A 144,179-nucleotide genomic window follows, 5' to 3' on the forward strand; every position below is an offset into this window, starting at 1 on the left:
CGACAAATCGAGAATGCGCAGAATGACCGGAACGAACTTGAAGCGTAATTAAGCGCTTAAAAGATGGAGGAATTATTTAATTTGGGAATAAACCAATCACTTAATTCGAATTTAAGTTTAATTCAGAATTACATTTGCATTCGGATTTAAGTGTTTACAAGATCAGTTTAAAGAGGATTTTAACTTTTATTCTGAATCAAAGAGGACTTAAAGCTCCCATGTAAACGTGGCCAATGACAAACCAAGCTCTGTGAGCCAAATGAAGTCCACGTGGAGGACCTCTGTAGTGAAGCCTTCACATGTTAACACATCACAGCACCGACCTCCATCATGACTGATGCTGCTCACCACGCTTTGATACTCCGCTCAGCTACACCTAAGCTGTGGTTACACGTGTTCCAATGGCTTCCTGAGCGCGGCCACAGTTGTGGTTTCTGTCCTCTCTGCTTGTGCTTGCTGTTCTGACTGACTGAGGAATGCTGCAGGATTTTATAGACCTCTAAAAATAACTCACCCCCTCCCACACGCCTCTGCTGTGACGGACAGCTGGCTGCACCCAATAAGCGCCTTACGCTTCACGCGAAGCCCCGCCCGCCAAGCCCTTTTTCAGCGCCTCTGTAAATGAACCCCTGTGACGTCGTCAGCCCTGTTTTCCTTATTAGGTTACGCAGGAATTTGATTGACACGTGGCTCCTCCTCCTCCTCCTCCTCTGGACCCGCCCCCTCCGTGCCGGTCGCTGGATTGCAGTGTGGTTCAGTCTGCTGCTGCTGGATGGAGCAAACCTGGCAACCTGGCAGCGCGCAGGCAGCGACAGCTCGTGGCAATCTGGCAATGCGGAAATAGATCTGGCATCCCTGGATCCCGGACCGAGGAGAGTGGAAGCGTGAGGATCAGGGACATCCGCGGCAAAGATTAAACCACTTCTGTCTGATCTGTTCCCACCTGTTTTTTTTTTTTTTCTTTTTTTTTTTTAAGAAGAGTTCAGGTGCGCACATCTGCACCGGCTGGATATTTATCACCACCGTTCCCTCCCCCCCACTCCCCACCACCACCACCACCACCACCAAGTCTGAGAAGAAGAGGACAGAAGTGCGTCTGGATCCCGGACTTCTTTACAGACTTCACTCCTTGTGCATCAACATGGATGTGTTGGCGAATTACAGTATTTTCCAGGAACTCCAACTCGTCCATGACACTGGGTATTTCTCCGCGATGCCTTCCCTAGAGGAGAACTGGCAGCAGGTCAGAGATGATGAGATTTTCTCCTTTTTTTTTACGTTTACCTGGGAAACTATAAAGGTTCCCCCCCTCCCAAAAAAAAACAAAAAAAAAAAAAACTGTTTGTGTGACTGCGTGAGGTGCGTGCGTGCGTGCGTGCTTTTTTTGGTGCGGTGTTTACGCTCGTGCGCTGCGCTCGTGTAGTTGCGTCTTTTTTTCTGCTCACATGGAGCATGGCGAGGTCGGCTGACAGCAGAAAACACGCGCAGAGCAAAGAGGGCAGGACTTGGAGAGCTTTTACGCACTAACGGCACAGAGAAATCAACAACACATCTCCAAAAAAAAAAAAAAAAACGCGTAAAAAACTCATCCAGATGAATTAGGATGATTCTGTGAGGTAGATTAAACACAAATGAATAGTTCCCGATGCAGAGGTTTGAAAGAAAGTGACGCGTTGCTCTGAAATTCACCACAATGTTGAAATTCAATAGAAAACCGTCCTGCTTTTTTTTTTTTTCTCTTTTCTTTCCCCACCAGTGCTGTTTATCACGTGAGGCGCAGGTGATGGCGCTGAAAATGTTTCCCTTCGTTAATGAGATGAAAATATGTTTTTTATTTTATTTATTTTTTCTTTGTGCAGCACTTTAGAGTTACTTATTCAATCTTTTCTGTCGTCCCATCAGGAAATAAACGGAACCCATGAAACTTTTTTATTCTTTGATTAGAGAATAATTCGATGTTCAGGCAAACTCTGCTTGTACTATGTGAGAGTTCAGATTGAGTCTAAAGGACGTGACTGTGACTGTGATGCTGTCCTCAGCAGTCTGTCAGCCGGATATATTATGTGGATGATCGCCCTTTCCCTCACTTTCACACACAGACCACATCAGATGGACATATGTCTAATAGCAAGTGACTTGATCTTGAATAATGTATCCCCTCCTGCCACTGTTGGCTTGAAGATAATCCTGCTGAATTATGTACATCACCCACTATATAACATATAGGACCCTCAGATTGTTGCGAAACCTTTATTTATTTAATTACATAGTGGAATTTTATCTGAATTTGGTCTTTTTTCCATTTTCACTCATATTTAAATGGATATTGTTTGTTGTTTTATATCTAAATAGTGTAAAACAGTTTAAACCTTATATTTGGTGCACATTTTATTTTTTTTTCGTGGCTTTTCATAGTGAATACCTACATTTTCCCTTAAACTTGACAAATAAATGTAAACTGGTTAATGTATTTCCATCCTCAGTCTTCTGTAGTCATGTGTTTATTTATTATAGTGGAATTTCTATCTAATTTTTGCCTCTTTTCAACTTTCACTAATATTTAAAGGATATTGTTTGCTGTTTTATATCTAAAGGGTGTAAAACAGTTTAAACCTTATATTTGGTGCACATTTTTTCTTATTTCCGTGGCTTGTTATAGTGAATATCTACATTTTTTTCCCTTAAACTTGACAAATAAATGTAAACTGGTTAATGTGTTTCCATCCTCAATCTTCTGTAGCCATGTGTTTATTTATTATAGTGGAATTTCTATCTAAATTTTGCCTCTTTTGCAATTTCACTAATATTTAGATGGCTATTGTTTGTTTGTGTTTTATATCTAAATGGTGTGGAACAGTTTAAACCTCACATTTGGTGCATGTTTTCTTATTTTCGTGGCTTTTTTAGTGAATACCTACGTTTTTCCCCTCAAACTGGACAAATAAATGTAAACAGGTGAAGGTGTTTGCATCCTCAGTCTTCTGCAGTCATGTGTTTATTTGCTGCTCAGCATTCACTGTACTCAAAGTCTCTCCATGGACTCCAACTCTGCAAATCAGATCATGTTGTATGGGTCCATTGTGTGTACGGTTCATTCATCATGTGCCTTTATTCCACTGAGTTGAGTTCACCTCTTCGATTGTCTCACTGACATCAATTCCCCACTGTCTCGTTCTATTTTTATCCCAGAGTTTTCATACCCATAACCCATTTCTCCTGTCTGTGGGTGATCTTATTGGTGACTGATTGAGAGTATTCAGAAGGAGAAAGACTAATTAGGGCCTGGTGGAGTGCTGCAGCGTTCACTGCTGTGCATCGGTCCAGTCTCACTTAAAGACCTGTATAAGTATTGATTTCTTTATAAATGTTTACTTATGGATGTTCAAGGCTCAGAATCCCCAGAGAATGATAAATCCTTTCATTTTATATATTCAAACGAACCAAGCAAGCCAGAGCTCATGATGACATGAAAATAAACTAGGTGATGACGTGAAAGTACGTCATGTATTTAAATCCTAGTTTATAGGTATATCTTTAAACAATTATTTTATCATCCATCCATCCATCCAACCACCCTGAACAGCAGTTTTGTATCGTTAAATTGTCCTTAACAGTTGCATCTCATCTTTAATCTGACTTTGTAACTGAGTAACTTGAGTAATTAGGCAGCTTTGGGAGGTTTGGGCATCTCTTTGTAACTAATGTAGAGCATGCCAGTAACACTGTTGAATATTTAGATGTACATGGCGGTTCACCGCTGGTTCTTGAATTAATGGGATCATCCAGCAGCTGCAGACAGATATGTTTTCCTGCAGTTGATGGAGTCTAACAGAGGCGTTTGAAATGTGCCAACATTCATCTTAGAGCAAAATTGCTTCTCTTTATGAATGTAAATGATTCCTCCTGTCTGCTGGGCACATGGAGGTAAACGACGTTTTTATCCAATAGCGTCATCTCAACACCAGAGTTAGAGGTTAGCTATCGTTAATATACCAAAGCTAAGGAATCTGTGAATGAATGGTTCTGTAGTTATTGTATTATACACAGGTCCTGACAGTATCCATAAAAAACATTTCAGTCAGATCAATTATGATATCTTAGTGTTCTTTTTAAGGCTTCAACAACAACAAAACCCTTTTCCTCACACAAACTTTAACTTTGAGTTTCTCTGGCTTTTGTTTTACTGTGAAAAATTGGTGGTTATTTTGGCAAAACTGAAGAAGATTACAAGATTTTGTCAAATATATACTCCACCGTGCACTGAGGGCAACACAGCACTAGGGGTGTCCCGATTCGATATTGATATCGGATATCGGTCCGATATCAGCCAGAAAACGAATCATATTTTATCGGACTGCATCTAAAATCTTAAATATATATCATATTTATTCAATTATAGAATACTGTAGATATTATATTGAAGGTTAAAATGTATGTAACCAATTGGTTAATAATGAATGGGTCAGTTTTTCTCATACCTACTGCTGCTGACTATTGTTCTCAGTTTGATTAACATCACTTGATCAAGTCTTTTCTAATATTCCACACTACAAAATAAGTAATAAAAGTATGTATGATTCGTGCTGATATCGGGTCGATATCGGTATCGGCCAACACGTAAGGCTGCATTATCGGTATCGTATCGGAAGTGAAAAAGTTGTATCGGGACATCCAAATACACTTAGACACACAAATAAAACCAAGTCACAATCTTTCCACTTCCATTCTTTTTCCCTCTGTCCTTTTACACACACACACACACACACACGCACACACACGCACACACACACACACACACTCATGAGCAGGCTGACATACAGTAATGGAAAGCCACGGCCTGGCAGGACTGAGGACTCATCTCGGTACTTTCGACAGTAATTGGCCGTTTGCTGTCAGATGGACAACACACACACACACACGCACACACACACACACACACGGACAAACTAGTGGCTCTCATACAGAAGCAACCTGATTTATGTGCATCATTTATTGTTCCTCAATGTCCCTGCTCCTGGTGTTTGCTTCTTTTATCAGTTGCAATACGGATAAACATGTGGAAAATACTTTCTCTCTTTCTCTCCCAGTCTATCGGTCTGTCTCTCTCTCTCTCTCTCTCTCTCTCTCTCTGTCTTGCTGGTGCCCGTCTATCATCCCTGTTGCGGCTGACAGCATGTTCCGTGTATAATTGCTGCATCTTCACAGGTTTGGGATAATGTGATGGGCTTTAGGGATTTGTGTGTGTGTGTATGTGTGCACGTCGGTGGAGTGGCAAGGGATCAAATAGTAAATCCAGACTTCCCAATTAGACGTAATCCTTTTATTTCCAAGCAGCCACTCCAAAAGCTGATACATAAATAAAAGGGGAAAATAAAAGGAAGCCAAACTGGGAATGACGAAGGTAAAGCTGATGGTTTTCATATCGTCCCTACTGGTTTTCCAGTGATAGCCTGGTGGGGTGGTACATTATGTAGACGGTGCATCACTGTAAGGCTGTCGATTCAGAAACATTAAGGCCCTACAGAGATCATGCAAACATTGCTTTATTGACGTTAAAGACCCATCGCGACGTGAAACAGCTGACTCACGCAGTCTCATATTCTCTCTTAGTTGACATGCTCGGTGCGTCCGTAGCTCTTCGCAGGCAGATTGATTGATTCACAGTGGTGTCATTACAACACTATGTGAGATCAGCCAGCTCTGTGTCACTGAGATACATCAGGTCTCCATTAGACCAGGCGAGCCTCCAACCCTGTGTCTTCCTCCAGAGTGGGATCTGTCATGATGGTCCTGCCTACATCCCATAATTCAACTCCCCTGTACATAATTCTGTCCGGACTTCAGTGTTTCTGCAAAATATATGTGCACAAGCCTACCCACTGCTAGTCTTCACAATAAAAGCACAGTTGTATTTCAAATCGGACCTACTTCACGCACCTCAATGAACAAGGTCGTTTTTCTCTTGACATGTCATGGATTGTTTGTTGAGCAGAATTTACTATCAAGTTTATGCAGAACCTCTTCTAGGTCAGTCATTTTAAGTCCTTTCCAGGCGTTTATATCGCTCTCCTGCAGGTAAATTAAGCCATCAATTTACCTGTCATCTTAACGTGAGCCTTAAGAAGCTTGTCTAATATGTGGCACAGCCTGGGAGGCAGTAGAGCAATGAAAGCAAATCTCAGGTAACGCTTTTAAATCATCAACAAACATGATCGCGGTGTCACGAGAAAGAAAAGACGCCTGTTTGTGCCATGAAATGATTCTGACACGAAGCTCAAGAGCTTTTGATGTGTTCTTAAATGAATGAAATCAAGCTGTACATCTGTTACATCAGGTTATTGTATTTGCACCATCATTCATAGGAAGTACCAGCGCTCCATCCCATTAAGACCAAACCCATTGGACCTGCAGCCTCACTGATGTTGTCCTTGCTTCTTAGTCCTGTGATAACCTGTTAACCTGCTGCATGAACCGTTACATGAACTGTTATTCTTTCTTTCTTTCTTTCTTTCTAACCCCGTTTTTCTCTGTCTCTCCGTCTGCCTGTGGCTCAGGGCAGGCCCAGGGAAGTTTGACAAGATAATAAATTACCATGCATGCTGCAGTTTTTCACATTTCACAGCTCAGTAACTCTGTATGCAGGGATGGAGGGGATAGGTGGGTGATGAGAGAAAGTGGAAAAAGCATGAAAGAGAAAGAAAACACCCTCAGACACAATAAATGAGGGGAAAGGAAGAGATCCAAACGAGTGTTAGAAAAGGGGAAAAACCTTTGTTAATTTTTCCTTTCACCCCCCACCCCACCCCCCCACACACAAGCATATGGTGGTTATGTAATTTTGAATCCCTGCCGCTGCTTAGATGTACATGAGTCAATGAGAGATAATAAAAGGAAGATACTAAAGAAAGGAAATAAACACCATTAGTCTTTATTTTGATTTTACTTTTGAAGATTTGTACGTTCTCTCGTTTTTTGAAATGGGAATGTTTACTCAGTATCTGCCTGAACTGTTTGAAATGTTGGGACGAGCATTTATGAAAGGAAAAAATGACTTTGAAGATACCCTTTGATGTACCTGTCAATCATTTATTAGTAATTACCAACTGATTTTTTTTTTACACTTCTTCTCGAATATTGCTCCAACTTTACTATGCAGTGTGTTTTTAGGTATCAACATGGTCTGTAATCAGAGACATACACTGATCAGCCATAACATTAAGACCTCTATATGTCAATGCACCTCTGGTATATTGTAGACATTATTGGAAACCTGAACAAGCATCTCAGAAATAGTTGTTGTGTATTTTGGGTGGGGGGGGGTCCAATGGATCCATTGGTCAGTCAGCACAAATCCAATAGAGAAAAACTGGCAATTATTTCCCAAATGGCCAAGACTGTTAATATAAGGAGCAAATGTTCAGCTGGTGAAGCTCAGAAAACCAGTGGAAGTCATTTTAGTAAAGGATTCCAAATGCCAAATAATCCCACATTGTATAATTTCTGAGAATTTATTACAGATGTAAACAAGGAAAACCCAGGGGTACCCAATACATGATCAATCGATCACGATCACGTCATCAATGCAGAAGAACAGCACAGATCAACAATTCAGCTTTTTACCATACAGTGATGTGGCACTAGTGCGTCAATCTGTTAATTTACAAGCGCTAATAAAAAGTAGAAGACCTTCCATCAGCCCATTTAGCCCAAAGCAGATTAAACATCCTGCATTAGATGGGAAGCCAGTGGAGTTCTTCTAAAGCAGTGGTTCTCATACTTTTTTGGCTCAAGTACCACAACATTTTGCTTAGAAAACTATAAAGCAAAAAACTATAGAGCATAATGATGGAATGAACGAGTGATTTAAAGAATCTGTTTCATAAATAAGTGAAGGAAACAGTATTTAGTCCAGTGGTTCCCATCCTTTTTTGTATCATGACCCCATTCTTCTGACCCCAATGACATTTTGAACTTAGATTTTTTGTCAGACATTTTAAACTCCAGGTGACCCCAAATGGGGTTCCAACCCCAAGGTTCAAAAACACAGATTTAGTGACTCCCGAATAGATTTATTTCTATATTTTTAAATAGTTTCCTGTCATCTCACTCCTGGGGTGAGACCAAGACTGACACTTCTTTTGTTAATTTTCGACTCTCTCTCTTTCAAGTACCCCCAAAACAAAGTGAGCTACAAATACTGAAGTACTCTGTATGCCACTGACAAGCATTGCTACATGTGGCTTCAAATTGAGTCGAGCTGTTGGCCAGACTCATGTCAGTTCATTTGAGTCATATGAGCCCCATGTGCGCTCACCTGCTTTATAGCCCTGTACTAACCTTAGTCTGTCAACCAGATTGTGAGTTTTGAACGTTTTTGTTCGTCATATTCTGTTTTTGGTGAGTTTACTGGCTTTAGGATTAGGGTTAATGCAGGGAAGGCATTCATTAGAACTGATTCAGGATGAAGATTTGACTCTTTAAACTGGGTCTTTCAGGAACTAACCAGCTGTGTTTGGTGCTGTTGTCGACTGAAGCTGCGGATGGTCTGAGATGCTGCTACGTCCATCTATTTTTACATCTTTTCTTTTGTTTTCTTAAAAAACTTGCTGAGAAAAGAAAAGACTGACTGCGTTGGATTCAAAGACGTATTTTCTAACATTGCACTTCTTGTTGTTTTTTGCTCTTTTTTTTTTGACACAAATCTGAGAGGAGACAAACATTTCCAGTTGCTGAAATCCAGTTGAGTGGAAAAAATAAAAAAAAATAGTCTAGACTCATTTGTGCCAAAACTCTCCGTACTAATCGTTGCTTTTCTGTTCATTTAGTTTTTATCGAGCCCCTAACTCACGCGCTTATTGTCTATTCCTCATAATTGCAACTAACTGGAGTCAAACCCTCACACGTTGACACATACACACAAACGCAACGGGGGGCCCATAATTCAGTAAGTGAATAAGGCATTCAGTCTACGGTGGCAGAGATTAGATAAGAAAGTGAGCAGTCAGGCCGCCGCGGCAGGAAAGCAGAACAAATGGACCGCACTCGTGATGGAGGGAGCTTAGACTGTGAAAGCCATAGCTCTGATCTTTCAAGATGAGTGCTTTTCTATGGAGGACAACTCTCCAGCACGATTCACCATGGAGCCTGATTACAAGAGTTTACAGGGCGATTTACCCATTCATCTCTTCATGCCTCAAGCACACACTATATCTGCTATTGTGTTGTGAATCATCCCATTATATATCATTTGTGGTGTTTAAATATTGACTTTCTCTTTGTTCATTGAAGGAAAAAAGCTGGTATGGATGTTTGCTGGTGTCTGATGTTCACACGGTGGTGTTGTCACTTTAAAGTTTGGCTTCTGTCTCGCTGCTTTAGCCGAAACCGTGGACGGTAGTTAGCTTTGCAATAGCTAATGATAAATAAAGCACATTTGTTTCAAGGGAATTTGTAATAATGTCACTATTCAAAATCAGAATTCCTTTATTAATCCCAGGGGGAAATTGCTTATGTTACAGTGACAGAAAAAAAAAATCACAAATAAAAGAATAAAAAAGTTAGCAAAGACAAATGAAAGAATAAACGTTAAATAAGTGTAAAATTAAGAAAAAAAGCTGTTAAAAAATAGGGATCAGATTACACACACACATTACAGTAGTAAAAAATAAAGTAGGATAGATGCTAATAAGAATAATCATAATAATACAAATATACAAATTATATACAATTCTTGCGGTTATTTCACAACACATTGTTCCATTACTTTCTTATTTATGTTATTTTTTTTTTAATATAATAAAGTCGCTGTCGGTTCAATTCCATTTGAATTCCATTGTGCAGACGATGTTGTGCGTGTGCGTATCCATGATGTCATGCATGCCAAAACCTACAGTTTCACCTCAGCTCACCTCAGGATATTTTTCTACAGGAATGTTTATGATCAAAGCTGCATTAGTCATGCTGACACGTGTTTCATATATTTGCAAAGACTGCAATTTCTATGCCTTGTAAAAGGCAGAAGTGATACCTACGACACACTACACACCAACAATCACACAAATGACTACAAGTTTTTATTAAACCGTACACGCATGTTTTGGGACTAAAGGCATGAATAAAAAAAGCTTCAAAATACTGCAAAGCGACCCATTACAAACCATAAAGTTTGTAGTTTTCTTCACTTTTACTGATCATTGATGCTTTGCTGCAGGAAGCTAAAGTCCACATTATGCTTTTGCTTTGTTTTTTGCTTATCTTCACACATGTATTGCTGGGTAACAGCAGGAGTTAGTACAAACTTATTGTATATTGTCTCTGTGTATTAGCATTGATTTTCAAAACCCATGACATTGATTTTTCACTTTCAAAATTACAATTTTAAGCGATAGTGTATGTGAAATGTGCCGAGAACGAAAGACGCAAATAATCCACAATAGACATAAAAGCTTGAGTTTGTGTTAAAACAGTAGAATGTTGTTTAGTTTCATACTTTAAATGGTGTCACAGAGTAGGCCCGCATTGTGTTTGTAGGTGAGACAGGGGTGCCTTTATTCAGACAAAAGAGGAACAGGACTTGCTCCATGCACACAGTGTGCCAGTGTTTTCGGCGCGCCTTTATGTATGCATGACTGGTGTGTGCGCGTGTTTGCGTGCACGTGTCTGTGTGGGACAGTAAATGGGTCAGATGCAGTGGAGGAGGATGACCTTGGGAATTCGTCCTGTTTTTCTTTGCCGCTCTTATGAAGAAAGGGGAGGTGTGTGTGTGTGTGTGTGTGTGTGGGGAGGGGGGGTCTAGACTCAGAACAATAGATCTACTCAAAGCTCGATTTGTTGACGGTAAACAAAAGAATCTTTATAAAACTGCTACTGCAGAGAGACTAATTGCTCTGGTTAAGCCTGATATAGCAATGCAAGTTTGCCCAAATAGCGTATGTTTAAATCTCATTCTCCTGAACACTCAAAGGTAACTTTTATGATAAGCTTTATGGCTGAAGTGAAACAGAGACTTTAGTTTATTCACATCAACAATCTTTAGGCAAATTATAGACAAATCATCCCTAAATTATGTCACAATGACTCTTAATCACTTGGATTTACCAAATATCTTTTGCTTACCACACAAAAACAACCGTTGATACCAGATAACGCTAAACTATCAGTGTCAGAGCGTTGCCCCGTCAGGTCAACACTCTTTTTTTGCTCTATTTATGAGTAAATGTAAACCAGGCCAGCTGTTTTGGTTCCTCTTTGGACAAATAGTGATTTGGTTCAGCAGTGCCCACATGTTTTCTATACAGGAATATGTGGGTCGCTGCTATTTCCATCCATGGTGTTCCCAGCAGTACCTGAGGGAGTAGACAAGTGCTACTCCGTGTGCGTGATGCAAATCTATATGCACCTGTGCACCACAGCAGAAAAAAAACCACATTTGTTAGATCAGACATAGGTAGCTGGCAGCCCGGGTGCCACATTTGGCCCTCTGTCTAACTCTGAGTGGCCCCCAAAGTAGTGACTCCAAACACATAAAGTGACAGAAAAATACTCAACATTACAACAAAACACAATGAATATATGTAAAAAAAAAAAAGAAGAAAAATGCACAAAATACGCACAATTGTTTGAAACACACAAAATTTCAGACGACAAATACAAGAAATGACTTAATACAAAAATAAAAGACAGAAAATGACTCATGGTAAACAAAACAGAAACAAAAATACACAACATTGACCCCAAAACACATAAAATTACAGAATATATACAAAATGATTAAAAAAAAAAAAATATATATATATATATATATATATATATATATACAAGACAACACAACAGAAATCCACAAAATGAATCATGTCCCACAGAAGCATGATACAAATTTGCAAAATGACACAAATGACAGAAAAATATAATAAATTACAACAAAAAACTAAATAAAAAAAAAAAGGATGACAAGAATACACAAAATAACAACATAAACACACAAAACAACTACGATAATGTAAAAAGATGGCAGGAAAATTTATAAAACGGGGAAAAAAAACCTTTGTTCCTTCCTGTAGAAATGCTCATATTGGTCATTATTTAAATGCTGACATGAATGTTGATAATGTGGCCCTCGAATCAGACAGATTCACAGTTTTGTGGCCCCTGCTGTGACAAAAGTTGCCCATTTCTGTGTTTGCGTGGTACTGTCACTGATTTGTGTGATTATCAGTTGCTTGTTGTTATCAATGTTTTGCATTTTACCAGCTAAGTCTTTTGTAAAGCTAATAAATGTGTGATAACTCAGGTGTTCCCAGTGTGAATAAAAGAGTTTCATGATCTGTATCATAGTAAATCTGTAAGTAGTATTGGGGTGCACGCCTTCCTCAGGGTTAGAGCATCACATGGTCAACATTCAAAACAATGTGACTCGCACACATTCACTCCCTACCATCAATTTACAAGCCCTGTTAAAACTGACATGCAGGATTTTGGAATATTGGAAACAAAAATACAATCAGAAACCTGCACGCATGGCAGCCTTTCCACGATTTCTGTCAACTCAGCATCATCAGCATTTTAGAACTGTTATTGGAAAGCACAGAGAAGCTATGTGCACTTTCATATTTTCCCCCCACTGTCCTGTACATGGCTTCAGTTTCCAGCTGAATAAAAAGCCAACCTCACTTTGGCGTCCGTGTGTGTGTGTGTGCATGCACGTGTGTGTGTGTGTGTGTGTAGTGAAGGGGAAAGTAAGTGACTGAATTATTTAAGGATGAGCTGAAAGACACACAAAAGTGGCAAAATGGAGAGTGTTTCTCTTTCTATCTCCCTAGATTGTGTTGAACACACACACACACACACACACACACACACACACACACACACACACACACACACACACACACACACACACACACACACACACAGAAGACACAAGTCAGTCACACACAGGAATGTGTGAGTCATGTGCTTTCCAGCAAGGCCAATGAGATCAGTGGCTTTCAAAAAACAAAGACCTCTGGAGGTAAAAACCCAGAGCGAGAGAGAGAGAGAGAGATAGAGTGACTGTTGCTGTTTGTCAATGAAAAACAAATGTGTGATGACAGCAGCGGCAGCCCTAGAGTCTCGTGCACACACACACACACATTAATATACAGTTTGAAAATGAGTTATTATGCATATTGGTTACATTTAGAGTGTGACATATATCTAAAAAGAAAATATTCATGGATGCTGATAATTATTAGGAGTGAGCATAATGTGTTAAACACTGAAATACTACTATAAGTTCTCAGTTTCACTTCAGAGGGAAAAACAATGAAGGAAGACTTTCACTTAAAAAGGAAGATCTAAATATAAACACTTTATTTCTCACAATGTTCCTATTTTATTTGCCTCGAACTCCTTTTTTTTTTCTCCAACCAAAACATGTTCTGAAGTTGCAATTGAAGAATTTTATAACTAAATCTGCCACATCTTTATTAAAATATTATCCACGATACTCCACAAAAACATTTGTCTCGTCGTTTCAATGAAAATAAACATGTAAAGATGGTTTATTTAAAACTAAAGTTGTATGACGTGCAACAGTATTTAACTCTAACTAAATCTGTTATCTGAATTTATCTTTGTGAGTTGGAAGCCTGCTGGCATGTAAATCAGATTTTAGACAAAGTTGCCCACCATGTTGCCCACCAGTTAGCACTTTTTATACAAAAAAAAAAAGGTTTTCCAAGCCGAAAACCTTGGATTGTGTTCTTCTGGTACTGTCTACTAGGAGTGAGATTATTGATATGCTTGCGCTAAGTATATATATATATATATATATATATATATTTATTTTTTTTTTTTAAACCTTTTCACTAAAATGTGCAGGTAGGTTTTCACATAAATGTTGTCACTGTTTGTTGAAGGAACCAATATATTGTTTACTGGAATATTGCGCTACAATGATGTCACTGGTAAGAAAGACCCATTTTTTTGTTTACAAAAAGCACTATTGGAGATTTGTTTACATCGGTATGTTGACACTTATTTACAGAAATGTTGCACTAAAATAGTGTCACTGTTCATTGGACACTTTTTCAATTCGTTGTCTTTCAGAGATATAAAATAAATATTGTATTTTCACTGAATCTTTTTTTTTATGTCATATTTTATCGTAGATTGATTTCTGACCAATATATCGATAATTGCAGTATCGTCATATCATGAGATAATCGTTATCGTGAGCGTTGTATCGGGTATCGTATCGTGAGGTACCCAGAGGTTCCCACCCCTACTGTCTGCAGTGCATAATATTAATTCAAATGTTCTTAACCTGCTTAAATCAGTGTATTTGATCGATTGATGAACTATTTATTCTTTTATCAATATATTTAATGTTTCCCACATCAGTGACTGTATTTCAAGGTAAATATCTGTTATCCACAGCATTGCTAAACAGAAACAAGTGTCCATCACATCGTACATCTGAGTACAAGTTGGGGATCATCTATTAAAAATCTGATCTCACAGCTATAATTAAAAGTTTCAGTAATTAACTAGATATAACCTGAGTGCATGTGGTTTAAATGCACAACTGTGTGGGTTTCCCCTCATCGCTGGAAGATTTTTGTTCTTTTTGTTCTGAAATCCACTCCAATCCACTCTAATTAATTCAATAGATATTGAATGAATGTGAGAGTGAGTTTTTTTTCCTCCAAGAATTAGTCGCTCATGCAGACTTTGAGATACAGATTGGTATTGAAAATGGACTCAATCACTACTAATATGTAGGAGGGGTGGAAAAATAGATTTGATTAATCATGATTTTATTATTGACGATTCTTAATTTTCTAAAGATGGATTATTTACATTTTTTAAATGGTGATACAAACCAGGCGAGGCCTACAAACGTGGATATTTCAGTATTGAAGGTGCTGTGAGGTGTGACTCAGCAGCTGACTGATGTCAAATGGAAGATCAACAATCAGCCATAATAAAAAATCCAATCGATAGTCAGGATTTTGATATTGAATCGGGAAATTTGGCCGATGAACCCCCCGTACTTTTAAAGTATCAGGAGATTAATCTACCGTAATATGTTCTGTCTTAAGGTGTTTTGTCAAAACGCGTAACAAAAGTAAAACACTGTGAATTACATGTAATTTTACAACGTCTAAGTTATTTAGTGCGGCTGTAAAAACTGATGCACGTTTTTTGACTCGTGATGCATTAAGATGATTCAAGTGTTGTTTTGGAAGAAAAGCGTCAACTCCCTTAAAGCTGTCAAACCGAGTCAGCGTTTCGTTGGATTATTTTACTGAGAATAACGATGACATGTTATCATGTTATTGTAAAGTAGCAAACTGTAGACCGTGATAATCTGCTTAATCTAATGGCTCTCATATGTTGTATTTACATTAGTTCATTGTGAAACGAGTCAGACATAAAGGGATCAGCTGCTGTTGTGGCTAAGTGGATTGACCCTCTCTCTCCCTGTGTGTGTGTGTGTGTGTGTGTGTGTGTGTTGGGGAGGAGGGATGATGTGGGGGATGAGGTCATTGTGTACTGTGAGCATGCGTAACTGCTTTGACTGTGCTTGTGTGTGTGTGTGTGTGTGTGTGATGCGTGTTCCTTTGTCCATGTGTGTGTGAGTGTGAAAAATGTGCTGCTGGGAGTCCGTGTGTATTTAAGTGATGACTTCATTTTGATGCATTTATTCATGATCAGTGGGGTTTCTGAAGCTCTCTGTGGGTCAGTATGTGACTGTTTAGCTTGAATACTTTCTTATTTGTGACGTTTAATAATGTTTCCAAAGTAAAGTAGGCTTCTATAAACCATCAAAATATCTAAACTACAATACATGCACATACAGTACAGTGAGGGTACGCGATCAAGCACTTTTTATGTTTTAGTTTTCCCTCGTCATAACCATAAAAATACATTAAACCAGTAACATCCGTTTAACCTTTCTATCAACTATAGCAGGAAGTTGCAGTAAGTGCATCTTACGGTCCTGTCCATTGGACCGTTTGTTTCAGTGGGTTACCGTACATTTCCTTTTTGACTTATTTTGAAACTTAAGGGTGTCCTTATCCGATTTTGGTTTGTACTGGTTATCGATCCGATAAAAAAGTTGGATTATATCAGCCTGCATCTGAAATCTTGGACATAATCACTCTGATTTGTTTTTTTTTAGATTTATTGGGGTTATTTTCTTAAAGTCTTTCAATGATTTTTTTATTTGTCGAATATACTTTCTTTAAACTAGTTGTTCCTTTGCACTTAAAATATATATTTTTTGTGTTATTAGAATTGTTTAATTGTTTTATTTCAATGTATTTTATTCAACTGGAGAATATTCTCACGTTTGAGGTAAAAAAAAAAAAGTGTAACCCATTGGTTATTAATAAATGGGTCAGTTTCTGTCATACAGTATCTGCTGTTGCTGACAATTGTTCTATGTTTGAGTAATATCACTTAAAAAAAAAAAAAGCCTTTTATAATATTCTACACTACAAAATAAGCAATAAAAGTATGTAAGATCCATGCTGATAGCGTATGGGACACACTATTGATAGTGAAAAAGTTGAATCAGGACACGCCTAACGCCTAAGTCTTATAATTCCATCTGTGTACCAAATGTCTGCAATGTGATGTTGTGTAATAAACATGGTCTGAGTCAGATTACAGATGTGCACAACATTGTAGGCCCTCTCATTTTTCCACTTTAGTTTTTCCGTATTTCTGTTTTATTCACGTTTTACAAGCTTTCCTTAATGTGGTTTAATCACTGACATACTAAACGTTCCAGAATCACGCCAAAAATACCTAATAAGGATTATTTAATTGAATCTATGCTTCAGAAGTGCACGACTCTGCTTAAATCATGCCAGTCATCGATGACAACCATGTGGTCTAGCAACATTTCGCAAGGCATGATATTTAACAGGTTCATCTGTTTATCTCTTTCACACACGTTCCAAACCTACTTGTTTAAGGGAAAAAATGTTGTGAAAGAGTTGATTTCCGTGATTTCCGTCCATTTTCTGTGATCACAAAAATCAGAGGTCCTACAGATGTGTGTTTTCTACAAAATATAACCGCTTATATGGCCCAATAAAATCCGTTTTATTTTTTTTCCAAATTTTGTGTCTTCCACGTAATTTTTTTTAAAATTCAGCTTTTTTAGAAATATCAATCACATTTTTCAGAAAATATTAGTTTTGAGGAAACAAAATAAATACTAATAAATAAAAAAACCCATAATTAAACAAAAATGTATGTCAAAATTAAAATAAGATACAATTAAAAGGTAGGTATAAGTTGTAGTGACATGGATTTTTCTGACTGCTCCTTTTTTAAATGATCAATACGTCATGTACTGTAAAGATGATCAAGTTTTGATCAATTTAATTTAAATTAATCTCATTAAAATTATCCTGATGACATCATTCCAGACCGTAACGATTAGACAAAAATAAATGGACACAAAGATGCATCAGTTATTTCACCACTAAGGGTCAGAATATTAGACATTATCATGAACCTACGATGTTTCAGACTCTACTAACCCTGGCATCGACGGTCTCGTCCACAACAACACGCAACTTTTCCCACGGCTCTTCTGTAGCCCTGATGAGATGTTTAAACGCTCTGAGCAGGTGAAGCTGATTAAAGCTGACTCACGTTTTCACGGCGCGCCGCTGCGCTCGACGAGAAACGGACAGCAAAGTCGAGCGGGCACTAGTCGGCTCTGTGACGGTGTTTCGGGTGGTTTAGGCGGTGTTTGAAGCGGCCATGACAGGAGGAGGGAGGGCGGTGCTTCTAATGAGCGGTCCCCAGAAACATTTCCCCATTAAAAAAAATCAAAATAACGTCCTTTGCCTCACGGTGACGGCGTTTCATGCTAATTCTGTTCTTTACCGTGTTCAACAGTGGATTCCGTTTTCATTGGTCGATCCTGTGATTCCATCCGCAATTCCATTAACGTGGATTTTATAGGGCCCTACGCTTAGAGGCAAAAAGAGCTAGAATAATGTGCAGAGTGAAAGAAGGGGAACATGGAATTGTTTTTACCTTTTATTGGTTGACTTGGTTTATTGAGTGTTTTGTCCTTTCTTGTTTGAAACTGCATTCACTTTTTTTTTTTTTACAGACTTTTCCACTTTGTTTTCGGCGCTGATTTAAGGCCGCTCTCTCTTTCCCCTCTTTGATCTGTAAACAGTTCACCAAACAGTATCAGCGCGGGGTCAACAGGGTCGTTGGCTTTACTATGTCTGATACACATCAGCTGATCCTCCGCTTGCCTTCCACGTTAGATGTGTGTTTATAGCGAGAGGAAGGTTCAACACTTCCAAATGGAAAGTTCCAGGCTATGTGCATACCTTAGAAATAGTGTCATCAGAGAGTTGAGTAATTAAAATAATTGTTTGCTTCTCCTGTTTCTCCTTGGCTGTTAAAACAAAGCCACCCAAAGTTATTCAAGGTAACAAAGAAATCGGATTTAAGAATGGATGAGGGAGAGGTTGAGGAAGCGCTTGTCAGAATAAGGCTAAGAGTTCAAGTTACTCATCAAATGTTTATCTGCACATCTTGTCAGGGTTGGACCTTTTTTCTAAATTATGTGACAGCGTCGGAGCAGCGAGGGCAAAGCCAGCGTGACAGCATGATGGACTGAACTATCGCCGCCTTTTTTTTTTGCTTTATTTCTTGGAATAAAAAAGTTCCACACAATGACGAGTATAGAGGGAAAAACAGCTGTCCATGCACAGAATCCAGTTGGAATTAATTTTTCACATTAAAAATCATTTAAGGTTTTCGTCTCATTCACCCTTTTCCTGCTCATTAATAAAGTGACTTACACATGGTTTGCTGCTGTGATAGAGATGTGAGAAACAGGCATTCGTTTATTTAATTAGTAGTTGGAAGTAAATTCAGTTTTGAGCTTTTTTCCTTGGACTCTAATTAAGTATCTTCATGAGTGATTTCAACTGTTATGTTCGACAATTATCCTGAATCCTCAATAATTTATCTGAATTAACGCTAATTAGGTTATCTGCTTTTTACGTTTTCTTCGAAGGTGTTCATAAATCATATCATTTGTGCTGATAAAGTATCCAAATATCAAAAGGTTTGTTTAATCTTTCCAGTGAGGCTTTCTTTGGGCGTATATACTGTGTTTCTGTGGTATTTACAAAATGATTCTAAATGTAGACAGTGTAGAATAGATAGTGCAGTTCATCACATTTTCATTGGGATCATTTCTAGGAGCGTTTTACTGAATGAGCGTTTACTTAAATCAAAGATCCCGCATCGAGGCTGGATGGAGAATATTTTTGTTTGTTTGATGGGGAAATATTTCTCTATCACAACTGAATGAAGCCATAAACACAGAATATTGGATGCCAAATAGCTGCTTGGCAAAGTTGTCCATTGAATAAATCCTTAGCTGAGTTTGGTCCACGGTTTTGTTAAAATGTAAAAAAAAAAAATCGGTGGGTATTTTTCAGTTTCTTTTCTCGCTTGCGGTGTTCAGTTCAGTGTATGCTGTTTGTTTCAGTTTCTCGTGAAAAAGGTTTACCTAGGCTTTAAGGTAGAGCTGCTGCAGCGTGTGAGAGGAATCCATCAGAGCAACAAAACAACATTTATTTTACTGTGGCAGCTTGAAGTTATGATGCTCCACGCTCCGATGGCTGCAATGCACAAACAGAGTCGTCGACGTGATCTCGGGCTGGAGAAAAGGTTTCGATCCTCCACTTCAACACTGTTATTGCTCATCAAGTGAATTTCACTGTGTCCTTTTCTGTGTTTGTGACTGTGTGCATGTTTTCGCTCTCTGTTATTTATTTTCTCATCGTGTCTTTGTCTTTCTTCCACATGGTTGCTTCTTTTCTTTGCAATGCCTGATACAGGAGAGACACACACAAACAAATATAAAGTATTGTCTTTTTTCTTTTTACTTAAATGCCTTATTTGACTGTATCTTTCCCTCCATTTTTTTTTTTTTCTTCTGTCAGACACTTTCCCGTCTTTATTTTTCGTGATCAAACAAGCGTTGATGGTTTACAAAGCGATGGTGTCGTTTCACTTCACGCTTGCCTTTTTGTCTTTGTTACCTAAAAATAACCTGACAGGCAAACATAGAGCTTTTATTCTGTCGCAGACAGAATTCACTTTTGCACTCATTGCCATTATTATCTTGATAGTTAAAATTCCTTGTAATTTCAGATTCTTGTTCATATTGTTTATACAAATGTATACACATTTGTAATCTTACAAAGGTTGATAAGATTTACATTCATTTCATTTGGTAAAACCTATTACTAGAATAAACTGTGCTAAATAGGCTTAATACAGTTAGTTGAGTCAAATGTTGTTATTCATTTCACATTTCTCCGCTGTATTTACGTCGCATGCATGAGATTTGAAAAAGTGTATCGTATCATATAGGGGTGTCCCGATCCGATATTGATATTGGCTTGATATCGGCCAGAAAACGAATATCGGATTTTATCGGACTACATCTAAAATAAGTAGGGATGTAACGATTCACTCAACTCCCGATACGATTCGATTCCCGATACTGGGTTCATGATACGATTCTCTCACGATTTATTTTACAAAATGGGACTGTACATAAATGACTGAAAAATATTCCTTTATTTTTTTTGGGAAAATACTGTACTATTTTCCTTTTATTTTTCATTGTAAAAAAAATCCCTTGATAAACTATTCAAAACAATGCAATTTAACTAAAAATAAATACTGTATCGGAAGTGAAAAAAGTTGTATGGGGACATCCCTACTAAATGACATAAGATTAAACACTGATTCAGGAAGTGTCTTTTCTCTTTCTATTGGATCTTAGTGCTGCGGTTGACACTGAGGATTATACAATTTTGTTGCACAGATTGCAAACGTGGGCTGGAATAAATGGAAATGTAATGGTTTGTGTCCAACTTAGAGGAGAAAACTGTGGGGTTCCTCAGGGCTCTGTTCTTGGACCCTTTCTGTTTAGCCTTTTTATGCTTTCCTGTAGAGCTGCAATGTTAATTTTCAGAGCTATGCAAATGACACACAACTATATCTATCACTGAACCCAGAGGACCATGGTCCTGTTAAATCTTTTAATGTTCTTGTTGATTTTGAAACTGTAAAGCACATTGAATTACGTTGTGTATAAAATATGCTATACAAATAAATTAGCCTTTCCTTGCCGAGTTAGCACACAGCATGACAGCCACCTTTCTGTGTGGAATTTGCATGTTTTCCAGAATATGTGGATTACCTGTCATTCGAAACGTGCATGCTGGGTTAACGGGAGGCTATAATTTCCCATTGGAGTGAATCTTTGCAACCCTGCAATCTCTGAATGAATGTCTCCTCAGAGAGTGCATCAGGCTGAAAGTCACATGCACTACAGTGTGTCCTAGCGCACAGAGCAACCTGATGTTGACATACACAAACATCATCATCATGCGGAACATCGTTCACCATCTCGTTCTGTCTGTTAATGGCATGTGGGTGATAAAATCGGGCTTGTTGATTTGAGTAGCAGCCATTTAAACTAAATGGGAATCACCAACAATAACCTCATTTAACTGAGTGAGAGATGGGTGATGAGCGACAGTTCAACAAATAACTGCAGGGTGAGCTAATGAGCTCTCAACTGCTGAGGGGATTTTCGAAACAAGGAATGTGAAGCTGCAGTGGAAAAAAAAAAGAAGTTTATTAACGATGCTGTTGTTTTATTCATCATGCATCAGTTTATGGCTTCCTCACCGCTGGTTGACAGATGTATATTTAAAGGTGTGTTAAGCATTGAGAGAGAGGAGCTTGGTTTTCGTGCTTGTGTTAATGTTTTTAGTTATCTAGGTCGTGGATAGGTTCATCTGAAAAGGCTTTTTCCCATTCATCCACAAGAAATGCTCACTTTTACTATTTTGTAGGGATTTTCCATGGTTTGGAAAACACTTAAATGAAAAAAGCAATCTGTTAATTTTTCTTTTTCTCTCTCTTTATTTAAACTCAGGCCACAACATGACATGGAAATGCCTAACATGCATGTTTTGGGAGAATCATTTACATGGTTGTTTTCACCGGAAAATAGATGACTGGATAATAAATCGACAAATATGTGTAATTCTGCCCATAATTCCTTTCAATCCAGTGCAGAGCGTCTGTTTTTCACTGCATTAAAATCTGAAAAGGCACAAGGTACAAAAACAGGTTTAGCTGTTGGTGTATTAGCTGAACTGGTGGTCATTTTACCTGGTGATACGTATCGGCAGAAGCATCTAAAATCATGCGGCTGTGCATGGTTTCATACAAAACAGGGCTATCCGCCGGTTGGTGGTAATAAGGTTTTTAGAATTAATGTTTTGGGACCATGTCACACATTTCTATGGTATTTTCCCCTTTAAACAGGTGGCTAAAGGTCGAGCAGTGTGGCTAACTTTGTTCTTATGGTATAATCTCCTGTAATTTCAGTAGTTAAATCTATTAACCCTATTTAGCCAGTTCTGGAAGTGTATTAGCCAGTAAAGTAATCTTAAATAGAGAAAAATGATGAAAAGGGAAAGTGTAACATGACGCGGAAATGGGTATACCAGGGGTCAGCAACCTTTCTGAAACTGTCAGCTATTTCATAGGTAGTATATAGTCCGAAGGGCTACCAGTTATAAAAGCATTTCTTAAATGCTACATTTTCACGGTTTCAATTAAATTCGAGGGTAAGAAAATAAAGAAGGCTAGCAGTAACTTAAAATGGTCGGAAATGTTTGTTTCAACATGCAAAACTTTATTTCTCCTAATTTATTCAATTGTTTCATTTTTTATATTTCATAGAATATCCCTATGTTGCTATTTTGCTAGGTACAAACACCTTTTAACTAATCGTAAAACATGTAGAAATTGTAAAATCCACCTTGCGTTTTTAAAAAATCTATTTCCTTTGTATCATATTAGTATATATACTGTAACATACCACAACTCATACACCAAATCTGTAACTTTTAAAAACCTTGTTACAGTGAAAATGAACATTTAAAGATGGTTAATGTAAAACTACAACTTTATCACATGCAGCAGTATTTAACTTTACTAAGTAATAACTACTTCTGTCATCTGTATTTTTGTGAGTTTGAATCCAGGAAACTAAATCAGATTTTAGATGAAGCTCATTGGTGACTAGAGCTCCTGAGGGCCCCTCACATGGTCCATGAGGGCTACCTGGTGCCCGCGGGCCCCGTGTTGGTGATTTCTGGGGTATATCCTGAAACAGAATTTGGGGATTTTGAAATGAAAAATTAGAAGTCTTATTTCTGCTTTCATTGTTGTATCTGCAGAGCTCCGGATTAGTTTTTAATCAAGCCCTGCAACCTCTAACAGCAGCATGTTCCTCTTCACGCCGTCTGATACTGAAGGGCTCAGTCTAACTGCGGGAGTAGCAAAGTCAGCTAAAGCTCCTGAGACCATAATTCCCATCATCAGCACTAGAACAGCATGAGGATAGTATAGTCCCAGAATTGGGGTTAGGATGTTAGGTTTCCTGTATGTAACACTGAACCTGCACTCAGTGCTACTGCAGGTCTCAGATGGCACTGCCTGATGTTTCATCTTCTTTTCTGTGACAGCAACACAGCATTAAAAAAAAGCTGTCTGTGAACTCTGGTCACGCAATGCAGGCCGCCCTCCAAGAACCACCACAGTGGGAAAGTAAAGGCCATGCTCAGCTCAGCTTGAGTGACCTTAAACAGGCACTTACTGTAGCACACATGCACTCTCAGGTATAGTATCGTCTCTCACACACACACACACACACACACACATACACACATGCACGCACACACACCCGCACAAACGCACACACTCACAATAGAAAATGCAGCAGTAGTATCAGCACTTTCCAAAGCAGGATTCAAAGCTAAGCTACCTGCTGCCAGCTGCTGATACTGAAGTAAAACTCAGCTCACTTCACAGCTCCAGTATAAAAGTAATCAAATGTAAATTTGCATACTTATCATGATTGCACCAGCTGCCGTGCACGCACTGCGGTTTGTCTTTCATACATCTAAATAAAGCCATTGCCCCCCCCCCTCTGTGGATTTGGATGGCAGATATAAAGTGTGAGCATGTGCGTTTTAGTGTGAGTTACATCCATGCTGTCTGACTGGCTGACAGTGGTGGAGGCTCATATCTCAGCATTTAACGTAATGCTCTTCTACACTGGGTTCAGTGGGTGCAGTGCAGTGAAAAGCTTCATTCTTTGTGCTCATTTAAAATGTTTGCTAAGCATTTACTCAAATATTAATTACATAGCCTTTTTTTTTTTTTAACATTATGATGTACACCAAGATCTGCAAAAACATACTTTTTTCATCCTTGTTATTATATATATGTGCAAAGTTCTACACAATAACAGCACTCTGTGTGTAGCTATTTTAATATTCACCTGGGTTTGAAGGAGGAGTATTTTATGCTCCAGATACACACAGATAACTAATCTGAACCACTATAAAAACTCCTTTGTTCCGACCTCAATCAAGGTTTTGAATGGTGCCTCATAATAATGTGGGCAATAACGCCATGGTGTTATGTTATGTTGTTTTTTTTTTTATTCCTTTTATTTTATGTGTGTTTCTTATCTTGCTTAATTGTATTCTTGTTTATTGTCTGCATGTTGTTAATCTCTGTAGGTCCTGTGTAAAATGGTTACGTGCAATGGATGGATGTGTTAGCAGCAGCTTATTTGTGCAAAAAATGTTCCTCTACGGGGACAATAAAGTGTATCGTATCATATCATATAGGGGTGTCCCCATCCGATTTTGATATCGGTCCGATATCAGCCAGAAAACGAATATCTGATTTTATTGTACTGCATCTAAAATCTCCGATATAAGCGCTCTGGTAAGTTTTTGTTGTTTTTGTCCCCGCCCTCGGTTGTTCCCACCGTATACTGACAGTAAAAAATAACTGAAGTGAAGTTGAATTGTTGACTATTGTTCTCTGTTTGATCACTTGATCAAACCTTTTCTAACATTCCTCACTACAAAATAAGTCATAAATGTATGTATGATTTGTGTTGATATCGCATCGGTTCGAAATTGTTATCGGCCAATACTCAAGGCAGCAATATTGGTATCGTATCGGAAGTGAAAAAGTTGTATCGGGACATCCCTATATCATGTCTTAATCTTCTTACTAACTGCATTATTAAAACCAAGGTTGAATTAATAATTATACTCCTAATATTTTTGTTTAAATAATCCATGCCTGTGGTAAAGCACTCACGCCAGGCATCAAGTCCTTTTTAGCCAGACTGTTTTTTTTTTGTTGCTTGAAAAATCGTTTTTCTTCTTTTTTTTTTAAAAAAAAAACAATCATTTTCGCCCTCCTCGGACTCTGCCAAGCGTAGTCTAAACACGAAATTGAAACCAAATGTAAACAAGGAGAACAACAAACATGGCAGTTGAGAAAGAACGATTTATCTCTGTGTGAATGAAGCCGTGATGGATTCCTTTGACATTTCTATGAAACCTTTCAAACCAGATGACTTGTCAGTGATGACAAATAGCGCCATGTAAATACAACCAATCAGACTATTTCAAACTAAAGATCCTTTTGTCTGTCTGTCTGTGCGATTTAAAAAAAAAAAAAATTTTATCTGTATGACATTTCAAAAAAGCAATAATGTCAAAACTGTTATCAAACAGTGGTGCAGCAGCAATTGATTTGGACCAGCAGAGCCAGAGGGCAGATTTCAGACCTGGTCCCACAGTGTCTCGTCCCTGACAGACAGAGGAGGGGACAAATGAGACAGTGTCAATATTGAAACAGGCTAATGGGCTAATGAATGTGGAGAGTTCTGCCTAATGTTCCCAACAGAGCTCCTAGCAAAACCATTAAAGCACTTTTATATGACTAGACAGGCACAATGCAGTAACTCGATTTATGGGTACTTTCATGGTCAATTAGGACGGAAGAAAGGGGAGGGAGGCCTCGTGGCAGAGGTTAGTGTGTGTGTGTGTGTGTGTGTGTGTGTGTGTGTATGCGTGTGATTTTATTGGCTTTAGACGGGGTTACGTCTGTTTTTTTATATCAATAATGTCCTGAGCTACACGAGTTGGTTTAGTGTAGGTGTGACTGGCATGTAGATTGCCTTAACACACTCACAATAAATACGCTGTCACTCAAACACAATGGCCCGTGTCATATATATGGTGGACGTATCACTGACTGGACGTTTGTAGTAAAAAAGGGCTCGTATCGCTGGAAATGGTCACCAGGGAACCTGCCTGGTTCTTCGTATATCAGGCTGAATAATAAAGCTTGACATTACTTTTATGAAAACGGAGCTCTCTGAGGAAATGTCTTATCATGTTATTATATTGCCTTTAACACAGCCAGCTGCAGGTATGACCAAACGTCCTTTCATCTTTAAATATTCCCACACGAGCCTGCCCTCGGGTGTCTCACCAAATAACAAAGATCAGTCCAGCACAGAAAAAGCCAGCTTAAATTTCAACCGTCATAAAAGCAGAGACTTAATTATTGATCTGAAAGCAAATGTCTGGCCGGTCTGAGTTTATTCTTTCTTTTGAAAGGACATCAGACTCCAGCTCGGGATGATTTCTTCACCTCACTCACATTTGATCGTAGGATCTGCCTTTCTGACAAGTCTCAGCTTTTAATATGATTTAATAGTCTGATTTTCTGACATTCAGTGAATAAAATATGTGGAAATAAAGCCTCACACCTATTCACAATTAATGGAAAGAGATTAGTAAGTGGCTATAAATCAAACAAATCAAAGGCCTAGATGTCACATCAACATGTAGCATTGATGTAGTCTTGATTACAACCCTGGTCGTCATGAGTGTATATATGTATATAACAATATCATATACAATATGATTCTTACAGATGAAATCCTACCTTTAGCTGCTGGTAATCCTTTTAAAAACCTGGCATCCTACATTGTGTGTTTAAATTTGTGTCACAGTCTCAGCAGGTTCCTGCGTGCGTGTACAGTGTGTAAGAACACTGTTTAGTCATGGAATAATAATGCATAACAACTACGTAATGTCTTTTTTTTTTTTTTTTCTTACTTTCACCAAGAAGGTAATATTTTCTCTGATGTTTATTAGTTTGTCTGATTGCAGGATTACGTCAAAAGCGCATAACAGATTTTGACAGAATTTTAACTAAAGATAGACCTTACGCCATGGAATATTCAATTACATTTTAGATGGGATCTGGATCAATATGCTGATCCTGTATCAGTTTTAAAAAATCTAAATAATCCCCATCTCTCATCTTTGGTGAAATTTCAAAAATTCACATTGTGGTTCGTAATTGACCAACCTTTATGAAATTTGACCGTTATGTCAGTTTGGTTCCTCAGTTCCCCTTACCTCGATCAGATCTGGATTGCGTATTTCATGGAAAAAAATGGTGGTGGCCATACATTTGGACCAGTGGGCGTGCACTGTCACCTTCTTGAAGCCAAAATTCAGAGCTTAGGAGCGCTGCCATCTTGCAACATTGACGTCATTTGGAGTCACAGTCCGAGCAGTAGGGTCCGGTGGGAGGAGCCCTGGTAACACGCCCCGCCCATTTAGCTTACTGCCCTGATGACTTACGCAGCCCAGCTACGCCACGAACTTAAGTATGTTTCCCACTGGAAATTCTCCCAATGTTTTGTTCAGATGATCAGATCATAGAGGTTAGTACTAGTAGCTCAAAAAAGACGAAAAAACTGAACGGAAAAGTTTAATGGCGTCTCGGCTTTCCTTCACAACGTAACTGCTTATGCTATTCACAGAGAGAGCTACGCAAGATCCAAGGCTGTCAATCATCGTCAAATCCTGTTTCATGATATCATGATCAGGATCACTGATCCAGATAGCACTTCCTGAAATGTGGTTCAATATGTGGGAAGGATAATTTAAGAACAAATTAACTTCTATTTTATTATTATATGGTGACAAATAGTTACTGTCCTATATCTAAAATTAAAAAGTAGTAAAGATAGTTTCCAATGTTCAAGTATAGAGTAAGTTAAGTGAAATCATTATTAAACTGTTATAAGATGTATTTTCTTAATAGTTTTCATGAACTCGGAAACTTTTCAGATTTTTGTGTAAAGCTCCTATATCATGCTAAATCAACTTTTTTTGAGCTTTTAACCTTGTTAAAATGTTAATTCCTCATCAAAAACACCCCCAAAGTATTATTGGGCTTCCTTCCTGCATCTGCTGCTCCGCCCTCTTCTGAAAATCCAGCAATCCCTCCGCAATTGATGTCACTAAAGTCTGAACCGCCCCCTCTAGGAGGTGCCTGCTGCCGGCGCCACGCCTCCACAGTGAACATACATGCCATAAAGCATGGACCGTGCGTCTCAACTTCCGGGTTTAAAGATCATATTTTTTCATAAATTAGTGTGTCTGTAGTTGACTTTGTAAGGTCTAAAATAGCATGATATAGATCCTTTAATGTTGTATAATTACCATCTTAATGTCTACTGAATGATTAAGACATCACCTGATTCTGTAATGTTTTAAACTGTCAAATTCATATAAGGTAACAAAAGATGACAAAATAGGACCCTCTAAAGCAGTCTTTCTCAAATTGGGGTACGTGTACCCCTAGGGGTACGCCATGGCACAAGTGGAAAATTGACAAAGTGACTGGAAGTGATTAATACTATAGAAATAAATCTATTCTGGTGCCATTAAATCAGTGTTTTTCAATCTTGGGATCGGGACCCCATGTGGGGTTGTCTGGAATTTTGGAAAAATTGAAATAGATTTTTTTAAATTTTCTATACTTTCACTTTGTTAAATATATGCAGTATCTAGTTCAGCTAAAATGCAGTATATATATGAATATATATAATATATGTATATATGAGCTCAAACAAAAAAAAAGTGTTATCACTTGTTCATTCCATCATTATGCTCTATAGTTGTTTTTAAATAGTTGTAGTCAGACAAAGGGGATACTTGGATTCAGAAATAAGAGAAATGGGGTACTGGAGCCAAAACAGTTTGAGAACCACAAGACTTCATTCTGAGGCTCCTTTCTGCCGCACATTGGGGTGACACATAAAGTTGGATACCAGGGTTCATTACCTCCATTACATTCTGGCATACAGAAACCTTCCTAGAGAACGGTGATCTTCTGCGTACACTTTGGTTTTTGCCTCAGGCTCTTCTTACCAGTGAGCAGAGTGAAAATTCTCACTTGACATCCAGCACTTCATTATGGTTTGCTTGATTTCTTTTTATGTAATGCATAAAACAAAACAGAACCCAAAGGGAAGATCCCAAATCCAAGCAGATGAACTTATCCATAAGTGTGACTGACGCTCTGTGACCTGTGTTACTCATTAAAATAAGTAGAATGTGTTTTTCTGTCTCCGTCCACCAATAGATGCTGAGTTAAGTTCACGCTCTCTGGATTCAATGAGACGTTGGGTAAATACGCTTCATTCAGTGGACGTGTGTGTGCCATGTAACGCTAGTTGACTGTTGAGTGCAGAGTATGCTGTAATCTTTTTAGTCACGGTGTCACACACTTGGCCGGGGGATTAAAACCAGTCCAACAAATGGTTTCATGTGGTCAGCTGCAGGGTGGATTTGCACTGCGTTAAAAAAAATGACAGACAAGAAGTGAAGACATGCAGTAATCATGTGTGATTGTGTGTAACCTCTGCATTTTACAATCATTTTAATGTCACTTTCCAATACTAATGGTCTTTATAGATATGCCTGTAATCAGTCAGCTGTAATATGATGCATCATACGGTGGAGTTTTCTTTCTTAATTTAATTTGTCTCGTAAATATTTTGCTGAAAATATGTGTTTACATGAAAAAGAATGAATACTTTTTACTGTAGTCGCCAACTGAGATTATTTAGAACAATTGTGCATTTTTGGCACACAATTGCAGCACAAAACTAGTTCATAGAACCTCAAGGACATCATTATGTTAAAGTGAGAAAGAGAAAACACTGTACATGCTTGAAAATATTAATATTACCAATTGATTCCCAACTCTAGTTCCCAAAAAATAACAAAATAGCAGGAAAAAAAAAAACACATAATAATCGCACTAATGTGGCTTTCCTGTTCTGTGAATACATTTTTATGATGAATGACTATGATTCAGACTGCTACCATTCAGGACTGGATGTTAGTTAATACACTTACACCACTGGAGTGTATCATTAACGTGCACATTTGTACTGATGAATGAAAACATTCTGCTTTTATTTCACCATTCATTCAGTCATCACTGATTTTTGAAATGTGATTACTTTTCTCTGAAATCATTCTCATTATCATTTTTTTTTTTTTTTAATGGAATCATTAAATATAATTAAGATTTCATACGAACAACAAAAGCTATTAGGAGACTTATTGGATGCCTGCATTTCACACTGAAAGCTACTCTGCGCTGCATATATCTAGCTTACGTTCCTCTGCACTGTCTGCGCTCTTACTGCAGTTTCCCCCAGAGAGTAGTTGCAGCAGGCAAAGTCAGCGCAGGATATTTTTAGTCTGCAAAATTACGAGTCAGGTAGTACAGTTTGTCTTTTCTGCCTCGCAAAACACTGAGGGGGAAATGTTTGAATGAAATGGTTCACTGCAGTCATAATCACCAACTAAACCTTCAAACGCTGCAGTTAAACATCTCACGGGTTTGGTGGATGACGGGGATTTTTTTCATTACGGTTTGTATTTTTTTTGAGAAAAAAAAAAAAATATATATAAGGAAGCTTGGGAATTTCCATTTGAAATACACAACACAGCTCCTTACTCATATAAACACAACAAATACAGCACATTCTGTCTGTGTGCTTCCAGTTTTGTTTCTCAGTGTGATTTTCATAAAGAAGACATTTGGCCATACAGTAAAAACAGATGATTAATGTAAGACTTGATTATGTTCAAATTAGAATGCAGATACAGATAAAGCCATCTGTTCATGACGAGGGTTGGCAATATTTAGCATCATAAGAGCCACTTTAGCCCCGCCCACAAAGCAAACAGAAGGCTATATATATATTCCTATATATATATATATATGTGTGTGTGTGTGTGTGTGTGCTTGTCAAATGAAAAGTCTGAGTAGATTTAATGATATTTGACATTAAATGATGGGAACCAGTTTGCCCTGGGGGCGGTTTCTGCAGTGAAACACAATGGGCAGGTTATGGTGTTTTAATTAAACTGGTGACCTTACTAACTAATGACTGCTGCGCCCGACTGTGAACCCTCAGGCTGCTTTCAGATCTCCAACATTCTGTTTCTGCGCTGGGAGTGACTGAGAATTGTCTGATAATGGGGACAAATTATGTTCGATGTGGTCCGGTCGCTTCGGTGCTTCCGGGTGAGGGGGCGGGGCTTCACTTTAAGGCAGGGCAAGGCAAATTTATTTGTATAGCGCATTTCATACACCAGGCAACTCACTGTGCTTTACATGATCAAGAAGTGCAACAGAAAATATTCAACAGCTCAAAAATCAATAAGAGCATTAAAATCAGCAGCAAAAAACATTTAAAATCAGCAGCAAAAACATTTAAAATCAGCAGCAAAAACATTTAAAATCAGCAGCAAAAACATTTAAAATCAGCAGCAAACACTAGCCCTAACACTCCCAAGATCTTCTATTGCGTATGATGAACACTGCTGCTCAATTTACGTCTTTGATAAGGAGCGAATACTGAGATTTCTACGTCAATGTGCATGTACATCAGTATTTCTCAAATGGGGGTACGTGTACCCCTAGCGGTACGTGATGGCACTACAGGGGGTAGCGGAGAGAGGAAAAGCAACAAAAAAAAAAGAGTCTTGGTCCCAACCCAGGCGTGAAATGACTGTAAATGATAAAAAAAATATATAGAAATAAATCTATTCAGGAGCCACTAAATCGGTGGTTTTCAACCTTGGGGTAGGGACCCCATGTGGGTCATCTGAAATTTCTGAAAAAATGAAATAGATTTTTGAGATGTTTTAATCATTATTCTTCTAATTTTTTAACACCTGTATGTCTATACTTTCACTTTGTGAAATATAAATGAAGTTTAACTCAAATGCAGTAAAAAAAAAAAAAAAAAAATCTTAAGCTCAATCATGATCAGAAATTCTTGATATGAAAATGGGGTCACGATCCAAAAAAGGATGGAAATCACTGCACTAAATACAGTTTTATTCCACTTATTTACAAAATGAGATTCTATAAAACATGTTCATTCCATCATTGTGCTCTATAGTTGTTTTTTATTAGTTTTCTAAGCAAAATGTAGTATTCAGACATAGAAGGTGCTTGGATTCAGAAATAAGAGAAAAGGGGTACTTGAGACAAAAAAGTTTGAGAACCACTGATGGACATGATAATCAGACAAGGACAGTGATTGGTCACTGAGCTACAGGGGAGGGGCCGACCCCTGCATTGATTTCATCTGTGTTTACTTGCGTTGAGGAAACTTATCGACCAAGCTAAAAGTGGCAGTACCACCATCTCACAATCTGCTTCCTGAGATTCAACTAAACAATGTTATAAAAGAAGGTTTTAGGGGACTTTTAGGTGAGTTCATGGCTAACTTTAATCTAATCTAAATTATGTGTCTTTTTCTTTTTCTCGTAATTATTGTTTTTTCTTTTTTTTTTTGTTTTTTACTGATTCTTCACTTTGAAATCCCCGTTAAAGTGCTGCGAAACATCCAAACCAGCTTCCAAGAGTGAAAGTATATAAGCAATGATAAAAACGTATTTTGAACTTGGGACAATCAATAGAATAATAGAAATGAGCTTTTAAACGTTAGGTTTTAGTTTTCAGTTAATGCGAAGGCCAACATTTGAAAAGCCTGGACCAAAAATCATATCTCTATATTTTTTCTCAAAATGGCGATATACAATATAAATTTTGATCATTTTAATTCAAATGAAGCCTGACCAGAAAGACAATTCAGGGTTTAATGTGCTGATGCAAAATGCCACATTTTTATTAACAAACCATTGCACAAAATGTGTCACTTTTGGCTTCTTTCTCTTATAAAGGACAGCATGTGTGAGTGAAACTGTGCTCTTTAATGCTCTTCTGAGAAGTAGTGAAAACACCGACTCCTAAAACAAGTGTTTTAAAGCAAAAATAAGCTATAAATATACATATATATATAAAATTCTATATCAATATAGGCAATATTGTAATTTTCTATATCACCAAAATAAAAATCGATATAGTGCCCAGCCCTAGTCACAAATATTCCTCCTTCATTCACATTCTGATCAGCAGTGAAAGCGCTGAAGGGGACATTTTGTCTAGACAAGAATTCATCTTTTTAAAATGTGAATGAAAGCACTCGCAGGATTTACAGGTCCTCCTTCGCGTCTAAACATCACTGTGTTGTTTATTATCCAGTTGTCCTCTATCTATGTGGGACTGCTTGAAGCTTTAGTCACAGCTCTTGGCACGAGTGTCTCTTTACCTCTCACATTTACCCTCATTCAACTTTAGCAGTCAATGGCTCTCCCCAAAGTCAAGTGTTCGACGGGGCTTAATCTGCGGTTTACAAAGGCACTTCTTTGAGCACCTCCGATAGATTTGTCTGTTGGAAGCGGTATTTACACGAGAAAACTGTGTGAGATTTATTCACTGCTTTATTCTCAAATTAAATGGAGGCAGGTTTTAATCATCCCGATGGGGGAAATAGAGTCACTGTGGCAGAACAGTGAAATGAGATGCAAAGAGGACAATGGAGTATAAATAAGAAGTCGGTTAATTGAATCACATAAACCCTTTCAACATAAGTGCAGAACAGAGGAAGGAGTGACAGGGAAGATCATTATTGATTTATTGTTACAATAAAGGAAGTCAGTAACTCCTTTTTGTCATAGACTTAAATAAGATCCCTCCTATAATAGATCGACTTTTTGATATGGTTTTTAGAAAGTAGTAATAATTACCTCATCCACATTGCTGTTAGGTCAGAGGATAATTCAATCTCTTTCATCAAACCTGGAAACACAAATGGACATAAACTAGGTCTGCATGTGACCACAAGGATATTATTGTTCGAATAAGGGATTTTCAAAGTGTTGTCCGTTGAAAAGTTGACATAGTACCGGTACTTGTCAAAGATTTGCACAATCTATCAACTTAACCACTTTGGTACCAAACTTCCGACCAAATAGAAGTGTGTGATATTCAGCAAATAGGCGCGTCTGTTAGTTATCAGTTTAGTTTTTGTAGAGCCATAGTTTAATGGTTGGAATTAGGGCTGCTCGATTATAGAAACAATAATAATCACGATTATTTTAGTCAGAATTCAAATCACGATTATTCAAATGATTATTTGCCATAGTGATAGGCTGCTATTACCGATTTTTACGTGAGTCGGCATCGGCCGACGAGGGCTGCTGTGTTCGCCGATCCGCATAAGTTACAGAGAGCAGAAATATTTTTTACTTTAAAAACAACTGTTTTTAATATTTGTTAAATATTTTTTACTTTAAAAACAACTGTTTTTAATATTTGTTAAATATTTTTTACTTGTTGTTCTACCTCACCTTTTTTACTTGTACCATTTGTTATCATCATTGTGTAGAAAATTGTCAGTTTGTGTCAGTCATCGGCTAAGGCTGATCCATAAAAATCCATATCGGTCTATCCCTACTTTGTCAACCAAAAAGTTATTTATTTTTGTACAAAACAATGTAAAATATATTCATTAAACATAAATAAAATCCTTCAAACACATAAATCAAGTATGCTCACTTTTGCACAAAACAAAACACTTCTTGTGCGTGATGTGTCTTTGCTCTAGGTTTTCATTATCAAACCCAAAGTGTTCCCATAGAAGAGAATATGACTTGCCTTGCTTGTTTACCAAGTGTTTTTGCTGCGTTTCTTCTGCCATGTTTCAAGGCCGCTGGCAACAACTGTCCTTGTGTCGGCCTGTAGGCGAGGCTAGCTTTGAGAGGGGCGGGGCAGAGGGGAGGAGCTTGCATGCGTGTGCATTAAACAACTCAAAGTTAGTATTTATAATAGTTTTTCCCTTGAGTAAAACGTAAATCGTTCGTTTTATTTAGCAAATGAAACTTATGTATGATTTAAAAAATAAAAAATAAAAAAATTAGAATAATTGTAATCGTTGAGTGTAATCAAAATTGTAATCGAATTTCGATGAATCGTACATTCTTCAAAGTAAAATTGACTATTTGTGTCTGTGTTTGTCTGGAAGTGGCTGTAATATGTAATATGAGGACAGTCAGACTATTCATTTTTCCCCCGGTGGACAAACGGCTCAGTGAGGACAGTGTGTCCCACATGACTAACGGCTGCTCACAGACAGAGAACGGCTTCATTAACAGAACAAAAGACAGAGGAACAGATGATTGGGCCACAGATTCGACCTGCTCCATCTCAGCCAATTAATGAAATGATCAGAACACACACACACACACACACACACACTGTAACTGTCAGCTGAGGAAGGGCCGTGAACCTTGTTAAGCTGTATTAAGTAATTTTTCAAATTAAAAGTGTGTACCTGCCTTTCCCTTTTATTGCTTGTGAGATTTAGAACGGCTGCGTGCATGTGTGGGTCTGAGTCTGATCAAGCCGTTAATTATTTTAATGTCTCTGCATTTAATTACCACACGCTGTAAAAGTGAAAGTGGACGTGTGTGCCTGCGTGCGTTGCTGGGAGGTCAAAGGTGAACAGTTGCCTCGTAGCCTCTGCTGTGAGATTTTCTGACGTCCACCCTGACAATTATTGTGCTTTTCTGAGCACAAAAAGACAAAACATGTGCTACATAACATTCATTAACAGCTGTTGGCTGGAATAATTAATTAACTAAAGTTAACAGATGTAAAAACTGGCAGTTTTCTCCTTTAACTCCGAATAATAACCCAAAGATAATTAACCCACCATACGCCCACACAATGGTGTGACGTGCATTATAAAGGAACAACTGTGTTCTTCCCTGGCACTCGTTACAGAGCTGTTATCTGATTGGATGAAGCAATCAGCTCCCAGCACGATTTATTCCCGTCTGTTCACCGTTTCATTCATTCATCCATACTTAAGTGAGCTTTAGCTGACTGTATTTCTTTGCGGTGGTCGAGGTTCAGCGTGACCTGGCTTCTGCACACGGGCAGATCGCTCAAAAACAATGAATGTGTTTGCCCCAGAATATCAAACAGCTGCTGCACAGACAGTTCTCATTTTCACAGCTGCATGTCAAACTTGCCGGTTTATTTGGTTTTAGTTTGTACATTTAGTGAGATTTATGCAATTGGGTCCAGTGACCTGGCTTTCGCATATACAGTAGGGAGTTTCAAAAATGCCTGTTGGGAGGAACGTAAGCTGGTTAATGCATGCATACACTGTGCGGTTTTTGGCCCATTTTGAGCCGATTTTCGACTCGTGCGTCTATTTTGTGGGATTGTTGCGAGTTTCTGCTAGATCGTGTGTCCAGCCGCTCCTACAGTTGAAGCAGTGCCACGACCCAGCTTACCTCAAACTCTCACGCTGCGCACGCGCGAACACCGTAGGACCGCTGTAAAATTGACGGATCGTACCACGTCTGTCCTGCCAGTTCCTGGTCCATCACGTTGCTTTTTGCTGAGATTTGCAAGTGTCTCTCCACTTCCGGGTTCTTGTTCTTCGGCTGTTTTAATGGCTACACTTCAGAGTTCTTCTTCTTCTAATTTGTACGTCGCATTTTCCGGAAACAAGACCCCGACGTGTCGTGTATGAATGTTCAGTGTGAGCAGTCAGGTTGTGTCGGAACATGCATCGTGAGCTGCGCACATTCAGACTCTGCACACGAGTCTGAGCTGGAGCTGAGTACGAACGATTAAAAAAATTGCACAGTGTATCCCAGCCTTTACACACATAAGATATAGGTTTTCTAAATCAGAAGTAAATATTTTTACAGACCCCACACGGGAAGATAAGAAATCAAGAAATCATTGTGTGCTCCGATGATCTAAACACAGCAAACAGGAAATCAAACGAGATCTAACAACGTTTTCTGATGCTGCGTTCCAAGAAACTTGGAACTCGGGATTTTCTGACTTTCTTTTTGAATAACACCACTTGAAGTCAGTGCTCCTACTCGGTGAAGATGGGGGAAAAAAATGGGTCAGCCATGTTTGAGATGAAGATTGAAATTTTCAACCTGGAAATGCTGGGTTTTCGACTTGCCTTTGAACGCAACATTACGTGTTTCACAGTCAGCTCGCTTCTTGATTGTTCCACATCATAAATCACATCACGACTCGGGAGTTGTCGGCTTTTCACAAACTCTTAATGTTTGGTCTTGAATATTGAACAAGTTAAATCAAACAAAAAAAATATATTTACAGAATTCAAAACAAATCAAACAAATTCACTCTTAACACATCTCAGACCACAGGATAATCTTATAAAACATAAAATAATCCGCCGTTATCATCTTTTGTTGGATAGGCAGCCCGAGTGTCTTAATGTGTGTACCCTGCTTTAGGAAGGTAAAACATAGAAACCAAAGACCAAACAAAAACGTTCAGCCTCCATCCATTCATTCATTCTTTAACAGCGTGATGCTCCCGCTACTCATACACAATATTAATAACTTCAGAGTGCGGTCAGAATGCAGACACACAGGCAGGACATGGTGCAGGCTTTGGCGCCAGGCTGATGACTATACCCTACACTCCAAGCACCAAGATGTGTTGATCGGTAAGAGGCTTATGTGTGAAGTCTTCTCCCTTGCGTTCAGCTCACCATCTCCAGCATCACACTTGTAATTTTATCAGTCGTTTTCTCACGGTTTTGATGCTGTGTTGTAACACGACTGATAGGGGTTGGATGGAAATCATAGTTTGCATTACAGTAGAGCAATAACCCATCCAGGGTTGGGGTCAATTATAATTGTAATCGCGTGATTGGTAATTAATTAAAATTATGACGTAATCGGAATTGAATTGTAATTGAGTTCACTTAATTGACTTTATAATTAGCATGGAAATTCTATAAAAACTGCAATTGATCTAAAACACAAACCTGTGGAACCATGTTACAGTTCTATGGATTACAAATGTGTAGTTAATTATTTAAATTTGTATCATATCAAGTGTTCCCACCACCTGTCATTTCTCTTTAGGATCATTTTACTATTTAAAAAAAAATAATTAAAATTAGGGGTATACTGACAGAAAAAAGGCTCAGACGCCCACACCAAAAATATTAAAACCAATATTTTCATTGATTAGGAAGCATAACAAAGTAACCAAGAGATGAAAAACAAATTAGATGATAGATTTTTTTTGTGTGTATTTTACAGCTTATTTAAGACATGGGTCAAACTGACCTGTTATCATAGGAGACGCTAACAGAAAGCTAACACAAGAGGAAGGCTACGTTTTATGGGGTTATTAATTAAAGGTTCAATAATTGTGATCAATTGTAACTGAACTTTAGTAATTGAGAATGTAATTGTAATTGTAATTGACTTCCAGGGAAAAATAAGATTGGTCATTTTAATTCTAATTGCATGTCACCATAATCGTAATTGAACACGGATAATTTAAGACATAATTGTAATTGAAAAATGTAATTGAATCCAACCCTGAAGCCATCAGAAGTCCAAACAGTCAGAATAGATGCCCAACTGGCACATACACCCATTCCTAATGAGTTCTGATTCATTCGTTCATTCTACATGTCCAACAAATCAAAAATGTCCATTGCTGTAAAGTGAAGTGAAATAAGGAACGGGAAGGAAGGGAAAGAGGAAACAAAACTGCAGAGTGAGGTGAAGAGAAGGAAGGCGGCCATGTGACCTTTGCTTTATGAATGAGGCAGAGGAGAAAGATGTGTGTGAGGGAGGAAAGGAGAGTGTGGGCGTTTATAAAGGTGAGGAGGAGGAGGAGGTGATGGAGAATTTGTGGCTCACAAGCATGAAAAGATGGAGAGAATGGATAGAAGATAGAAAGAGAGAGAGGGAGGGAGGGAGGGAGGGAGAGCAGTTACACAGCAGGAGTGTCTGAGTGCTCGCCTCCATCAGAGGCTGTTGATTAAAATTTCATTGGTTGAGGCTAGAGGTCGGAGGTGATGCACGGCGTGTGTGCGTTTCCCTCTTTCTGTGTGTGTGTTTCTCTCATTGCTTTTTTTTGTGTTTCTTTGTCTCCATCTCTTGAGTTCACTGCTGTTTAATTGGCTCTCAGCTGTTTCCCTGACCTCTTTTTTATTTCCATCTCGTTTTTTTTTTTTTTTTAGTTTTAGATTAAACCCAACAATTTGCTTGGGAGAGGATGAATGCAATACCATTTGTGTAGAATTTAATGATGTGTTTCTTTAAAATGCACTTTGGCAACATCAAACCTAATCAGGACTTTGGCTTCGAGGGTTTCTTTTTGTGTTCCGTCTAATGTAGAAACACAGAGGAACGCACTTAAAAGAAAACCTTTCTTTGTACCTAAATGTTTTATTATGTCCTGATATCTGTGTCTGTACCTTGTTCCTGTGATAGTTTGAAATAAATTGCAGATTAAGGGTGGATGATATGGCTTTAAAGAGGTTTTAATGACACTATCTAAAGTTTACAGCAGAGGATGTGGTTCAGGGGCCACAGATATATAAATCAAAGCCGGCAGATCTAAAAAAAAAAGAAGCTTATCCTAGATAGGAAACATGTGAAATTCTTAAAATATTGCAGCCCATGTATATCATTTACATACATACAGATCACAGGCAATCTAAAATATGCAGGGATTTATTTAAAGAAGAGTGATTCCATGTGCAAAATCATTCTGTAGGCAGAATTGGTTTCTCTGTTGGACTTTATTGATCCGAAAGGCCTTTATATTGACGTGCCTGCTAAGGAGAATTGTTAGGTTTATTTTTACCAATATAATTTGGCAAAACATTGATCTGTTTATTTCATTTTTCACTTTAAGGTTCAGATTTTTTTCAGCATTTGGTGTAAATCATTAGTCGGGACATTTGTTGTTAATGCTTGATCTTGGACTTCCTAAAGCCAAATACAATGTGTTGGTTTTCTGCTCATCCACAGCTGGTACTGTTTTTTTTTGGTTCTTATTGCACAACAATTGAGCCGCTGATCAAAGAGGCAACTTTACACTCAGTCGGTCTTTGTCGCGGCTACAGCTTGACCCATGTTGGGTTTGTCCAGACTGACCTTCGCTCACATCCAAGTCTGCCTCATCATCCCATCAGGTCTCGCCTCCATTAACCTCTTTTTATTGAAGCTTCCTCCAGCTTTTCACATCCGTCCCCGTGGGATTGTCCGCCTGTGGAGGTGCCTTTTCAATCAGAGCAAAGTGAGATGGAAGCTAAACATGCGGGTTTACACAAACACAACGCCATCATTTAAAGTGGTTTCTTTAATAGCAGCTATAACACGGGAACCATTTTCTTTGTGCTTCTAGGATGTTTAATGAGAACAAGTATGTATAGAAGATTGGTTAATTCCAACAAAAGAAAGATTGTTAATCAAAGAGGAAGTGCAAAGAATAAATGGATCTCTGAGGAAACACAAAGAAAGATCAGCAGGAACACATGGAGACAGGTTCACGTAGGCTAATTCTACAACAAGTTGATGTTTTGAGTATCTGTGTAATATATGTTTTACAATTACAGTTGCTTTTAAAGTGCATTGGTTCCTTAAGTGTTTGCTTTGGTCTGAATGTTAAATTTCAAATTTCTCTAGCTTAGAAATCTATGAAGTAGGGCTTCACAGTTAATCAAATTTTAATTGTGATCATGATTTTGGTCGACACGATTAAATTAACCTGATCGTCTGCAATATTTACATTTATTTTCTTATTTTTATATTTTAATGAATTTAAGCAAAATGAACAACACATGCAATATTTATATTTAAAAATACTGACTCTGCATTCTTTAATAATGCATTTATTCAGTTAGCCTTTGGTAAATTTTAAATACTATTTATTTATTTGTATAATTCTTATTTAAAGCTTCATTTTGCACTGTGAACTGTACACATATTGTTTGTTTAAAAACACAGCTTTTTTTTCCAACATGATAAATAATTGTGATTATAATCCTGATTACATTATTAATCAAAATAATCCTGAATACCATTTTGGCCATAATCGTCCAGCCCTACAATGAAGGCACAGAAATAACTGAGGATCTGCAGAGATCACATGAGGGTATTGGAAACTGTAGGATTGATTGTTGGAAGGAAAGGTAGTGTGAGTTGGTCCCTGTCCAGCAGGTTGATTTAGGCTCATTACTGCAGCTGGCTCTGTATCCGGTGCAGAGCATGAGGGAAGCATTGTTTCCATAGACACTGTTTATAGGATATCCAAAGTACAGGCTCCATTATTTATACGGACATATGGTGAAATGTATTTTATGTCACCCCTTTAACGTTTCGCTTTAGGATTCCAAGTTTTTTTTTTTATTCAATCAAAAAGAAATGTAGTTTGTGTGTTTCGTGGGGAAAAAAACATTTTTGTAGTTCAGGAATTTGTTGAAGATATGAATAGGGTTTGGTATCGGTTGGGTTTTTTCTGATGCCGGAGCCTACTCTGTATTTTTTAAACGGTTCCGGTTCTCAAACGGATACTTAAATAAATGATACCGGTGCACCAAAATGCTTAGTATCATTTACGTCAGAACCAGTGCCATATTGGTACCGCGTTTTGGTTCCCAACCCTAGGTATGGAAACTACTGCTCATCTGATTTGTCTCAGTCTTCTCTTATTTAAAGCTGTGTAGCATTCAGCAAGAGTTTGCATTGCTAAGCTAATAAGAGGGACGCTAAGCTAAACTGCTAGCTGAAAGCGCAGGTAAATAGAGATCTACGACATTGTCAATTGTCCTGGAGGGAGTCATATATAGTCTCCATTACATCTGACGTCTTTAAGGAGATTTAAAAGGAAATTGGAGCGCTAAGAGAAAGGAATAGCAATGCCTCCCTCCACTATGATCTGATTTACTCCAGCGTGCCGTAGCTGGTTCCCATTTGTAGTTGCTCGTACATCTGTTATTCACACACATCAGTTAGAAGACATTAAGCTCTTCTCACCCTTACAAACATTCACACTCGGTGTACACAACCGCATCAGCAAATTAAGTGAATAAAGAGGCTCTTTTTGCTTTTTCATTTGAGTGGCTAATTAAGCATCAGAGCCTGCTGTGTGGAGAGAGGAAGATCCATCATGAGGTAGAGCTTCAAAGACGACTTTATGGAAGCCAAAGGCTTTAATTAGGACCTATTTGTAGGAGACAGCCCAGAGAAAAAAAAAAAACATTATTTGAAGGCAAAGGCTTATAGGCGTGGAGGGAAAATAAACACGTTTGAATGCACGCAGAAAGAAAAAAAAAGAGGAATGTAGTGAAAGAATTAGACCAAAGACTGAAAAGCTGTGAACGGAAACACACAGTGAAGCATCAGCGATCTGTTGTGGGCGGTTGAGGGGGTTTACATAAAACCAGCTGTCACTCAGCTATTTCTCACAAATGTACTTCTGCTTTTAGGCATCATGCCATGCCAACAATCGTGTATGTAAACCAATAAGTATCATTGATTTACACTAGTAGCATATATCTATCTAAGTACGATATATTTCCAGGCACTCTGTGCAGTTTATTTTTAGTCTGTACTGCAGTTTCATTCTTGCAGGCTTTGGTAAACCTTATATGACCGACGATCAGAACTGTCCTTAAGCGCCATTTTGTGCCAGCCAGCTCACCCTAAATGACTCGCAGTGAGGGAATCAGCGGAAGAGTGTTTTTGTTTCTGAAAATCTCTTTCAGAAGCCAAAGAACAAAGATTTGATCTCAAACTTAGACAATATGTACAAAACGTGATGCTGTGCACCCAAAACAAATCAACAGTAAAACAGTCAGACCCAAATATGATCATATTTTACTATCCACAGTATAACAGTCATTTTTAAACCAGTTTTTCAGTATAAAGTTGCAATGACAAAACAACAAATAGTAATTTCTCTAAATCCAGCACAAAACTGAAATAAAACTAATTTCGCTCCAAAGCATGTGACTTTGTGACAATCAGGCCAATAGATTTTAATTTAATTTAATTCCTTAACAAGACACCAGACCCTGTGCATATACGGTGTGGTTCTGGTATTACACTCAAACATGTGACAATTAGCTTCAGCTCTTTTTACAACCACATATCCCTGAATTCACCAATTAAATCCTACTTTATGAGAATAATACCTGGACAGATGATAAATGTTGCTGCTACTGCTACATCTGTCTGCTTTTCATTTGAAAAAATGTCTCGATGCAATGAGTTCTTATGATTTTAGTGTGTCAAACGATCAGGATACTGAACTATTAGTGGTTAAAGCCAGGGTTTGCAGCTCTGTTTCTGTGTAAATGTATAGAGTTTATTAATACAATCATGATACAGGTTAATTTTACCCTTGTGATGATGGTAATTGCAATAGTAGAGCTGGATATCGTTTAAAACTTCTCATCACCGGCAGCTTCACTTCAATACCGGTTCCTGATCAATACTTTTTTCATTACCAATTTTATTCCTTATAATTATAAACAATATAATTAAACAATACAGTTTGTACACATTTTAAATAAACTGATTCTAATGATGTAATCACACAAAAGGACAAAAGGGAACATTTATTCATGCTAAACAAAATAAAACACACACTCCTTGTGCTGTCTATGTAATACATTGTAAGTTGGGATCAATGCTGTTTCCTGGTGAGATTGTGTGTTTTGGCCTAACACTGTTGCCGTAGTAACTAAGTTTTTTTATTTTCGGCTTGAAAAAACATATGCTTGTGAATATGTATAAGTGTACTGTTTGATAACACTCCTAATACTGTGTTTGTGAAAGTTAAGCATAAACGGTGTGTTATATGAATCACAGCTGATCGCGGTAAATGTTAGCATGTGCATATACATGGGTTTTCCCCATAGATGTTAGCATGAAGCTAGCGGACTTTTTGTATAGTTTGATTTTCTATTTATGAGAACACTAATATTTATTTGTATGTTCAGTTTACAGTGTTTCCTGAGTAAAGACTCTAAGCGGATCTACTGAATAAAAGTCTTTCTTGGAAAAAAAAAAAAAAGAAATAATATTTTAGATTTTTAAAAAATAGATTTTTTAAATTGATTCAGAATTGTGGAGATTAGAATCGCGATTCTTATGCAAATCGATTTTTTTCCCCCCTCCACCCCTATGCCTAACCCAGGTGTAAGGTTACACGTGTGATTAACTTCTAGGTACCACAAATTGGAAACGTAGGACAGATACCAGGTAGTATGGAAGCATTTCGGTCGGTGCCATAAAATAACCAAACTTCAGCGCACAGTCCTATGCAATAGTAATCTTTCTCTTTAGGCAGAGGGACATGTGTTGCTAAAAGTGAAAACTCAAACTCCACCTACACCCAATGGTTGACAAAGGTTATACAAAGTTCATCGAATGGACCGACTTGGCCAAACCTCTAGTTGAACATTCTAGAGTTTGGTGCTTCTAGTGGCCTTCATCCAGTCAACTATATGTGGAGCAGATCATTAGTGAAAGTGTCGCTTCACAGAGTCGTGTAAATGGCTTAATTCCACTGCCGTCCTGATGGAAATGTCGGTAATAGCTGCACTACTGTTGGGGTGTAAACACAGACGGAGCTTTTCCTGTTGAACCCACTTCACTCTGTTTGTCGAGCTCTGTCCTCGATGATCCTTTGTCTGTCAAAAGCTCTTAGCACTTCCATCTACAGCCCAGTGCTCCTGCATTCATTATTAATGTGTCTCTGTGGGATAAGTACACACACACATACACACACGCACGCACACACACACTAACACAGAACCAGCACTTGCACATCATTGGTTGCTATTTTAAAAAAGGGACACTCAATGAAAAAGTGAAATGCAGAAAGACAACATGTGATACAGTAGAGGAAAATCCATTTTACTTGATTTCATCGGTTCAGTGTGAAACCATAGCTGGTCACATGAACACCACGCACACACCTAATATCTGTTTTCTAAGTAAACAAACGTTGGATCTATATTTAGACATTTGCTGCTTTTGGATCAAATGCATTACATACGTACAGCAACTTTTAACTACATGACTTCATAAACTTACATTATTGGACCAAGCATCTCGAAAGAGCGTGAAATGAACACTACCAACTGTGTAAATACTCAATGAGATATGAAAACATGTTATATTGACTCATAGCCTGGGTTTCAATCAACTGCAGCTTTCATGTACCATGAAATAGTTGAGCTGTATGGTGGGTTTGCATGTTCTCTTCATCACAGTGTCACATCATGTATCTTCAGTCAATTGAACTTACTCAGATTTAATAGGTGCACCATTATTAAACAGTAGTTTACTGGGTGAAAGTAAACAAACTCGTAAATAACCTACAGGCTTACATACCACTGCAGCTCCTTTGCATCCATTATTACAGTTGAGCAACTCCAGTAGCAGTTTATAAGTGTAAGACTCACTCAACAGTTTTATTAACTCACTTTATTTTATTCCTCCTTAACGAAGTTCTGCACTTCTTTTGCTGCTTTCGCATAAATCCTGCCTTGGATGAATTACGAGTAGGAAAGAGTCGTAAAACACCCCGTCGAAGAAAAGGAAGAGCGCATAGAGAAAAGAGGGTAGAGAGCTTTAAATCCATCACTCCCATCCATCCATAGATGTTGTGGTGAGCTCTTCTAACAGCAAGAAGGCCTTGGTTTGATTTGTTCTCCTGTTTTGTGAGTTTGTTCTGGCTTCACGTGTTCTGAAGAAGTTAGTGTGATTGAAAATATTCACAGTTTAAGACACACTTATGTTAATCTGGGCAGAGAGATTCACTTTACTGTTAGTTATTACAGTGATCTTTTGTTTTCCGTCTACTTCATTATTAAAATGATGTAGATCTCAGATTTAGTCTGATTGTACCCACCATGGTACCCCAGTGTACAGAATACTATAAAATATTGATTAAGTGGCAAAAATGAATACAAACAGTTAATTTGAATGAAAATGCATGTTAAATGCCTGCTGTTGGTCATGGTTTATACATTTTATAGCAGTACCACAGGAGTTATACTGGCTCCAAACGGTTATACTGACTCTGAGGGGTGTTACTGACTCCGTTGAGTTATTCTGATTCTGAGGGGTTATATTAATTCCGACGAGTAATTCTGACGGAGAGGGTTTAAAATGATAGTTACACTGACTCCAAGGGGTTATTCTGATTTAGGGGGGTTATACTGAGGGATTTACTGACTTTAAGCGGTAATACTAACTCCGAGGAGTTCAGCTTATGCATCCTCATTTGCATTGTTTGGGAGGAAGTGCAGTTTTAGTTATTATTATTATCATTGGAATAAATAAATACATAGGGCGTACTACAAACACTGTGCATGCATTCTCTGTGCATGTGCAGTGTGGGGTCTTATTTGACCTTATATGACCTTTATCCATATGGTGGGGGATAGAGCATGGGAGCAGAAGGCACACACACACACACACACACACACACGCTGCAGGTCCAACATGTCATTGCTACCTGGTATCTGTGGTTGTGTACAAGGAACAGGAGAAGGCGAAGGTCATGTTTGTGATGTCAGAGGCGTTGCACTAGCTGCTGCTGGCCGTGTCACGTCTCCTGCACTGCTCAGGGCTTCCTCTGTCCTTGTCATCACGCCCACATACAGTCCTCAGCATCTGTCCAAATTCTGCCAGGAGACACAAAGACATTGAATAATGTGCAGCACACAGGCATTACTGTTTCAGCTGATGCATCTGCAAAGTAATAACAATCAATATTATTATTCTTGTGAAACTTAAACACTGCAATAAAAGAAGGTTCTTGGTGTTTTTTTATCACTACAAATAGTGTTGGCATTTGTTTTATACATCGCAGTAACGGTGACTGTTCTAGTCTGTGGTACAGTAAAAAAAAAATAGATTTTCTTTGAAATATAATCACTTGATAATGTTAAACTTTAAAATATTATGAGACAAACCGAACAAAGACCAAATCAAGAGAAAAGGCTAACTAGAAGGTTTGGTCCCGGCATAACTTTTGCTTTAACAAAAGATGTGGTTAAAGGGTTTCTGAACATACAAGCTTATCGTTTTCAAGTTGTCTTATGAAGCTATGTATTCACCCCCAAAGACAAATCTTTAGATTATATTCAAATGCAAATGTGAATCTTGAAGAAGAAATGTTCTGTTAAGAAAATTAAATAAACGCAGAATTAAAATGAGATGAAGTTTGAAGTTTATCAGCTCTGGGCAGATGTTGAGACTAAATGTTTAGCATTCTGTGAGTGTACACTCATTGGGTGTAAAGCTGCCGAGCTGGCCTGCTTGTATAGACTGAATCAACCAGCAGGAGCTTTAAAAAAAAGCATTTGTATAGTAGCTGGGTTTTTTTTTTTTTAGACAGAGGTGGAAGGAGCCAGAGGGTCAGGATGAGACCTTTCAGCTGCCAACAGCTTTTGGACAAACACAGGAAATTCACATTCCACGAGGATACAGCAGAGGCTAAACGCTGCAGGCTGGCACCAGAGCCAGGTTGCTGTAAGGAAGTGCTGAGTAGACGGAACATGATCCGGCCTGCTGTCTTCTGAGGGAAAACATGCAAATCGAATCACAAGAAATACCCTGTGGAGCTAAACCCACACCTTTAGGTTTCATCTTGAATCAAAGCTGCTTAAGTATTTTATGAAAGTTTTATAAAACATGAATCAAATGGATTGCAGCCATAAAAAAATGTTATTGGAAAGTTAAGTCTTTATAAGTACCACATACACATCATAAGTTAGAGCTAGTCCTGTGTCAGGACATCATGGCTAAATGTAAAGCTCTGTGTGCTCAATGTTTCATTATGACAATGGTGTAGTGGTCCCTGAAGAAGTGGGGATACTCTCAGTGTTTGCCTTTATTTTAAACAATCTGTTTTATTAAACAGTAAAATGTAAGACGGCAAAATAAAGTTCTAGTTTATTATGAATGTTCTAAAGTAATACTGGCCCACAGACTAGTAAGTGTAAGTGGCAACTATGCGTTATTCCTTAGGACGGACTAGGGAATAATAAGGAATAACAGCTACTCTCTTACCTGGCCAGTCAGTAATTTCTAAGTAAAATGTCTCTTTGAACAGCTGATTCACGCTGTAGTGTGGATCATTGTGTGCTACTATCATAAAATGACTTGATCAGGAGCAGTTTGTAGGTATTACTAGCCACACAAGAAGCCTGAATGAAAATAAAAACACACAAAGACGACTACAAACACACACGAAGAAACAGAGGAATATACAAAACTAAATAAGAAATATACACAAAATGACAACAAAAATGCATTTCTGCTTTTTTGTCTTTCCCTCGCTTTTGGCTTCTGTTCAGTGCCTTACTCACCATGCTGTGTGTAGCTCCTCCCCTTTGCTATATTTACCAACCATGTGCTACTTTTACAATGAACTTAAATGAAATCAGCTCCCATTCAGGAGACGGCTCTCGTTGTTCACTTCAAAGAGTTTGTTCTTCACTCCTGTTTGTTCACGACCAACATGTCACTATTTGGCTCACAGATACTGAATAAAGCACATCAGGGTGCTTTAGAAGTGGTATACACATTGCTGACTGAAAATAACTGGGTATGTAGCGCATACCAGCTCTATATCCTGGACTACTCCAGTGGTTATGAGTGAGTTTGGGGCAGTATTAGAATTTTGTGGTTGGAGCTTCTGCCTCACAGGAAGTAGGGCCTAAGGTTGTAATGTGGCCTGACAATGGACCAACACGCTGCAGTATTGTGGTTGCATTACTTGTTTGACTGGTTCATTGTTTTGTGTCACACGATGCTGTTGTCGTTCTGATCTTGTGTGTTAAAACCAGTAGTAAATTTAAAACTGTTATTCTTTTAGGATATGTATATTTATTTAAGATTCATGATAAAATACTAGATTTCACCACAATAATATTTGTATGAAAATCCCAGCAAAACGTTTTTAAACCTACTTTCCTTCAAAAAAATAACGATACGGCTGCTTTGAGATTTGGTGTCTGAGCATCTGGTTTACATCTGTTTCTCTGTCAAACACTGTTATCATAGCCTCAGCTGTTGCCCTCCGTTTTCACTTTAATCAGGGTTCTTTTCAGTTACATCTGTGTCAAACAGGTGTATGCACTTCACTTTCATCTCTTTAGATCGTGATCTTCTGTTGCTGCTGAATGCGTTTCCTGCTGCATGGCGGGGAAACCTGACTTCCAATAATAACCTGTGCTGTTGGTGGGAAAGATCAAAGAAAGAACAAGATTGAAACAAGCGTTTCGTCTAGACCTCAGAAGCTTGGTCCGCGATTCACCTGCTTTACGAAAACATACAAGTTTCGGCAGAAGAAGCCTTGAGGTTGTGAAAGTAGGTTAGTGACTGAAAGGTTTTTGGCTCAGATCCCTTGAGGCACAGTAGCAGATGCCCTTGACTGAAGGCCAGCAAACCAGCAACTGTTGTTGTTGCTGTTGTACTGCCTGTGACGACTATAGCAGTAAGTGCACAGATGTCCATGTTTTCTCTGCATAAACACCCCGGTTTGGGAATGTTCCCTTATTGCGCTTTCTTTTTCCTTTGCACTGTTTGACTGTCCCTCTTTCCTCTCCTTCCGATCTTGTGATAAAACTTCCATGGCTGGTTGAGTTGGGTGAGCAGAGGGAAACAGGCAAGGCTCCACAGTTCAGGGCTCTGGAGAGCTTGCTCAGGCAGCAGCAATCAATCACAGACTAAATCCCTCCTCTCTCAGGACCGCCGTGTGCCAGGTGACATGGTCAACAGCTGCACAGAATATAAAGCCTGCAGTGCGTATCTGAACACAAATAGCCAATGAACTGGGTCTCTCATGGGCCTGCAGTTTAAAGAAAAGCACTCTCCTCAAACTCTTTCATTCATCATTTGCTCAAAAACTCATTCTTTCCTGACTAAACCTTTCACTTGTATAAATATTGGTTGATTTCACACATTGGGGAAAGCAAAAGTCAATGATTACATGCAGTCTGTTGATTTGCCCTTACAAGTGCTAGATGCCAATACTCCCTATACAAAAAAAAAGTTTGGTCCGCATAACCAGCACTGAGTTGGATTTGTTCCTGATTGGACTCTGGCAGGGCTGCTCTACATCGCTGCTCACTTCATAACTCTTCTTATAGACAGAACATTTAGGCGTAGCTGAGTTAGGACAGGATGGGTCTCTGTTTGCAGATGATGTTCTCCTCTTCTGCTCCATCGAACAGCCTCCAACACTTGCCAAGGTTGTTTGCAGCTGAGTGTGTGTGATGAAATTTTGCATTTGCAAGTCTGAGGCCATGGCTCTCAACCAGAAACCTGTACCTGTACCCTCTCCAGGTCCTGGGAAAGGTACTATCTCAAATTAAGGTGACTGCTTGGAGGGTTTATAACTCCCACTAGGCCTGGGAATCTCTTGGATTCCTCCAAAGGAAATGGTGGAAGTAGCTAAGATGATGGCTTGTAACCCAGAAAGACTAACCTTAATGCCCTCATCACCCGGATAAGCAGTTGACAGGAATTGTTAATGTGTGGGAAATTGTGTAACTATTCCTTTCTTAATGACATTATTCTTGATCAGATATCATTTTTGTCATCTAGGCTTAGTTAGCTCTCGCTTATCAAAATACACTCAATTGCTTCAAGAATAATTGCTGCTATTGTGCTGAATAGCGCAATATTTATCGATAACCTATGCGTCTTAATGTTGCATTCTTAATACGCTGGTGTGAATGTCTACATATAATTGTTTGATCAGCTCTGCACTGTCCAAGCTGGGCTCCAATAATTGCAAGGCCCTCATGATTAAAAGCACATAACATTTTGAATGAATGAATAATATTCAGGTGTAAAACATTGTAATGCTTTGTGTCTTTTCATTGCAGACATGTCTAGAGTTGGAGCGATACCTTCAAACAGAGCCAAAGCGACTCTCAGAGCTGTTTGACGAGGAGCTGGACTGTCTCTTAGCACCATCCTTCATGCAAGGCAGCGACAGTGATGAGGATCTGATGGACCCCCTTCTTCCAAGCCTCCCTGATCAGCCCAGCCCACCCCCCCTACTAATGACCCTCCCAAAAGTCCAGGCAAAAATCCTCCAGATTCCAAGTACCAACAGGAGCCCAGCAGCTGGGACTGATACTCTCACAGTAGCCAAGGATCAAGTCCTCGGAGGAGTCAGTGCTGCACAGCTCAGTGCTGCTGTCACATCTTTAACACCGCCATCGTCTCCAGAGCTCGGCCGGCACCTTATCAAACCCACACAAACACTCACAGCGACAGCAGACGGCACATTAACACTTAAACTCGTGGCAAAGAAGGTAGGATTAGGGGCAGCTAAACTGGTGGCGGCCCGAGGGTTGCCCTCCCCTCCAAGCCGAGGAGGAGCCCTCAGCGACAGCGAGCAGGGAGGAGGAGGAAGTCTGGGATTAGACGGACCAGAGAACAAGAAGAGAGTTCACCGGTGTCAATTTAACGGCTGCAGGAAAGTTTACACCAAGAGCTCCCATCTTAAGGCACACCAGAGAACCCACACAGGTAAACGTACACAATGAAAGTGCTTTTATTGCTCATGGTTCACAACAAGACAAAGTTTTATTTTACTATTCCTTGGATATTGTTTTGAAATTGTCCCTTGTTATATCTAAGCCCCATTTTTGTCACATTCACTGTAAACATTCCCGACTAGAGTAAACTTTGAGTTACATTTCTCACCTCAGGATTTTTAGATTTATCTAAATATAGCATAACAGAAATACTGTATATAACTTTTCATGATGACTATTTCCGGTAAAACACATTAACTCACCGTCTTTCCACTCACTAGCTATATTGACGGTGTCAATAATGCTAGTTTTAGACATTCTTAGGATTTTCAATGTCAAAGTTTTACTTGTACTGTATTGCCTACATTTTAGATCAAATCTGACATGTCACATAATATTGTGAATGCCTGGATCATATGAAAAAATGTTTTATTTGTCTTGGTCACAGGGTTGTGTAAAGAGTTAGATAAAAGACACATATTAGCGTGAATGTCGGCTAAGGACACATTCACATTGTCAAATCCTGGAGCGTTTTAACCATTTAACGAAACAGGAAAGTCTGCTTCCAAAGTCTAGAGCGGATCAGACAAGCCAATTCTAAGGTGATTGTTTGACAGGATTTGGAGCGTTTTCAATTCAATTCACACCTCTGACTGAGAGCTGACTAACAGCTCATATGAAGAGGAAAAGTAGTGCATAGGATGTGTGTGGATGTTTGAAGAAACTCACCAAAATAACCAGGTTTTAACATTTTTAGAGCAGACAATGCAGATAAAGCTCTGCCTGCAGCTGAGGAGAAGCGAGTGAGGCAGTCACTGACGTGCTTTATCTTTACCCTGTTGTTCCTTCTGCTTTTTACTGCTGAAAAACCAATCTACGGCGTAAGATTTGATTTATAGTAGAGCAAAACTATCCTGGTGTGAAAGCAACCTCAGTGACCTCAAGCCAAATTAAATTTTTTTTGGTTAAGTGCATTTTCAGTCTTAAAAAGTATTGTTAAAAGTGTCTATATATGCCATAAGGTTCTTAGTAGGCTAGTTTTCATTTGCATAAACTAAACTTCTGACAATATAATTCTGAATATCCAATGACATTAGGTTGTTCAATCCTTTGTAACGTGCTTAAAACTGCAGCACAGGTAGTGACAACACTGACGCAAAGTGAAAAATCCGTTATTAAAACCGTGGCTGTTGTGGGAAAACCTCCACACTTTTAATGAACATACTTTCCTTCTAAAACCTGATGGTGATCTTAAAAAGTCATTAGTGACTTAATGCTAGCTAAGTGCTAAAAGCCCTGTGTAAGTAATTGCCTGATGATTGATAGACGGGTAGGAAACGATTTTGCAAATTCATCTGTGTCCAACTGGGTCTGATATGTGCTTTTAGCTGCTTATTGCAGCTGCCCTCTCTGTAACCCTCAGGCAGAACACACACCGAGCTAATGCGTTTACATGCAGGAAGTCATACACTATCTGCAGAGGAGGATGAGGAGATTTTGGGAGACGTAAGCAATCAGGAATTAGTCCAGTGCAGACTTAGAGACAGATTATGAAAGCTTCCTTCAGTAAAAATTAAAAAAAAAAAAGAGAAAAAAAACCACATTCCTCTAAAATTCAGACTGTAGCATTTTTCCGAGTTAGTTTTCAAACAGTCTGATGAAAGAGTGACTGTCATGTCAGGTTGAAAAGTTTGATCACCAATCCTTAAAAAGGTTTTATACAAATGTTTAGATCAGTGTTTCTCAAACTTTTTCAGCCCAAGGACCACTTAACCAATAAAAGGAAAATCTGGGACCACGTAATTCTGTTAGATAGATGATAGGTAGGTTGGTAGGTTGGTAGGTGGGTTGGTTGGTTGGTTTGTAGATAAATCTGAATCAAATGCATCAGGATAAGGCAGTTTTCCTTTTGTATCATAGTTTCCATTTATTTTGATTTTATCGAGCCATCGATCCATCTTCAGTTGAGTGCGCTTATCATTTTGACAGCTTAGCTACAAAGCAATGTTGCAAAATAGCCATAAACTAAAATGATCGAACTATCTACTGACGCAATTTGAATTTAGAGAGTTTGAGAAACACCTTTAATCTAAAAACAATTAGTTTTAAAAATATATTTGCCCACCTAACTACTGGACCACAAAAGATTCACTCAAGGACCTCCAGTGGTCTGCGGACCACTCTTTGAGAAAAGCTGGTTTAGATGATGCTAGCACCTCATTATATTAAAGCTGCTAACCCCGATTTTTTTTTTAACTGATATGATATGATATGATACTGATCATAGTGTACAGTATGCCTGAAGTTAATGAATCAAACATCATTTACTCCAAAAAGGAAGGAAAAAAGTTGAAATAACCGCTTGAAAGTTTGTTTTCATCTCTATCCTAAACACGCCATTTGTTAACATGGAGTCCTGGAAACGGACGCACAGAAGTGTTTTTAGTTCATTCTTTCAGTGATTTCTTGTTTTTTTTCCCCAGACGAGGAGGATAGTGATTCTGTTCACGTCATTTTTGTTCTAGTTTGTTCTCGGTGTTCCTCGTGATATCAGAATTGTATGCATACAGCCTCGCGACTCCACATCCCACAATGCAATGCATGAAAATGTTAAAAATGTTTAGGGTGAAGATGAAAACAAACCTTCAAGAGGCCATTTTTACCTCTTTCCTTTATTTTTGCAGTAACTGATGTCAATTCATTAATGTATGAGGCCTACAATGTGATTTGATCTCATTAAAAGTTAGCAGTTGTAGCAGTTTTCAGCTTGTTGTTCTTGAAAATCAACAATCTGCTAGAAATGTTGAAGTAATAATACGTCACATGTAGTTAGGTTTGGATCAACTGTACAAAAACATTAGTTCTGTCTTTTTTTACACACTGAGCATCAATTAAACCAAACATACTGAGTTAGTTCGTCATACAAACACAAAAGGTCTTCCTGTGCCATACGATTTATAGCGTGAACTCTATAATGTTGCGGGTTAAATGATGTATTTAGTCACACAGACAACTTGTTTTGAATTGTCATGTGGTCGCATTAAAACTCATTTATGGACTTCCATTCCTCTGTGTGGAAGAAATAAATCCTCCTGGAATGGAAATGTAATGTTTGAGTAACTTTGGGGGTGAGTTAGCGTGCAGTGTGAAGCCTTCATAGACGGGGCATGTACTACCTGAAGCTAGCATTTATCAGCTTTAGCTTAAACTCACTATCTTCCAGTTTAACAGCCGCTCCTCGTGGCCTCCAGTTGTCATCACCCAGGGTTTGCAGTTACACCAGACTAACACCACAGCCTGCAGACACCCTCTGTATTAACACTGGCATTATTAATCCAGCATGTTACAGGCTTATATCATCCATGCCACCATTGCAGGGCTTTAAAGATAGCATTACATTCCAGGGCAGCATCTCGCATAGCTGGAGGAGACCCTCACAGTAGCTTTAATACAACTAATCCAGAATGGAACTGTGAGTTTTCTCCAACTGCGCCAGAATCTTTCATCTTCCTGTGATTCGACAGTTGAGTCATGCTAACCAAGAGCAAGCTTTAAAAGGCTAAATCATCGGCAGAAAATAGGAATATACCCTGAAGACTGCATTCACCGTGTGCATTTGTGTGTGTGGCACATGTGGGGGTGGTATACTCCCTGCCAATGTGTTCATTACAAGCACAGCACAGTGGTTTAATTAGCTTAATCCTCTTTTTGGGTTATTATGACTATAAATCATTGAACATACATGTAGGGAGGGATTAACAGAGTAGAGCCCGTAGGGAGGAGCAGCTGCACAAAGCCTGCACAGTATCAATACACTTTCTGTCACATAGTGCACACCGGAGGCCATTAGAAACATCGTTATAGTCAGGTTTGTCTGGGGATTTATGAAATCGCTGAGACAATTCAACAACATGTAAAAATCACATCTTAATTACCACATATTCATAATTTAGCAATACAGTGAAGTCAGGCTTCAGGTTATAATCATTATTGCTTCTGTTTAGAGATCAAGATAGAGCCGCCTCTATTTAATTTTCATCTTTTTATTTACATGCTTAGTTTCCATTAATTACCATAAGGGCACAATAACAATGTTTTGTTTTTTATTGCATCTGTTTTTAAAGGAGTTTGGGTTATATTTCAGTCTTAATGCATCTCACCTGCTTGAACCAAAAGGAAGGAAGATTGACAAAAAAAAAAAAAAAAATGAAAACCAGACCCATGAGCTGGAGGGAAAAAGCCTGTTTTACAATTACAGCTAGAGCTGAAATCTAGGCCTCACAAAAGTTTGACCCGTTACAGCCCAACAATGTTCAATTCTGTACAGGCACACAGCTCAAGAACAAGTCGTTTTTTTAACATAATTTAGTCATAATTCATCTCCTCAGCAACCATTTGTGTAACTTTCTTGCACTAATCGAAACGCATCACCTAACTGCTCATTTAGTAAAATGCAGAAATTAAGACCAAATCCTGTTGGATCTTCAGCTCTAGTTAAATGGATTATGGGAGGAAATTCAGAAATGTGGCAGAGAAAGTGTCCTGTTTGGGATCCTTGTTTTTATAGAGAAACTATTTGTCTCTATCTACTAGTGCTGGGCGATATGGACCAAAATTCATATTTCGATATTTTTTCTCAAAATGGCGATATACGATATAAATATCTTGATGATTTTATATCTGACTAGAAAGACAATTCAGGGTTCCATTTGCTGATGAGAAATGTCACACAAGCACTTTTATTAACAAACAGTTGTATATGTGCCACTTTGGGCTTTTTATCCTTTAAGGGACAGCACGTGTGAGTGAGTTCTGTAGTGTGGCTTGTTTAGGGGAGGTATGGGTTACTCAGCAATTAATCAAACTGCTTTTCATTCTGTCCTGAGAACTAGCGAAAGCAGCAAATCCTAAACCAAGTATTGTAAAACCAAATAAGCTATATATATATATATACAGTATATACTATAAACTGAATATCTATAAGTTCTATCAAATTATTGTATTTAATACAATAGGTCAGTAGTTCCCAAACTTTTCACAGTCCCGTACCCCTTCAGACATTTAATTTTAAGCCATCTACCCCCTACTTCGGCACACTTAAAAAATATGCAGTACAATAATGAAATGCAGTGTTTTTCAACCTTGGGGTCATGACCTCATGTGGGGTCCCCTGGAAATCAAATTGGATCCCCATAAATGTCTAATAATTCATAATAAAAATAAATAAATACTGAATAGAAATGTATTTTTAATTTTTTAAAATTATTATTCTTGTTCAAATTTTAACATCACACACACACACACAACCGTCTTAAACAACTGTACTCTATACTTTCACTTTATCAAATTTAAATCTAGTTCAAATAAAATGCACAATAAAAACATCTGAGCTGGTGCATATTGGCATTTTGTGCACTAATCCTGGCAACAACAAACATTATCAAAAGCTAATTCTAGAACAATTTGTGATATCAAAATGGGGTCACGACCGAAAAAAGTTGGAAACTACTACTGCAATGTCACCCTACAGAAAAATTTGTCTCTGAATTTTACCTATCCTGTTGAGGAATAATATGTAATAATTATAAAATAATAATAATAATAATAATAATCTGTAACCATGGGTAGTCTTACATCGGCTAATGTGTAATTTGTGGCAATGCATGGAGGCTCCTGACTGCTGGTCGATTTTTATTCTAGTTTCCAATTTGAATTTTTTATTCATGTACCCCCTATGACAATTTGCGTACCTCTGGGGGTACCCATACCCCACTTTGGGAACCTTATTAGTCAGGTAAGTTTCTCCACACGCTTCTGTAAAGCAGCCAGGAGTAGAAAAAACCCAACTTTCTTCCTTTACCGGTTCCTCGTAGTTTCACAATGTTAGACTGTGGCTGCCATCGGATTTCCTGCCACCCACTTACCTTTCAAATGTTTTCTCCTCTAAATCACTTGAGACTCGTCTTCCTGTAAGTCCACTTTCTCTCTTCAGCTTACTCATGTAGCGCAGGGTATTTCCATCGAATGTAAATATAGTGCAGCTGACTGCAGGCTGTGGCTGTTTCGTTACACAAGAACATCTTCATGAACATCAAAAGTATCTCCAACACACATCCTCGGGTTGTCTCTAGTAATTTATATGAAAGAAAATGTGAAGAAAAGCACTACAACAATGTAAATAAAGACACAAATCTAATAAAGTAGGGAGGAGATAACTTTTATCAAGCCTAAAATGGTTTCTCCTCATGGATTGTATTTTAAGGTGTAAAAGTGTTCAAAAAGTACTTTTATTTGAATGAGTGCATGTGGACATCCTTTGCTTATCGGAAATACATAAAATACATTTGATCTTGTAAACATAGCACAGGTACTTTTAACTAAAAATAAAATGTCACATTCTAAAATGCTACTTCTAAAAGCATTAATAAGATTTAAGGCAAATTTCTAACAAATAAATTGAAAACCTTATCAGATTGTCCAATCTTATTTTATATATTCATTTATATATACTGTATACACTTTGAGGACAATTTTTTTCTAATTTTTTCTAATTTTGATTATTTTATTAATCCCGGAAGGGAAATTATGTTACACTCTGTTATTTTTTTTTACACATGCACAAACAGGACCTGTGAACATGCATCAATGGAGAGATGGAGACCAGACTGATTCCATGTGGATGGGACGGTGAATCGATAAAAAATTACCATATAATCGTAATAACCATCTTCTTATTACCGCTAGATCAGAATCGTTTGATTTATGGCTGTTTTTTTAAAAAACAATAGACTTGAAGAAAAAAATGAAACACAAAAAAAACAAGTGAAATATCTTTGATGAAAGTCCCGTCATCATCACTCATTCCTCTGTACTATCCTGTCCTGGAGAAGCTTCACTAAGAAGCCAGCTTGTCTGACAGTGGTAATTTGTCGGTTCTCGACGGCACATTTTACCTTAATTTACTAAAGTGCTTCACATCCTTTCTCTTGCACGTTTATTGAGAAGAATTGTTGGTTTGAGCAGTTTTATCTAAGTTAACAGAACCAATCCTGCTTTGTATTAAAGCTACATACAGTAGTTGGGGTATAGCTGCCTTATGATATTTGTAATAAATGAAGAATTGATTTACTGACACAAATATTAGTAATGAAATAAAGCAGGACATTGTTGAAACGACCTTCAGACGCTTCCTCTTATCAACCTTATTGTTGCAGATGAAGTTTTGGACCAAAATCAAGTCTGTGTTTTGAAAAAGCTGCTGAAACATATTTCAGTTTTTGAAAGACGTTACTCACTGAGGTTTACGATGCCGCGTGTCAGTTAGAAGGTCACGAGTTTAAATCCAGGTAACATCTTTTCTGCATTCCACATTCTTTACAAACGTATGTGGCATATCCTACTTTGATAGGTCGGGGACCTGTATGTCTCTTTCCTTCTTGTTACTCAAGTTGTTCTGGTTTTGACAAAAGAATAAAGTCAATAAAAAGATCTCTAAAGGTACTGTCAAGTACTAAGTGATTATTAATTAAAGTAGATGCATACAATGTAAAAATATGTTGGTAGAACATGGTTTTGTTCTTTGTATGTCCACATTAACTGTACATGGTTGGATGTGTTCAGACATTATTTAGAAACATGATTTTTAGCATCAGTAGAGTTTTCATTGGCCGTAGAGGTGAATTGGGGGTATGTATTTACGACAGGTAAAGTAAACTCTCTAAACTGTATTTCATTTTATAAAATGACACAGATTGATTTCCATTACACCCCCATCCCTGCTGTCTTTACGGTGCTGCTACAGCCACATGTTGATACAAGAAAAAGATCCACCTTAACCCCTTATTCATCCTCCAGACCTCTGCACTCCTGCTTTCAGCTCTTCCTTACCTTTTATATTGTTGTTCTCTCTCTCTCTCTCTCTCTCTCTCTCTCTCTCTCTCCCCCTTAGCTCATTCAGTTTGGGTTGCCAAGCAACTGCATCACACTCTTCCATAATTGGTTGGTGGCTGGTGGATTGTCCATGTCTGTTAATCTCTCTCTCTCTTTCTCTCTCTCCCTCGTCTCCCTGTTTCTCTCAGTTGCTAGGTGACTTTATCATGCATTCTTCCCTTGCCGTGCTATAATTGGCTGGTGTCATGGTTTCTGTAGCACCAGGCCCAAGCTGTGTGTGTGTGTGTGTGTGTATGCATGTATGCGTATGTGTGTTTTGTACTATTGAAGAAAGAAAGATGGGGCACTCTGGCCAATTAGAGAAGACGGGTGTGAAACGGCCGCCTGTCTGGCACCTGCGGCCCCCACTTATACCCCGTATCACACTCCAATACACACACACACACACGCGCGCACACACAGAGTTTGTCGTTGTAGCATCAAGGATAAGCTGCCAAAGTGTTCATGGTTGGTTGTTGGAAATATTGGGCCCATGCTCAGTCCTGAGTGAGGAGGACTGTGAAGTGAGTGGGAGGATTTAAACACGGGCCGACACTCTTGCTGAACACTACAGATTTTTTATTTTATTTTTTCTTTGCTTGTTTGCGGCGTCTAAGAAAATATTCTGCAGAATCACGAGTGCTCACAGCTTTATCTCAGATGGAGCTGTGAGCTGGGTAATCTCTACAAAAATACTTCTACAAACAAATACATTTTTAAAAAAGCCACTCGGGTGTAAAGTTGAATGCATTTGTATAAGTTGGAGAAGAATCGAAACAGAGATTTCAAAGCTTGGCCTATCAAAGCATGCAAATACATCTACACATCACTATGGAGTCTTTACAACTTTGTAAAAGTAAACCTTAACTAGACATGTTTCAATGACTCCATCTTTAATCTTAAAGGTCCCATGTCATGCTATTTTTCACCCATCTCCATTTGTTCTAAGAACCCCACAAACTCCTGTTTTCCAGAGTTTTAGCCTCTGTAAAGTCACTTTCTGAGCAACTCTACACAAACAGGCCTACTTATGCATATTCATGAGTGGGTGTGTCTATAGACTTGACACAGACTTCCTCCTCCCCGTGACGTAGAGCCAGAGGACGGCCCACCCACTCCGTAGCCGACCTCATGCTGCTTTATAAACAAGAAACAGAGCGTGGGGGCGGGGCGTTCACCGGTACATACATAGACTGCAGAAAATACATACAGTACATAGCAAAGGACGCTGAAATTCTCACCTTCGTGGGCGTGTCTGTTTACATGTCAATCACGGCAGAGAGCTTCCTGGAGGCGCGGCTTCTCCAGCTCAGTGCCGCATCAAATTAGTCATCAAAGGGGGAATGCATCATCAAATTGGAGCGAGGTGTTTGGGCTCGTCCTGCAGTAAGAAAGGAGCAAATCACCCTCAAACTAACGATTGAGGGAATCAATGAAAAAAACACTTTGTGCATGTGTATGAAGCCCATATAGCACTTTATGATGTTTAAAGCTCAGAAAAGTCAATTTAGTGTAACATGGGCCATTTAAATGGTATCAAGGTATAGACTAGATTTGACCAACTGTATTTGGGTAAACCTTATACGTATGGAAGCCAAAAAGAGTCATAATTAAATAAATAAAAACATTTTGAAATAAATACCATTTTGATAAATAACAAACAAATTGTTAAATCAGGTAATATTATTGTGAAATATGTTTTATTATTCTTAAATATCTAATCATGATTATTTTATTATAATTATATATTTCATAATAATTATTTTAACAATGTCATACTTTTTAAAATAATTACTTTTTTATTTATTTTCCAAGATTTTAGAAAATAAAAAACTATTTTTATTTCATAATGTCCTTTTCCACAATGGCCTTTTTATATCATAATGTCGTTTTTCAACATTTATTTAATTATGTCTCTTTTCGGCTTCCATATATAAAAAGTGAATTTACTAAAATCTCACAAGATGACTTCTTATGTCAGGTGACTATGCGTCAAGTCTGAAATGACCTCACCCTCGCACAAATCATGAACTTCTGACCGAGGCAGGAGAAAGGCCTTTCATTGAACAAGAGCTTATACCACTCTGAGCTGCTGGCTACATTAGATTTGACTGCAGGATTTGAATATGTAAATTGTCAAGGGAAAGACTCGTGATCTGGAATTTATTTAGCCCAGGAGCAATTCCAGCCATGTTGTCTGTCTGAGGATGAAAGAGTACTTCGATCAAAGGAAGGCTTGAACTGTTTGGAAGTAAAATGGGATGGGGGGGCACCGTTGACGGTTGCTCACCATGTTTTACTTGTCGTTGCATCACCTCGGTGTCAGAGGTGTTCACCAACTGAGCCTCATGTCCATGGGACGGTGGGTTTTCTTCTGACAAGCTTGTTCAAGTGAGAAAGTTTTCACTTACAAAGTGTTTCAGTTTAATTTAAGAAAGTAAGAAAAGGTTCTTCTCTTCTGAATGGCTTAAGGAGGAAAGCATAGAACAACATTCATACAAAAAAAAATGTGATCATAAATGATGTACCTGCAGTGTTTAGCTGCCATTTTATTTAAATGTCTTTCATTTCCACCTATGAATGTGACCAACATTTTTGTTTTTATTGATTTATCTATTGGCTCTTTTCTTGAATAACATCATTACATTCATAATCCTTCCAACAAAGTTTTGATTTTCTTCATTGTGTCTTCCAATCAGGGAATTCATTTGATTGACTTAAAACAGAGTCATTTGGATCACTGTCAGTCTCGAGTGTGGGTGGGTGGCCATGGAGGAGTGTAAAAGTCTTCGGTTTTTGTTGGAAGTTTTTTTTTTATTTTTTTAAAGACAGTTTTTCAGTGTTAAAACAGTTATTTACAAAAGAACCAACTTGTTTTCCTCTCGACCAATCGTTAACTTGGTTAGTTCCTTTCAAAGATAACTAAAGCCGCTGTATAACTTTCTCTTATCCTGTTTGCACTCCTGCATTCACCAATGATCCACAGTTAAATTTGACCTTTTTGAACTTGTCTAATCCCTTTAAATATTGCTCGCCAGATGGCTTTAAAAAAATCCAAATCAAGGTCAAGGTCAGCGGCAACAATTTAAAATAACGCAAATATTTACAGGAACATTTGACTAGTTTTGGCAAGCCCTGTGTGAGCTGTGGTTTAGAAAACATCACTCTTTCTAGAGCCAGATGTTCCTTGTATCCCTCTCTAGTGACCATGTGCTAGATGAGGAACTTCACAGGTGCATCTGAAAAAATGTGAATATCATGAATGAGCTAAATATTTTTTTGTCTCTCCTTTTCGAAAGTGAAACCCATATATGATATAGACCTATGACACATAGAGTGAAATATTTCAAGCCTTTTTTAAAAAAAAAAAAATTGATGATTATGGCTGAAAGATAATGACAACCCAAAATTCTGTGTCTCAGAAAATTTGAATATTACTAAAGGACATTCTAAACAGAAATGTTAGGCTTCTGAAAATAATTTTCACTTCTATGCGCTCATTACTTTGTTGGGCCTCATTTTGCATGAAATACTGTGGCATGGCATGGAGGTAATAAACCTGTGGTACTGCTTAGGTGTAATGGAAACCCAGGTTGATTTGATGGCAGCTTTCAGGTTGTCTGCATTGTAGGTTCTGGTGTTTCTGATCTTCTTCTTGACAATACTCCATAGATTCTCTATGGGGTCCAGGTTTGGCCAGTTTGCTGGCCAATCAAGCACAGGTCATGGAGCATTATGCAGGTGTATGTGTTTGCTGAGCTGATAAAGCCATTAAAAAAAAGTACTGTGTCAAAATTATGGCTGCTGAACATATTACACCGTCGTTATTTTGAAGAGTTTCTACTAAAAACTACACACTCCTTAACCTTGCCTGCAAGATTGATTCTCCTGGTATTTTCACTCACTCCAGAATCAATCTTGTGCTGCTCCAGCCCTGACCTTCCATAAGTGAACCAAACCGGTTAGAACCAATCATGAGGCAGTGTTGTGGTTTAGGGCGGGATATCCGGGTGTAACGAAGGCAGAAGCGTCAAAGTTGCAGGGAGAGGAACTAGCTGGGTTACCGTTATTAGCATAGCTTCGGATCAACATAGAAAGATGTCGACGCAGGAGGAGGAACATGTGGAAGCTGCTATAAACTCAGTTTTAGAAGAATCCAGCATTTCCTTTTTGAAAGAGCAACAGCGAGGGGCGCTTTGTACAGACGTATGTTTTCACCAGCGGAGCCTTGTTGTTGTTGTTGTGGCCATAGCAGCGTCTCTGCCGCGTGATTGGCTAAAACAAATCATGGTGGACAGGCCAATCAGCTTCAAGCATTCTGTTCATGTCCCTCCCTGGTTCCGAAAGGCTTTGCCAGACACAGACCCAGATCGATGTGGAGAACTGGAGTTAGAGGAAGGGTTACACATCAATCTGGCTCTTACCAGGTTACACACACCTGTCTATCCTCAACACTTCACATCTGTGTATTAGCCATTTTGTTTTTCGTTTTTTCAATTTCAAGACGCTTTTTTCCAAGTTAGGCTTAAGGGACTTGCTCAACATCCCACAGGGATGGCCCAGGTTGGATTCGAACTGGTGACCCTCCGTTTATAAGGTCAGTTTGCTTTAACATTATAAAAAGGCTGCTACATTTTGGATCCATTTGTGCAGCTTTAATCACAGTTGTTTACAGTTGAAGGCTTTTAATGGGAAATAAAGTGTGTTTCGTTGTGAGTTTGTTGTTGATTGATGGAGTACAAGATTTTAGAGAGAGAGAGAAATAGACTCTCAAAGAAACATTAACACAGCAGGACATCACTGTCCCATCTGAAGACAGACTGTGGTGTTGTCACGCTCTCTCTCTCTCTCTCTCACACGCACGCACACACACGCACGCACACAGCTGGAAGGCTCTCCACCATACAGAGATAACTACAGGCTGAGAACAATAGACCATCTCTTCTCCCATCTGGTGAACGGGGATGAAACTTCATTTACATTTCAGATCTCTCTACCTCAGGGTGCGTGTGTGTGTGTGTGTGTGTGAGAGAGAGAGAGAGAAAGGTAGAGAGAGAATTGATGTTACAGATTCATTTCAGGGTGAATTTGAGAGTCTGAATTAACACGTCGCAGCACTCAAAAGACTTCATTTACAGCTAATTGACTTGGCTCACTCGGCTGCCTGTTGTGTTAACGCTGGCCGGCCCCTGGGCTGGGTGTGTTTGGAGGTGGTAACCTGTACATTAGCGGACAGCTGTAGCTTAGGAGTGTGAAATGAGATGTAAAAATGTTAATAAAATGTGACGCTCTCTCTCCCCTCTCCCTCTCTCAGGTGAGAAGCCCTATAAGTGTTCATGGGAAGGCTGCGAATGGCGCTTTGCCCGCAGTGACGAGTTGACACGACACTACCGCAAACACACCGGAGCCAAGCCATTCAAGTGCAACCACTGCGACAGGTAAACACACCACGCCACCATTATGCAATGATACCATGTTGTTTTATCTCATATTTAGTTAAATCTGCTATTTATACCTTTCTTTATTTTATTTATTTATGGGTTTATTTAACAGGTGTACATTAATATCAATACAGAAAATGTACCAGATTTTAGTCAGAATGCTATTTTTCATCTGTAGTCCCTGGACAGAATGTACAATTGTCACCTTAAAAGAATACAAATGACAGGAAATATACAATAAAATATACAACTACATAATAACATATCGTCACCCTGTTAAAGTAATCGCCGAACTCATTTTTTCAAGTTTTTCAGGAAACACAAAAAACTTCAACAAAAGTGTCTCACACTTTGACATCGGCCATTATCTTAAAGGGGTAAAATCACATGATCTGATGATGTAGGTGGTGTTACCATAGGTGGCCGGCGTTATGAGGAAATGATTTAGGCAAAAAATAAAAAATAAAAAAATTACTTTATTTTAACAGTGTGACGATATCATATTACCATTTACATATAAAAAAACAAGATATATGTGTGACTCTTTGAATGACTCATAAACAAACTTGTATGTGGCTTTGAATTCCACAGAAGAGAAACTAAGAGAAATGATTCAACCTTTTATTATTTATACATTATATAATTTATTCAGAGAACACGTTAAAGCCTATCTAATGTTATTCTGAGAGGCAGTGTTCACTTTTTTTCACTCAGATTGTGCTTTATTAGAGTGTCAGAAATCGATGGTTGACTGGAAACACACAACTGACCCAATAAAGAGTGAAAAACAAAAATAAACTCACAAAAATACCAAAGTGTTTTTTTGTGAAAAGGTGAGGATAACATTTTGTGACACATGATCAAGCCAAATGACATCATCCAGCAATCGTACATTTGAGAAGTAAAGGTTTTTCTTACAAAATCACTCAGAAAATGAATTAAAAAAACCTATTTTTTTTCCAGTTATTGCCAGCTGGTATTGATTTTCAAATCATTTCTTTATTAGTCTGTCAACCACTCTGACTCTTTTAAAGTGTCAGCCTGTGCTAATCAAGTGTTTAGGAAGTTTCTGGAGTGTCTTTAAACTGTAAACTTTGTGCTTATAAACCCAGGCTGAATTTCACATATTGTATATTCAATACTCCAAACTGTCTGCAGTGTAAGCTGCACAGTGATACTGCAATGATCTAAAAAGTATTGACTCTACGATATAGACTGCCTGGTTTTATTTCACCAATTAATAAGTTCTGCCTCGGAAATGTGCGATTGAGCATTTTTATCCAAAACAGCAGCAGGCCATGACTAAGACGCAGTGTTTCCTGATGTCTCATTTTATACGCCAACCAAACATCATTGGAAATGACATTAAATTCCAACTAGGAATCAGTCAGACGGATGTTTTAAAAGGATGTAAGCAGTTTTTACAAAGGTGATAAAGATATTGCACTGATGCTAGAAGGCTCTGTGTTTAGTTTGTGCACAGAAATTGATTTTAAATGTGTCAATTTTCCAAGTCAGTCGTGAAGGAGTTTAAGTCAGTAAAATGGCATTATTGTGTTTGGTCACAGTCATTCAGGTTTAATGCAGATGTCAGAAAACAAAACGAACCATAAAGGCGTTGTGTTTCAAGTAAAACAGGGTTTGTGATTGGATTGGGAACATTGTTGTCACTGTTTGGTCCTCGACGTATTGACCTATTGTGTGTGTGCGTGTGTGTGTGTGTGTGTGTGTGTGTGTGCAGTAAAATGGTTTCTGGCAATTGGCAAGCAGGTCGACGCTAATTGAGTGGCACCAGATGCCACGTCCATTTTAACATGCAGTCTCCCTGGGACACACACACACACACACACACACACACACACACACACACACACACACACACACACACACACACACACACACACACACACACACACACACACACACTTTTGCCCTAGAGACAGTGTAATTGGCTCTTTTGGATACCCTCTACTTTGGGCTTTAGACACCAAACCCTACAAAGTCTTGGAGGAGGCGTCTAATCCAGGCTGACTTCAGAGACAGTGTTAGTCATCGTTTGCACACACAGGTGAACAAACATACAGGGATGCTGACGTAGAACATGTTTGGATGCAACGTTAAAATGACGTAGACAGATGCATAGAAGTGTTTTTACTTCCATCTTATCGTGATTTCTTGTGTGTTTTTTTTTTTTTTTTTGCCAGACAAGTACAGTGATTTGTTTGACGCCATTTTTGTTATAGTTTGTCCCCTTAATATCGTCGCACTCGGCGGATCTTTCCGTGTAAGCCCCAAAAAAAAAACATCCGCCATTGTTTTGCTGCACCTTTCAGTTAATTAAAACACCAGAAATGTGTCAGGAAGTCACTTAGGCAGATTTTTTCCAAGGCAAATACAAGAAATCGTGATAACAATGTAGTAAAAACACTTCTATGCATACTTACAGGACTCCACATCCCACAATGCAATGTGCAAAACTTTTCCAACAATAGCCTACATTTAGATTTATCTATCTTATATATCTCGTCTCCAGCAGGATAGACGACTGTCGTTCTCCGATAAATTCACCTCAACGATGTCATCAGTGTTTTATGTTTCAGCTGACTTTATCTGTTTATACAACAACAGTGTTCTGAGCAACACAACAGGAAAACAATACCCTTTCCAGCAGATCATTGTCGTGTAAACTGAACCCATGTTGCACCATAAGCATTCTGACACAGGTTGTGTGCTGGTGTTAGCTCTAAAGCAAGTGGGATGTATAAATAGTGACATGATTGTTTGCCACTTTCAACACGGACTAATATACTGAACGTCAGCTGCAGTTCATCTTTAACACTCTTTTAGATTTTATTAAGTGAAGTTGCTACAAGATTGCATTGCAGTTGACATTTGGTCCTCAAAGTTCATATTTATTGGCACAAAAACATTTTTTTTTTTTAATGAAAACGAAGCATAGTTCTTAACAGAGCAGAATTGATGGGTTTTTTTTAGCACACCACTTTGCTACAGCGGTCCGACCCTATTTTCAATCTATTGTTAGTACGTTATTTTCACCTTCAGAGTTTCTGTCCTTCAGGCTTTATGGAATTTAATTATAGGATGGTAAAAACATTTTAATTCCAGCAAATATTCACCTTATTCTATACTGTTGTTGTAACACACACACACACACACACACACACACACACACACGAGAATGAAAACAAAATGACAATCATGAAGAGAGTAAAATTAGAAAGAATGTTCGATCTGACACAATTTCTCTAGGGAAAACACACACACACGTACCCACACATGCATGCACATGCACACGAACACACACCAGTCTGCTATTAATCCTGCCTAATCAGGCAGAGACCCCCACCATGCTTTCATTGGTGCTAGAAGGAGGAGGAGGAGGAAAAAACAGAAGTGAAGAGGAGGAGAAAGGAGAGATTTAAGGACAAGTGGAGGATAAGTAGGAAGCGTGCGTGCGTGCGTGCGTGTGTGTGTGTGTGCGCGTGCATGCTTGCTTTACCAGCTGGTCGAGCTGCTTCGCACCCCTTCAACAATGACCAGTAACTGGCATAGCCATCTGTCTAGGCGTGTGCGTGCACACACACACACACACACACACACACAGTGTACAATAACTAAATCAAAGTCACGACACTGGAGTACAGACATTAAAAGAAGATCCCAGAGAGTCTTTTTGGATGTAACCAGTCATTATCAAACCTCTCTATTTTTCAATTGTGACTTTAACATTAAATATCAAAGCAGCTCAGGTACAGTATATGTTTAGAGCTCAGCAGACGGAGAACAATAGCTGCATTTTCATTACCCTTGGAAATGCGCAAAATCTAAATAGCGTAATAAAAACTGGTAATGGAAACACCCAAGTTTCGAAAAAACACTCAAATGTCGCAGAAACGTTTTTAAGCTCTCATGAGGAGGAATTACAAACGTTTCGATATTGAAATGTGTCACAAAAGTGCCATGAAAACACTTTCTCTGCAAATACACGTCATAGAATGTGACGTACCTGGTCATATGATGTTAGGTACCTGGTCACATGACCACTTCTCTCTGAGAAAACATGGCGCGGTACGTGTCAACAGAAGAGGAGACCGGGGCATTTCTTAGCATTATACTTAAAAATCATTAGTGCCACATTAGACATGAAACGACAAAGAAATACGGAGTGTTTTAAGGAGGTTTGGACTGTTCATCTTCCTGCTGCGAAGTCTCACGGGATGAGATTCCTCCACAAAACAACCTTCAATGAAAACACGTTCAAATCGCAATCATACTCGTCGACATTTAGAAATATTGCCTTTTATTTTGCTAAAATCTTTAATGGAAACCTAGCTAATGTCAGGGCAATGTTTAACTGAACAGTTTTCTGTTCATTCACTCACCATATTAATTAACATAATGCACTTTTTTGCAGTACATGAGCACTTACATTGCTTGGATGATTCGTTTTCAGCTGTAGCGTTGCTTTCCATGGTTTCCCGCTACTTTGCGCTTGACGTCACAGCTTTCTACGAATTAGACATTTTGCTCATCTGGTGGCGGTCAGTAATAACATACTTGCGATGCCCAAAGATGGCAATCGATGACATATCTGAGAAGCTTATTTTCCTGACTTCCTCATCTGAGGTTAGATAATAAAAAAGACCCTCAGTCCTCAGTTATCCATCTTCACCCTGGGTGCTGTTTGAGAACATTTCATAAATAAAGCTTCAATAATTAAAAAATCGTCCCCTATGGTTGTTAGTGCAACCTCAAACATGCAGCCCAACTAGTGCCAGAGCCCCAAAGGAACATTTAAGAAAAATTAAATATTTTGCTGATAAAGAAAAGGGATTATTGATCTGCTGCCAATAAAAGGCAACAAAGTGAACTAAAAATAGGGATGGACTGATTTACCTTTCAGTTCTTTTCAGGATTACTATGTTCTGTTGTACGATTATGTAATCTCTTATTTTATTACATTTCTGGTCCATTATGTAATATATTATGTCACTATTTGTATAATCTATGTATTATGGTATATTTCTATAACTTTCTATTATTTTTTGATTAATTAGAAATCAGTATTGTGCTTATAATGCTGCACTTAACCATTTAAAGTGTATCTTTTAATGTTTGATGCATATAGTTTGAGGAATTAGTGTCTTAAATCTGAACGTATGGTTGAAATAACATCTGAATATTTAAGTTAAGTTTATTGTTTATGTCTATTATATTTATTCATTCAGCTTTCTTAGAGTTCAACCAGGTCACCTGTTGAAAATAAACACAGTGCAGCAAATTCCGCTCCAAAATGATGTACTACAGTTTAAGGGATTAAGCTTCCATCACACGCCCTAAACTCAAAGGCTTCCACACACACACAAAGAGAGCTTTGACTAATTAATAATGGATAGGGCCTCTGGCAAATTGAATTTTTAATTCTACATTTTAGTCTTGCACACGTTTTGCTTGGCCTCTTCTTTTGTGAAACCACTGTTGATTAATCTCCGTGTGGAAGTTCAGCATGAATCCTCACGACTAATCAGGCAACACAATGAGTGTACTCACGACAGTATAAATGTTATACATTACCTCGCACCTGATCTCACATCTCTCTCATCAGGTGCAGTCGGGGCTGAGTTAAATAGCCGCGTATTAGAAGGCGCCGACAAGCCGTCTGTGTCAGTGTCCGTGTTCGTGATGCATATCTAATCAGCTTCTACAGGAGTATTGTACTCGGCCCGGAAAGCCATAGAGGTCTGACTGTGATTTATTGCTGTGTTTAAGTCATATTTAGGGAATCATTGAGGCTGAATTGCACTGTATTCATCTTTATAACCGAGCTGGTGTGGTTTAATGAAGCAGGAAACACCTAAATGCACTGTAGCTTGAAAACACAGTGGCTGAAGTCTGTTCTTTTGTCACTATACTTTCATGTTAGGCAGTGAGATGGTTTTTGGCTCCACTCTATTATCTCAATTTGAATTCATTTGTATAGATTGCAATGACTCTAGCAAAAGAATAACAAAGCTGCAGAAAATCGGTTTCAAGCAAAAAAATAAATAAATAAATAAGTTAAATACTGTAGATGGGTTGGTATGGTCATTTTCTATTGGTGGTGAAAATGGCCTCAATTCTATGCATTTAAAGAACATCATTATTACCGTTTTATAATATGTGACTGTACATTTTATGTTTTTTTAATGAGTTGTAAACACAATTTGTACCTTTTTTTAATGAAGGTGAGGTGGGTTTTTTTTTTTTCTTCACATTTTTTGTCTAAATTTTGTTGTGATGAGCGGCGCCCTGAAAATTCTTTGTTCTTCAAATCAGGCACAACAGAGAACGTTTAGGAACCACTGAGTTTGTGGGTTAGGTATAGGTTTCGTTTTGGGTTTAATTGATCAACTCAGTTTGGTTTCCTTCGAGGACTTAGTGGTGTCATTCGGATTTGAACACATTAGATTTGTGCTTTAACACCTCAGATACAGGTCACAGGGCCACATCTTCCTAAAGTCTGAATGTAGTCTTTTTCTTTAATGTCCATGGTCACTTATAAACCAAAAACCCCCTCAAAAAATGTTCCGATTAGTCCTTCCTATCTCCTTTCCTATCCACTTTTCTATAACCCTGTGGATGACATCACGGGGTTTGTTTTGACAATCACACGCACTTCCTCTAGATGACGTAATAATCTGATGGCCGTGGTGAAAAACTACAAATTTCCGAAAATGGACTAAAGTACATTTATAACACTTTCCACTGATATAATCGAAAAAATCACACGGTTTGAATGTAAATCAAAGGAAAAGAGGCTAAATGTGGCTAAAAATGTCTCTGATCCCTTTTCATTGAACCACAGAGTGTCTGTTTTATATCAGTTATAATCTGATATAAGATATGGGTTTTAGATTATTTATTTAAAGTTGTTCAAGGCATGTTATTGCATTGGTACGGTCATCGTGAGTTTCCGTAAGCGCTCGGGTGTGCGTTTCCCTTTTAATGTTGTCGCCGCAAGGAATTGTGGGTCAGCATTTTCTCGTCTCCTTTAGTAAAGGAGTTTCCTAGGCTAAAGGAGGTAATAAAGGACGCATTGAGCCTCTTTTCCTGAGCTTAAAGAGAACTTGGACGCTCTTTATTATAGCCACCACTTAAACACTTCCGGGGGTGAAGGAACAGTGAATAGGAAAGGAGATAGGAGGGACTATTCGGAAGCAGCTTCAGTCTCTCACACAAACACACACAACAGGGAGTGAGTATAGGGACGGGAAACTATTACCAACATTGGAACTTTATTACAGACCAATTCAGTCCATATAAAAGATATACAAACAACAATAAGTACAATATATTGACATAGCACATATAGTTAAAACACATACAAACATTCCCGCCAATGCTTCCAACAGCAGGAGGAATATATTGTCACTGGATGTAGGCTAAACCAATGCTCGGATCAACTCAGTTCTAGAATTAGATAACCTCAGCATAAATTTAAACATAAACATTCTAAGCACAGAATGAACATTTGGAACATTATTACTGACAAACATTGGACTCGCGCTTATAGATCTAGGTGCCTTGAGTAGAATTCTAAAGGCGTCCTTATAAGCCACCATTTTAGCTTTACTGTAGCTGCTCCACAAATGGGCTGTACATGACCAACCAAATACTAAACAATCACTAAAACAAGACCAACACAAGTGATATACAAAAATGAGCTGCGATCATGGTTAAATCCCAGTGATTTAACCATGTCCTATAATCCACCTTGTAACACCTGTGGGCACCTCAAGGAACATTGAAAGCCACAAACTGAGCAAGATGCATCCATATATAAATGAACTTTTTAGACCTAATCTTTTGCAAACATCTTTGGTAGGAATTTCCCATGGTTACTGTTCCATTTTTTCCACCTTTTTTTTTAAATTCTGTCCTGCTGTTTCCTCAGTTGTGTTTCCTGTTAACATGCTTCATGGATGGTAAATGATATTCATGTCCCTGCAGGTGTTTCTCTCGGTCCGACCACCTGGCGCTGCACATGAAGAGACACATCTGAGGGACGAAGAGAAGAGGAGATGAAGAGGAGGACAAAGAAGAGAAGAAGAAGTAGGAGGAAGAAATATTGGAGCGAGGGAGGGGTGGGCAGACCAGCTACCATCATTGCTACCTTGTTCACCTCATTGGAAAATCCAGTCCGCTAAACTAACCATCGGACGTGTGAATTGGAGCAAACCCGGGAGTAGCGAAATAGTTGTTGTTTTTCTCAAAAAAATATCCACACGTTCAGGGGTGTGAGCAACTTCACAACCGTCTTTGAATGCATCATCCTGGTGAACCCCAGTCATTCTGGGGTCTTGGACACTGCCATACTAACATACACTTAACTAGCCTGTCAGATAACCACTCTGCATTTTTTCCTTTTTTTCTCTTCAGTGTGTTTTTGATTCAGTAGCTTTGGATGTAGACGTGTCAATATATTCTGCTTTTAGTGCTTTGCCGGCTTTCACAATCCAGTACTCAACTTTTTTTTAGTTTAGATCTCAATGCTCTTCTTACATGGACCACATGAATCCATCAGAACCTTCCGCATTCAGCTTCAGTTATTTACCTGTGAAGAAAACAGCAATGCCGAACCCGCAGAGGGAGATTGTGCGGACGTACTCCCATCGTCATGGCTGACAGTCGGACCCCGAGCTTTGGACGACGGGTGCGTGGATGCACCCATGGGAACCCTGGTCAGCGGGTGCAGCTGCAGCTCTCAGGCTCTCCTCCAGTGGGTGTTTGCATCTCTCACCTTCACCGAGACGCCTGCCGCCTCCGCAGGACATCTGAGAAAAATGCGCAGCGACACTTTCTTCCCTTTTTTTCTACGTAGAGGACAATAATCTTGTTATTGTGTGTTTAAAAAAAAAAAAAAAAAAAAGACACTTTGCTCTTTTCTCCCTTGGAGAAAAAATGTCTTAAACTGACTGAAATGTGTTTGAAAAAAAATCATAAATGACTTCACCAGAATGTGTGGGATGAGAAATAGAGCGTTGTTGGTATTTTAATGCCAGTGGGCACCAACTGGGCATCTGCAGTGCAGCCAATGGATGGACAAACAAAAAAAAAGAAAAAATACAAAAAGGATTTTTGGATTTTTTTCAGCAGTGCTTTTTTTCCTGCCCTGCTTCTCACAGCAGCACAAAAACAAAACCCCATCATTATGGGTTGTCCCTGTCAGGCAGAGGATTCACTAAACCTGGATTCTTTCTCACTGCTTAGGATTTTGCTCTTTTCGTTTTTTGCTCGTTCTCTCTCAAAGAAAAAAAAAAAAAAAAAAACATCCTCAGGCACTTTCACATGCTCTGTGATCAAGCTTTCCATCAGAACTGCAAGGAGAGAATGAAGGCTGCTCCGCTGCCTTTCGGTGATGCACGTGAGACTAAAGATGCCAACGGACGTTTACGTGGGGGGTGTTGAACCGACACGCTCACAGCGATCCGTCACATTTGCCCGTTTCGTATCCATTGACTGCACAGATGGGGTTTTGTTTTCAACGTTACATGTGCTTTTTTCTACAAAAAAAAAAAAAAAAAAAAAAAAAAAACAAACAAAAACAAGTAAAAACTATAAAATATTGAAAAAAAATACGTCACTTTCCCAATTCTGTCTCACTCTACACTGTGCATACCATACACACCCGCACACACACATACACTCTGCAGTTCCTTTGCTCACGGCTCCTTTTTGAGATAAGACTAATAAGATTTAGGAAAATAATTATTAAACTAATGAACAGAGTTGGAATATAAAACACTGCATGGCAGGCTACACACACACACACACACACACACACACACGCACTTCCAAGAATTATATGTTCAGCTCCCAAATCTTTTTTCACAGTAGGAATTTAGCAACTGTTGTTTCGTAGAAGAGTATCTTAGCTCTCAGCTGGAGGTAACAAATGACTCCAAATCCTTTGAAGTGAGAAATCGGCTTGTTTTCAGTTCCAGCAATCACCCACATCCTTCGCTACAGTTTGTGCCTCTCGTTTAATGTCTTTACTTCGGAGACTCTGCTCACATTGGTGGCTGCAGCTGACTGTAATAGCCAGTGTTTTTATCAGAGAATGGGCAAACCTTGAATAACGGCAGCTCTTTAGGAAATATTAGAACGAAAGACCAAATGTGCTTATATGTTGTTTCTATTGAAAACCAACCACACGAGCGCTCGTTTTGAATTTACTGTGGATCAAAGTAACTTCACACACTGCTGTTGGGTTTGTCTTAATCGTAGTTGTGATTGAACAGCGTTGACCACATGTAGAAGAGGTTTAACAGCTGGTTAGAATTCTAACCATTGTGTTTGGATAGCCAAAGGCAGCAGAAGAGCCAGTAAGTCCATAGAAATAATCATGGTTGGTTTCCTTAAAATTTAATGAGTGAAAACAAATTGCATTCCTATTTTCTAAATCTCTCATACTTTGTTGAGAAAACTAAATGTCAATTTTAGATCCACATGTATAACGTTACAAGATCTGTTTGCCTGATCCGTGCCAGATGTTACAGTAGATACGGCCCTGTCTGTCTTTGCTATTGGGGTTCCTATTGATTGATAAAAACAATGGCTTCTTTTTGTGACCTGAATGTAACCAGATGTACAAATCAGTCAAATGTAAACAATGATGGATGAGGCAAAATCGGGGCAAACATATTCTCATACAGCATGAAGCTTCATTTTTTTGTTTTGTTTTTTTGTTCAGCAATCACAGTAGAAATGAACGTGTTTCACATAGAGGACAATGAACGCTGAAACTGACACAGGCAGGCTCTTCATCCGCCCACCACCACCACCTACGTGTCCTGCAGTAGTCCGATACTGACTGGTGTTGTTGGGTGCAGGTTCCTCCAGTTGGCAGGGGATTTCACATCCCACCGTGCACAGTCATTGTGTTAGTTGGTTCTGCCAGCCTCTATTAGGTGAAACAGTGAAAACATTCCCCTCCAAGCGGGGTTTATGGTGCAGCTTCGAACAATCGATACCAAAAACCTCCAGCATGGAACTGCCCTCCAGCCCAGGGCATAGTCTCCTCAGTCAGGGCTGCTTAGCGTTGGACGGCCGCCATGTTATATTCCTGTGTATCTAGCGGCAGCTTTATATTCTAACTCTTGTCTTTTTTTTCTGCGAACTATGACGAAGCAACTCAAGTTTTGGATGAACTCAGTGTTTCTTTCTTCACTTCCATTCTGGTTTTCCGTTGAGGTTGTTTTCTCTCACTTGGAGAATGCAAAGTTATGCCGAGGCATGCAAATGAAAAAGAAAGAGCCCTCCGATACAGGATGTACAATCAGAGAGGGTCCGGGATCGTAGCACTTTTGTGAGGCTTTTGATGGCACGAATGTGTGTGTGTGTGTGTGTGTGTGTGTGAGTGCATGTGTATTTGTATGTGACCCCATGACGCCCACTGTGAGGAACTGAGTCATTAAGCAATGAGGTTTGCTGGTTTTTTAACTACCAAACAAGCAAAAGAGAAACAATAATCTTACACCGACTGTTTTTTTTAAGTAGTGGCTGACAAAGTGATCATTAGGCTTTCATAGCAGTGCTTCATTAATTCAAATGGTTGAGCTTAATGACTTAATTCAAATTAGAGATGCAAACTCATGACTTGCATTTCGAAATAGATATAATGAGACTCATGCAGATCAGTAGAGACTCGGTTCACATTTAAATGGCTCATTGTTCATTCCTTTCCTTTAAAATTCAAAAACTCCGATCTGCAAAAGGCAATGTTGCATTTTAACGAAACTGAATCCCATTAGGTGCTCATTTACAAAAACAATGGGCATCATTTACTCTATGTGAGGAAAAAAAAAAGTGTTGTTTAGATATTTTGTATTTAGACCCGAGTGACTAAAACTGCCATTTAGTTGCACGAGTAAAGTTTAATTAAAACTTCTCTGGATGTTTATCTGTTATCAAACGTCCATGTCTCACAGAAGTTGTTCTTCTGTTCCCTCTCAGGCTCCACCACATTGTGCTAAATAGCATTAGCTAATCTCGTTGCTGTTGAGCTAATTAAATAGCTCTGGGTCACAGGAAACTGAGTGTTCTGGTAAGAACTACTGGGACCCAAAGACGGACTGTACCATTAGCCCTCAATCAGTCAACAGAGGTAATGTAGAGGAAAGAAGAAGAAACACTGGAGACAGTGAGATACTTGTCAAAGAGACTAAACTTTGATGAAAAAAAAGGATTATAAAACCATTTACCCACATGAATACCCAAATCATTCAATCAGCCATTGAATTTTATTCTTGAATTACTGATAAAGTAAATTACCATTTATCTGCAAAGTCCCAACAGATATTTAATCCGCTCCATGATTCCCGACTCTCCCTCCTTCACAGTTTAAGTGCCATTCATGTTTTCCATCATCATCGCCCCATCTCTCCCTTTCTGTCCACAGCAGTTGTTCATGCACTATCAGCTGTGGGAATGCTGAATGCACACTTTGCACAATTTGGCCAAAGATTTGCATATTTTCAAGTTAACTGCTGTGAATGTAGTAGATGTAGTGGAAAGAGCCAGAGGAGGATTGATAGATGGAAGGTGGAAAGAGAGAGATCGTTTTTTTGTTTTTTTTCTCTCTTCAGAAGCGACTCGTTATATCTTCATCATAGATGTGTCTGCCTGTTGTCTGCTGTGAGCTGGAGCTGAACTGATCAAATGTAAAATAATGTTTTTCTTGGTCTTATAGAGAACCCTGTGTAGTGATGCTAGCAGCTTGAATGAGAGGGAAATAGCTTTAGGTTAAGTTAGTTTCTTAATTCATTGCAGGTTGTTCTGCCACGTTGGAGTTTCAAGTTGCAAAGTTCGGTCTCAAGACTTTGGAAAACGTCAACTGCAGTAGGGTTGGAATTGACATCACAGACTTCAGGAAAGATTCACGTTTCTAAACTTACAAATGTAGTGGAAATCCTGAAAGTTTTGTAAAGCTGTTTTCGTTCTGGGATTTGAGTTTGAATCTGGGATCACCTGCCCTGAGAGTTTGTTTTTCTGCCTCAGGTAAAGACTTCAAAAGTCTAAATCTGCTTCAGGTGAGCTATAGTGTAGTGTTGGGTTTGTAAAGCCCATTACTCACCCATGATCCTGCACCATTGAATTAAAGCATAACTGAAGCCTGAGGTTTTGGCTAGGCTGGAAACTCACAAAACTGTACAATCGCCATGGTACAGTCTATGCTATGCTAACTAGCTAATCAATACTCACTATCCCTCTCTATTCACAATTCTCTCAATCCAACCTACTCACCACAGATTACCGTGTTGACAAGTGCTTGTTTTTATATGATCGGCTGGGCCAAAAGTGGTGGTTCATGATGTAAGAAGCCACCAAAACATCACAAACCACCATTCTCAGCCAATAGCAAAATATGATTGTTATAGCCGGGTTCTAACCTATATAAGGACTGTTAGTCTTGCATTTTTACAACTAAATATGCCCAATTGAAAGACTTTGACTAAAATGTCAAGAGTTGGACAAGAATCAATCAACAACACTACTTCATACCCAACTTTTCAAACTTTTCAGCAGGAAAAAAAGCGATTTTGTTACTCTTTAATTAAAATGCTGGTTCTTGACCAACTTCCTACAATCACTCAGAAGGACAGTCTTGTTGTCTAATATGTCACAGCAGTCAAAACTGTCCCTTACTGGCAGTAATTGATTGTGTTCAATAAAAGCGATAATTTTAAGTGATAATAGTTAAAGATATGCTGTGGAACTGTAATCCGCTAACAGAACTAAAGGCTACTTAGTTTCAAAGTGAACAGAGATTCAGATTCAAACTGACAAACCGAGACTGAAAGCAGTAGAACTTCCCTCAGACTTCCTCTGTCATGAATCCCATTTCTTCGAGGCTTGTGTTTACAGTTTTCCACCACACCACCCTGAAGAAGAATTGTCACTACTGGCAGCTTTTGTAAATGGATCTTACGTACAGATCGCTCTGTGTGAGATTTTGCCGTACGGGCGACAGCACTGTTCAGCATTTCCATAGATCTGCTTTAGTTCTCGTAAACATTGCACTTCATCCTTATCATATTAGCTTTTTGCACTCTTCGTGAGCTCACAACGCTAGCATTGTCTGTTTAAGCACTCTGTCAAATATCCACTTACCATTTATCACACGTCCGGGATGCACTCGGTCATTTTCAACAGGTTTTTGCTCTTGAGAGATCACACAGACATGTCTGCTCAGTCCTCCAGTGAAAGGCCTTTATCATCAATGTTATTCGGGGGGGGGGGGGGGTAGTTAGTTAGTTGTACCTCGCTAACAGACTTGCTGTGACTCAGTTAAACTCTGTTTGCTTTCATATCATCAATTTGTGATCTATCTGTGTTTACTGTGTTTGTCTATGCTCGATGTGTCAATGTATGATTCACAAACCCTTTTTTTATGTCTATGTCTCACTTCACCCACAATCAAACTTCCTCCGAAACCACAACTCTCCGAGCTCCAACGCACTGATATTCAAAGCAGCTGTTTTGTAGGACTCTGCTAGCTTCTCTACATTGTTAGCTAAATGTCCCAAATCTGCAGTCACTTTGACTTTAGTCATTTCATCCATGTGGGTGATTTTTTTTTCTTTCTCCTTGTCCTCCCAGACAGTTTTTCTGTTTCGTTACCTGAGCAGGTCAAGAAACTATGATCTGGGATGTTTGGTGGTTGTTTACTTGAGAAAATTTTGGGAATGGGTCTGATTTATTTCTCAGTATGTAAAGAAGGATTGGTACCAAAATGTTGTGTATAGATGACATATGGACATCATGGAAATTACTGGCTTAAACGATCAACATTTGCCATTTTTACACCCTCCCCCCTGCCAGAAAGAAACCCCACTAAATAAGAAAGCCTTAAAATTGCACCTTACTACTAACATTTTCCAGATTGTCAAAAGTTGTAAAGGTGCCAGAATTTTTTCCATTTTTGAACTGCGATTTATTCACCAATGCACCCAGATTACATTTCAGAGAAAATATACCTTGCTATAGCCAATTAGCTATATAAGCTATTTACTGCTAAATCATTTTGTGTAAAAATCCAATTGTGGAGTCACCTTGATTGGTTTTATCCATGTCATTTTATTAAAACCAGCTTGGTCTCATGGAGGACTAGAAAACCACAATGAATGTAAGTCTTAAAAAATATATATTCAGCATTTTGTTGTAACTAAAGTAGCCTTGTGGAAAAGAAACGTCTTCAGGGAAAACCCAAATGAGCCCTATTGCCTTTATTATGTTTAATTAGTGGAAATTTACACTCATCAGTTCTAAAATTTTGGGCCTACACATTTTACAATTACTGTAAAAAACAATAATAATTAAAAATTTAGACACAGCGTAGACATTTGGTACCAAACCTTCTTACGCTGGTTTATTTTTGCTCCTTTTTATGATGTTGGACGCATTCATCTCATGCCGGGACAGATGAGGGATCACAGTGTATGCACAGAGATAATCGAACATGAATACCAGAGAGGAGGAGTAACAGATGTGGGCTTTGTAACTCATAATTCATCCATTAAACTCGGACTCATAACCCTCCACTCCACCCCACCCTTCTCCCCCGTCACCGTTACTTCTGTTGTTTTTATTCTTTCTCTCATTTTGTTTACAACTTTTTGCTGTACAAAGTGTTGAAATATTATTTGTATTATATGATGTTAGTATGGTAATGTTCTTTATTAAGGAAGAAGAAAATTTATTTTTGTTACTGGTCTGTTTCATAATTCTTTTCTAAATTGGTATTGTAAGATATCTATGCAAGAACTGTTAAGTGGAGCATTTTTATTTAAGAATGTAATATGTGTAATAAATGGTAGAATCTGCTCTGGACTCCTGTGTCATTTTTATTTAAATGAACTTGCAATCCCAACGATATATGATTCTCCCCAATTTACCATTTTAACTTTTTTTATGCTAATTAAACAAAGGTACTTGTGTTTATATTTTGTAACCCCTACCCCCCAAAAAAATATATCTATAATTAAAATATAGTCAATAAATCATTAGACATTGTTAAATACTGGATATTCAACTATAAAACACAGGTCATGAAAATGATTTGATAAGCCATATTCAAAGGTTATACTACAGTAAGTGGAATGTTGAGCCATTTGGAAGACCAAAGGTCATCCACAGTTGGACATTTTTATATAATAAAAAAGACAAAGAAATAAATGTGTATCAAAAGAAGTTAATGGAAAAACAGCAGCATTTGATTATTAAACAATGTTACTGGCATCAAATTAGACACCAACTGGATTTCCTCTTATCACGCTAACTTCCTGGATTTATTCAGTGTGTCCTGTACTACGATGCTGGCTAAAATCACCATGGTAACTTAGGCTGAACACCTAACCTGGTTAGGACCAGGTTATGAAGTGGATCATATCTGAGCGAGTGCAAAAGTCCCGCCTCCTGACCAATCAGTTCTCTTTGAAAATGACCTGCTCGTTGTTAGATATGGATAAATGCAATCCTTTGATTTACTGATGACATCCTTTGGGAAAGGTATAGATTTACATCTGAAGGACGGAAGTCAGCTGATGAGGCCTGTGTAGGGCACTCTCCGTATGCACGGATGGATGAACTCTTAAATTCTTTTAGTAATTCATACCTACGCTATGGTAATGCTGTCAGTCCCAACAGGAACATACTAAAGTGAAACAATGCACTCTCATCCCAGTGTGTGTGTGATAAATGGAGGAGGACAACCTGAATAGAAACACGTCTGTGATGTAATAAAGTGAAACTGATCAGAGCAGTTTATCACCCTATGAATTAATATTAGATAATCTCACGCTTTAACGCATTAACAGTGTCTGGCAGCTTCCTGCCTGCATTCCTTCCTTCCTGCTTTTTCTGCAGCAACATTATTGTTTTTGGTCTGAATTATGGATTTTAGCTCTTCATATTTTTAAAGAATTATTCCTCGATTGTGACGTAAATTGCTGCATAGTTTCTCCGTGATTGTGATTGGTCTGATGCTGCAATCGCCGCCCCTGTCACATTAGCGCACATGTAGCGTGGCTAAAATGACCTCACTGAAGTGAACAAGTTCATAACCTTCCTGCTTTGTAGGACAGGGGCTCTTTGACAGAGAATGATTGGTTAGGTGAAGCCCACCAGTGGAGAAATATCCCGGATGTACTTATCCAGCTTCATAGTACAGGCCCATATTGGTTTAAAAATAATCCATGCATTGAGCTATTTTATATGCGTGTGGAGTTGAAATACCACAGGCTATGATAGGAATTTTTTTAAGCATCCTGATTCCTCACCACATGGTCACTGCAAGGTTTCAAATTCCCATCCTTGTTGCTGAAAACCTGCACCTCTAACCTTCACCCCAACAGTGAGAGGGGTCCAGCTGCAGAACCTAGCAACTATCCTACAAACTATAACAGAAGAACAACCAATGAGTTGTATTCACTCATCTTGGTGAATAAAGGTCAACAGAGTTCAGTGAATGTGTCTTTAGCACGCTTTAACCACTTTATCTATCTATAAAAGCAAGAAAGGTCTGCATGCGTGCATGTTTGTGGAGCAAATACCTCCCTGATGCGATATCTGTTCAACCTGAAACTTTGTCTACAGCTTGCAAATACCCCAAGGTGTGCATGCGTCATTTTGGAGTAATTTGGTCAATTTCAAAACGTTTATTTAATTTTTATTTCGCCCGGACAGCACATTCACGTTTGCCCAGAAGTGAAACCTATTCAGCTTTTGACCTGAGTGAGGAGGCGCTAGCACACCATCTATATCTATTTCACTGCACAGCTCTGCTCCGGTGAGTGCCAGAGCCAATCACAGTGGCGAGCTAGGGTCACGTGTGCGGTCAGAGCCAATCGCTCCCTGATGACCTGGAGTAGCACCAGACCTCAAAACACGCCCTCACCACACAGTATTAATATAATAAAAAATATACTATATGAGTAAAATAAAACAAAAAAACTAAACAATATTGATACAAAAAGTACACAAAACTACAACAAAAATGCAGAAAAATATGCAAAAAGGCGCCAAAAACACACCAAATGACTCAGAAGAAGATATATTACAGAAAAATACACCGAACGACAACAAAAATATGAAAATGATTCATAATACACAAAACTAAATATTTATACAAAAAATTATGCACAAAACTAAACCAAAAAAGAAACTAAAATACACAAAATGACTCCAGAATCACCCTACAATGGCAACAAAAAACAATAATTATACAAAAAATGCACAGAAAGATACAAAAATACACATAATGACTCCAAAAAACATACATTACAGAAAAATACACCAAACAAAAACAAAATATAAATGAGTAAAAAAAACAAACACATTTATCATGTCCCATATAATTAAACCAGGGAAAGTGTATGTACACCTTTTTGCACATCCAACCTTCAAACACATACTCATTTGGCCATAATTGACAACTCTACTTAAGCTCCTCCCACTATATGAATACATACTTCCGACGGGCACTGTACTAGTGATAAATAATGACAAAAAGAAAAAGAAAAAAACTGAAAGCTCAGCCCTGTCTTCAGCTCACTTCAGAACACAGCTATACAAGATTCCTTGCTTTTACTCAGCTGTAAAACAAAAAAAAAGCCACAAATCTTCCTATTAAAGGGTTAAGAATGATACAGTGTCCCTTTTCATCCCTTCTGGTTGCATCCTTTCTCTTTAAATGAGCAATTAGGAATTGTGACTTGAAACCCTCAAAGAAACCAACAGAAATCACTCCTGTGTGACCACCTAAATGTTATTACAGCTAACATTATTCCTCGCTAATGGCCGATCTGGACAGATGGACACGTTCCATCCAGCCGCTGGCAAGAGGATCGACGTATTGAGATTTGGTGCAACATAACTACAACAGGGCAGCTCATATTTGAAACAGCAGCAGTAATTTAAATCTTTATTACAAATTAAATCCATCTCATGAATATCTAACACTCCCCTTGCCCTGTAAATGGCTTTGTGGCCTTTAATTAGAGGCAACTTGTCACTGCCTGAGCTGACATACAATTCAATGTCACGTAGTATAAATGAGCTAATCAAATAATTAATGGCTAATTGGGGATCAATTAAGCAGAAGATGGGAGCTCATATGGAACATATCTGCTCTGTAACTGTCCCCTTACATAGAAATGGCTAATTAAGTCATTAACAGGAACCAAATGGTGTTTCTGTTTCTCTGGAAGGACAAACTTAACGTCAATTTTAATTCATCTTAATGGTTTTCTGGGCTTTTCTGTAAATACAAAAACGATGCACTTTTACGCCGTCGGCCTGTGTTTTCTTTGCTTACTTAGCGCTTCAGATGAAGACCCACTCAGCAAAGCCAACACAGAGGACTATTATCATTTCTCAGCAGGGTTGCGATGGCAGTAAAAGGGGATTTCACAATGCTGATTTAGGGCAGGCATATGGAAGTTTTGCAAGCTTATTCAATTCTTGTCTGAGGTGAAGAAGGAAGGCGAGTGAGCTGTTTGTAATCTTATTCAGCAGCATTAGACCGTGTTGTGTTGGCGAGGGCTTGCAGAAACAGCAGCCATCAGCTCTCCTACAAACCGAAATGAGGATGAAATGCTCCAAAGCATATTCTATGCTTATCTCCCTGAAGGGCATTGTCAGCTTCTTTAAACGACGCAAAGTCTGCCTCTATGGAGGACCAACTCTGCCTCAATAAAAAAATAAATACATAAATGAATGAATAAACAAATAAATAAATAAATAAATACCTACAGATATGCCATAAATAACTTAATACCTAAATATGTGCCATAAATGTTATTTATTCATTCATTTGTTCACACAGGCATACTCTGATTGGCTGAGTATTCTTTATAATCATTTTTTTCCACCCAATAACGTGCAATAGATCAGTGGTTCCCAAACTATTTGTGCCCAAGGGACACCAAAGGACAAGAACAAATCTGAATGCACATCTGTTGTGCAAAATAGCCTTTAAAACACGTGTTATCGCTCATATCATGTACAATATCTGTAAATGTGCATAATTATTTACTAAAGCCAAATAAAATCTGACAAAGACAACTATATTACTCATGAAATATTTATTAATTGAATATTAAAAAAAAAAAAAATAGGAATAGAGTTTGCCTCTGTATTATGACATGAGTGGATACAAAGTAGTAAATTAAAAAATCTATATTTTTGTGTAGTTGTATATTGCAATAAATGTATGGTTGTCACAAAATCCCACGGCACACCTGGACTTCCCTTACGGCACACTAGTGTGCACACCATTTGGGAACCACTGCAATAGTGTAATCAAAGCTCAGTGAATTTCAGCATTCCAACATAGTTATTACTGAACACCTCTTAACCCTTCTATTATCCTTGGGGTCATTTTGACCCTATTCATTATTTATCATTTATCATTTATCATATTAAAAAAAATAGGTTACTTCTGTTTTTGCTTCATATTTCATGACTTTCCCTAATTTGATGGTGACAACTAATTAAACATAACATTTTGGCGAGACCGTGGCTCAGTGGTAGAATGGGTCATCCAATAATCAAAAAGTTGGGGGTTCAAATCCTGCTCTATCCAAGTCATTGTCATTGTGTCCTTGGGCAAGGCACTTTACCCACATTGTTTACCCACAATGCCTCATATGAATGGGTATGAACTGTGCATGAATGTTGGTGGTGGTCAGAGGCAGCCACACTTCTGTCAGTATGCCCCAGGGCAGCTGTGGCTACAATGTAGCTTACTGCCACCAGTATGATTGGTATGAATTAATAATGGATTCTGTGAAGTGCTTTCAGTCTCCTTAAAAAAGTGCTGAATAAATCATTATTATTATTATTTTCATGATGATATTTTTTCAATGTGCAACCCCAAATTAGGAAAGATTTGAATGAAAGATTTTCAAGATACACTAACTCTAAAACTGAAAGTTTGACCTGATGGTAGCGCTGCAGCAAAGGTCATACCATCACTACAACCAATCGGGTTCAAACTGTTTTCAGCGCTAACTAGTGTTTTCCACGTTCAGTGATATTTGAGGTTAATAGGAGTATTACAAATAGTGACAATAGTGTACATCAGCTCAATTATGTAAGAATGTGGAGGAAGTAAAATATGAAACGTATTTGGATATATCATATAGCTGAGCAGGTGTCTGTGTACTTTTAGATAAGGAATGTAAATCCAAAGTCATATTTTGAAATCGCAGACCACGCAGGCAGGCCCTTGAACCCATTTCCATCTACTTCTCTCCCCTTCAAAATAAAATTCATTAACTTGATACTGTTTTTATTGCAATCTGGTGCTGAAAGCTTGTTATGTCGAACTCCTAATTGTGTTAAACAGGCCTAAATGCTCTGTCATGAATATCTACGCATGCATTTTAGTTGCTTATGATCCAAAATATAACCATTAGCTCACGTCTGCTTAGATTTGAGAAAAAAACCACACAAATACATTTCAAATGAAAAGGGTAGGAAAAACTGAGTGGATGTTGATGACTGATCCCTCTACAGCAGAGTATTTAGTCAACACTCGACCATCTGGACTAGACAAACATAATCTACAACAAGATCTTGTTTGTTTGCTTGCAAAATAAGTTTGCCAGAAATCATCCGACTTTTTAATGAGAATTTTTCTCCTGTATGTATTAAAGGCTGGAGTTTGTAGGTCCAGTACAGAACCTCTGATAATGGAAATTATCAGCCGCTTTGGTGGGGGTGGGGTGGGGGGGTTTGGGGGTGGGGGGGGGGCACAATCAGTTTGTTATGCAGTAAGATGTCACTGAGTGCAGATACAGAAGAGTTATTTTGGTTTCTTTAGCAAAATAAAATACAAACACAATAATGTCACGGTTCATTTTTTTTAAAATGCCATCAGTTTCCTGAGAGTTCTGCTTTCTGTGTTGAGTTTCTGCCCAACTCAATACAGCTCATGTCGTCTTCTGAGGAAGGGGATGGAGATTATCTGTGACTCCCTTCCAGTGTTTTACTGCTGAGTTATTGGTGGTATAGTGTTAAAGTGCTGATGTTTATTATTTTACAAAAAAAAAAAAAAAAACATACATATCGTTTTTTTTGTTGACGTTAATTACGGAGGTGAGAAATAGGACAAAGAGATGCACTACAGTTTGTGATTGAAGTGGATTAATCCGATAAGGTTGAATGTCGAGCGATGCAGTCCTTCAGGTGATAAAGCAGAATGTGGCTTGCTGAGATTCAGTCTTTACATGTTCAAGTAGATAAAGTAATTAGAGTTAGTGTCCACTGACAATCAAGTCTTTAGGCTTATCTGCTGCATGCAGCCACTCAGGAGGTCAAACACACATTAGCCGGTTATCAACGGCGATCTCTGTCTCACCCTGTCTCACCCTGTCACGTCTTTGTTTCCTCTTCCTTTCGCTCTATGAGCTCTTTCACCTAACTACACGCACAAAAAACATGCTTATGGGCATCACTGTATTAACCAGGTTATCTCTTTTTTCCAAATATGTTTAACTGTGGATTTGCTACATTCACTTTTACCCCCTTTCTAATATGGGACGCAAAAAGTTGCGCATGTTAAAATAAACAGAAACTTTTCTCGTCAAAATATAATGTAAGTGTTGAATCTAAATATTAAATCTAAAACTTATATATAAATCTAAATGTTAAATCTAAATCTAAATATTACATTTAAACATAAATGTTAAATTTAAATGCGAAGTAGTAAATCTAAATCTAAATATTAAATCTAAATGTTAAATCTAAATGTAAATGTTAAATCTAAATATTAAATATAAATCTAATTGTTACATTTAAATATAAATGTTAAATCTAAATGCTAAATAGTAAATCTAAATGTTAAATCTAAATATTAAATATCAAATATCAATCTAATTGTTACATTTAAATATAAATGTTAAATCTACATGTAAATGCTAAATAGTAAATCTAAATCAAAATGTTAAATATTAAATCTAAATACTAAATGTTAAATCTAAATTTATGTTACGGTTTCGTTTTTTCAGACAAGGTTTTTCAGGAAATTCATCTGAGGAAGACTGGCAGTTGACAGTCGAAACATGTCAGGAGATAAAAAAAATTCTGAAAGACCTTGTTTGAATAAATGAAATGATAACATATTTAAATAAAGAAGACAGCAATTTCACAAATATTGCTTTAAATCTGGTCAAAAAAAAATTCACATATTTTGTAAACATGATTTGTTGGTGAATTTTGCAAAAAGTTGCTGTTTGTTTTAGCATGTACAACTTTACAATCTGCGCCCCACATTTTAAAGTATGTTGCAATGCACTGTCACAGTGTAAATAATGTAAAATAAGTGATGCAAATCTTTTCATTTTTAGTTTGTTCATCCATCATCTCTGTGCCTGTCCAGCTCTTATCAAAAATGATATATTATTCAATCTCTAAGTGCTGTGTTTGCTGTTGTCTGATTTTTCATGTCATTTACATCGTTTGATGTTCCTTCTCTTTTTGTGTTTTTGATCAGCGATAACTTTCCTTCTGCACATCTTCAGCTGCTTGTCTGCGTCTGTCCCACCTGACATTTACTCTATCTTTACAGATCACATCCAGTCTTTATGTTTTGTATCCTTAACTTCCTGACACACTTCCCTTCTTTTCTGCACCTTGCTTGTACCGGTAATAGTTCGACAACTTGTTCAGCAGATTCTGTACTTTAAAAAAATGTCGTCTTACACTTTCCCGGAAATGTAAAAATGTTTGCTCATTTAGTAGGAGACGGGCAATAAAGACATGTTCTATTCAATTTGATACGATGCTATCATAGCACCGTTTCCCTCAAAATAAATGAGAAATTTGCTATTGTTGATGAACATGCCATATATCAGTGGATTGCAGTACCTCTCTCAGATATCCTCCTCAATCTGCATGCTTTGACATGTGTAAGTGCAGAATATTGTTTTTGTTACATTCTGGCTGTGCACGGGTTAGTTAACTATTCTCGTCTTTGTGTTACCTCTATAGTAGATCTCTTCATTACATTTGTTATTTTAATCCAGAGGGACCGATTAGTTTTGCACATCTAATGATGTGTTGTTGCAAATCTTCGAATGGAAAAAAGTTCAGTTTAGTGAGGGGAATTTAATTTAGGTCTTCGCTTATCTGAAAAGAAGTGATAGAACGTACATGTCTCTAACTCTCACTGGGATAGATGTTTACCAAGTATGAAAAACCACAATTAAAAATTCAATATAACTATTATTTTTAGTGTTTGCTGTCTAAGTAGCTCAAATAAAGCCTCAAAAAATGCCACCAAATGATTGTGTTGAAATATGGAAACATTATAGTTTTATCTGGAATGTCTATGATGGAAATTGTTTTATTTGTTCTGCTTATCACACAAAGTCAAACATGCAGCAGTGATGCATCCAACCTTCATCTCCCTCGGTCTCAGTTAGAACTACTGCTGTTTGGTTGACTTTATCACCAGCTGTAGTGTAAAGCTTTAAATTATTCAGTGACTGCTCAGATCGAGAGAAGAGCGAGAGAAGAGAAAATATTGTCTTCGTCGGCAGCCTCTTTCTTTCCCTCCTCTTCTGTCTCACTTCACATCAATGCAGACTCTGTTTTCCAGAATAAACCCTGCATCCTCTTTCTCTTCTAAGATGTTTTGCAGATGGCTTCATATTCCCTGTGTGAGAGGTCTCCCATACTGATGCATTTGTTTGTAAGACAAAAGGCAGAGAAAAATTAGGCATTCACCACAGAGTCTTCTTTATTTAGCACTGCAGCGTCCACTGGACCGGTTCAGTGACAGTTTCCCGCGTAAGGTCAGTCAGTGGGAGAGTCAGGTCTGCGAAGGGATGAACCAATGGTATAAATCTGCCATTCTTAAGAACCACCTCATGTCTTTTGCAGAAAGGGGCCATGGACAGGCTGCAATCCCTGTGGTTTTATCTACCTAAGGCCACACTTGTTAGAAACCCAAGTGGAATCCCAGATACTGAACCTCCTTAAATCTAACTGCACACTGCTTTGGTTTGGCTGTGAGCCCCCTGCATGGCTTAATGCACCCAACACAGCTGCCACACGACAGACATGGTCCTCACAGGTGTGACTTTGTATAATTACATAATCAAGGTATGTCACTGCGTAGGCAGTTTGTGGGCGTAGAATGCGCTCCATGATTCATTGAAAGGTGGCCCCCAAACTACCCAAAGGGAAGTGTGATACATTTGTTCAACCCATATGGAGTAAAGAAGACCAATTTTTCCTTGTACCCTCAAAACAAGGGAATATGCCAGTAGCAGAAAAATTGTGCAGTACCCAGCCTGTCCAGGAGCTCATCAACCCAGGGCATAGGGTATGCATTAAAACTTGACACCTCATTTACCTTATGATAGTCCACACAGGACCATACCGATCAATTCATCTTAGCTGCAGAACAGTGAGTCTGCTCCATGAACTATGGGACTCTTCTATTACTCCCGTTTCCAACATAACCGCAAATTCATCCTGACTCACCCACTCTCTGTGTGATGACAAAGGGCTTTTGCCACCTGGCGAGCAAAGATGCTCCATCTCACAGCCATGTAACTTCTCTGTGAAGCTTCCGGTAGTTCCAGCGCCGCCACCTGAACCTCCCCTGCCAGCAGTGGTAGAAATCTTACAGCCCACTTAGATGCTGGCCACCTGTGCGCCCTTGCCGTGGCCTCAAATATCTTAAGGAAGGCCTGGGAGTCATCTGAATGGGACATACGGTAGAGGGTCATGCCTGCTGGCTGCCCTGATTATCTTCATCCTGACACCATTCGAGGAAGCAGCTTCAGCAGTAGGTGGTTCTATTTGTGCCAGCAACATGGTCAACGGCATGGCAGTCATTGCTTTAACCAGCTGGGCCAGCATGTCCACTGCCTGTTGATACATCTCCTTATCCTGCATTTGATGCCATTGAGAGAGGACTCTCCACCAGGTATCCAATGCATTATTATTATTATTATTATTATTATTATTATTATTATTATAATAATAATAATAATAATAATAATAATAATAATAATAATTGTAGGGTTCAAGACAGAGGCTCGTCGACAGGATGGTTTACTGGCTTTTTATCATCCAGTTCATATGTTTTTGGTTTAGCTTTGTAGCTCCTCAGCTGGATTGTCTTCAGTCTGCCTGCTGCTGACTGCCGGTTTCTCTTGTTCCAGCCGCTCCCTAGATTATAAAAATGTGATTGATCACCCACAGAGTCCCTCCCTGAATCACCTACCCCGACCCTCTCTGCTTGCTAACAAATGCAGAGTTGTGAATCAAGAGATTACACATTAGCCTTACTTTATATTACTTGACCCACTCATTGTTCATGTCAGTGTTTAAGACTGTGGAAAAAAAAAGAAAAAAGTGTCATGGAAAAAATGCCAATTTTTTTATTGTGTTCTTTGCACCTGGTACAGCCCGTGCTGGCCTCTTGTGGAGAGGAAAAGGAAGAGGAAGCATTAACTGCACTGTTCTAGAAGAGGAACTAAGAGCACAATAATAACAACACAATACTGGCCACGTTCAATAAAGTGAGTCATAATTATGGAAAAGGCCTGCCTCTTTTTGTATACTAATAGACATGCTGCTGTGAATGTCCTTTTTTTGTATGTTGTCACATGATAACAGCAAATGAAATGACCTTAAGGGATACTCAACCCAAATTACAAAGAAAGCTCAACTGAAAGAGGTTGACATCTTTGACCAACTGTGACATAGTGAATACAAAAGCACGTGCTCCATTCACGTAACTGTAACTGGATTGATGAGGTTAAAGGCATCCAATTGTTCCCATGGCACAGTAGATTTACCGGTACTCATTTTAAGGCCTCTTCTTGTTGAGCTGAAAGCCATGCATAGATCTGTAGGCTTATAGTGGTATCCAAATTCTGCACCAACCGGCATTTTCAGTCTGATTTTATTTTTCCTGGTAGGAAGTGCCACATCAAAATCTGTCTATCATAATCTCCAAACTCAAACTCACTCTTCCTTTTGTATCAGCTCACTAAATTCAATTTAAATCCATTCATAACTTTTTTCAATATCCTTGCTCAAAAACTTCTTCTGGATACTGTACCTACAGTACCTTCTGGATTATCCCCAAAATCAAACTCATTCTTTCTTTGGACATTGTCTATCAGCTCAAAAAATTTCATATAAATCCATTTAGAACTTTTTTAGATGATCCTAACAAACAGACGGACGGGTGAACGGACGGGCAAACGCCAGTGACAACATTACCTCCTTGGCAGAGGTAACTAATAAGTTGGATGGTGTTGTTGGTGTATATTTGTGCACTGTCAGGCCGTCCTTGAAGTGTCCAGTGTTGACAGTAGAAGCTTTGGACCTGTCACAGCTCATAGCTGCTTCACATCCTCAACACTCACAACGTGTCAGTGTTTCTGCTCCACATGGAGGCCAAGTGGGGCATCATTACCATCTGGATATGAGGCTCTGCTGATGTCAAATATAGGCCAATGAACATACAGACGCACATTTATACACACCAATCATCGAGACATGGTACTGTTTGCACTTGGACAGCAACGGAGGAGAAGGAGGCGACGTGGACGTGAAGCAAGCTGCTGTGACAGTCCGTCCAAATTGACCGCTAGCACTCTAGTGGCAGTTGGCCTGGTTCCTTCCCAGTGATGCGTGACATTCCCACATTCAGCATGGCAACACACACACATGCACGCACGCACGCACACACACACACACACACACACACAAACACGTGAATATTTCAATGCCCATGTAGACTTTTACACAATATTGCAAATACAGAACAGTATCCTCCAGCCACCCTCATTGTCTCAGTAGACAATCCCAATGAGTCATTCTTTCCCAACAGCTCCCACTAACACACACGCACACACACACACACACACACACACACTTTCTACTTTCTATTCTGCAACACACAAGGTCATATAACATCCCTCACTCTTCAGTTTTCATTCACTCTCACAACTACAAACACACTTTCAACAGAATTTGGTGAGCTTGCTAAAGACTGTTCAAATGCAGTTTTTCTTATAGTTTATTAAGAACAGTCAGCTTGTCACTGTTTGTTACCTGAGAAATTATAAATACATTATTATATTTCTAACTTTAACATTCAATTCAGTTTATTTTTTTTTTTATGTTGAAATGATTAATCTTACCAGGTTAAAATCCTGCAATGTGGAGTTTGGCCTTTATTGAAGTAAGACAGAAGGTAGTGCACAGAGAAGAGTTCTTGTTTATCCATCTCAATCTGGCCTCTTTCCTAAAGCGGAAGCCCACACTGTTTGTTCCGTACGGATTCATATTTGAGGCAACAGAGATACAATCTTCACTTTTGAGTCAAGTTTCATTTTAGTATTACACACTGACGACATTTTCCTAAAGTTATTGGATAAAACTTCCCATGGAAGAAGATAAAAAACATGCCACATTCTGCTCTAAATGTACTTAAATATTGTTAAACAAATGTGGAGTAATTTTTTTTTCAGATTTGCAATTTGGATGTAATTAACATGACACATCCTGAGTTGTGTTAAAAACAGCCTGCTTGTTAAAATAAACAAAGTCATTGAAAAGCTGTGAGATACAACTGTGTGACAGATGTGCTGTAAATCCACATGACAAGCTAAAGTGGGCTATACAGATTTAGCTGATGAGCAAACTTCCAGTGTTCTTGTACTTCTCTATGAGAACTTGAATAATTCCAGCTGAAAAATGTAAGTATTTTGTTTCTCTGGTACCTTATTACAAAACAAGACAAAGTGATGGAGAATCACAAACTCATCCACTGGAGAAACAAGTGGTACAAACCAGATGGATCCATGGCACTTATCTCTGGTGAGCTTCATGTTGCCCAGTGAGACTCCTGAGAGCTGTTGGACTCATTAATCTTGTTTTGTGTCTCGTCTTTCTCCTCTCCTCTTTCCTTTCTTCCCTCATTTTTTTTGCTCCGCCTTCCTCCTTTGCAGAAAATGATCCAATTAGCCCCTAGCTGCCGTGGCACCAGTTGCCTGCCGATGTTGTGTTTGTGGTTGTGTGTGGGGTTTGAATGCATTCATGCAGGGAGCCGTCCATGTATATTTGTGTCTGCCGCTGTAATTTTCACACTGTTGTTGCTTGGTGACCTTGCCCTGTTTTTCAACTTCATCCTTGTCTGGTCATTATTATACTTTTTGAAGGTATGTAACACCAGCTAGTTATTGATATTATGTGTTTTTGATTAAAGCACAGATAAAGACATTGTGTTGGCCTCATAGATCAATAAAGTAAAAACAATGATCTCGCAAACAGATGTAGAAGGTAAAAATTGCCACTCATCTGTTGACTTGTCGGAAAAGTTTCATGCATTGCAATGTGGGATGTGGAGTCCCGTAGACAGATGCAAGTATGAAGTATTTTACTTCATTCTTACTGACTTTTTTGCGTTTATTTGCCAGACAACATGTTTCTTCTAGTTTGTTCCCATTATTCCCCCTGATACCATCACGTCTCTGCCAAACATTCAACTTTGGCCAGAATCAGGTCTTTCTGTGTACTCGGCAAAATAAACATCCACCACTGCTTTTGCTGCAACTTTCAGTTGTGATATCACCTGAAATGTGTTGGGAAGTCACTTTTGTAGTGATTTTGAGGGAAAACAAGAAATCAAAGTAATAATGAAGTAAAAACTCTTAAATGCATCCGTACACAGGACTCCACATTAGCGATCAACCGATTCAAGGGCCGCCTGATTTAATTGGCCGATTTTTGCGTGTTTTATGTGTATCGGTCAATGCACGCTGCTGCGTTCGCCTGTGTTGCTGGAGACAGAAGCTGCAGAGCCCCTCCCCCCCACTAGCGGAGCGTGAAGGAAGCTCTTCAACCCCAACGGCAAGTGTTAAACTTTCAAAGCATCTTTTAACTGTTTAACTTAGCTGACGTTCCGTGGTTCTACGTGATGTTGTTGTCGCATTTGTATTTAACAAGCAGCTGGCTGGAGGTTTGGCGTGTGTGTTTTGTCTCCCTCTCTTTCTGTTTCTCACTGAGCGCTGCACTGAGAAGAAATTTTTAAAACTTTGAGAAGCAGTTAACTACTTGTTTGAATATTCATTCCTGTTAATGTTGAGGCAGTTTGTTGCTTAAAGCGCATCTGACATTAACGTTGTTAATTTAAGTTTTGGGGTTGTGTTGGAATGGACTATTATGGATGGTTTCTTTTCGTGTTTAATACTATAATTATATATCTTAATACTCAATAATCCTGAAAATAAAATATATCTTCAGTCAGGCCAACTTTTGTCAAAGCAATTGTCAGGACAGTTCTCTTTCATAATATTTCATGAGATGTCTCACTCTATATTTTTTACTTGTTCTTGTTCTACATCACCTGTTTTTATTATTTGTTAAATATATTTTACATGATGTCATTCTACCTCACCTTTGTTAATTTCAATACATGTTCCTTTTTTTTCAATTGAGACTTGTAGCATTTGTTACCATTATTGTCTAATTTTTATGATGTAAATTGAGAAAACAAAAGTAGTTGGCTCAAGAAAATTGGCAGTCCATATCGGTCATCGGCTAAGGCTGATGGAAAAAAAATTGGTATTGGCATCGGCCCTGAAAAATCCATATCGGTCGATCCCTACTCCACATCCAACAATGCAATGTGCAAAACTTTTTTGTCAATAAACCAAGTGTTTATTGTGGATATCAAAACATCAAAACAGACTTTCGAGCTGCAATTTCAACCTTCTATATTTCTTTGTGATTAAACTATCTTCGATTTAATGATTTGAGGCCTACACTATCTCTTTCTTTCTCTCTGTTAAAAAAAATTACCGTCACCAGTAGCTTTAAAGATTAGCACTTGAGTTTTCAGCCCACTATGGGCACCTAATGCAAAGCAAAATGTAAAATCTGCAGACTAAGGGATGACTGAAGGCAAAGTAGAAGAGAAAATTAATGTTTTTTTAAAATCTTCTATTGTGCACATTGTGCGACTGTGGCTATTGTGGCCTATTGCTGATTTGTCGATGCTCTCCTTTCATTTCCCTTTCCTTTTTCTTTTGTTATCCTCCTTTTCTGTTCCACCCATTGGGCCTCTTTCATCAAGGTCCTTGGGTCAAAGGGAGCAGCAGCTGCTTGAGGCTGTTTAGGATCCAGAGGGTTTTGACCTCTGACCTTTTGTGGTGCAGCACCGTGTCACCTATTTATACCCAATTTACCTCAGCAATATGAGTGAATATGTCGATGCACAGAGCAGGAAAGATCAATGAGGGAGTACGTCTAGAATTCAGGAGTCTTGTTTTGACTGTTCAGACATACAACATGGAGAGCTTTACAGGCTCTTTAACAGTTTAATGTTGAGAGATTTAGCTCCAACCATCAAATAAGATCTGGTGGATGTAGTTTATTTCCACTGGTATGGTAGTGATGTGAACATATAATGGTTTTTGTTCACACTTTGTCTTCCTGCTTTGAAAATTGAAGCACCATTTCAATCCAAACCATTACTATTATCATTATTATGGTTGTTTACCTGTCATGTAGATGGAGCATGTGCTTATTATATATATGTTTGTTTTAAGAATTTATAAGCTAAGCCTCAAGACGGTAAATTCAAAAAATACTTTATTCCTCTCTGCTGTTATCGAGCAGCACACAAACATTCAGGTTTCCCTCTGAAGCCTTCAGGGGCTCATACGTACTCATACTGCCTAAAGAATACAAGCCTCAGGCTGTAGTTTATATTTGGCTCCACTGCACCCGTTATCAGAGCGCAGATTTCCATCGCATATTGATTTATTTCCAAATGGATCTCTCTGCATCGCCTTGAGATATCAGGATGGAGGTGGCTCCATGAGAAATGAATTCAAAGGCGAAGCAAGGATCGCTTTGGAGTTTCAATAAACCCTAGAAAGATAGAAATCACACTTGCCATATTCAATATTTAAAGGAGGACAGTTTGGGGAAATAAGGAAAGGTTACAGTGGTGTTTCTGTTGAACTGAAATAGGTTTTGGGAAGAAGAAAAACTCATTTTGCGAGGTGTAAAAACACTTTAACCCTGCTTTCTGATGTTGATCCCGCTCCCAGAGAAACATAATAGGACATTTGCAGAAGATTTATTTTCACTTTGTTCCAAGGAAACTGTAAGAAATGCAACATATTCATGAAATCCTATGTATTCATATTGTTTGAGAGGAATAAGAATATAAATATAAATTCAAAGGCGAAGCACAGGTGTGTTCAGACAGGTGTGAGGGGGTGGGGGTGTGCGTCTGTGGGTGGTTACTAGGTGTGGATGCTGAGACACACAGATGGCCAAAATCTCCAGAGTCTTTCATATGCACATGTGTAAACAGCATCAAGAAGCAAGAATACTACATTACTTCCACTGGAAATAAGTCCTCATGCAATTAAGAGCTATAACACATGCTGCTGTTTAACACGATTTTAAAAAATCTAATCTTTTCACAGTCATGTTTTGCAAGAAAATTGAGAAATCTGAGAAAATACAAAGTTAAATGCTGGTTTTTAACCAGTTTGACATCAGTTAACCCTGCTCCGTCTAATTTCTCACGCTGTTTTCTCCAAACCACTTCTCCAGGTTGCCAAGCCAACACATGTAAAACAAAACACCCACCATTGTTTGGAAGATATGTCCTTAAACTGTTGGCAGGAACAAAATATCCTTTGTCAGAAAATATGAGAAACTTTAAGATTACAATTTTATTTATTTTTTTTTTCTATAATTTAAAGGGCCCGTGTTAAGCGAAATCAACTTTTCTGTGCTTTAAACATCATAAATGTGCTGTTTGGGCTTCATACACATGGCCAAAGTGTTTTTCATTGATTACCTCAATCGTTAGTTAGAGGGTGATTTGCTCCTTTCTTACTGCAGGGTGAGCCCAAACACCTCGCTGCAATTTGATGACGTGTTCCGCAAATTAGCCCATTTGTGTAGAGTTGCTCAGAAAGTGACTTTTCAGAGGTTTAAACTGTGGAAAACAGCCGAGTTTGGGAAAATAAACCTCAAATACTATGTTTTTGGGGTTCTTAGAACAAATGGAGATGCGTGAAAAATAGCATGATATGGGACCTTTAAGAGGAGGCTCTCAGGAAGTCAGCAATGCTGCCCAACAGCTTACAATAAGGAGTTTTGACATGAATAAGAAAATGTTTACATATTTGTAGATGCTCTAAGTAAGGCCAGAATAATGATTTCAAATCAGAGGTGCTGCCCATCCTTATAAGGAAATGAGTTTAACACTAAACTACATTTTCTAAAATGAAATTAAAGGTTACCTAATAAGCTAATGTTAAATAAGACCTGTATTGGAAATGTGTCAAATAAATTAACAATTTACAAAATATGTGCACCTTTGTCATTTAAAGTACTTTTTAACAACTATTTTATACCTAAAAAATACAATTCACACAAAGCTGCCATTTTTGGCAGGTAAGAAGTCATTGATTCTGGTGCAGTGTTTACACTAGGTTCCAACTGATTTTCGTCTTGAATTATTTCGTGCTTTTTCTCCACATTTCCTCTAATATTGTTTTATTTATTACGATGGACAACACAAAGATGTGTGTTGGAACTATACACTGGAGTGTGTTTGAAGCTTTTATTCTGAGCTCTTGCTAAATTGGAGCGGACACAGCCGGCAGTCAACTGGACTGTTTACATATGAGACATGACAGAGATCGCTCTGCAGAACATGAGTGAGTAGGAGAGAAAGTGGTCTTACTCGGGGAAAAGTCTGGTAGGACTTTAGAGCGAATTGGAGGAGGAATATAGCATCAGAACAAGCATCTACCTTAAGCAAAATGGTGTTTACTCCTCCTATAGTTGCACTAAAATGACTTAAAATAACCCAACTAAACCTCTAATATTATGTATGATCTTTTAATAGAACTTGCAATTAAAATTCACTACAGGTACCGTTTAAACTGGAAAGTCAGGCTAAAAATCTACTAATCATTCATATCTGCTCATTATGTTTAGGGTTGCGCATCGGAGCAGTTCACTGCTCACCCAAATTCACATCTCCAGTCAATTTAAGGACCTTCATTTACTTCACATATTTGCTCATTAATGGAAGAAGGAAGTCTATCCAAGTCACCGGGGGAGAACATGTCCACCATTTATAGACAAATTTAGACTTTTGGGGCTTGAATCTTTGATGAGAGTGGTAAACTTTAATATTATAGTGGGATTAGTGGGATATATTTTTGTAGAAAGGGATCCTGGAGTGATTAAATATTTGCCTTAATGAAATAGTTGTAAGATTGCTGGTTTTCATTTAGATAATTATACCCGTCAGAGCCCTCTGGAGCTTGGTGTTTGCACAACAAGAGATTCCTAATCCATTAAATTGTGGGATAAACACACATCAACTTTTGTTCTTCATAGTCTGCCTAATTCCAGAAATGCCAATGATGAACGTACTTTTTGCCTCACATTTAAAACATTTGTTTTAGCTCCAAATGGAAACTATAAGGATACTGTTGCTCTCAAGCTGGTTAGTGTGTGCCTTTGTGTGGAGCACGGTGTCAATAAATGCCACAGTCCCTGTTTGAAACTTTGCTTGAGTTGGGAGCTTCTCTATAAACACTTAAACCCACTGACAGTCAAACTGACACTAAGTGAGACAGCTGTCAGTCATGGTACAGATGTAAACTCCTGTGTCTACTTCAGTAAACTTTTGTTTCCTGACTTGCTTCTCCTCCCGACAGCAGATTTTGAGCAAGCAAGCGAGCATGCCTCCTTTTTTTTTTTTTTTTTTTTCTCAATACATTTAAAAATCTAAAGTAATCCATCAAACTGCAAGTGAGTTAAGATGAAAAGGTCATCTGCAAACACTCACCCCGATTATAACTACAAGAAAGAGGAAGATTATCATCCAAGGGGGTGTCCATTTAACAGACATCAGATAGCAGTGTGAAACCAACAGCTGTGACACAGCGGGGATGTTTGTGCGGAAATATTAGAAGAAATCCTCAGACCGAGGCAAACTTAAGGCGACATTATCCACAATTGTAGGGAAACCACCCACTCTAAACAAACTGTCAGAGCTGAGCTTAGCGTTCTCTTCCTTCTTGATTCGACTTCTTATTCCATTGCTGCTCAGCCTTTAACTGCTGTGCATTCACAGATTACATTTCCTGCCATGTTACATGTTCACCATATACGTCTGACGTGACTGTTTTAAATCAGAAGTCCGACAGTGAAAGCAACTCAACAAGAGCAGAGACTTTGACTTCATCACCGCAGCCCAACAGTTTGTCATAAAGAGACGAACGGAAATGACTGATGAATGTTTTACACTGTCGCGGTCGGGGGTCTTTAATTAACATATCTGTGTGACAGCTAGTGTACGTGTGTAGGAGTGAGTGCACACGCGCGAGTGTGCGAGTGCTCGTGTGAACGTGGCTAATTAACATGACTTGCCTTTGAACATACATTTGACAACTGAGTTAGCTTGAGCTGGAGGGAGGAAAAATACTCACTTGTGCTTAGGTGGCAATTGGGAATCCAGGGAGTTTCACAATATAATGGTATTAAAACAAGTTTTCCAAATTTTTCCAGATAGCATTATAACATCCGTAAAAGGGTGGCACACTTTTTCCACAATTGTTGTTGATCAACCAAAGAATGCGTAACTTTCACAGATATCAGAAATGTTAACGATATAAAAGGAAGTATGGTCATTAATAGTTTTTCCTGTATTTATAGTAAATGATAAAGAACATTACAACAGTTCAAACACTATTCCTAAAAATAGAAAAAACCTCAACATTGTGAAAAGGTGTGCATGCCATTTTTTGTACAGATGCTTACAGAGGTGGACTGGGACAAAAATTCAGCTCTGGCATTTTATGTTCAGACCAGCCCACTACATGATCAGTGACAAACCATGTCGAAGCCGTTATTAGGTCAGTAATGCTCAACATGTGGCTTTTTATAACTTAATTTGAATTATTATTCACCTTAAAGGGGAAAGTTTTAACCCCTTTTCAGCGATTTCCTTTGGCCATTTTGCAACTTTATTTGTCCAATTTTTGCACTTTTCTCAGACTTTAGCTATACCTTTTGCCAATAAATAACCCTTTTTCCTTATTTTTTGTGCATTTTCTTGAATTCTTTTTGGCAACTTTTCATCTCAAAAAAAAACCGCCATTATTTTAAACGCAGTTATTCCGAACACTACCACCTCCTCTTTATTTGAACCATTGACTGCTTTTGGCCCATTTTAGTCACTTTACACTCTTTTATTACCACGTTTTTGCCACTTTTGGACCATTTTTAGCCACATGATACAATGGCTGCCTCCACTCACTCCTAATAAACAAAACAAAAATGTAGCGGACCGGACCGACCCATTTGGGGTCAACGGCCCACCGGGATGATGCCCGGTATGCCAGATGGCCAGTCCACCCCTGGATGCTTACAATGTCAACAAAAGGCGATCTGGCAAAACTTGGTGAAAATGTATTTTAGTGAACCACCCAAGTACTCCTGTTTGCATACGATTGTTAATCTGCTAAGGTGAATGACGCAGTGGTACACAGGTAGGCAACAATCTAAAATAAAGAAAATGTATCGTTTGTAAATTCTACCAGTCCTTTTGTCTACTTTCTCCAGTTCAAATAATGTAGCATGTTAGCGTCATAAGCTGTAAGCCAACATTTTATTTTCTTCTGAGTAAATGTGTTTTCTTTACATTACATGTTGGTGGTTTAACCTACACCAGTATAGGTAAATGCAGCTGAAAAGCTTGCCAAACTATGCAGTATCCCAATAGTAGGACATGGAACATTAACATTTTCCATATTATCCAGTAGAGAAGCTTCATTAGGCTCAGGGAAACCAGCAAACCATTGGCCGCTCTGCACCAGATGGAGAGAGTTAAGAGTAAGACAGATGGACAATGAACCGCTTCATCACACCAATATGTGGGAGCCATGCTCACTTCTGCAATGTGTTTCTTCCACTAAAGATGCTCAGGGTCCAAAGGCTGCGACCGCAGTAATAGCTAAAGAAAACACTGATAACGGTATAGCAGTGTCACTATTATTTTCTCGTTAATACTAGAAATGAAGATTTATTTTTTCACCATAAGAAGGCAAAAAACACTGTTTAGCTTTTTTGACTTTTTCTCTTTTTTGATTATAAGTCGCAGAAACAGCATTAACACAACAAATGTGAAGTCGTATTATTGAAATAATTACTTCTTCTTAAAAAAGAAGAGATACATTATAGAGTATTATCATTTAAACACAACAATTCAACTAAGCTGATTTACAAACTGCTTTAATGTTTTCTATCCAGGTAATTATAAATATGCAACAGAGACAGGGGGGATAGGGGGACACGACCCTGCTAATACTACACTAGGTGCGCTGGGCCCTTGGCTCCATGGGCCCACTCGGGTGGATTGGGTATTGGGTGGGTGTCTCTCAAAGTGACATAACAGAAATGTTTGCTTCCAACAAATAGCTCTGTTACGCTTGTGAGCACACACTCCCTCCCTCTGTTCACCCTTATCTTCATAGTGTCTGAGCAGTGGGATGTTTTTACCCCTAATATATTCTCTCTACATACGTCACTAAACTGGCACAGCACATATTTACGACTAATATTAGCATCACAATATATCACCACGACCTTCTTTTTGATGTCCCCTAATAATAAAAAAATAATGGAAAGCTGGTCACAAAAAAAAAAAGTGTATTCTATTTTTGCAAGAATAAAACATGCACAGCTGTCGGGAAAGGACTCCTTAACATGTAGTTTTATAACGTATGATGACAAATGCAGAAATGGTTCAAAAACAAGTCTTATGACGGTCTAAGAATTTGACAATCCAACGACTGTTTCACAACAAGTCGTCATGTATCCAACCCATAACCCAAATAAATCAAGATCAAAAGTACAGCTTTCGCATTAGTGATTTGTGTGTGTCTGTGTGTGTGTGCGTGTGTGTGTGTGTGTTCTTTTGCTCATTACCTCTGCCCCTTTGTGTTCACCAGGTGTTCCCACATGGCTAATTATCTTTTGTGCGTCTAATCAAGAAATGTCATGCTTGTCATTTCACTTTGTTTTTGGTCTGCTGTACACTTGTGTTGTTTTTTTTTTTAAAGCATTTGTGTAGTTCTTTCCACAATAGCGGCGCTTGCCTGTCTGCTCTACTTTTACCATTTATGACACTAAGAGGCTATTTTTAGACCGCTATCTTTTTTTTTCTTTTCTCAAGCGTTGTTATTCATTTGTGTGTTGTTGTTTTCTAAAAGTTATTGTTCCCGTCTTATTATTGCACTTCTTGAATTTAGCTTTTTTCTCCCTTCTCCGGCTTCACCTTCCACCATCTGTTTAAATTGCTTTTTCTGTCTTCATCCATCCAACCTTCCACTCGTCCCTCCTCATCCTCTCGTATGAGCTCAGCTCTGCAGCCTCTCAGTGTTTCATGTTGTTGTGTTTCTTTTCCACCTAAAACTCTGTCACACATAGACTTCTTTTTTTTTCTGTCTGTTTCTCTTCCTGTCTCCCGGTTTCTCCCCTCATCGCTCTTTTTCTGTGTTACCCCCCATCACCTCCTGGGTAATGACAGGGAGGACAGGTGGGGGGGGGGCAGACCAACACACACACACACACACACACACACAAACACACACACACACACACACATTCGATCGCACACAGATGGTGAACAGGGGTCCCTGCTGGCTGACCAGCCTGTCTGTCTGTGGATGGGGTGCTGTTGTTGAATGCACTCAGCTACACATGATTAGCTAGACACATTTACTTTACACACACACACACGCACACACACACACACCTGGGATAAAGGGTGTCTGAAAATATTGATGTTGCTCATGTGTTTTTGTTCCACAACCATCACATTGTGCTGCAAAAATAATAGAAAATATATATTTTTTGACATGTGACCCGCAAACAACAAACTGGAAATTGAAATAGCACTGTCTCTATACCTCAGTTGGCTCTGATATTTGTATAATTTGGTGCTACATAATCTTACATTGTTTCAAGTACCTTAAGGCAGTGGTTCCCAACCTTTCTTGTCTTGTGTACCCCTTGAGCCTTTTTGTCATACCATGAGTACCCCCAAAAGTAGAACATAACACAACTGAATATTCAACGCAAGTCATTTTATTTTATCTTCTTAAATTGAAGAATTAAAATTCAGGCATTATCTTCTTATTTAACTCAAATTAAACATCAAATGATGTTGCCTTCAAGGCAATAAAAATGATAAATATAAGAAATAATATGATATTAAATGTTTGTATTATTAATACCATATTATTAATACTGATATAATATGATTATATTGTTATCAAATAAAAATAATAAAGTTTAAATTAAACATTCAATTAACCTGCCTGTGTTAAATAGTTAAAGTTTTACGACATTTACCACAAAAGGAGCTTCTTTGAATATGTCCCCTTTAAACAAACTTTATAAACAAGTCATAGCGCAAACGTACCATTTTATTGACGGACTCATGAAATAACTGAGAATATTTCTCATTATCTTGGAAATAAATTCAGAATTTTTCCACGTATCCCCTGCAATGTGCTCACGTACCCCTAGGGGTACGCGTACCCTGGTTGGGAAACACAGCCTTAAAGGATGGATTTTTGAAAGGAAAGAGAGAGGTTGAGAAAATGTACTTCTTGAGCTTACCGACAATAATGTTGGTTTGTTGCTGTATGTTGCCCATTATTACATGGGTTCATTGATTTACATGTAAAGCAAAATCTATATAACCCACCCGTGAGATACTAAACCCTACTAGAGGTACTAAACCCTTCCCACTTCATCACTGGTCTCACCAAACGCTTTGTAATTGGACAAATAAGATATGATTTATTTAAAACATAGGGATATTTTTTCCTTTGCTCAAAATGCTTTTGATTTTAATATTTAAAGTGTTTTAATTGTTATTGTAATTTAGGTTTTAATAAACTAGTTTATCATGAAAATATTTTTTTTTGTAACACATTTTCACTGTGTGTCTTAAACCTGAGACTGACTCAAGAACCACTGATCTACATCCATGTGCCTAAATGCACTAACATTGCACATCCCACATCAAGATGGAAATTTTGAAGATGTGGATTCTGTCACTGGTTAACAAATACAGATGTTCTTTTCGTACAAAATTGATAAATGTGAGTTTTAACTAAAATATGGCAAAACAATAAAATAAAACATTTGAAGTTAGATTATAGGCAAAGCAAGACAGAGCATTTCATACACAGGACAATGTGCTTCACATGAATAAAACAACAGAAGGCATTAAGCAGGGTTTAAAAATCAATAACATTAAAACATTTATCCGAGTTTGAAATCAACAATAAAAACATTGAATAATCAAATGATTGAAATTATCCCTCATTAATAAGCAGAAGAGATAAGGAGTGACTTTAACTTGGATTTAAAAATGTTCTCTTTGGATGTTGACTTCAGCTCTTCTGTAGGTGCTTCCACTTCCTTGCAGCATAACAACTAAAAGCTGCTTTCCCGTGTTTGCTGTGAACTCTGGACCAAACCCATCCAGAGATTTATAGACCAGCAGCACTTTAAATTCTATTCTGAGGCTGAATGGGAGCCAGTGTAAAGACTTTAAAACTGGAGTAATGTCTTTTTGGGGTTTCCTGTCAGACGACCATTACATTTGTCCAGTTTGCTGGAGATAAAAGCAATGAGCAGCTTCTCCTGATCTTTCTAAGTCATGAAACGTTTCATTCTGGAGATGTTTTTGAGGTGGTAAAATGCTGTTTTTGTGATTGGTTTTTGTAATGATTTGTGAAAGGGAGTTTCATAGTGTTCAAAGCATTTTGGTACTGTCAAGCCAGTCCAACACTCTACAGTCTTCCATTTGGTCAAACGCCTATTCCAGGGGTCACCAGCATGTTGCCCATGGGCACCAGGTAGCCCTCATGTGAGGTGCCTTCAGGAGCTCTAGTCACCATTAAGCTCCATCTAAATCTGTTTTACTTTCCAGGATTCAAACTCACAAAGACAAATAGATATGAGAGATGTAGTTATTTAGGTATATGAGCGATGTAGACATTTACTTTGATCTCCTATCATGTTTTGACTGTCAACTGCCTGTCCTCTTCAAAGGCGTCTGCTGATCGCTTTGATGTGAAAAGCAATCGTCTGAATAAATGAAACCTTAACATGTGATTCAAAAAGAAAACAAGAACTTGCTGGAATTATTAGGCGGAAGTCAAGGAAACATCAAAGCGATCAGCAGACGCCTCTGAGGAAGACTGGCAAATGACAGTCAAAACATGTCAGGAGATCAAAGTAAATTTCCTGAAAAACCCATGTCTGAATAAATGAAACCTTAACATTATTCAAAAAGAAGACAAAAGTAATAATAGTAATTTGCTAGCCTTCTTTATTATCGTATCCTCTAAAGTGAAAACGTGAAAATGTAGCATTTAAGAAGTGCATTTCTAACAGGTAGCCCTTCTGACTATACAGTACCTATGAAGTGGTGCATTGTTTCAGAAAGGTTGGTGACCCCTGGTCTATTCGGATTTCTTTGCATGCCGGGTAATTTGATATTTGCCCCGAGGAGGTAACATCAAGTCCTGGAGCAGCATTTGTTCAACGCAGCTTTATAATGTCTAAACAGGAAAAGGCAGATGCCAACTGTTGATACAAAGTTGGACCCGTCCTCACAGTATGTCTGTTACCATGGAAACCCGGCTGCAAGCCCATAGCAGCCCCCTTGGTGATGCACTGCAGAAATTAAAAAGCAACACAGGATGACATGTTGTTGATAATAGTGAGATGAATGCGTTCTCTGTTTTACACTTTAAAGTGTAGAATGGAGATGAAAATGTCATCAGCTTGTGTTCTGACAGGAATATGAAGGAAAACATAAAAAAGCAACAGCTCTATATGTTTGCTCACTATTTTGAAGACTGTCGCTGTCACATTTATCTGCACCGGTAACACCGGCACAGAGCAGGTGCAGAACAGGTGCGATCCACCAAGATGTCAAATCGTTGCTGCTTGTCGGATGATTTGTTTCTCTCAGCCGTGCTCTAAAGGTCACACTCTGGTTGCACTGTATCGCTATAAACAAATGAATAAAAGAGGAGACATTGCCAAACAGCCTTCGCCTCTCAGTGCGGATGAATATGTGTGTAGCTTCTGCTTTTAATATTCATCAGAGGTGTAAAGAGTACTGATGTAGTATATCCTACTCAAGTAGAAGTACTGTTACTTGATTGAAACTGTACTCAAGTGCAAATACAAGTTAGTCATACATAAAATACTGAAGCACAAGTAAAAAGTAGCTGAGTTAAATAGTACTCAAAGTAAAAGTTACTAGTTACTTTCAAAAGTGCTCAAATTTGGGATGGAGATATCTTTTCTTTTTTTTTTTAAATAAGTAAGGGTATGAAAAAGAAGGTGTGTTTGAAAATAATTAAGGGAATACATTAACAACATTACACATTAAGTAAAGTTTTTATTCAATTATAATCAATAATTCCATAACAGTGTCGGTGTTATTGTTTCAACAGTCCTTTCAGGGAGGAGTTTGCATGTTCTCCCTGTTCTTGTGTGGGTTTTATTTATGTGCGATCCTGTTTCCAGACAAAAAAGAAGTATATTAGGCTTAATGGAGTCTCTCTTTTGTCCATAGGAGTGAATAGCTGCGTGATTGTAGTTGCCTGTTTCTGTGTGACAGCCTGTAACTGACTGAAGTCTTGTCCAGACTTTAAAATAATTCATTTCTGTCTCTGTTATACAATAGACTTAAAATGAGAAAATCAAGATTAAATCCCAAGAGCATTTTTCATTCACTCCTATTTTACTGGTGCCCTCCATTGTGTAGAGGTCGTCTCAGAAAGCAATATAAATAGATGTAAGCCACACAGTCTCAAGTTTGGACTAAATTGGTGTCGAACAAGTGAAATAAATTAATAAAAACATACTATTACCAAACTAAAACTAAGAATTCACATATAAATGCAGCAAACTAATGTTTGAAACAGTAAATTACAGAAGTGAAGGTTTAATGACCAACGATATATTCAGTTTCAACCACATAAAGGTGGAGGTGAGTTGTTACAACAATACAACCATTGAGTGAAAAGATATTTACTGTATGTGCGGTAAATGTGTAACAGAATATTGTGCACGACAGACACTGTCAAGTATGTTTCGCATTTTTATGTGATAGAGCCAGGAGAAGGAGATGAGACTCACTGTCCACTCAGAACACTTTGATAACAACATGCTCAAGGATGATGGATGGATTTTTGACCAAATAAAGCAAAAGAAAACTTACAAACCCCAGCTTTAAGCTCCCAAAATAAACAAATGTAAAATAAGTGACTTAATGGTTGCAGTAAATTCATTAATATTCCATTAAAGGGGCAATAACTTGAATGGGCTCTATTTATTAGGAAACATTGGCACCTAGTGCAGGGTAAAATGTCTTGTGTGAGTTCATATTATTTTCCTAAAGAACACAGAGTCATTGGTGCATCTGGCAGGAACTGAGAGGCTGTTTAATCCAAAATCAATGAGCCATGATTTTGATTTATTAAAAAAAAAAAATTTAATGAGTAGTAATCAACCAGTTCATTACACCTTAAATTCATGCCTTAACAACTTGACAGATACCTTGCTCTGGCTATAAAATTCATACTATTAAGTATATTTTCTAAAGCTATGATTCATGTCGGGGCTCTGGTTCGACCATGGCTTTGTGCCATCTGTTTCTTTAGCTTGCAGCGCAGCTCTCTTCCTTTCTACTCCGTTCTCTGATTTGAAAGAGCAGCATCGTCCTGAAAAAGTACTACTGAGACATTTTTAATCTGACTGGCACGGCTTGATGTTGCTCTGACAGGTCCGACTGATGTGTGGTCTAGATAAGAGCGATAAGAGCTGCGTGAGCACGATGCAATACAGTGTCTGTACCCGGGATTTATTTTTTACTTTACATCTATCTGTACCTTCTATCTCTCTCAGTGTTTCAGCTTTCCTTTTATTTATCTTGCTATTTTGTGGTCCATGTTGATCCCAGTGGCTCTATTTGTACACATCTCTATGTATTCCATTATTTGTTGTTTTTCTTTTTACTGTTCATGTGTGTATTTGCCGCCTTATTCCTTTCCTGACAGAAGTCACATGTATTTGTATTATTACTATTATTATTACACCGCTGTTCAACTTGTGCCTGTTTTCTACCTGTGATGTTAAAGTCTCTCTCCTCGGTTGATGTGCTTTGTTTGTTTTTCCCCATCACCAATTCTTTGCTCCTTTCTACCTCATATTGGTTCATCACTTTCTCCCAAACTGTTGTAAACAAAAAAATCGAGTTGTGCCGTACATGACCTGTGTTCTACTCCAACTGTGCTCCCTGGCATTTCCTGGTATATAGTGATACAGGACTTCAAAAAACACTCCTCCAGCCTTTCATAGCTGTGTAAGTGCACTGTTGGTCCACTCCAACTACATGAAGAAGTAAAGGTCAATTTCGTTTCAACCTTTGAGAGATCACTAAAGGACGGACCAGAGCTCAAACCAAGTTTGGATGGATGTGTCAGGCCTAACTGTTAGTTGGTTTGTTGCTGCGCTACATTGCAGGTTACTGTAATGTGGTTTTACTGGTCATGGGTTCAAACCCTGGTGGGGTCTTTCGAAAATAGCATTTCCTTAAGTATGCCCCACACACACACACACACACACACACACACACACACACACACACACACACACACACACACACACACAAAGCTGACCACACACAGACTGCAATGTCAACAGTTAGGATTTATTGGCCCCAGCTCAAGTCTGGAACTATCCTAGCATAGGATAAAAAAAAAAAAAAAAAAAAACTGTTTTAATGTGAGAGTGAAATGTGATATTATAGTTGTGCTTATTGTGTTGTGTAATCAGTTAGGCCAGTCTGGTGACAAGTGTGAAGAAATTGAAGCGGGTGACAGCATATATAGCGTATTCTATTTTGATATTTTAGGATTTATTCTGGATGATCCTATCTGTTTGTGGTGTTGTAGGGCCACTCCAGAGGGATTCATGCTGTAGAATAGCTCGCTGGCCAATAGGAGCAACGCATAAAGTCACTTCACTGATATATTGAAAAGTAATGAATACATAAACTCATTTGGAGATTACGATAAAGACTTAAAGGCATCTAATTAAAGGAACCAGAGTTGATGTTCTATATCTACTGGTGCCACTCGTTTCTTGTGATCAACTTATGTGTTTGTTGAAGGCTGCTGTTGGTAGCACTCTGTATTAAAACGTGGAAAATGTATTTTTTTACTGCCCTCACAAAATCTGTGTAATTATTTTTGTAAAAGTCTCTAAACATATATTTTCTAACATATATTGTTTCCCTCGCATTAGCAACATTGTAAATCGTCAGTCACCAGTTTATTGGATACTACCAGGACCTGGGGAGGGCTGCGGACATCAGGATTTTTGGTTGTATCAGTTCTATTCTTGATATATCTTAGTTCTTGTATTACTATTTTTTTTGCTTTATTCCATATATCTGTCCTTGGGAATAGGATCCCTTTTGTTTCCACACTCCCTGTCTCTTTTCAACATTGGGTTTGTCACGTTTTCCTCATGGCAGGATGGAGAGATTGGACATCTAATATGACACACGGTTTAAATACCAACACCAAGGGAACTTTAACCCACCTCTGCTTATTTTTTTTAACTGTAATTTACTCAACGGCTGGGTGTAGAAATGTAACAAATTACTTTACTTCTTTTAAAACGTACTTAAGTACAAGTCATATTACTGATTTAGAAATACACAAAAAAAAAAGTACAAGTACCCATAAAAGCAACTCAATTATAGTAACGTGAGTACTTGTAATTTGTTATTTTCACCTCTGGATATACCTTTGTTTGAGAAAGTATAGGTTTGCTCTGCAACATTTCTCAGTTTGTAAATAGATGTAAGATTTGACCCTGCTTTATGACCTTGAATGCAGGTCTAAAAGCTTTTAAAGGTTGAGTTTTAAAAGACGTGCTGTTGCATGTTAAAAGAACAGAAAGTGGTTGTGGGCAGTCAGTAAACATAAAACGAACGATATATTGCTGACCAAAGTTATCGTGTGTGTATATTATACTGCAGACCTATTGTTATCTCCGGCAGCCCTGCAGTCGTTGGAAAGGATTTCAAAAGATAGATGGATGGATGCATGCAAAGCAAAAAGATTCCTTTATTGTTATTATTACTACACTCAATAAATGTGCAAACAGTCAAAGGTGTCCCATCCGCCATCAATGTTCCTCCACCAGCCCATGAATAATGCAGGACTCACATTTTCCTCGCACTTCCTCTCCCCTCCTCGCATCTCCCTCTCTCCACCACCTCCGCCCCTGTGCTGTAGTAAAAATAGAAGCGCAGACCTGCACGCTCTCGCTCTGGTGTTTACACCATCATGACCCTCCCCGCACAGCTCCTCTCTCTCTCCTGACAGGGAGGTTATTACTCTCATTCATCTCAGCCTGTTCCTTCTCTCCTCCACAGGGGCCCCTGAGCAGAAACTGGAGAAGAGGTTCTCGGGCCAAACTGGGAGTTGGAAGAAATTCCTCAGGTATCATATGAATGTTTCATCTCCATATCTTTATTATATGACTCATAAAATAGCCTTTCTTAGCCCTCTGCTACCAGCATCCCACTCCTCCTCCAGGTATTTAGTCCCAGCACAAGAGAAACTATAGGAGGTCCTCTGCCCAGATTATTACATGTTCAAACCAGGCAGCACAGGCCCAAAAGATGCCAGTTAGTTCACAGGACAAGAGCAAAGATTGCATGACTTATCCAGGCATGAAAATAGACACCAGTAAGGTAAGAGGATGTGAACACTCAGCTTTTGTTAGATCAACTTAGTGCAACCGCCTTTTTCAGACATCCTGGCCAGTTGAAGAACACTAACCCTATAGTTGTAAACATGTTTTGACAATGCAGGAAGGAAACCCATAACTTGACAGACTCATGACTTCAACGTGTGAATCGAGAAAACCTTATCTTTTTGGTAAACTGCATGGGAAATAATCCAAATTTTCTATACAGTAGCTACAGTTTAAATTATTCAATACAGACTTTGTAAATATCCAGGTTGAGAGGCATGCCGTTGTTTGAAGCTGAGCTAGATTCGCCAGCGTTTATTATTTATTTATTCATTTATTTATTTAACCGTTTGTCTTTGAATAGTGTAACTCAAAAGCTAATGGACAGAAGTGGCTGAAATTTTCTGGGAAAAATCTGAAATAGGATAAGCTAACAAGTGATTAGATTTTGGGAATGATCCGGATCATTATACTGACCAGAGATTAGTTTCAAAAATTTGAAAAATTATTTCTTCCTTTATATCTGGAAAAAAAAAGAGAAAAAAAGTATTACCGTATTAGGAATTATTTGGACCTACTGTACCATTATTAATGGGGATATACATTTCTTCCAAGCTTTGGAAGTCTGAATGATCATGGAACCATGATCAGGAAGGATCATTGATCCAGATAATTGCTAATATCTGTCAAAGAGGATATTTGGTGCTCGGTATGCGCTTACTGAGTCTCTTGTTGAAATCTTTCTCATTTCCAAGTCTGCGGCGCGTCAGATCTGTAAGCAACCATGGTGAAGATTTGGACACAACCTCGGCGGCGTGTGGGGGGAAGGCCAAAGGGTGATAATTTGTTTTTGTTTCAGGCTAACAGTACCCTTGAGTCTCTGGTCTCAGTAAATCCAAACGTGGCATCAAACAGCAATTGGCCGAGACATCCTTTCCATCCTGTCCAAGATCAATTTGATTTTTGAGTTCGTTCATCATGATATTCTGAGAGTTCAATGCTCTGCCGCATCCTTCAGAGATGACTGGCAGCCTTCCCAAAACAGCTGCCAAAGTAGTACAGACTTTACGATAGATCAGAAAGCTGCCAGCTCCGATCAACAGCATCCCTACTATCATGATTCCAATCATGTATATATCCTCCATGGAGAGTAAAGCCAAGCACACAACCTTCCATCTGTCCCAGGAATCCATTGTGTATCCAGCTACAAACGTTCCGTCCGGACTCGCAGTCTCACCTCGGCCTGGTTTTTGCATTGAGAAAATTTGATCAATAGCATTAAGTGACCAGCTGACCAATTCCATAATTTGGGGTTTTAGATGAATGCAGAGAGAGTCTTCTAGATCCACAAGACAGCAGACAAAACAAGCAGCTGGGGAAGATAGGGAAGGTAGGAGCAAAGTAGAAATGTGACCGCCTTCGAAAAGAAGCAGAAAAGAACCAAGAAGGATCCAGATATCCTAATTAGTCAGAGAGGGTAATCAGGAAGATGAGTTTCACCTGAGACAAAGGGAGGAGTTTAAATAACTCACTGAGGGCATTGAACAAAGAAACACAGAAGAACATGGTGGTGCCAGGACAGGGAACAAACTAAAGACCTGACTTAAACCTACACACCTGAAAACCATACAGTGAGCCTATAACTACAAAATGAAACAAACCCGACACAAAACCAATGCGATAAAACAATACCCAGAAGCAAGAAACTTGCGAGAACTCAACAACTCAATGTGATTTACCACCACAGTGGTACAACTACCATACTGGTAAGTAACACTTTACATTGGTTCAACCAAAATATGTTTTCCAGTAACACTAGTCTGGTTATGCTGCTTTGTACAATTGTGATTTTGCAACAAATGCAACGTCTATAGCTTACTGACTTATCTGATCAAGGTTTAACACCTTTGACAGGTGGCTGGTCACATTATCAACATGACAACAAACAAGATTGGCAGCCTCCAATCTATTAAATACACACATTTGCTCTGCAGCCTTTGAGAAGTAAATAGAAACACACACACATCCGAGCTTTGGTGGAATTAGATGTGAATATTATCAACGCAGATGGCCTGTTTCTGTGTTTCTGAGCTGTTTGTGAGAGAAAAAATATTCAGAAAAAACAAAAATAACACATGCATCCATGTAGAAGCCATCCTTCATGATAGATGCCAACCGCCATAAAACAAGAAGAAGAAAAAGCCATTCTTTGTGAGTTTTACCAATATGTGTTGATAAATAGCGAGATAGATAGATAGGCTTTATAAGAAAAAAATACATTAAAAATAGATGTCAAATAAATTTATATTTATTTCTCCCGAGATTTGCAGAATACAAAGAATAGGGAGCGTCATACTACTAAATAAAAGCAGTGGTATGCAGAGCAACAAACAATTCAATTAAAATTTATTTGTAAGGTGCCAAATGCAAATAATCATCCAAAGGCTCTCGATGAACAAGCATCAGCAATGATGCAGAAGAAACTATTTGCTCCAACGCCATTACGCATAGATAGGAAAGAGGAGAAAACACAGACTGCAAAAAGAGAAACATGTTACCGTAACAACATTTACAAGTAATCAGCTTTAAGCCCTATTTCATCTGTTTTGGTTTAGGACTAAAGAGTTAGTGTAGGGACAAAGTGGGCGATGAAACTGCATAAGACACAACAATTATAGGCTAGGCGCGGTCTCATAACCTCACCCCCACCCCAGACCCACCCAAGCAGGAGAAGGCGGAGCCAGAAAGAGAAAGGAATGAAATAGCTGTGCTGGCCCTACTTATAGGCTTTTTAACCCACCAGATAATGAAAAAATATGGATGGATTAATCTAAAGTGGAAAGGGAGAAGACCTGGACAGCGAGAAAGGCTGATGGTGGAAAAACCACTTAAGGGTTAGGGAGTCAGGCTAGGGACAAAGATAACAGCCCTAAGTACCTAAAACAAACGTGATAAATCTGCAATTGCAGGAACAAACTCCCTTTAATATCATTAGTTCACTGAGGGATGAAGATGGAATAATCCTTGGAGTTGCAGAATTTGAAATTGTAGAATCTGTAGTCCATGTTTTGCATTAGTAAATGAACCACAGCATTCACAGTATTTCCAAAATCCTTTTTTTTTTTTTTTTTTTTAAGTTATTTTCTCTGCAAAATATTGTCTATATAATAAAAACAGAGCAAAGACAAATTCAGTTCAATAAGAAATAACCTGGGTTGTTTATCTCTCGACGTCTTAAATATTTAGGCTTTTGATAGAGAAAAAAAACTGTGAAATTTGACTCTAAATGTTTTGAACATTGTTCCAGGTTTCCTGCGGGTGAGGTGTTTATTAAACTAACTCCCTGAACATCGACGTTCAAACAGCATTTTAAAAGAGTGAATGTCAAACTGTGACTGAGGCTTGATGGACTGAGTCTGCAGGAGCGTGTTTGTGTGGCGCACAGATAGAGGAAACCAGAGAGGCAGAGAATGAAACCTCTGACAGTCTGCCACTGTCTGAACACCTGAGCGTGTTCAAAGAGCAGACGCACTCAGAGGAAATGTAGAAAGAGAGAGAAACAGATTGAGGTACCTTTATTGTGACAGCGTGTTGCAAACGTAAACACTGTTGTTTTATCCGATAATGTGTTTTTATTCAGACTCATTTTCTTTGCTTTTTATACAATAGCTACACATCTTCTGTTCCTTTGCCAAGAAAAATGATTTGATGTTCATGGATATTTTAAATTCTATAATACATTCAGAACATGATTCAGTTTGCAAAGGCTCACTTTTTAATATTGAGTTCAAAAGTGAGGAATATACTTTATTAGTGTGTAACACACATTTCCTTGGCTACTAACTTAAATACCCTAGAGCTGTCAAACACAGATAAATAAATAAAGTCTCAAAAACTATGTGTAACGAAATGAAGTTCTAAACTGGATTCAACATTTAGTACGACTACGCTCTACAGTGACAAGTTTACAATGAGACTGTTTTGCAGATTCTTCTATTCATTGCCAGGTCATTTATCCATCGACATTCTACACAGGCTTTTCCTGATGACATTAATGGGACATACTGAACCAGCTGAAACACAGGCACAGCAAAATTTCCTCAGTCAATTTAAAAACTCCAATCACAGTGATATCCATGATTGGGGGAAGTCCTGGACACAGAATTAGAAAACTGCATGTTCTCCTTTAAGGTTCCTTGAGGTTTGTTAACATAGGGCTACATTCTTTGAGCTGTTGCACCAAGTGGAATAAACTAAACTCCCCCACCTGAAGTTATTTCTTGTGCAAGGACATTTCAAATGGACATTAATAATATTTAAAAACTCGGCTCCATTAGGTAAGTGGATTTAGTAAAAGACAAAGCTTTTAGTGTTGATGCATTATTTCAAACTCTTTTCATTAATGGATGAAAGTCAAATGAATACATTTTGTTTTTAAAAGAGTAACTGAACTGCAGAACCCTTTTTTCTGCTGAAAACAAATGTATTTGGGTATGAAGAAGTGTTGTTGAGTGATCCTATAGTCCAACTCTGGACATTTTAGTCAAAGTATTTAAATTGTTGATATTTTGTTTAAAGAAGGTCGGAGTGAATGTCCTCTATGGGTTGAAACTCAGCTATTAAAATCAAATTTTGCTATTGGCTGAGGATGGTGGTTTGTGACATTTTGGTGGATTCTTACCTCATGAATAGGGTTGGGTACCGAAACGCGGTACCAATATGGCACCGGTTCCGACGTAAACGGTAAAACCAGACCGAATAAGAACGAACAATTTGGTGCCTTATTTCAGTACCCCCCCCACCCCTTTTTTACAAAGGCTATTAATGATTATTGACAAATAAAATCATAACAGTATACATCTCCAATATTATATCGTTTAGTACAATATTGTTTTATTTGATATTATTTAAATGTTTTTAGTTTATATTATTTCCATATGTTTCTTGTATATATATTATTTAAGGTAATATTGTGTTCAATTTGGCCCTGAAAAAGTGTATGCGGTTTCATTTTTTTTTTTTTTTTTTTAAGTACCGATATAAGCACCGGAACCATTTAAAAAATACCGAGTAGGCATCGGTATCGGATAAAACTCAACCAATACCCAACCCTACTCATCAACCACCACTTTTGGTTCCACCCCACCTATAAAAACTATCATTTGTCAGTTCTGTAATCTGTGGTGAGTAGGTTGGATTGAGTGATCTGTGAACAGAGAGGTAGAGTTAGTATTGAGTAGGTACAGTAGATGGCATAGATTTTTCTTTGGAGATGTTGTTGTATAGACTGTGTGTGTCTTAACTGCTCCACAATTGGGGCATTTTTCGAATTTCCAGCCTAGAAACAAGTAAATCAGGATTTAGTTACTCTTTAAGGATGACATGCCCAACAGTCTGCAATAGTTTGTGCATTCGGGAGGAATTCAGGAATTGTCTGAGCCTCTTGGAAATGATTCAGTCCTTCAGTCTCTGGACTGAGTCACTCTTTTTTCTTAAAATAATTAGAACTCTTCTGGGAGAAAAAAAGGTCACAGAATGAAAACAAATACCATTAAAGAGAAGTTACTCTACCTTCCTTCAAGGTGAATAATAGGAAAATGTAAAGCTGTGAAAAGTTGCTTGAATAATCAGCAAATGGTGCTACATTCAAGGACAACATAGGCAAAGAAAACAGAAATGTGCTGATTCAAGTATTGGTGTGGAAATCCGACTGCTGTTGTGTGACTCTTTAATATGAAGCCTGTCTGAGAAACGCCTTCACACCCCCTCTACGACCATTCCTGCTTCCTGCTGTTTCCGGGAGCTTTTGGATTATCTGCTCTAATATGTGCCTTTGCTTTGTGTCCATCTTACTTCTTTCTTCTCTTTCTTCTCCTCATGCAGAAAACTTTAGCTGTCAAATTAGTGTTGGAAGAGTCTGGTATTAGGAGAGGAGAGAAATGAGGAGAGCCAATTGATGAGGACAAAAAAGATGGAAGGATTAAAAAAAAAAAATCCTTACCTACAGCAAGAAGATGAATGGTTTGTGCCTTTTACTCTCTGTGCAGAGTTCTTGAGTCTTAACTGGAGTGTGGTTGAGAGTCTGTTTTCCTTCTGCAGTCCAAAAACATACATTCACTGGAGTCCCTGACTGTGGAAGTGAATGGGTACGTGCTGTGAGGCCTCCCACAGAAGCACCATCGAACGCCAACTACTCCAACTGGGTCCTTCCTCTTCTTTTTGCTCCGAGCTTCTACTCGACCTTGACAGGCTCTGAAAGATTTTCCAAACTAGCTCTGTGAGGACTTGGTACATTTTAAGGCTGAGGCTGTGTCTGTAAAAGTGTCTCACTTTGTGGAAGACTAGAAAACGGAACAGAAAACGGAACAGTTCACAGCCCAAAGAGCCTCAAAACTTCCTACCACCCACCTGAAAAAGACTGTGGAGAGTGAGACTGAGGCACATTTTACACAGCTTCCACCCACTGATGAGCAAAGAAGACAATCACTTCCCATTCACCCACCATCCATCCAGACGCCTGAATGAATGCACAGTCCTTTTACAGTATCCTGCTGCCATCAAACGCTGCACTGTAGAGTGTTTTTCGTTTTTGACACTATTGCGCCAAATTCTGCTTGAGGAGAAGATAAAAAGAAGAATAGCCACATGGTGACATGAGATAGTTCAAAGAGTTCCCACTGAAAACATAAAAATGACAACGACAAGGCGACACTCCACACTTTCACATTTAATATTCAAGGACAAGACATGAGAGGGTGGAGATCTGCATGTATCTGGGTCCTTACCTCAAGAATAAACTGGGTTAGACACACAACACGCAAGCTCTGTATAAAAGAGGCTGAAGTCACCTTCAAGTGCAGAGATTTTTTTTTTTTTAGATCCTTTGGATAATGCAGTACAATGAGCTAGCATCTGTTATTATAAATGCAGGAGTCTGCTGAGAAAGGGATGAAAGAGCCTGTGCATAAGACACATAACCAGGGTTTTCATGAGATGTCCAAAGATGTGTTGAAAACATAAACGCAGTTAGGCTAAAAAATGTTGTTAGTGCTTTTAACAGACGTAATTAGACTCCTCCTTGTCAGTGAAAGGCAGTCAGTGGCAAAACAACACTGCTTTGATCTGCAAATTGTTTGATATTGTGCACATACAGTATAGTGCATGTTAATGTGCACTTCAGTACAGTATAGGATCAAATATAGTTAGAGTATTGATGTGTGTACAGTGGGTAGAGATCACTGCCTTACTTGAGAATCTACTCTAGTTATTTTCTTGTTTCTTGGTTAAACTGACATCCTGCTTTGTTGTTGTGAGCTGCAAACAGCAAATCAATACTTTTTCTTTTCTTTAATAGGATAAACCAATGGAATCAAAGTAATAAAAAGAGAAACACTACAACAAAGAATGAATTTGAAAGAGTTTGATAGAGAAGAAACAGAGAATGCAAAGATGAGGATGAAGGTGAACAGAAGACAGCAGGGTTTGTGAAAATATGGATGCAAAGTACATCGAGGGCATCTGTTGTTTTGTTAAAACAAGGTTAGTTGATTTTATTGCAGGCTACTTTCCTTTATGTGCTTAAGAATCCTTGAGCTAAAATATAAATCGCTGCTAATGTGTTGCAAGCTGCTTACGCTACAAATTACAATGCTACACAATCATGTGTAGGATTGGGAAAGCGTGACCTGGAGGTGCTCCATTACTGTTTGGGCGGTGAACGGGCAACAAAGTTTGCCATTTATACAGGGAGATAAAGAACGAGAGGAGCTAATGATCAGTCTAAGCAACACTAACAAGCAAGAAAACAGAACAAAGTGTTGATCAAACATAAAGAAGAAGAAAATAAATGACAGGAGTGGAGGGATGAAGAAAGGAGATGACAGGAGGAGGATGAGAAGTCAGTCATTCTGTACCCAGGGGGGGAGGGAGGCACAGCGGGGGATAGTGTTGTGGGGGGAGGCCTCCTCATCCCTCTCTTTACCAACTGAGCCTCCTTCTTCAAGGTCACACACACACACACACACACACACACACACACACAGTGGCAGGTTGGCAGACATGATGCACACCACTAATACACACTCTCAGAAAACGTGCCTTCTGCACACTCTTTTTCTCTCTGACTCTGTGTACCAACCAGCCAAGTCTCAGTCAACCATCTGGAGATGAAAATACAAATCACACACACACACACACGCACGCACACAGACACACGTGTGTTTATGATAATAGACCAAATGCCTCTATTGATTCTTCTTTCTCTGTCTGTTTGTGTGTCTGTGCATGTGAAATCGCTCATTTTCACATTTAGACCCTTTTCTCATTTCTTTTAAGTGGTTGTTTCAGAAAAACATCTCAGCGTCCTGATGATCATAATGTTATTACATTTTGCATCTCTGTGTTTCATAGGATATGCTTGAGCTTCATTGCTACCCTTCAATGGTTGGAATTGGTGTAGGGACAATGAGTGAGTGGATATCAGCAGCTGAAGCCATTAGTTGAGTGTATTGAGAGATTATAAAAACTGTTTTCCATTTTTTTTTTTTTCAACAATGACTACTTCTACTGAAAGAAGGCTAAAAATCACAAAGACGTGTATTTATAGAGCTTTTCCCTTAAGGAGAATGGGAGTACGAGTCAATACAGACAGTAGCTAAAAATTACATATTTACACTCAATAACAAAGTCCTGATTCAGGAAAAAAAAAAAACAGAAAACACAGATCACATGAAATAATTAGAACTACACAACACAGAAAATATATGTTTCAGGCTTTCAGTGGAGTGTCTGCAATTGAATGGATGACTTTGATGCAGCTGCAGGCTCAATTGTCTATTTCCAGTAAGTGTTGCTGGAGTTGCCACCACACAGTGTGTCACACAGAGTGTCAACCAAATTAGCTCCTCAGGCACGATTTTAGGTGGCGCCAACTTGCATAAGAAACCAGTATAGTCTGTTACCACAAAATACTTTCCTGAGATTTTGCATGTGAAGAGCAGGCAGATGAGTCAGGCAAGTGACTTTTTTTTTTTTTTTTTTTTTTTTAGTTTTTTGTCTAACAGTTGTTGCTATGCAGTTAAGTTGGAATACTTATAGTACCAGCTAGTTTTATTATTAGAAATATTACCATTTAAGGTGACACATCCCCATCCCCCCGATGGATGGCTCCCTCAGGCATCTGTCTACAAAGCCCTGCCAGCACACACGTTTATTAACTACAACTTCAGTTTCTTAAGTAGAAATACTTGGAGGAGAACATATTGATTAGTGTTCCCTTGAAGCCTTCCAGGGTTTGACTATTATTGTAACATGAGGATCAAGGTCCATTATGCATGGAAATTTAGTTTCTGCGTCTTAATATTAGATAACGAAGCTGTCATTAAGGCTTTTTCCCAGGCCATACTACAGATGGTACATCTTCCAGGATAAATATCTTACATATTATTTGAGTCCCTTTATATTTGACAGTGATCCACTTAAATACTGAGGTGTTGAAGTTGTTCCAGGTATTCAATTCAATTCAATTCAACTTTATTTATACAGCGCAAATTACAACAAAGTCATCTCAAAGCGCTTAACAAAAATAAAAAATAAAAAGAGTACATAGTAAGAAAGGAAGAACCCAACAAGCTCATTGCTCTCATGGTACACACTGGTATCTAAAGAAAGTCTATTGTGTTTGAAACATATATCACTTTTTGACAGAAAAAAATTAGGATATTTTCCTTTAGGTATTTGATGTAAAGTATTTACACATTTATTTTTGTTTTTACAGACAGTGTAGAGACTTGGGCTTAAAAGCAGACGGGTTAATGTAAAGGAATGAGATGGACGACGATGTCATAACCAGAAATAAATCCATTCTTTCACAGAATGATGATTTCATGATGAAACAAGAACTATAGTGAGCAGAGTAAGGGTGAAAAGTAATGACGGTGCTCACAAGTGCAACATTTTTATTTTTGCTTTTATTTGATTGATGTTTATTGATTTGTCTTGTTTATTTATTCATTTGTCATCTTGTTTGTATTCTTTTTTTTTTTTTTTTTTTAGCTTGAACTCTATATGTATTCCAGTGCTGTAGCTAAGTATCCTCTGTGTTGAACCCTCTAATGGGATGGAGAGCAGTGTAAAAATATTCCTCCTCTCCTGTTCGCTTTACATTTGGTTCATCCTAACCCCCAGCCTAAACCTGCAACCCTCCTTTTTTTTTTTTTTTTTTTTTCACAACTGACTGCAAATCCACTGTCATTCATTACCCAGGCAGGGTCAATTCCCCAAACAATGTGTTTGGTGCCACAATAAAAAGGCTGTTTTTTATGGCATGTAGCAGTAAAATGCTATTAAACAGATAAAACAGCACCAACGAGTATCAAGAGGATTATAAAGAAACGCTCTTGATAAACTCCACATATCTGTGTGATGATGACACACCAGCATCCCTTCTTCCCTCCACTGGTAGGGAAGGGGGGGGGGGGCAAGGACACATGGGGGAATACTTCTAACAGCTCAGCAGCGCCACCACGTGGTAAATTTGTCTTTATGGCAAGGCAAGTGTAGTTGTATATTGCAGGGGTTCTCAACTGGTGTCACCCTGGGACCCACATTTTGCCACCGTGATTAAATCGCGACCCACATTTTTTTTTTTTTTTAGAATTCAACCAATCAAATGTAGTTTTTCAAAAATGGCTGTTGAAAACACACATACATCATCTTTTTGAAAGCATAAATCTACATATTTTCCTGTGCAACGTGCATTTCACAGCATGCCTGCCAAAAGAAAAGTTTCAACTTGGGAGACATTAAGTACTTATTTATTTTTGACTAGCTGTCTGTGACCCACCAAGTACAGGTCCGCGACCCCCCGACCCACCAGTTGAGAATCACTGGTATAGTGCATTTCATACACACGGCAACTCAATGTGCCCTATGTGCCCCATAGAAGATCAATATTTAAATCCTAATATCTCTCATCCGATGTATAAACACTTTTAATGAAAGCCATTCGAGCATGAATTTGATAAAGGTCAGTGGTTCCCAAACTGGGATACCACCATGTTTCTGTGTACCTCCACATTTGTCAGTTTATATTTTTAACATAATAGATTTTTTTTACATGCACACAGACTTTTTTTTTCTCATCAATCAATAATAGTTTGTGGCACGACTCTTTAAAATACACTAAAAAGTGAAGTTCAAATTCTAATATGAGCCAAACATCAGAAATAAATGCATAAAAATGCCTAAATTCAAGATTAATGTTGGACGAGACTCTGGAAAGCATTTAGATGAGTCTGCAGACACAAATAAATAATGTGTAACATGAGCCAAGGGGTGCTTGTGATAAGAAATAAAGGCAAAGGGGTACAAGGGGCAATAAGGTTTGGGAAACACTGATATATCAACCATGCACAGTTCAGCTCTATTAGTGATTTGGAGGTGGTGGAGGACGAGTCTCATTTTCTCCTGTATTGTCCACTTTATGTTTTAGTTGAACATTTATTTGAACATTTCTCTACATAAAATCAATCATCATCATTAGTACCCAAATGTGGTCAACCAGTGCACAAGTAAACGTTACTGGTGAAGCAAAAAGTGTCAGTATTACCACTAGTACACTGAAAAATGTTCACTAATAATAATAATGCATTGGATTTTATATAGTGCTTTATCATAGACGCTCAAAGTGCTTTACAGAACTAAGGCATTATTCTTTCACGCCACACTTAGTGGCGGTAAGCTACTATTGTAGCCACAGCTGCCCTGGGGTTCACTGATGGAAGAGAGGCTGTTGTAGTGTGCCATCGGTCCCTCCGACCACCACCAATACTCACTCAGACACTACATTCATACTAGTACTAGAAGTAAACTATTCTTGGGTTTTCCTAGTACTACTGGTAAAGCATTGAGTTTAAGTAATATTTTAGGTCTAGTAACGTAAAATTGGCCAATAGTAGTGGAGAACTTTGCCAAAAACTTTACTAGTAGAATTAAATTTGGTTTACTAGTATTAGTACACTCAAAATATTTCACTAGAAGTATGGTAATAGCAGACTACTACTAGTACAAATATACACTAGTAGTCGTATAACTAGTAGATCATGTAAATGAAGTAGAAGGAATTATAATGAAATCCAGCAACCTTGTTGGTTATAATGCTTACTAGTAGTCTAGTAGTACTAGTACTTTTAAAGTTTACTACTAGTAGAGCTTCACTGTGGTTGATGTCACCCATATCAAATTCATGATCAAACGGCTTTCTATTTGTCTAAGGTTATGAGATATTAAAACATGTTCCAGTTTATACAGGGAAGCCACGTTGGCTACTGTAAATGGCACAAGCACACACTTTCAATCCTCTGGATAAACTCTTATCATTTGTTCAGTAAACTCTTAACATCATTACATATCACATTCATCCAATTATTTGTACTTCCGGAGTCGCAACAAGTCAATGGTCTAAGATGATCTGTTGAATTATAAAATGAGCATCACAATCCAAGAGAGAGATCTTTAAACATGACGTGGTGGTTTATTTACCATGACCGATGCTATTATATTTACTGGACATCAACTAACAAATCTCAGTCTGAAACGTTGAAGAAGGTATCTATTTTAATGAGTCGTTTAGTGAGTTAATGGCCAGAGTGAATTAAATCAAATACCCATTAAAGTAGTACAATGAATGTGATAAATAAAAAAGACCATCTTGTGACAGATGATGAATAAGTACATAAATAAATAAATGAGGGTTTAGGACCACAAGACCAGTGATCTTAAGGCCAGAGCTGAGTTTAGATGTGGTGGGCTTGGAGATTAATACAAACTCCCACGTATCTGTTCTATGCATGTGTGTCTTAAACCTGTCCCTGAATTTGAGAATCGTTACACTTTTGTTTATAAGTAATTTTTTTTAACAAGTAGTTGTTTTCTTAAGTAAAGAAAAGAATATAGTACTTTACCTTTACAAGTACATGTTTACATGAGTATCTCTGCTTTCACTGAAGCAAATAATTTGTGTGCCTTTGCCACTTGAGTCCAACTTATCCAGGTCTGTATATTTTAACCTTTATTCAATCAGGAAAGTCTCATTGAGATTAATAATCTTTTTTTTTTTTTTCAAAAGAGTCCTGAAAGCAATTAGGTCTAGGGGACTTGCTCAAGGTCCCACAGTGGTTACAAGCCCACTTCTGTAACCACTAGGCCACTATTGCCCCATATAAGTCAGCTTTCAGTGTTGTGTAGGTGAATATATTGTGAATGTCTGTGCATTTGCTTTGCAATTGACTGGTTGTGACTTATCCAAGGTCTAAAATGTAAAGTGAGACAACTCAGTCATCAAAAGAAAAGTTTAGTATAGGATAGTTAGACTATGCTGCCATCTAGTGACAGGTTATGTGCTGATGGATAAATACAGTATGTGTAATCCTACTTTGTGAAAGTATAGTGAGAAGCTTTGTTTGAATAGAGTATTATGAAAATAAATGACAAATAATGCAAGGGGATTTGCTGTAGTCATAGAGTATACTATATGATAGAACAAGAACATCAGTAAGTTCTTCAAACCAGGAGAAAGCAAAAATGAAGAACTGTGAAAAGCAGTATTTCATACATATTTCATAATATTTCAAACTTAATAATTTAACTTTTGAAAAAAAATAAAAACAAATAAAAAAAAAAACAGGAAAATACTCACCTAACTCTCTCTATAGACCACTTATGTCCAGAGCATTTCACACACATCCTTGATCCATAGGTAAGTACAGTAAATGAATTGAAGTCCTACAGCTGGACCATTCAACCTGGTTCTCCACTAAGAAGGAGCTCCTTGGACCATAATCATTCTGTCCAAACTCTACTTCTAACAATCAATTTTAGTATCTTTGTCATTTAAATCCCCAGCTTTAATCGACTCCTGAGAAGTTAACATCTTTGTGTCTAACATTTGACTACATGTTGATGGTTTGTTCCAACTATGTGATTAGACTATTATTTCAAATCTAATTTTATTTTGTGTTTTCATTTAAATCAATCTGTGTTGTTTAAAATTAATGATAGAACCTGGAATTTTATTCATCTAACTGGCAGACATTTGTAGAACTCATTTCTCCCGGCTACTTAGATCGAGCTGATAACTCGTTCATTGTTAAATTTGTCATTCTCCATGTGTGATTTTGTGTGTGTGTGTGTGCGTTTTTTTAGATTTATTTATGTTTCTTTTATTCGGCTGCTTTGCACTACAATTTAACTTAGTAGCAGCAGTTATTCCATAAAGCCTATAGCAAAAATCTAACATTCCCTTAAGTGATAGTCCATGAGTTAAACCTGTTCAAATACCAATTTTCTTAAAACAAATATACACATAACAGCAAACTAAATTACACAAAATGACATCAAAACACACAAACCCTCTGTCCTTTCCTGTATTAATGCACATATTGGTCATGATTCTAAATTCTAATATGAATGTTGAATGATAATGTGGCCCTTGGATCAGACAATCACATTTGTTTGTTGTGATAAAAGTTGGCCATCTCTGAGTTAGTGCTAGTAAGACATGGAACACAAACATGTTGTTTCCTTCTTTTCACCAGAATAAAAAGATGTAATAATCGAAGTGTTTACAATAAGCCATGGCTATTGATACGGAAACGTATGAATAGTCTCACAATGCCTATCCATTCATACGCAGCGACCCTCATTGGCTAGTTTGGGTGACATGATAGGTGCACCACGTGACTTAAAGTTCCGTCAGTTGTATTTTAGCTCTTTTTTTTTTTTTTTTTTAGCTACCCCGCTAACGCTTTTATTTAAGCCCTAACCCGAACCCAGTAAATACCCTAAAATGTTTATTTTTTTCATATATGTATTTTTAAAGGTGGAAAATGCCGCGTTAAATATGTTAAAATGAAAAAATATATATGACAAAAGTGGGATTTGAACCCACGGCAGCAGAAGGAAGAATTCTTGAGTCAGGCGTCTTATTACTACACGGCCATTAGGACACGGTAAAAAGATAAAGACACATTACGTTTATGTAGAAAAGGTCCGGAAAACGTACCCATAGTCTGTGGGCTATTGACGTATCAATCGTCATTATTTATTTGTACTGTGTAATGTTGCTGTAATCCCTTAAAATAGGTTGCAAACAGTGAGGATATTAAAATAATGTGGCTATTTCGTGTTTTCCTCCCCTATCATAAATATGAACCTAAAATATGTTGCTTGTAAAGCATAATCAACAGTATGTTTTCCCCAAAAAACATCTTTACTAGAGTAAATAGTCTCCTCCAGACTTCGGTACTTTCCGGTATTTTCCGTGCACACTTCGGTAGTTTCCGTTCAACGTCGCCATCTGCTTTCCCGTCCTTCTCCAATCTCCGTGTTGTTGTTCCCGGTGACGCCACAGAGGTGTAGCCTGACGCGGGCTCTTACGTGTCGGCCAGAATAAAAGTGGAGCTCCGGAGGCCCGGGAGTGACGAAGGGAGTCTGTATCGGTAAGGGCTGTGCGGTGTGTGGGGCTCCTGGAGGCGGTTAGCGGGCACAGGAGGTGTCGGTCTGGTCGGGTTCGGAACGCTGGAAACAAAGAGATCATGGCGCCGCGGAGTGTTTGTAGCAGGACGGAGGGAGGGAGGCTGCGTCTGTTTGGGGGGAAATTCTCCCAAATGTGTGGCTGTCGTTTGGACTCAGTGGTGACAGACAAAGTGCGGATCCATCTTTAAAGTTGAAAAGCACTCAGTGTTTACAGTCTATCAAAGGAAGCTGTCATTGTAGCGGCTGAATGCGAGCAGATTTGCACTGTTTTCACAGAATATCACGTTTCTTTTTTTTTTGTTTTTGTTTTGGCCTTCATGTACATTTTCCTCAAATACCTCACTACATGCATTTTCTTTGGTATTGCTGTATTAAGTTATGTGTTAAATCAATGTAGTGAAAAAATTCGTACATCTCAGACAGGAAGGTTTGATCATATTTAGTTATCCGTGGGTCCAGGCCTGCACATTTACCACAGCTTTGTGGGAAAATGCAGCCAGGGCGCGCGGATAGGGGGCGTTTCCCGGCCACGTGGCCTCTGTGCTGTCACACACGGAGCGTCTGAGTGATTTTTGAAAAGCAGAGGGAGAAACGTGTGAAGCCAATCATGCAGCGGAGAGACGCTACGCACAGTGTGAGATCACCGAGCCCAGATCAGCCTCCAGTCAACTGAGCATGAGCATTATCACTGCACAGTGCAACACATTCCCCTCATAGTCACACAGTATCTGCATCATCTGAAATGTATTCCTATTTTACCCTCTACTTAAATTATATTTACTTCTACTTCATTATAATATTATTATTATTATTATTATCATTTTTTTTAAACCTTTATTAATATGTATCATTGTTAATAATATCAGTATAATCTAGGGTGTCCCGATCCGATATCGACAGAGTATTAGTGATGTCCCGATAGAACTTTTTCACTTCCGATACGATGCCGATATTGCCTCACGTATCGGCTGATAACGATATTGATCGTTATGATATCAGCACGAATCATACATACTTTTATTACCTATTTTGTAGTGTGGAATGTTAGAAAAGGCTTAATCAAGTGATGTTACTCAAACAGAGAACAGTAGTCAGCAGCAGTAGGTATGAGTAAAACTCACCCATTTATTATTAACCAATTGGTTGCATACATTTTAACCTTCAACATAATATCTACGGTATCGTACAATTAAACTAAATTGTTAGACCAGCACCAACGTTAAGGTGCATTACTGGGTTGTATGGTTATGGGTTATTGAGTTAAACAGCGGTGTTGAACAGAAAGAAAATACAAGTATTGGCCTGCATCTAAAATCTCCAACTTAATAAATATTTATTATTATTGTTATTATAGATTTAATTGCATTTATTGAGGTTATTTTTCAGGGTTTTGTATTTTTATTTTTCATTTTTCAAATACATTTAGAAACCCACACACAATAACAAAGGTTAAAAGAGTTAAAGCAATCATGATAGTCATACTAATAAAAAAAGAAGAAAAAATAAAATAATCCTTGTTGCAATATCCTTACATGCAAATAACAAACCCAATCCCTTATTGCCATTTTTAAGCACCTTCCACTTTTTCCATTGCTCACTATATTTTTGACCTTTCAGCCTAAGATTATGTCGTTTTTTCTATAATTGAAATGTTTTCAGGGTCTTTATTTAGATTTTTTCATTCACTTTATTCAGTTCTAGAATATTTGGTATCACTTTAGTTGAAGTTTTATACATAAGGCTGACATTACGCTGTCATTAGCATGAATAAGGTGTCATGAAGGCTGTCATTAAACTGCCATTAAGTGTTGTATTTTGGCATTTTTAGGGGTTAGGGTAATGAAAGACACCTACTGACAGTCGTCATGACACCTTAGTCATGTTAATGACAAGTGTCATGTCATAATAATGACAGTGTAATGTCCGCCTTTATGTATAAAACTTCAAGTAAAGTGTTACCGAATATTTTTTTGTTTAAGGTGAAAATGTATAATGTAATTTTCAAACCTACTGTTGCTGACTATTGTTCTCTGTTTAAGTAATATAATTTTATCAAACCTTGTTAGAGCCCGATACACTATATGTAACAACGACCCAAAATGTAACATGGCCCCGACCCCCCTGCCTTTTCTCATAAGTCATTTTTATTCTGGTGATATTTACATTAGAGCACCACACTCTTTGCTCCAAAACCGCATTGTGTCAGAAATAACCATGTATTTGTTACCCAAATTAAGTTAAAATAACTCAGCTATAATTAATATATTACAGTATTTTCGGCAAATAATTGCCAAAAAAAAAATTCTAGAACAAAACTTTCTACCAAATACTCAGTATACTTCAACATTTGACAGCAGTATGTCAATCAGTTTCACAAGTTTTAACCAATGAGATATATTTCTTCAGCTCGACCGATGAAGATGGAGTCAGCAGTGGAGGCTCAGGTGGTGGCAGAGACTGCAGTGGCTGAGACTGAGGGTCAGCAGATCACTGCTGCACAGATTGCTACCTTAGCACAGGTAACCCAGTGTACATCATACAGCACAATAATGTGTGGTCACAGATTCATACTTATTGTGTTTTTGTGACATTTTACGTGTGTTGTCAGCCTGTCACTATAGATAATTTAACAAAGAGTAACTAAACCCCAAAATCCACTTTTTCCTGCTGCAAACAAATGTATTTGGGTATGAAGTATTATTGTTGATTGATCCGACTTGACCAACTCTTCATATTTTAGTCAAAGTATTTCAATTTGGTGTATTTTGTTGTAAAAATGTAAGAGTGACTGACTTCTATGGGTTAAACCCCAACTATTACAATCAAATTTAGCTATTTGCTGAGAATTGTGGATTATGACATTCAGAGGCTTCTTACGTCACAAACCATTGCTGTTGGCCCCGCCCCTTTCTTAAAAACTAGCACCTGTGGAGTCTGTAATCTGTGTTGAGTAGGTTGGATTGAGATAATTGTGAATAAAAAGTTATAGTGAGTATTGAGCAGGTAGTTAGCATAGCATAGATTGTTCTTTGCAGATTTTATACCATAGACTGGGCATGTTTTAACTGCTCCAGAAGCCCCCCCCCCATAATCAAGGTATTTTTCTTTTTAAGTTTTCCCTCCAGTGGCTGGTCAGCCAAAACTAGAGGTTTAGTTAAAACAAAAAGGTGACATGAGTACAATAAAAAAAAATGTCCATTTGGTATGCCTAGAAAAACATGAGCACTTTTTTCTAATAGTGACAACACATTTGAATTGTAGGTATCAATGGCAGCAGGACACGTTACAGGAACGGCTCCCACAGTCACACTGGTACAGCTCCCTAATGGACAGACGGTTCAGGTTCATGGTGTCATCCAGGCTGCACAGCCCAGTGTTATCCAGTCCCCACACATCCAGACTATACAGGTGGGGGGAAAGTGACACTGCACAGTTTCTATTTTCACAGTAGGAGTATTCAAAGGACTTAGTTTAAGTTTCTGAATCTGTATTTCAGACCTCCACCATAGCTGAAAGTGAAGATTCACAAGAGTCAGTAGACAGTCTTACTGACTCTCAGAAGCGCAGAGAGATTTTATCACGGCGTCCATCGTACAGGTCGGTAGTTTCACAGTCTTACTTTTTCAATCAGTAAAAAAAATGTGATAACACAATGTTTTCATATTTGCTATTTGAAACGCAAAGGATTTTCATGACTTTTCGCATTGCTTTTATCTCAAGTTCTGTAGTAGTTTCTGTTCTGTTAAGCCAACTGCTCATTAAACTCCACTCAATGACCATAAATATCCGACTGTTTCTCCTCCTTTTAGGAAAATCCTCAACGACCTTTCATCCGACGTTTCGGCTGTTCCACGTATCGAGGAGGAAAAGGCCGAGGACGACCAATCTGCTGCTGCTGTCACACCTACCATTGCCACCGTCACTGTACCCACACCCATTTACCAGACCAGCAGCGGCCAATACAGTAGGTGAAAGCTGGTCATACCTAAGGTCACAGGGTTGTGTCATTTCAATGCAACAGTCGAGAATCGACTTAACTTGACACTACTTGAACATCCTGACAAAAAAATTTTGGTGTCAGTCTAGTTGTTGTCAACTAATTTCGTTTGAATAAATCAACAGTATTAGTCTGTAACAGTATTGGTCTGCTAATTTTTCCTTTTAGCTAAAAATATTTTTATCTTGTGGTTCTATTTGTGAGTCTTTGTCCAGTGTTTCTTTTTGACTAAAATCACATTCGTTTTATTCCTAGTTTAGGTCCTATTGCCTTTATTGGCATTGAGTTTTAATGTTGTTTCAGTATAGTTGAAGAAAACAATGAAAAAAACAATTAGACAATAAAATGAGATGCATTTTATGTGAATTTGTGGTGTATTTTTTTAGTAAGTAATAAAACAATCAGTAATAAGTTAAAGGTTTCATTTCTTCAAACAACTTTTTTCTTACGTTGATCTTCTGACATGTTTTGACTGTTAACTGCCCGTAACCCGTAATTCCTAAACCATAACATATTATTCAAAAAGACAAAAATAACTTGCTGGAATTAAAACAATCAGTAATCCAGCTATCAGGATTTTAATTGTCATATTAGGACCCTATGAGTCACACAAACTAATTCTTAATTTAGAATAAGCAGCTTAGATTGTAATGTTCACATTTTATGGTAAAGTAAAGGTACCTGACATGTGGGATATTGTGAGTTCTTAATACAATCATTGGTCTCCATTTTGCCTTTCTTCTCTGTGTCCATCTCAACAGTTGCAATCACACAGGGCGGAGCTATTCAATTAGCCAATAACGGTACAGATGGAGTCCAAGGCATTCAGACTTTAACAATGACCAACACTGCTGCTACTCAGCCTGGAGCCACCATTTTACAGTACGCACAGACCAGTGATGGTCAACAGATACTGGTTCCCAGTAACCAGGTGGTGGTCCAAGGTGAGCAAGAGTCTTCTCTGTCATATAATGCATTTTTATATGTGTTGATCGCATTGAACAATACACTATGAAAAGTGCTATATAATTCAAAAATGATGGATGTTGGTTTGAAAATGTAAGCAAAGGCTAAATCTTTAGTGAGATAACGAGCATGCTCTGTGCAGCTGCGTCGGGTGATGTCCAGGCCTATCAGATTCGAGCAGCCCCTGCCAGTACAATCACCTCTGGGGTGGTCATGGCTTCTTCACCTGCCCTTCCCACACACGGGGCCACTGAGGAGGTCACCAGAAAACGGGAGGTTCGTCTCATGAAGAACAGGTATGACTAATAGAGATGCTTGCCCCACTGCTAGAAACCAAAGGGAACAAAGATTTACATCACTAAAGTCCAGGAGTGGAGTTAGTGGATTGTGTAAATGCAACATTAGGATGAAGTATTTATGTTCATCACAAACAAAACTCAAAGGACGTCTTTTCCTTTAATGTTTTTACTGCTGATTTTATTGTTCTTATTGATTTTTAAGCTGTTGAATGATTTCTGTTGCACTTTTTGATCATGTAAAGCACATTCTGTATGAAATGCACTATACAAATACATTTCCCCCGCCTTCCTTCAGAGAGGCAGCGCGGGAATGTCGCAGGAAGAAGAAGGAGTACGTAAAGTGTCTGGAGAACCGAGTGGCTGTTCTGGAGAACCAAAACAAAACACTTATTGAAGAACTCAAAGCCCTTAAAGACCTTTACTGTCATAAAACTGAATAGTTTCACTCGCTAATGTCGAGCCAGGCCAAGTAGCATTTCCATTCCCCTCGTGTACTTTAACTGTTTTATTCTTAATGGCTAGACTTCCATGTTTGCCCCAAACCTCCTCATTTCAAATGATATTATACTACTTCCTCTTCTGTTGGACATTTAGATAGAAAACACAGCTTCTTGTAACCTTGTCTGCAAGATGGGTTCTCCTGGTGTTCATAAACACCAGGATTTATCTTGTGCTGTTCCCGCCTTTGCCTTTCGAAAACCAAACGGGAACGGTTAGAACCAATCATGAGGCAGTGTTGTGGTTTAGGGCTGGATATCTGGGTGTGACGAAGGCAGAAGCGCCAAAGCCAAACTGGCGCATGCGCATTTGCGGGAAGAGGAACTAGCTGGGCTACCGCTATTAGCGTAGCTCTGAATCAAAATAGAAAGATGTCGACACATGAGGATGGTTAACGTGCCCTTAACTCACATACTCATGTTGCAAAAAAGTCACTCAAAGACATAATGACCGCAGCATTACTATCCCAAAAGAAAGTTTTCACCAGCGGAGCCTTGTTGTTGTTGTAGCAGCGTCTCTGCGGGGCATGCCGATGACGACACCATCATTTGTTACGGTGTGATTGGCTAAAACAAATAATGGTGGACAGGAGCTTCAAGCATTCTGTTCATGTCCCTCCCTGGTTCCGAAAGGATTCGCCAGACACAGACCCAGATCGATGTGGAGAACTCGAGTAAGAGGGAGGGGCTACACATCAATCTGGCTCTTGCCAGGTTAAAAAAGCTTCTTGTTGAGCAAGTTTAATCATAAACAAAAGCTACATGACGATGCTGGATGGATTGCACAGGCCAACGTGTCAGCTTCGATACACAACGACACATGGTTGTACTTATGTTAGTTTTAAAAGAGGTCTTGAGAACTAAGAAACTTGACAATTTTGAAAGAAATTATTTAGAAGGACGTCAAATTACAAAAATAACTTCCAGGCAGAACCGCTAATTCAAGCAGTTTGCCCAAGTTAACTCCAAAGTTTGTCATCTCTTTATTTACGTTTAATGCTTTCTTTTTTTTTTACTTTAATTTTAGTTGTTGAAAATTAGTTTTGCCTTCTCTATTGGACACCTCATGGATGTCTTATCATGTAAGCAATAATGCGTTATCCAGTGGAGCATCACCTGTCTTGTTGTTATCTGCGATGTAAGATTAAGTTTGACAGTTTTAAGGCAGGGCAAGAAATATGGGAAACACTTACCAACTAACCTAATAATCATGAACTCTGAGGTAAACTATTATTCAACATGGCCAAGACTACAACAAGCAGCCTTATGTGTCTTTAATGTAAACATAAGAATAAAAATAAGCTAACAGTTTACCGTATGTTTGGGAAAAAAAGGGTGCCAATAAGTGTTTTTAAAGATGCTGCCAACAACTTATTTTGAGTCAGACAAAAAGTTGTTGATTTTAAAAGGATATTTTGTATTGTTTTACGGCTTCCACACAATTGATGGTTGTCAAAGCTGCTAATATATTAAGCTTGATTAGAAGGGGAGATGTGTTTAATCAAAAAATCCTTACTTTATACAGCATTGTGTTCTTTTAAAGTTTGTATGTCAAGTTGTAGATAGTTTACTTACTGTCTTGTACAGCTGAGCAACGACGAGGGTTAAAGCCAAATTATTTGGATGTAGAAGTGGAGCAGAATGTTTATGTTTCAGCTGAGCTGGAATCTAAAAAGGAAATGAATACAGGATTATTTGATGCTGAGGTTGATACGTAAAGCACTTACTTCACTTGTACAGTTAGAAGGTAATTGAGGTTCAGTTAAAAGTAGGAGAATTTGGCATATATTATGGATATATATTTGGACGTAACACTTCCTATCGAATATGGGAGTCCAACAAATATATTTGAATGTATTCAAAATGGATGGACATGTTCAACCAGAGCAGACTAGGGTAAAATTATCCAAAATGACCAGGAAAAATTCATCAGTGCTGCCATATTTTTTAAAAACCTGTAGAAATGAATGACTCTACATGAAAGTTCACTGAACGAAGAGTTCAACACTAGTTGTCTCGACCAGATTTTGTTTAGTGACAAGAACAAAAAATACATTGTTATTCTCTTCAACTAATGAAAACTAAACTATAATGTTCACGTGAGACGAAATCCAATCAGAACTAAGTTTCTTTTTTGGAAGGTTAACAATCAAAACTCATTTTGTTACGTGGTTGATATTTAAAAATGCATAAACTTTTGTGCTTTATATTTTAGTTTGACTACATCTGTAACAGATTTAATCGACTAAAATCTTAATGCATTTAGTTATCTAAAACTCGACTATAACTGAAATAGTCCCAATGACTACAGGTGAATTTGGACTTAAACTAAGTTGCATTTTAGTCAAATGGCTGTGGCTGAAACTAAATCGAATTCTTCTGTCAAAATGAACATTGACACTAATAAACCACAAAGACTTGTGGTTAAAAAAAGGCACTTTTGTGTGACTGGAGAGGATGTGTGTTGTCTTGGTACAATTATTATTATTTTTTATTTTTTATTCCTGTACATTGACTCAGCAACATGTGTAGAGCTTATGTATGTCTGTTTCTTTCATATAAAAAATGTTTTTAAAGATGTATTTGAAAACCTCTTTGTATATTTGTAACATATATATATCAGTGAATAGACTAAACAGAGTAAGTGTGTATTCATGTTCTCCATCAGGCCTTCCCTCACTGAGGCAGCTAGTGTATGAGAAAAGGCCTTTGCTGGATGTGTTACATTTCGAGTGCAGTGCCATTGTTTCTGATCAGCAGTGTTTGGATAAAAGAGGCTCTGTTAAAGGCAGGTATTCACTATACCCGTCTGCATGCTGTTAGGAGTTCAAGTTCATGTCTAGCAAAAATCAACTTGTTTTTATTTTACAAGTTGTCAACGAAACAAAAGCACAATTTTACTGTTTTTTGTTGTTGTTGTTGTTGTTGTTGCATATATTTTTTTATTCGTATTGTATTACAGTCGTATTGTATTTTACGTTTTTCCTCCTCCCAAATAGTAATAGTTTAGGAAACCATTTATCTGCTCATTTTAACTTTAAATTAACCCTAAGTAAACTAAAGAACAGGGCATATTGGGAGTAAATACCGGTACATCAAATGTTTTATACGTAATTTAACCAATAAGGAGAGCTCACGATGCTTGGATTTATTTATTTATCAGCTCTCAAATAAATGTTACAATCTTGATCACCCAATGGGGAAAAAAACAGACATTAGCAGAAATTACCAATATGTCCATGTGATACAAAGATATACATGAGTAGAGAGTTTTTTTAATGTTTAAATTTACAATTCCAAGTCATCAGTGTTTCACAAATGACACCATTTTGCTGTTTTAAATGAACGGTTTAGTAAACCACAGCAGAGTGCTGTACGTTTCAAAGTTAAGGATATATCTACGGTCGCCATTCAGGTTTAACCAGTGAGTGTTTAGGTCAAAGTGCTACTATTTAGGAGATTTCAATGAGATTATTCTAATTCTGGGGTTGAGGAAAATTCCCTTTTCATTCCATCTATTCAGTTCTGTTGCTGGAAAACTTGTACCGTAATGTTTGTTATTTGCTTAAAGTGAACTCGACTTTGTGATGTAATTACACAAACAACATCTTTTCATAAGGACGTTTTGTACTCTCAGGCCTTATTTGTGCATGTCAAAACAATTCTATCAATGAGTGTAAAAGAATATATACAGAGAGAATTTGTAGTAAGAGTAAGAAAGGGAATTTTTGTAACTTTTACTTTGACAAGTTTGTACAGGGCCACTTTTACAAGCTTTACATTTAAATCAAAGTCTCTTGGAGAGACAAAGTTACTGACTGATGTGTGTTCTTTGTTTCAACAAAGCCACTTCATTAAAAAAAAAAAATTATAATAATACAAGCTTTTTTATTTCAAAGTGCTGTTACTCTGATGTTACATCACACTTTTGTAAACACGTGCTATGTTGCAATAAATTGATTTGAAACATTTTGTACGATTCCTGGTGTTGTATCATTAAAAAACTTTACTTACACACTCAAACGGGGGAAAAAAAGCTAAATAAAAGGTATTTAGGATAATATTTACAGTATACTTTTAGGCACCAGTAGCTCATCACCAAACTGGAGTAGGAGGCATTTTCATTCATTGTCAAGATAATGGATTGTATTAAAAAAAAAATGTATTATACAGTATGTTGACATCAAAATAATCTACATCTTCAACAATATTTTTCATAAGTATACATCAAATGTTTGTGCGAATAAGTTGTTTTTTTTCCTGCAGTTATTTAATCATGGGTTTAATAAACTAACAAAATATAGTTATAAAAAAGCTGGATTATATTTTCACACCTGTTTTATTTGAGTGAACTTTATTACAGTTTATTAAAAAACGCTTTTGTTTAACACATTTACAACATTTGAAAGGAATATGAAACAACACAACAAACAATATAAATTCAAATTAACAATGTAAACACAAAACCATTCCAAAACACACAAAACAACAACATAAATAGGCTATACAAAATTACACAAAAGGGCGTGGCGGTACATAAATAGTACCTTATTAATACATTTCATCTGTTTAAATCACGGCCGACAGACAGATTTTTTTGTCCAATGACAGAAGTTCTAATAGCACCGTTTGACTTATTGGCCAATGGCTGTCTGGTATTTCAAAGAAGGCGGGGCTGCAATGTTTCAGTCTGAATTAGTGCAGATTGTGAGCGCCGGCAGCAGATGGCGACGGGCCGGTGGAGATACTGCTGAAATCTGTAAGGGTGGAGGCTTTGATTCTAGAGTGCAGAGCATTTAACAGAGTTAGTTAGCATTTGAAGTACCAGTAAAATATCTTGTTAACATAGTTGTGCAAAGACATCACGCCCATCGTCTTGGATTTCCCCTGATTTTTTTTTCTTACCTCGACACTCTGCTGGAGGCCTCAAAAGCCTCGGGCTAGAGTTGTTGACACGGTGAGCCACGAGAGAGAAGAGCTCCATTGGATTTGTTGTTAGAGTCGCAAACATGCTATTAACTGAGTCGCGCACTTAACGTCTTTCAATTGTTGTAGTTTTTAAAATTTAGCAAGGTTCATGTGCTCGTTAAAAGTGCAAGTAATGTTTTTAAAAAGTTCTGTTGGCTAACTAGTTAGCTCTCCCGCAAGGCTAGTTAGCCAGCTAGCACAACTAGCATGTGGAATGAATGAATGAACGGACGAGTGTAGCTTCAACAACCTACATTTAACATACACGAACTGGGTGTTATTAGTAGAACTATTGCATTAGACGACACTGGACGCGACGGCTCAGTCTGCCTTAGTCATTTTTACACTCAAATGGACAGGCATGCTACACCGGGGAGTCGTTGGACAGCGACTAGTTAGCATGTGTAAATAGTTTGTTTACATGCTATGTTGATTGATAATGTTAAGCAATCGAGAGATCGATTTTAGCTAGCTCACTAGTGTTGCGCTACTCAAATTGGGCGGCCAGAGTGTGAGCTTCAGAGCCTTTTTGGAATGGGAAACACGGTGTCATGCTGCGTCTCGCCGGAGTCGAGCCCGAAACTTCCTTCAAGGCTCCCGGCAGAGCGTCTGGAGGAGGTCCAGACGAGCACCGAAGTGAGCGATGACAACACAGTCCCCTACCTGCAGCACATAAGCGACAGAGAAATCCCGGATGGTAAGTATTTACTTTGCTGAAGCATATATTTAACTGGCTGCACGTCAGTGACTTTTAATGCATTCTCTGCTGTGCACTTGAATTTTAAAATCACTTTCACAACACGTGTTGGCTAAGAGTGTCTCCTTTTGCTGCATAAAAGTTTTGTTTATTTGAGAAATTCACATTAATAATTTTTGCACAACACAATATACATCATTACACTGTTGTAGTGATAGCTCAAAAGGAGTAGGTGAAAGCAAGAAAGCTTATAGGCACCTACCCTATATTCAATTATCATTACAAACATATAAATAGCAACATCTACAAGAAAAAAGAAGAGAAAAGCATTTTGGTACATTTTGACATCACAGTTATCACAATCTACACACCTTCATACATACATTATGTTAGTGTTTATGATATAGCATTTATATTAATTCCAAATACAACAGGGTTACCTACAGTGAAGGAAAGAGCTATGGTCTAATGTTATTTGCATAATTCTCCAAAATACTGTTCTCATAATGTATTTTGAATTTCTGTAGACTAGCAGCCCTTTTCAGGTTTTCATCTGAACTATTCCATAGGTTGACATCTTTTCATGTTATACATTGATATCACATCATTACTTCTGTGATGGTTGACCTCAAGATTCAAATTCCCATTTATTTTTTGTATTCATTTTTTTAAAATCTCAGATTAGACTGATGTTAGTTATAAAGGCTTTTTTACAGTCTCAAATGTGTCCCCAGGTGCTGTATTGGGTTGTTGGTCAGGACTTATTGCAAGCTCTTTTCTTCCTCAACAAACTCATCAGTCTATAAATAATTTTTTTTTTTTTTTTAATTTTTTTTACTGGTGATCACTAATATTAGAAAAGAAGTTAAGATAAGACTCGGAACGTAAGAAATTGTGTAAAATAGCATGCAACTTAACACTATCACCTGTCCTCTGCCATACTTTACATATGGTACAATGCAGTCAGGCAAGAGCCTCTGTTTTAAAGGAAAGTCAGGCTTCTGTTACCAGTGGAAGCTGTTAGGGAAGTGAATATTGGTGATTAAAGCTAAGGTACAGACACTCTGCAAATTTGGTATATTTCCAGTGGAATATTTTTTATTTATTAATTTATTTTGCATGATGAAATAAGTCATCTCGGTCAAGTAATAAAAGTATGTATGATTTGTACAGATATTTTATTGGATAGGTATTGGCCAAAACTCAAGGCTGCGATATTGGTATCAGAAGTGAAAACGTTATATCAGGACCTGCATACATTTTTCAACACACAGGCTTCTGGGTAATATTGATTAGCCACTTAACCATCATAGTTAAAAGACACTTATGTTTATAGCATAGCAGCACACATGATTTGTGCTTTTGTTAGCTATAATTACAAGTTCCTTTGTGGTTGGACTGTTTAAGCATCAAAGGCATATGTATGTATTTTTCTTAAAACTTCATCTTAATGTTGACACACTTTTAACTGATTGTTTAACATGTGACTCCTCACAACACAATCCTGTGTTGGTTTAGTTAAAACGTGCATTTAGTTTTTAAGTACTACTGGTTTAAAACAAATCAGTTGTTGATCTTAGTGTTTTCCATTTGAAGGTAGAATTAAAAAAATAATAATCTGAATCTAAGAGAATGACTGAGTGAAATGTAAATAAGAAGCTTGAATGAGTTTATAATTTAAGAAATGGCTTTACAGCTTCAGAGACAGAATTACCAGCAGGAAAGTACAAAATGTGGGAGGGAGTAAGGAGCAGATGCTGGAGGGAGATGTTCGGTTGATGAGTCATATTTGGTGTTAAAATACAGTGTTGGAGAGAAGAGCTGTTTGCACCCAGTAGCTCAGACCTTTTATGTAAACTAGTCTTTTACAAATTAATGGAGCTGATTTTCTATTTATTTTTTATTTTTTGGGAAAGTGAAAAGGGTTACCTGTTAATTTTCAAAATTGAATGCAATTGACGTTCATATTTACAGTTAAAATGTGTTTGTTTTTTTCAGTAACGATGACTTGAGATGACGTGTAAAGTTTGAAAAACCTACAATGACTTTTGTGTCCAAATCAAAAGCTTGTGTTTGCGAGCCAGACCATCTCCATTTTTGAGATGGAAACAATCCAAAAGGGAGTCTTTAGTTGCTTTAAACTAAAGTATTCCCACAGTTGATGTAGTTGTTTATTACAGCTAAGGAAGTACGCCCTCAGTTTCCTCCTCTCTGCTGCCAAGCCGACTGACGTCTTTCATGGCTTCCTACTGCCAATTCTCCCTTAAAGAGGAGGACATTCCTCACACCATTTATGACTGTGTGCATCATACTATTCACGCAAGCATCGGGTTGCAAAGTTGAAAAATAATTGAAAATGAACCAAATTGCACCACAGACACAATCTGATTATTATTGCGAAGTAAACTCGTGTTTTCAAAATGGTGATTTTTATTTATTTTTTCCTTCTTGCTTTAATTCAAATCCCGATGAGGCGAGTGATTCATAAAGCTCTCAGTGATGTGGTACATACAGAGTAGAGACAAGCTGTCAGCAGAGTGAGATCGTACACACACACACACACACTAGACAAACGTTTGTGTCCACTAATCTTAGTCTTTTATGTAATGCACAGTCTGCTGTGATTGAAAGAGAGGGAAAATGATTCTTTCAGACTTTTGATGCTCTATCTCTATCACTTTGTGCTGGCCTGATACAATAGCTGCTATCTGGTTTATTTAATAATGCAAAAAAAAGTTTGACATTTATTCATACCTCTTTATTGGAGGTTATTTTATTTAAATTTGAAAACCTTTAAAAACAGCAAAAATAAATAAATTAAACCACACTGTTCAGTGCTGGGGCTCATGTTCTAAAGGTAAATACTGGTAAAACTAAGTTATTAAGTCATTTCTTTGGCAGTTTCTCCTGCCATTTTGTGGGTAATTATATTAATACTGTTTTTCCATTTCATATGTAATTGTAATGTTTTCACAACATATTTTATTTGTAAACCACTTTAGGAAAATAAGTCACCTGTTACCATGGGAACTTAACGCAATCAAAGTACTGCATTGTATTAATGCACAGAATCCTGTGGGCTAGGAATAAGTTAACATGGGAAGTTATCAGATTTTTACTTTAGAAATTGACTTTATATAAAACTAGGTTACTTTCAAAGCAGAGAACAAAAGCATTTCTTTAATATACATAGTCATAATGTTTTCATTTTCAGTTGCTAATCCTTTTTATAATGTGTAGAAACTTACGAATGTAAAGTAAGTTTCACTTTCCAAAAGTCACCTCTTTAATCTGCGTTTAACTAAAGATTAGCGTATTTCTATTTAAACTCTTTTGGTGTTTTTTTTTTTTTTTTTTTGTCTCACATGTACAAACTTGTTTCTTGTGTAGTAGTAATCACTCAGTCCTTCATATTTTGTCCCTTCGTTGATTTCTCAGAGCTGGCCTTGGAATCAAACCCCTCGGATCACGCCCGAGTGAGCACAATCTTCCTGAGCAAGTCCCAGACAGACGGTGAGAAATCATGGCATTACACAATCATGTAATCGGCCCATGATATGGACCCGGAGAACGTTAAACCCTTTAATTCTGTCAGTCACATACTGAATGTTAACATAGTTATTTCAGCTGAGTGCATATTGAGTTACACAAAGGCCTAAATGTCTTAAAGATAGATGCATTTAAAAAAAAAAAAACCTTTTATGTGTTAAGTCAAATATCAGGCAGATTAAAATAGGCCTTAGGTTAACATGCTGTTTTTGTGAATCTGTTCATCATTGACTAGTTGAAGCCTTAAAACTTCTGTAAGTATTGCTCATGAAAGCTGATTTGATTTTTGACTAATGCTGACATTAGTTTCTTCTTTTATGTATTTTTGCAGTTCGAGACAGGAGGAAAAGCAACCACATTAACCATATCAGCCATGTGAGTTTCAAATACTAAGTGTCCAATAATTGGTAAATGTGAACAACAAGGGATTCATTCCAAACAATGTTAGTGACACATAAACACATTTTTATCAATGATGACTTTTTTCCATGATTGATTTTCATTAAAAAAAAATACATTGAGTTGACAAAACAAATGCAGGCCTACATAAAATTCAATTTTATGTAGGCCTAAGTTAGTCATCCTGAAACATTTGAACAATTTGTGTTGAGAGTAAAGCACCTTTTTCCCTTTATTTGTCAATAATGGCAATAGAAAGATGGACAGAAAGTTTTGGGGCAGCATTAGAGCTCAGGTTATGTGTCCCCTGTTCACTTCTGTTCCTGTGATTTTTGTGTTTAGGTTTCTCCTGGTCCCCTTTCAAAAAAATACAGCTCCTGCTCCACCATTTTTATAGACGACAGCACTGTCAGCCAACCTAACCTCAAAAGCACAATCAAATGGTGAGGATGTCACTGAAATACACACACCCCATTAGAAAGTTATGCCATTTTTAAATTGTATTTATTTTAATTCTATTGGCATAGTATTATGAACTTGAGCAATTTGTTGAGGTGTTTAAAATAATTAATCCTAAAAACTAACAAAGTTCTTTTATCATCTCCAGTGTCACTTTAGCAATATACTACCACATCAAAAACAGGTGTGTATACAACTTCATCTTCACATTGTCTCTATACCCACATCTCTAAAAATGTATTATTTGTTGTTCAGGGACTCTGATAGGTCGCTGGACATCTTTGATGAGAAGTTGCACCCTTTATCAGTGAGTATAAAGAAATTAATTTGAATAAACCTTCGCCACCAGCAACATATACACTTTAATAAATGCCAGTTTTTAAATCAGTTGTTCAACATCAATTCCAACTAATTTTCTTGGAGGACCTGGTGATCAGCAGCGGGTGGCTCTGTGACTCATTTCAGTGATGATTCCAAAACTCAGTTTCACACTGAAATCCTCACCTAGTGGTGTTTGTGTTTAACCCCCTGCAGAGAGAACCAGTGCCAGATGACTACTTGCATGTGGACCCCGAACACAAACTGATTTATCGCTTCGTCAGGACCCTTTTCAGCGCAGCACAACTCACTGCAGAATGTGCAATCGTTACTCTTGTAAGTAGTTGTTACGATCATGTTCACAGACACTTTTACATCAATAATTAAGATTGCTAAAAAAAAACTCTGTCTAGTTTTGACTGATTAAGGAAGTATGACAACCTTCATTAAATCATTTAACCAGTAGTCATTAAGAATTACTGCACATCTCTCCAAGCTATGAAAAAGAACTACCATGAAGAAAAACTTGACTGACTTACTTGTTACAAGAAAACATTCTTTTGAGTAGTTCCTCAAGA

The 144,179-nt window shown here is 38.1% G+C and overlaps 3 protein-coding genes across 3 annotated transcripts in view; all 3 read left to right on the top strand.

Annotated features, from left to right (window-relative positions):
- The first annotated feature begins 764 nt into the window (after positions 1-764).
- Positions 765-80,846, top strand: klf7b (Kruppel like factor 7b). The gene is made up of 4 exons (XM_028435994.1): positions 765-1,243; positions 50,933-51,584; positions 64,836-64,959; positions 72,973-80,846. The coding sequence occupies exons 1-4, from the start codon at positions 1,142-1,144 to the stop codon at positions 73,022-73,024; spliced, it is 930 nt and encodes a 309-aa protein (XP_028291795.1). The 5' UTR covers positions 765-1,141; the 3' UTR covers positions 73,025-80,846.
- A 46,432-nt stretch (positions 80,847-127,278) lies between these two features.
- creb1b (cAMP responsive element binding protein 1b) lies at positions 127,279-133,503 on the top strand. The gene is made up of 8 exons (XM_028435975.1): positions 127,279-127,415; positions 129,859-129,971; positions 130,714-130,860; positions 130,949-131,049; positions 131,262-131,416; positions 132,211-132,393; positions 132,558-132,711; positions 133,010-133,503. The coding sequence occupies exons 2-8, from the start codon at positions 129,867-129,869 to the stop codon at positions 133,152-133,154; spliced, it is 990 nt and encodes a 329-aa protein (XP_028291776.1). The 5' UTR covers positions 127,279-127,415; positions 129,859-129,866; the 3' UTR covers positions 133,155-133,503.
- Positions 133,504-137,917: 4,414 nt separating this feature from the next.
- The window catches only part of ccnyl1 (cyclin Y-like 1), a 15,125-nt gene continuing 8,863 nt past the window's right edge, over positions 137,918-144,179 (top strand). Inside the window, exons 1-7 of the mRNA XM_028435987.1 lie at positions 137,918-138,876; positions 142,315-142,389; positions 142,757-142,800; positions 143,167-143,267; positions 143,432-143,467; positions 143,539-143,590; positions 143,818-143,937. Of these exons, the coding sequence (XP_028291788.1) occupies positions 138,714-138,876; positions 142,315-142,389; positions 142,757-142,800; positions 143,167-143,267; positions 143,432-143,467; positions 143,539-143,590; positions 143,818-143,937 (591 nt within the window). The 5' untranslated portion in view covers positions 137,918-138,713. The remainder of the gene's footprint in view (positions 138,877-142,314; positions 142,390-142,756; positions 142,801-143,166; positions 143,268-143,431; positions 143,468-143,538; positions 143,591-143,817; positions 143,938-144,179) is intronic.

The sequence above is a fragment of the Gouania willdenowi genome, chromosome 21 (assembly GCF_900634775.1).
Source record: "Gouania willdenowi chromosome 21, fGouWil2.1, whole genome shotgun sequence".
Classification (NCBI taxonomy): Eukaryota; Metazoa; Chordata; class Actinopteri; order Blenniiformes; family Gobiesocidae; genus Gouania; species Gouania willdenowi.

Coding starts and splice junctions, on each gene's coding strand:
- klf7b (XM_028435994.1), top strand. CDS start 1,142: ATGGATGTGTTGGCGAATTACAGTATTTTCCAGGAACTCCAACTCGTC. Junction 1,244..50,932: donor TAGAGGAGAACTGGCAGCAG/GTCAGAGATGAT, acceptor TTTTCATTGCAG/ACATGTCTAGAGTTGGAGCG. Junction 64,960..72,972: donor AAGTGCAACCACTGCGACAG/GTAAACACACCA, acceptor ATGTCCCTGCAG/GTGTTTCTCTCGGTCCGACC.
- creb1b (XM_028435975.1), top strand. CDS start 129,867: ATGAAGATGGAGTCAGCAGTGGAGGCTCAGGTGGTGGCAGAGACTGCA. Junction 129,972..130,713: donor AGATTGCTACCTTAGCACAG/GTAACCCAGTGT, acceptor TTTGAATTGTAG/GTATCAATGGCAGCAGGACA. Junction 131,417..132,210: donor GACCAGCAGCGGCCAATACA/GTAGGTGAAAGC, acceptor CCATCTCAACAG/TTGCAATCACACAGGGCGGA.